Source organism: Lissotriton vulgaris, chromosome 4_1 (genome assembly GCF_964263255.1).
Source record: "Lissotriton vulgaris chromosome 4_1, aLisVul1.2, whole genome shotgun sequence".
Taxonomy (NCBI): Eukaryota; Metazoa; Chordata; class Amphibia; order Caudata; family Salamandridae; genus Lissotriton; species Lissotriton vulgaris.
This window is the reverse complement of record NC_141691.1, coordinates 1,428,946,244-1,429,090,422: the sequence shown is the minus strand read 5'-3', so window position 1 is coordinate 1,429,090,422 and position 144,179 is coordinate 1,428,946,244.

Here is a 144,179-nt window from a genome sequence, read left to right as displayed (position 1 = left end):
TTCTGTGAGTAAGAAGATTTTTAAACCTACCACCTTTAGGATGGCATAATGAGCCGGTCGTGGTTGAGTTTTCAAGAGGGAATGTCTTTTGATGTCTCTTGGGTTACTGGTGCATAACTTTGGAGTGGAGAGAAAAGCCACTTTCTTGATAGTGGTGTTAATTAATAGCACATGAGTGGTTCAGTCTTAAGATTTTGACCAATGGACAGCTATGTTATCTCTGCCAGGGACTGTGCCAGTGACCTGAGCTATGAGAGCATTTTATCTAAGAATATGTGTCCGGGAGAAGAAGAGGATCTTTTCCCACTGTCAAATCACCCACTACTGGACAATGTGATAAGTGTATGGTTAAGTATCAGCGCTGCCTACTGGTCACCTGAAGGATGTGTTGCATGAAGCACCAGACATTAAGGATAGCAATGGGCCTTTACAGTTGAGTGCTGGCCCTTTTTTGCAACTGTGGTCTATTCACAGAATGCTATCAAGGTTCCCATTCCAAGATGTAGCATAGTCTTTTCCGTTGATTTTAGTCCCTCTTTCAATCGTGTGTAAGGAGGCATTTTCAAGACATGGGTGTGTCACAATGGATTTTGTTACTTATATTTTGTTGTGCTCTTCTCCTCCTTGCTATTATTTTTGGCCCTTACTTTTGCTTCTAACAGTTGCAAAGTTTACTGTATCTACTTTACTTCTGAATACTTTGCTTGGCTCCCTCCTCTTCCTAGATGTCAGGAGAAGTTTCATGCTTTTGCAAGTGATGGACGCTCACAATATATTAGTTCCCTTATTTTCTTCATTTTCTTTACCTCCTTCCTGCTACATTTTTATGTGATTCTCTTTCTGTCATTGTATTATCTACTGGATCTATTGTTGGGTGCTTTGCTTGGCTCTTACATTTAATATTATATCAGTGATAGATAGGTGCCTTCATTATAACTTCAGTATTAAGATTCAGTTTCACTCAAATGCTACCAGATTTTTGAGGCGGTTTGTTACCCATGGTGTTTTTCTACTATCTGAGTTCTGCTTAAGGAGATACTTTACATCAGTTTTGTGTTTTATTCAGTGCGGGGTAGCTCTGTGGCTACACAGAAGAGTTGCCTTTTCTTAAGGCAATCAAGGAGACCTTCTGCATCAGTCATTGACATTGTACTGGGTTTCAGTTTTAGACATTTGTGATACTACTTTCTTTAGGTGGCCAGAATAACTGTTAAGTATGGATTCAGAGAAGAAGGTTTCAATGCAGCATTATGTTCTCCTTTTTAACAGTGACCACTGGAGTAAGGGCAGTGATATCAACCGAGGATGTCACCAATGAGAATGCTCAAGCTTTCTGTTTTGCCTCAGCATGAGGTAGATTGTTATCTAGAAATCCAACAAAATTACAGATAAATGTTTGATTTCATTGCTACTTATTATTCAAAGTTGAGAGATGATTCTCTCCTTTCCAATCCTCATTCAAGAATGGGAATGTGCTTTAGAAAAGGTCAGCATCTGCAGGCATCTACTTTTGTTTCTACAAGATGTAGATCCTGTTATCCTAAAAGAAAATAGGGATGAATAAAGATGATACAAATTTAAATTTACGGTCATAGATTCTATTGGATTTTCAAATGGTAAAGAGGAGTTTCAGGGGCATCACAGACATGGTATGTAAACCTCTGAAAGACTTCAGAATCTGGATTTTCTTGTTCAGAAGAGAAGACTGTGGTACTGCCTGATGAAGAAAGAGGGAAAGATATCAGAAGGGAATTGTTGCATGCATTCTAGCCTGTCAGAGAAAATGTATGTTTTTCCATGCCGGATACTGTTGTAAATCATCAAACACTACCAATTTCCCCACTCATTGTGGCAGTACTTCGAAATAATAAAAAAATACAGATAGAATTAATATGCAGAATGTATTTCCTGGATTGTATCCACTGGGTAAGATGGAGGTTAAATTGCTGTAGACTCCTTGACGGAAAGGCTTGTAGAGTGCACTTCTATGCATGAAGTTGCAATTCTAAAGGGCCCTTCAGATTAGATTGTAGACTCTTTTTTTAACAAAAGTTGACTTTGGATGCCGCCAGCCAATTAGAGCTGACATTTCTGATACTTTAAACAGCACAATCTTTCATCTCCAACATTACGTTTCTTTTTGAAGCTGGGGAATAAGGTGTTGAGGGATCTCTTCTACAGGAAATGGAAAGACAAATTGAGTTTTCATCAAATGTTTCCTTTGATTGAGTTAAAGAATCAACATTAGCAGAAGGAGTTAATGTGGCTACACCATGCAATCTAGATTTGAAGGCCTGACATATTTATGCTTCTCAAAAATAAAAGTCTATTAACCCATGAGGGAAAGGCTAAATTGTATCCCAAAAAACAGAAGCAGATGACTCCAGGAAAGCAAAATATTCTTGATTATACCTAATGTGTCCATAGCTAGCTGGTAGAAAAAAAGATTCAACATGTCCTGGCTGCATCGGAGGAGTCTATTTCAGATTCTTGGCTTTTCAAATCGAGTTTGCTGCTCCTGGACTCAGGTGCCAGAGCAGACTTCTTGGGCTCAATCTCTAGAGAAGACAAAGGTATTCACTTTGGCTAGTCCAGATCTTCAAGAGCAGTGATAATGATACCAGCAACAGAGAAAGGTATATACTTCATCAATTCCAAAGTTTCAGGGGGCTTCAGGCTGGTCTTAAACTTAACGCTCTAAATAAATAGATGAAGTCAATGACATGCAAGGTAGAGACCGTTCAAAAATCATCCCTATAAACTTGTGTTACGTTGGGACCTGTGACCTCTCTTCTTCTCTTCAAGAACCATAAGGAATGAGCCCACCCTGGAACCTGTCAGGGCCTCTGAGGAAGAGGCAGGGTAAAACAGGTGCTGATGCTGAGCTGTGGCATGGGTAAAAATAGCATTGGGGGTGCACCATAGTAATATCCACAAATTAGGGAATGTGTGGCTGCAGAATTTGAAAACGGCTTGTATTCCTCACAGAGGAGAGATTATCGTGCCCTGAAGTGAAAGATTATCTGCAAGTAATCCTACATGTAGAACCAAATGCAGGTGAGGATGTGGAGCTTGACGCCCTAGAGAATGTTGTGGTGAAATAACAAAATGAATGCTAAGAGGTGGACACTAGCTGCAGGTGAAACAAGGAATTAATAGTCTGACACAGAGAGAGGACTAGGCAGATATGATACTATTTGACAGTAGTTCCTTACCGGCTAATCCCCATTAGGAATGCCTATACACGTGAATGACAGCAAGGAGATAAACAAGATAAATCAGCTTGTAGTTGATGTCTTACACTTGAAGTTACCTCCTATTAATGAACTTCTGTAAGCCATGGAATTCCTACTGGGTCGTATCCCTGAAAGTCTAAAGAAGTAGTCAAAGTGGAAGAGAGATTAACTTGTGGAGCAAAGTCTGACTGTGGCAGAAGGGGCACCTGTAAGAATCCTGGACCTTGTTAGCCAGAAGAGTTGACCTAAAGAACCTTAAAAATGCCCACCAATGCACATAATGGCAATGAAAAGTTTGATGTGGGGCAGTTTGAACCCAATGGATTGTCCCTTGAGTGCTGCAGACATCTAAGAAAGAGAAGCTGGTCCAGCTTAACAGACTTCTTCAACACGTGCAGCAAGCATTTAACCAGTTACTGACCTCTCAGAGGAGGTAGTAACTGATTCGTAAAGGAGAATAGGTCCAATTTGGAAATCGCACTGGCAGCCTAATAGGAAGTAGGCAATGATCCTAGGCACCCTTGCCTTCTCTGTCTGTTATCCCGAATTGGAAAGATTTATTTTTTCAAATACAGCTCCGATTCATTAGTGGGCTTCTTTAAAAAAAAAGATTCACCTTTGGGAATGCAAACACATGGATTGTGGTGTGCTGTCCTTTGCAGGCCGCCATCACTGTGTTTGTAGCCAATGGCAGGGGGTTGCAAAGTGTGACCTGCTTAATTAATATTCATTAGGGAGATAGTGCAACCACCCCTTCAAAATAGTGATTTTGTGCACAGTTCACTAGTACCTAATTCATTTAGCAAAATCAGAGTTAATTCTCAAAAAGTGAATGCACAATTTACAACCACTTTTGAAATGGACTCTTAGGGCCATATTCACCGATGTGTTGTGTCAACCTTGTGCCATTTAAGGGGGTGCATTGGTGATACAACACTAAAGTATAATTTTTCAAGCCCACTTTGCGTGGATCTGCATGGCTTCATAAATCTTGAGTAGTGCAACGCAGGGCAAATCGCTAAGCTCCTTTACTCTGCCCCAGTGAAGCATTCCATAGGTGGAGCGTGGGGGTTTCCTCGCATCCACCCATGCATTTCCAGATTTACCAACATTGGTAAACCTTGGAATGCATCCAAATGCTGCACCTTCCCAAAGGAGGCATAAGGAGGAGAAATATATTTATTCCTCCTCATTATTTTCACTTTCTATGTGTGCTGCATTCTGCAGCACACATAGTAAGAGGAAATTGCCTTTGAGGATTGTTTTTTTGCAGGAAGGTGCCCCTTCCTGAACAAAAACAATCTTGCCTACAACACAGGCACCCGTGCACCACAGCATAAGGGTGCCTGCATTGGTGCTAGGCAGCCAAAAAGGCACCAGTGCAAGGAAGGGACAGGAATGAGCCATTAAATGTTAAATACAATGCATTCTTGCCTTTAACGCAGTACAGTAAGGTGGACTGCTGCGCTGTGTGAACGATTGATAAATGTGCCTCCTGGTACATAGGGCCCTAAACAATCCTCCCCAGAAACATAAGTCCTAATTTATATTTTGGTGGACGAAGTTGATGTAGCAAGGATTCGCACGTAAAGCGACTTGCTTGTATCATGAGCCTCAAATAACCCTAACTACTTAATCAACATGTTCGTCTTACTAAATCCTTTATTTTTCCCTTTTACATGGGGTATCCGAGAGAGGCTTGCTTATGTGTTTTCTAATCCTAATACGCTTGCGTCTAAAATGGCTGCTGCTACGAGGGAATTTCTACTGCGCGTGCGTCTGTCATACCCATGTGACATAACATATTTGCAGCTTTGGAGGGAACCCTTTCGCATCTGCGCACTAGTGCTAAAATGGCTGTTCTGTGTTCTCACATGCAAGAGGCTTGCATTGCTGCTTTCGCTAAGCTGTTCGTTTTGCTTAATCCTAATGCTATAGTTTATATAAAAGTAATGGGTATTGTATAATGATTCATGGTACACAGTGTAATAATTTATTATTGTGTTCTAAATTGTTTCCTTTTACTTTTCATGTATCGTATTCTTTGAGCCTGGGAGGTGCTTACTACTCCATTTTGGAAGTCCTTTCTGTGCATGTCACCCTGCAGAGGGAAGATGAACTCTGCGGCATTGAAACTCAGCCAGATGGCAGCAACAGCCAAGATGCGCCTGGGAAGACAACCTGTAACCCAGCTAGAAGAAGCTGAACTGTACTGAAAATTGTTATATTGTATTCAATGTTATATTCACCATTGTTAACCAAAAGGCATATGTCATGAGAACCTGAAATTTAATGGGCGTGGACGGAATTTGAATAAGGAGACTGAGAAAGTCTCAAATTTAGGTGGTGTGATGACCTGTCCTCCTCCTGTGTCCAATAAAAATTGGGGATCCTTACACTTGCAACATTGGGGGTTAGTATAATGACCTGAAAAACAGTATAATTAGCGTAGGTTTAGCTAGAGAAATTGTCCGGCTTGTCTGATTAGCTGACCTGTCACTGACCCAACGCACTCAATAGGTGACTGAAAGCAGAGAGCTGCAGAGCACTCTGTTGGGAGGTTCGAGAACCCAATCAGGGTTTTGGGAAGGGAAAGTGCTGGCGAAGCACTTTGCTGATAAAAGTTATAACCCAATCGGGGTTTTGGCAGATTCCTTGCAGAGAGGGAGCAGCGCAGGCGTTGCAACCGAAACTGCGGGTGCTGGTCTTAACCTATGGTGTTCCGGTCCTGATCCAAATTCTGGGGTTATCCTGTCCTGATTGTCCATGAGCTGCACCTGCTTGCCTACTGGCACTGAAGTCTTTGGGGTTTCTCCTGTCCTTTTCAACTGACCCGTGGCCAGGGTTGATCTTCACACGGTTCTAGGTAAATATAAATCTGTGTGGGTAATTGTTTTTCTAAATTGTGTCCTTTTCTTTACCCTCCCTGAAATTTGCAAAGCTTTGATTACATATGTTGCTTTTCTTTCCCGTCCCTTGGTAAATGAGATTCTTCATGTATTACTGACTATTAGCGTGTTCCAATTTTTACCCACCTTTAGCCAATGCTAAAATTATTTCTATATTAGTATATGTACCTTTTCTCACCCTCCCTTTAAGGAGATAAGCTGAATTTAATAGTATATTCCAAATCTTACCTTCCCTATAGTTTATTGTGCTAAATATGAATACTCTAATTGCATAATTATGTTGTCTTTTCAAACTGCCAATGAATTGCGAAAGTTCTTGGGTTTAGTATGTTCCCTTTCTTTACCCTCCTTTAATCAAGTTGCGTAAGTCTGTTATCTAAATTTAGTATGTTCCTTGTTTGCACCTTCCCTTTATTTCAAATCTTCTAAATGGTTGGCATAATCTATCTTATTCATAGCTATACGCTGTTTCTGATTTTGGTTATTGATAGTCTAATTGCGTTTAACTTGTGGCTCATGACTTATGATGATGATGATTAGATAAAGAGTTTGAACCTACCCTGAATCTGTGGTTATTACATTATTACAAATGTTATGATATTTTGAGCAATTTAATCAAAAAGAGGCTAGCTGAGGTGAGGGGGAAGGGGGTTGTTTAAACAGTATTCTGATTTAAAGGTATACGTGACTCAGTTTTGTTTTGTCAGACGGTTGTGGCACCTGATAGGTGTGCTCATGAAGCCCTCACCCACCAACCTGGTTGGTGGCATGCTTCATCATCGGGCCCACCCAGTGACACCTAACGTGTCCCGGGTGTGCTACGACGCCTGGAGACAGCGGAGCAGATATATCACTGTGTGTGCGGTGAAGAATGTTTTGAATGTGAGTTTAAAATGGCTTGGCGGGGGTCCCAGTACCCGAAGGTAGGACAGACTTTAATACCTGGGCCTCCGTCAGCGGTTAAAAATAAGGCAGGTGGACGTTAGAGGCGAGTTACGACCTCCCACGTCCTTGGTACGTCAACATGTTTCAGCCAGTGCCTTACGGATATACTGGCTTTCTTCAGGACGATTAAAAAGTGTGTGTGATTAAAACTAGTGGACGTGTGATACAGACTATGTGTCTACACGCCCTAAAGTGTATCTATGTGTGAGAGGGGGGATTCCCTTCTCAAGACCACCTGTACAGATAACAAGTAGGACAAAGACAAAACATACAGGGAAAGAAAGAGTCACTTGGAAGATATGCATGAGAACTCATGACAGCCGACTTTATAGCGAGGAAGTGCGGGCTATACGCGGCTAAGGTGTAATGGTATTGGTGGTACCATTATTGTGAGAATCGCACTAGAACATTGTAGGTGGGGTGGTTAAAACAGCGGTATTCACAGTAGTGGTGAAAAGGTGAGAAGGTGAGAGAGCGTAAGTGGTGTTCTTACGCTAGTTTTAAGGATTTGTTCTTTAAGGTTATTGAAGAGGCAAAGTAGTTGATCCTATATGGGAGAAAAAAGGGGGTATGTCCACTGAGATTTAGGAGACCTGTAGGGAGAAAAATGACAACGCTTACCTATGGTAGGGGTGGTTGTTCGATCATACTCACAGGATTACTGACCAGAGCTTGCTGTGGACCTGTAGTGCCTTCTTCGCAGAACCGGTGAGTAGTGTCCGGTTCTTCTGGGTTTCATACTGTGGTTGGTTGATTGAAGGCGTGTACCTGTATAGTGATAGAGATGGTAGATAGACTCGGACTGCCGAGCCATGATGCTACTCAGGTGAGTCAAGAGAGCTATGCGCATGCTCAGAGTATGCTCGCCGGGCTCGGCAGTAGCAACGCATGCCCAGGTAGTGATGGAGTTATGCATGCGCGTAACGACAGGCATGCGTGGGTCTGTCAGGCTAGGTTACTGAATAGGTACACTAAACGGTCACTTATTGTGTAATAAACTTATTATTACACAATAAGTGACCGTTTAGTGTACTGTGGAGTGGTGTGGCTCACTGGTTAGAGGCGGCAGACCCGGAATCAGAGAACGGCCTGGGACCAGGGTTCAATTCCCGACGCGGCAGGGTCGTGGACCAGGGTCAGCGGACTCGATAATTCTCGCCTCGGTGCCTACTCTAACCAGGGATCACACTAGGCAACTCTGAGCATTAGCTTGCCTCATCTCTACAACGGCCCCCCACATTCACCGGGGATGCCTGGTTTCACCTTGGAGATACCCAGTAGGGACCATCTCACGGGGATAGCCAGGACGGGTTCCCCAGCGGTCTACAGCGCCACGAAGCCTCAGGGCAGTAGTGCGCTTTACAAGACACATACACAGACCCACGTATGCCTGTCGTTACGCGCATGCATAACTCCATCACTACCTGCGCATGCGTTGCTACTGCCGAGCCCGGCGAGCATACTCTGAGCATGCGCATAGCTCTCTTGACTCACCTGAGTAGCATCATGGCTCGGCAGTCCGAGTCTATCTACCATCTCTATCACTATACAGGTACACGCCTTCAATCAACCAACCACAGTATAAAACCCAGAAGAACCGGACACTACTCACCGGTTCTGCGAAGAAGGCACTACAGGTCCACAGCAAGCTCTGGTCAGTAATCCTGTGAGTATGATCGAACAACCACCCCTACCATAGGTAAGCGTTGTCATTTTTCTCCCTACAGGTCTCCTAAATCTCAGTGGACATACCCCCTTTTTTCTCCCATATAGGATCAACTACTTTGCCTCTTCAATAACCTTGAAGAACAAATCCTTAAAACTAGCGTAAGAACACCACTTACGCTCTCTCACCTTCTCACCTTTTCACCACTACTGTGAATACCGCTGTTTTAACCACCCCACCTACAATGTTCTAGTGCGATTCTCACAATAATGGTACCACCAATACAATTACACCTTAGCCGCGTATAGCCCGCACTTCCTCGCTATAAAGTCGGCTGTCATGAGTTCTCATGCATATCTTCCAAGTGACTCTTTCTTTCCCTGTATGTTTTGTCTTTGTCCTACTTTTTATCTGTACAGGTGGTCTTGAGAAGGGAACCCCCCCTCTCACACATAGATACACTTTAGGGCGTGTAGACACATAGTCTGTATCACACGTCCACTAGTGTTAATCACACACACTTTCTAATCGCCCTGAAGAAAGCCAGCATATCCTTAAGGCACTGGCTGAAACATGCTGACGTACCAAGGACGTGGGAGGTCGTAACTCGCCTCTAACGTCCACCTGCCTTATTTTTAACCGCTGACGGAGGCCCAGGTATTAAAGTCTGTCCTACCTTCGGGTACTGGGACCCCGGCCAAGCCGTTTTAAACTCACATTCAAAACATTCTTCACCGCACACACAGTGATATACCTGCTCCGCTGTCTCCAGGCGTCGTAGCACACCCGGGACACGTTAGGTGTCACTGGGTGGGCCCGATGATGAAGCATGCCACCAACCAGGTTGGTGGGTGAGGGCTTCATGAGCACACCTACCAGGTGCCACAACCGTCTGACAAAACAAAACTGAGTCACGTATACCTTTAAAGCAGAATACTGTTTAAACAACCCCCTCACCTCAGCTAGCCTCTTTTTGATTAAATTATATATAATACGGGGATACGGGCTAGCTATCTGGTCCTCTCTCTCCCTCTTGATACACAACATGATATTTTGAGCGCCTTTTCTCTTAACTCAACTCCCTGATTCATCGTGTTCGAGTATCTAGTGACAAAAATTAGTAGGTTACTGGTATAGGAATTAGAGGTAAAATCACCATATACTGGTAGTAGAGCGTGAGTTACCAAAAATAAATGTCAAGGCATACGATTTGGAATTATGGGCCCGCTATTAACCGCTGAAGGAGGCCCAGGTTTTAAAGTCTGTCCTACCTTTGGGTACTGGGACCCCCGCCAAGCCGTTTTAAACTCACATTCAAAACATTCTTCACCGCACACACAGTGATATACCTGCTCCGCTGTCTCCAGGCGTCGTAGCACACCCGGGACACGTTAGGTGTCACTGGGTGGGCCCGATGATGAAGCATGCCACCAACCAGGTTGGTGGGTGAGGGCTTCATGAGCACACCTACCAGGTGCCACAACCGTCTGACAAAACAAAACTGAGTCACGTATACCTTTAAACCAGAATACTGTTTAAACAACCCCCTTCCCACTCACCTCAGCTAGCCTCTTTTTGATTAAATTATATATAATACGGGGATACGGGCTAGCTATCTGGTCCTCTCTCTCCCTCTTGATACACGACATGATATTTTGAGCGCCTTTTCCCTTAACTCAACTCCCTGATTCATCGTGTTTAAGTATCTAGTGACAAAAATTAGTAGGTTACTGGTATAGGAATTAGAGGTAAAATCACCATATACTGGTAGTAGAGCGTGAGTTACCAAAAATAAATGTTAAGGCATACGATTTGGAATTATGGGCCTAGATGAGTATTGGTACAAATTCTAGTTGGGTGACCTACGTGCTCTATCAAAGTAAGTATCATCGCCCTTCTTTACTCCAACCTTGCCGAGCGTACTCTGCCTGCCACAGTTAGAGATGTCTGAGGGCCAAACGAACATATCTTGCATATACAGAAGCCAAATACATTGAAGAGTTGATGGAAGGCTCCATCAAGCTGATTGAGCCATATGTCAAACATGAAATATGTTTTTTACGTTCAAAAAGAAACTCCCAAATATTTTAAATATACCCCTCTTGCCATGGGGTTATTTGCAATTTTTACTGCCCCTTTACTGCTGGGTTTTTCCTGGAGGTGACGGACAGTGAAAATTGGTCATGTGTTTGATCATTATAAATAGGGTTGGCAAACATATTGTGTGAGTAAGCAGGAGAAACAGAATAGTCTCCTCTGTCTACATACTGAAGTTCTGCTTGTATCTAACAGAGCAGGGTGGAACTTCGCTTTGTGACAGAGTACCCTCTCCACAAAAGCCAGAAAGAGGCCTATAGAATTTGGTTATACATTAGAAATCAAAATCCAGATATAATGTTCCTCCAGGAATTGCAACCAACACAAAGAGACCATTTCCACATGAGACAAAGAAAATAACCTCTACAAATATAGACCTCAGCAACTTTGAAAACAGCAGGCATAGCTAACATGTGTAAACAAGTGGTGGCTGGAGAAAGTATTATACTAAAGTAAAACCCAAAGGGTAAATAACTGAGAATACAAGCATTTGCCACCAACATTTTGGTCCGGTTAAAATGTTTGAACCTAATGCAGGACAAAATGACATTTTGAGAAGGATTTTGAAGGAGCTAATGGGCTCTAGGGAAGAAGAGGTGATAGAAGTTGATGATCTGTTTTTTTTGTTTCAAAGATTTTTATTGACAACACAATAGCAAATTAAAGCATTCACAATATTTAACCTTTATATACGGCATATTTAAACAAGCGAAAGGAAAAAGAAGAAAAAAGAAAAAAAAAGGCAAAGAACTAAAAGGCAACACAGCTGTAAAGAGTTAACACTATTGCATTGTATATTTTTGAAGACATTTTTTTAAGCCCTCCCCCAACCCTTAATAACCCTTCCCACCCCTCCTCGGAGAGTTGGTCATTCTCTTACCACTCCCCACATTAGTTTTTATAAGTTTCACCAAAAATAATTTAATTACTCATTCATTCTTCGCCAGCCATTTAGTCATGGGTGCCCAGATTTCTAGTCCAAGAACGGGTTCCCCTCCTTGAATAATTAGCTTTCTCTAAATTATAATTAGAGGTTAGCCGAGTCAGCCATTGCTGAAAACCAGGTGGTTTTGGTTCGAGCCAAGCAGAGGTCAGGCAGAGGCGATATACTGCCATGCCGATAAACACTAACCTTTCCCCCGGAGTTCCCTGCAGGTAAATGTCTACCCCAAGACCAATAAGTGTAGGAGAGAGGGAGCAAGTAATTTCCAATTCTACATTATAGAATCTGCAAATTAAATTTTTTAGGCTATCCAAGACTTTGCGTGTAGCAAAATTATGGCTAAGGTCAGCCTGATATAGATCACAGCACGGGCAGGTGGTTCCTTTCCCCGTACCCCACTTGGCAATCTTTTTTGGGGTATAATATAAATTTTATAATATTGTGCTTCTGTCTTACAGGGACTAAAGTGTTCTGGGCTAAATTAGTTGAGTGAAAAAATTGTTCTTCAGTAACACCAATTCCTATTTTCCATTTTGTTGCTCGATCATCCAAATCGTTTACCATCAAAGAATTAAACAAATTATTTACAAAATCAATGAATAAATCTCTATTTTTCCTGAATTTATCCATAATGTCTATGTTTAAAAACCCATTCGGTCCCCCCACTTTTTTCGACAAAAAGTCTCTGATTTGTAAAAAGTTTATGAAATCTCTATTCTCCAACCCAAATTGCTCTCATAAATTTTCAAACGTTACCAGCCCATTTAAGGAAAAGAGATTGCCAAGTTTACTCATGCCCTCCTCATTCCATCTTTCTGTGATTGGACCCTTAAAAATCTCTGGCAGCATAGGGTTGTTACATAGTGGTATATAATAATTCAGGCGCCCAAGCCCGATCAGCTTCAACATACACTTCATGACCTTGTACCTGCTTTGTAATATCTTAAAGCGCACTTTCTTGTAGTGATTGTCGCTCATATGCTGTCATACCTAGCCCCATGCCTCTGTTCCCATTATAAGCTCAATTGGTGATGGTATTTCCTCGGTCCTACCTGCGCTTGGTTTTTCTTGAATCAGAGTTAAATTATACAATTGGTAGTGGCCCAGTAATATAATTTGATGTTTGGCAGGGCCAACCCTCCCCTTTCTTTTGATAGCGAAAGATATTTAAAGGCTCTTCCAGGTCTGGCATATCCCTAGATAAATCTTGAAAATAGATCTTCAATTTTTTTCAGACACTTACCATCAAATTCTAGCAGAATCGCCCGCAGTTGGTACAAGAATATTGGGAAGAACAACATTTTGACACAGTTGCATCTCCCAACTATGGATAAGTGTAGATTATGTAGTCTAGCAATTTCTAATCTACTTTTGACAATTAATGGTTCAGTATTATTTTCCACTGTACAATCGGTGTTTGCGGCAATTTCTATGCCCAAGTAAGTTCCTTTTTCTACCACTCGTGCATCATTAAACTTGGCATGTGTGTTACAGATAATTTGAGTTTTATTTCAATTTAGAGAATACCCAGATAGTCTCCCTAATCTTAACGCCTCTATTTCAATTTCTTCAATTGCTATTGCTGGTTCAGCAGTTACAATAGCGACATCATCAGCGTATGCCAAGGCTTTTGTTTCCCAGCCGTTTGTAATAATTGGCTTAATGATAGGGTTATGCTCTATCTTTCGCAGAAAAGAATCGATATATATTGCAAATAGTAATGGCAAACTCGGGCAGCCCTGTCTAGTACCTCTCGTTATATCAAAGCTGTTGGTTAAGCCTCCGTTTCCAATTATCTTATAAGTGGGATAATCATATAGCATTTTGAATGCTTGCAGAAAACCGTCTCCTATCCCGACCCTTGACAGGGATTCCCAGAGAAAAACCCAGGAGACTCTGTCAAAGGCCTTCTCCGCATCCAATAAAATCAATGATATTGGTTCTTTTGTGACATTTTTTGCATCAAGAATAGAAATGGCTCAATGGATTTTAAAATTTTTCATCTAGATGAGTAAGCTACGCATTGCCAAAATCAACATCTGCAGTCTGAATGACTGGAAGAAAAGATTGAACACAACAGCTGCCTTAAGGCTAATGAATGTGGATATATTCTGCATGCAGGAACCGCACATTGAAGCTGCACAAAGACACCTACTAGAGACACTTGGGTATGTTTTGGTGGGGCCACAATGCAAAATTCAAGCACACGAGGGGTTGCAATATTGGCCTTAAATAACACGCTGTGATTTAGTCGCACTTCAGTAGACCAGCTAGGGAGATGGGTTTTCACTCAGTTGCAAAGACATGCAGGAGACCCACTTACAATCTGCTCCATATATGGCAGCAACCTTGATGATCCAACTGCAATTCAGCACGTTAATAATTACCTAGCCAACTGGCCACTACCAATAATAGTTTGTGGGGACTTAAATATAAATCTACCAGCAGAGTGGAATCTGAAACAGGACACTGGGGGGATATATAAGGGCTGTAAACCAAACGTGTATAAGGCACTGAGGACACTTTGTCAGGAGCATGCACTTACGGATGTGTGGAGCTGGCAAAGCCCTAAGAATCCTAGATACACTTTTTTGTCCCATCCTCATAGCAAGCATGTCAGAATAGATTATATTTTAGCCTCCTACACTATACTTAGAGATTGTAGAATAGAAAAGAAACCTTGAATATTAGCTGGCCTTAACCCACTCATTTTGGAGATCAAGATGGACAGGATCTGTGGTGGTACTATTCCAACATGGAGCTTTGAAAGGGCTCCTCTTTTTAACGAGGAATATTGTGAGATTATGAAGGGGTGGATACCTCAATTCATTAAAGAGAAGATAGACAGCACCAGCATTAATAATAATAATAAAGGGGATCTTATCATGCGCAAACTTAGCCCAGTGGGCATCAAGGCGCCTAATTCCAAATCCAGCTCATAACAAAGAACTCTGCAGCTCAGCCTGTGTAGGCTCTAGAGAAGCACCACGTTTTTAGGGCCTTTTTAAACAGCGCCAGAGAGGGTAGCGTCTTCATCTCCATCGGCAAGATGTTCCAGAGCTGTGGGGCAACGACGGAGAAGGCCCTCGCTCCCCATCTGGTGAACTTAAAGCGAGGGACGATGAGTTGGAATTGTCCCGAAGAGCGCAAACACCTTGTAGGGTGATAGCGGGTAAGCAGGGAGCTGATAGCGCCTTTAGGTCCATCCTCGAGAGCTCTGTAAGTCAGACACAGAATTTTAAAGTGAATTCTGTGCTGGATAGGCAGCCAGTGAAGGTCTCTCCTCGCAGCAGTAGCGGAGGAAGACCTGGGAAGATCCAGGACAAAACGTGCAGCAGCGTTCTGATTGATTTTGACATTGATATTGTGTGGGATGCACTCAAGCCAGGGATTCGGGGAGAGACCCTAAGTTTTTCTGCTAGAATGAATTAAAAAAAACAAGCAATAATGAAAGATAGCCTAACAAAATTAGCAGCTGCAGAAGAAGAGCTGGTTACTATAGTTCAAAATGAAGGAGAGCATAATGAAGCACTATTGGGGGTCATGGCAGCTAAATCTGCTATAATGTGGATAATAGCTCATGGGGTGGCTGATAAACTAGCTGTTCGTTGCGAGGAGGCCTATGAATGCAGTGAGCAGGTGGGCCATCATCTTGCTGATAGAACCAGACAAAAGGCAACCCGTAATTTAATCACAGAGATTGAAGATCCAGTTAAAGGATTAACTGCGGATTCGGATGAGATCCAAAAAGTTTTGAATACCTATTATCAAAATCTTTACCATGAAGAATCGCAAAGGGATGAGAATGGAATAGCGATATATCTTAATCAGATCCCTAAAGAAATGTTTACACAGGAGGAAAAACTACAGTTGAAGGAGATTCCGCAGTGGCTAAAGATACTGCTATGTATTAACAGTCTTCCAACTGGTAAAGCTATGGGCTCTGATAATATACCCCTTGAATTCTATAAAAAAATGTCAACCCAACTTAAAGAATGTATGACGCAACTGATTATACATGTTTTTAAGGGTGGCAGGCCCCCAGAGTCATGGACACAAGCCAACATTTTAATTTTTCTTAAAGAAAATAAAGCACCAACCGATCCAGGGTCATATCGTCCTATCACACTAATTAACTCAGACACTGAGATTTATTCTAAAGTGTTGGCTATGCACCTTTCCCCGATTATTCACACGTTTATCTCCCCTAGGCAACATGGCTTTATCCCTGGATATGGGACGACCGATCAGAAGTTGATGATCTGAATGCAGTTTGGAATCCAGAGTAGAGCAGGAAGAGCCTCAGATGAATGGTCATAGAGGCGATATCCATGGCCTAAAGAAAAAATTCCAAGAAGAGAGGCAAGGACTTGAAGAATGATTGATGCTGCCTTCAACCTGAGGAAAAGGATTACTTCCATTACTCTTACGTGCATGCATAAAACTCCCATATCGAATATCTCTTTATGTCTCAATGTCTGATCCAATCTCTAGAAATTGTCTGTTCATAGCAAGGGAGGTATTTGCTGGAGATATGTGACGACTAAATAGGGGACTCTACAGGGACCACAACATACAGGGTGGAACTGCCAAATGGACAGAGCACTATTTTCAGATGAAGAGGCAAAAACAAACACTCAGTTCAAGGTCTGTAGCAAAAGATGCTGGTGCATGAGGAAAAGCACACATTTCTTGCTGTGAATTCAGTACTGATATCTTTATTATCAGCAAACACTGGTCATCACGTATTTCACAACTTAAATGTTGCTTCGTCAGGGCCATACAGTTACTTCTACATTGATCCCATCATACAAACAGACAATTAACACAATCAGGTACTGAAAATAAAAGAGTGAAACAAACAATATAAAAAAATAAAAAGCAATACTTTAGTACCAGTAATTTACAAATCAAATTCACTAAGCCAAATTCAAAAAGTTGTAATGACCTTCACACATCTATGCAAGCCCAAGACCCATACTCCCCTATTAAAAGGAAAGAAAACTAGGACTTGATGTGCTCCAAGCCCTGTTCTGGGGTGCGCAGCATATCTGTAGTTTGAGTACAGTGTCCCACAGCTCGGAGACATTGACTGTCGACCACCCTGCCCATAGCGATTCTCCAATAATGAAGTTCATTTTCAGTTACCACATCCAGGCTTCCACTACAAACACTGGTGCTTGCTCCCCTCTGGGCAGTTCCCCTCTAGTTTGGGCAGTTCTTATGACTCTTGTGTAAGTTTGAACTGCCCAGATTTTGCAAAGACACTGGGCCCGATTCACAGAATGAACTTACTACTTTTGGCATTCACAGAATGCACTTACTATATTTGGTATTCACAGAATGAACTTACTCATTTCGGTATTCACAGAAGTTAGGACTACCAACTTTAGGACTCCTAAATGCCTTCTGTGAATACCGAAAGTCTTAAAATTAGGATTTTTCTCAATTTAGTAGTAGTAAAGTTAGGACTACTAACTTTAGGATGCCTAAATGCCTTCTGTGAATACCGAAAGTCTTAAAATTAGGGTTTTTCTCAATTTAGTAGTAGTAAAGTTAGGACTACTAACTTTAGGACTCCTAAATGCCTTCTGTGAATATCGAAAGTCTTAAAATTCGGATTTTTGTCAATTTAGTAGTAGTAAAGTTAGGACTCCTAACTTTACTACTACTAAATTGAGAAAAATCGTAATTTTAAGACTTTCGGTATTCACAGAAGGCATTTAGGCGTCCTAAAGTTAGTAGTCCTAACTTTACTACTACTAAATTGAGAAAAATCCTAATTTTAAGACTTTCGGTATTCACAGAAGGCATTTAGGAGTCCTAAAGTTAGTAGTCCTAACTTCTGTGAATACCGAAATGAGTAAGTTCATTCTGTGAATACCAAAAGTAGTAAGTGCATTCTGTGAATGCCAAAAGTAGTAAGTTCATTCTGTGAATCGGGCCCACTGTGTTGGGCTTGTTGTTGCCTTATTAGTAATGAGCCCATTCTGAATAACTTTAAGGCATAGCACTTTGGTGCAATTTGATCTACTTGCATTTTTTTTATTAATTGAGCACCTGCTCTTTAATATCACTCTTTAAACCCCTAGGTAAGAACTCCTGCACTACTCTTCGTATCTACATCTGCTTAGTTCATATGCTTATTCTCTCACTTAACATTACCCAATCTTTTGTCTAGTCAATGCCTTTTAGTGAGTTTTTTTTTATATTGAGGCACTCGTTTACTTCAACTAATTTGATTTGGGCTAAACAGGGACCCGCTTCCTGACTATTCTTCACAGTTAACCAGTATGTATATAATACTTCCTCCATTTCAATTAGAAACCCATGATGCTTGCTTAGCATTAATTCTGCTCCTTTCTTATTGTTAGTTCTCCAGGTCATCCCCAGTCCTGATGAGACTCGTTCATTCTCCTATAGGGTCAAAATGCCGTTGACATCTCTACAAATAGACCATTGCTTGAAATAACACTACGGGAGTTTTCCTTAATGGTACTTTATTTTCTTGAAGCTCTCTGTTAAATACCATTGTACCTAGATCACACATACTCTGCCACAATTTAACTTCTGGTTATGGTTTTTTCACTTGAGGTATTGCGTGCTTGGAGCCTACTTTCACAACCCTGCTCATCTAATTGCATTTGTCTGTTCAACATAAATTCAATTCAGATGAATTGATAGTATTCTATTCATGCTGTACATTTTGTTTCTTCACAGATTTAAAGCTGATAGTTTTTTTACTGTCTTATTGTATGTGAACTCTTGTTTAAGCATTGTGTCAATACCCATGTTCGCATGGACATTTGTATCGCTCTTGTCTCGGAAATATATTTAAAGGACAGTCATGTAGTTCAATATACATGTATCAAGATAAAGAAATAAAAAACAACCCTGAGCAAGCTGACCATGTCCTGTGTAAAAAGTTAAAAGATAAGGGGGCAGATGTATCAAGATACCATTTTGCACTTCTCAAATAGCGATTGTTAAGGAATCGCTATTTGAGAAGTGCAAAATGGTATGTATGTAGAATTTCGCTATTTATTAGCGATTCCTTAAAATTCCTTAATTGAGATTAGCAAATTGCTAATCACAATTAAGGAATAATTTCCCATTCATTTCTATGGGCCAGGAGGCCCATAGGAATGAATGTGAAATTATACTCAATTTGCGATTAGCAATTAGCTAATCGCAAATTGAGAATAATTTCAAGGGTGCAAGGGTGTCTTAAGGACACCCTGCTGCACCCCTGAATTTGACATGTGTACGCATATGGCGCACATACATGCCCTAAGGGCATGTATGAGCGTCATATGGCACCTTTAGAATTTAAAAAAAGTGTTTTTTGAAAAGAATTTGCCAATTACCACCAACTACAAGTTGATGGTAATTTGTGAATTCTTAGTCAAAAATCGCAACACTGAAGTGCTTCATACATTTCAAATCACAAATCGCATTTTGCTATTTCTTAAAAGCCTCGCAATATTAAGGAATCGCTAAATTTGTGATTCCTTAATATTGCGAGGCTTTTTGCTTGATACATTTCAAATCCCGTTTTTTTTGTCGCAAACGCTGCTATTTTCCGAATCGCAGCGTTTGCGACAAAAAAAACGGATGATACATCTGCCCCAAGATCTTTATTATTTAACTTAATCTGCCTGATCTAATATCTTGTAAGGAATAATGACCAGCGTAATGATAGACAACCCGCTATACCTCTGACTAATGTACTAGTAAGGAAAACGGGAAATCAATCTCCTTAAAATGTGTTTTAGGAGCCCAGTGCTTCTAAAAATAACAGTGTTTACCCTGGGAAGGAATGTATAGCACAAAAAGAAAATGTGTTTCGAAGGAAATATTCACCATGCTTATTAACACAATTGATGATTACAATACCCGGTTCACAGTATAATGTGAGGAATTGCAATGTTTCATCTTGTTTTTATCATATCAATGAGTGAATATTCACAGGTTTCATCTTAAATCTGCATCTGTAAGAGACTCATTTGTAATTTTAACGCTGGTATTGAACAAGTTGTCAGCTAAGATCAAGGCCCTAATGTCACTTGCTAAGCAAACCAACACTCCAGCAGCGTGGAGACATCTGCCAATCCTAAGAGGAAAACTTTAAGAACCAAGAAAAATAAAGCAGAAACTATAGTGTTCAAGATGGGTTAGGTTGTCTATGAAGAGGGAGAGAAAGTAGGCAACTTGTTTTGCTGGCAGCTTTTCGAACAGAAAGGAAAGAGGCATATTTGACTAGTTCACTCTTCACCGGGAGAAGCGTTGTCGAGCGGGAGGACACTCCATCCGCTATTTGGCAGCCAAATTGTGGAACTCCGTGCCGTTTCATATACGTTGACTGGAGGGTCTGTTGGATTTCAGGAAGGCTATCAAAACATACCTCTTTCCTCTAAAATAGTTTATTTTGGCCGTTGTTATGTTAGAGCTTCCCGCTGCAGTAATCAGTTCTGTTTTTCTGTTGTTGGAAGCGCCGGTATGCCCCATTGCTGGGGCAGCTGTGCGCTATATAAGCTCCTATAACATAACATAACATAACATAACATAACATAACATAACATAACTACACAAGACTCCCACTATGGGTGGGCAACCTTGGAGCAAGAACACACATCCCTGTTTAAAAATATCTACCAGACCCTCTTTGCTAAAGTCAAGGGCCCTGACTCACAAATCAATCAAACAATCAACACGTGTGTGAGTTTACACTTGCTACAGTAACTTTACTACTGTTTTGGTATTCACAATCTTCAAGGATAAGTTTACTACTAGTAATTTTATAAGTGTAATTCTACTAGTAATTAAACTATTAGTAAAATTATACTTGCAGGTTGTGAATACAAAAAAGTTGTATTTTACGACAGCAACTGTAAACTTGTACAAAACTGTAAGTTTACCTTTGTAAATTATGCCCCAGGAGTTGGGTAGTAAAGTCCACTAGTTCATCCACTCATGCATGATTCCTGTCCTATCACGAGATTATGTGGATGCAACCGTATGCCTCTTGATCTTGTGAAGCTTTTGGTAGTGTTCAAATAAATGAGACTTCAAAAACAACTGTGCCTAGTTCATCTCCGGACTGGTTTCTAGAAGTAATTCTTTACACATCTTGGTGCAGAGATGGCCAGCAACTTTAATTTTAATATTTTTGCTGAAGAAGAATCGGTGGCTCGATCTATGCAAGAAATAGATGGAACCATCATATCCAAACTGGGAAAGGACCCTGAAGCATTCAGGGCTTCTGAGCACAGATGTAAACATCTTTTCAAAGATTGTAGCTACTGTGTGAAATTAAGTTGTTGGTTGACTGTGGTGTTAGCCCTTGACAAGTCACAGCCAAAATCCCTGGCAGGATGAACTACAAAAGTCACTAAATTAATCTTTGCTTAACCTTAGGTAGCTAGGCACAAAAAGCAGTCAGGCTTAACTTAGAGGCAATGTGTAAAGTATGTATGCATCATCCAAACATTAAGTAAGTGAAAAGGCTACATAAGCAAAATCGCACACCAATTTAGAAAAATAAAGTAAATTTTAGTATATTATTTGACACCAAAGCAAGAAAAATCCAATCGGTAGAACCAGAGTTATGAATATTTAATATTTTTTGTAAAAACTAGCACATAAAAGATGAAAGGGCCAACCACGGACATCTTCTTGTGTGAGACTGGGTCAAAGTCAAAAAATATGGCTGACCATGACGGAGAATGGGTCGGATACAAGAAGTGGATTGGGCCCGGTTCGCGATTACCTTCGGACTTGCAAGAAATTCTGGTGAAAAAATTCTGAGAAGTTAAAGTTCAGCAAGGCAAGGCTGCAGCTGCTGGGAAAAGTCGGGGGGGGGGGGAATGTCACTCTTTTGGAAGTCGAAAATATCTAGCAGGACTTCCATCAGGATGAGGCAGTAGCCCACGAGAGTACAAGGAGGCCGCATGCCCCTTTGTCGAAGGACCAATGAACAGGATATCCTGCTGGGGAGAAGAATGTAGCAGGATACACCTTGGGTTGATAGACAACCAGGTCGGTCCCTGTCTTCTCTCAGTTCTCAGAACAGTTTATAGCCAAACATTTTCCAAGTCCCAAGTTTGGGATAGTAGCTATCTGGACATGATTAGCACCACCACCATATATGTCCAGGATTTGAAGGGCACTACTTGGGGGTTAGGGCTCACTCAGGCTGGGTCCAGGTGTGCGTTCAAGATGGTGGGAGCCTGTTATGTCCCTGTGGCTCTGAACAAGAGGCCAGCAAACTCGCCCTTGGAGTTCAAGAAGGTAGTCCTGTGTTCAAGTGGAGAAGTAGGGCTCAAGTGCAAGGCAGGCCTCTGAGGTTCCAAGGTAGGCTCCAGGCCTCAAAGCAGTTCTCCCAGGTGCAGCAAAACAGCCTTTCAGAATACACAGCAGGTCACAGCAGCAGAAGCAGCAGGCAGGCAGCAGAATGTCTCTGAGAATCCTTACGCAGGTCCCGAAAGTTGATTTGATTTGAAGTTTTTTAAAGCGCTCGAATGCCCCAGGGCATCTTGCCACTGCTGCCCAGCAAATGCCAGATTGCTACAGATGATAGAAGTATTGGTTACTTAGTTGATAAAATTTCAGGCTTTCAGGGATTTCCTAAAGAACTATAAATTGGGGCTGTTCTTTATGTCTACAGGGAGTGTGTTCCAAATTTTGTCTGTTCCTAAAATAAAACTCCTTCTACCCCTGTGCACCCTGTTGACTCTGGGGATCAGTAGGAGTTTACTGGAGGAGTACTGTACATTTTTAGCAGATAAGTACCAGGTCAAACGGCCTTCAAGTACTGTGGGCCATAGCCATACAGTGCCTTGTAGGCTATTCACAGGGATTTAAATTTAATCTTTTTATCGACTGAAAGCCAGTGCAATTTTTTTCAGGCCTTGGCAAACCGACTCATATATTGGGATAACCAGTAGCAAGTGCGCTGATGCATTTTGAAGCCGCTGTACCTTTTGCAGATATGTTTTGGGGGATGTTTACATAAAGAGCATTTTCATAATCCAATTTGGACAAGGCTATTGCTGTCACAAGTGCCTTTTGTTGGTCTAGCGGTATAAAGAGGTGGATCTTCCTAATCATCTTTAGGATAAAGAAGACTGTAGAAGCAAGTGTGCTAATCTGATCTTTGAAGATCAGTCTATCATCAAGTTTAAAACCTACATTTTTCACCCTTTTCATGGGTGATGGGAGGTTGCCCAAAGCGAGGTGACCAGAAGGAGGTGCCAGTAAAATGAAGAGTCCTCTGAGGTCCCTATTTCTATACCTTTTGCCTTCTTTGATGTCGAAGAAGTTTCCAGAGGTTTCTCTATGAAGTGCTTGAAATTTTCTGACTCTCCTCCCTGGCTCTAGGCTGGCTTCAGAAACAATGTAGTGGTTACAAGGCATTTATTTGAAAGCAGAGCCTATCCAGTTGCAAGTGGGGATGTGCCCAGCTCCACTTCATCCTGCATACAGCTGGTTCATGCAGGCACACCTAATTCCGCTATTGTATGACTGTTTGGGAGGAATTCAGAGAGTCCAACTGCCAATTATACCCGGTCATGTGACCTGGCACAGGCTGCAGGCACCTAATAGCAAAGGCAGGAAAATGCCAACTTGCTAAAAGCGGAATTCTCAAAATTGTCATTTAACATCGGAATTTATCATTAAAGAAAATGTTTAATTACTACTTCACTGACACTAAAAATAAAATGCTTAACTGTCACCCAGTCATATTTTAACACTCATTTACTATAATAGGGCAACTAAATGTTATCCTATAAGATTGATAGGTGTCACAGTGGTAATAAAAGAGAATTTAGGATTTTTTCTCTACCATCAGAATGTTTTACTGATATTACTTGTATAACTTAAAAGTACATGTCCAAACTTTTATTTACAATGCACCAATCAATCCAATCCAATCAACCATTTGTATAGCGCGCTACTCACCCATGAGGGTCTCAAGGCGCTGGGGGTGGGGGGGTGACAGCTACTGTTTGAACAGCCAGGTCTTAAGGTGTTTCCTGAAGGTCAGCAGGTCCTGTGTCTGACATAGGTGGATGGGGAGGGTATTCCACATCTTTGCGGTGAGGTAGGAGAAGGATCTGCTGCCGGTGGTGGTTCTGTGTACGCATGGGACAGTGGCGAGGGTGAGGTCGGCGGAGCGAAGCTGGCAGTTTGGGGTGTAAAAGGTGAGCCGATTGTTGAGGTATGCTGGTCCGGTCTTGTGGAATGCTTTGTAAGCGTGGGTGATGAGCTGGAAGGTGATCCTCTTGTTGAAAGGAAGCCGGTGCAGGTCCTTCAGATGGGCAGTGATGTGGGAGTGTCAGGGGATGCCAAGGACGAGACGTGCGGAGGCGTTCTGTATACGTTGCAGTCTTTTCTGGTGTTTGGCCATGATTCCAGCATAAAGGGTATTGCCGTAGTCCAGTCTACTGCTGACGAGGGCGTGGGTGACGGTCTTTCTGGTATCAGTGGGGATCCACCTTTAGATCATGCGAAGCATGCAGAGGGTGTTGAAGCAGAAGGAGGAAAAGGCGTGGACTTGTTGGGTCATTGAGAGTGAAGAGTCCAGGATGAATCCCAGGTTTTGTGCGTGGTTGGTGGGCATCCGTGCGGTTCCCAGCACGGCCGGTCACCAGGAGTCATCCCAGGCATAGAGGGAGAAGCCGAGGATGAGGATTACCGTCTTGTCTGAGTTCAGTTTCAGGTGACTGTTCGCCATCACAGTCGGCGACAGCCTTCAGTCCTCCATGGAGGTTCATTTTGGTGGTGGCGGGGTCCTTGGTGAGTGAGAGGATCAGCTGGGTGTCGTCGGCATAGGAGACGATGTTGAGGTTGTGCGAACGGGCGATGTTGGCGAGTGGAGCCATGTAGACGTTGAAAAGGGTAGGGCCTGGGGATGATCCATGGGGCACGCTACAGATGAGCTTGGTTGTTTCAGAGTGGAATGGGGGAGGTGGACCCTCTGAGTTTTGTCGAATAGGAAAGAGGTGGTCCAGTCCAGGGCTTTGTTGCGTATGCCTGCGTCATGAAGGCGTGTATGTAGGATGTGGTGGCAGACGGTGTCGAAATGGGCTGAGAGGTCCAGGAGGATGAGGGCCGCAGTTTCGCCGTTGTCCAGCATGGTCCTGATAACATCAGTGGCATTGATGAGGGCAGTTTCAATGCTATGCTTGCTGCAGTATCCTTATTGGGACTGGTCCAGAATGTTGTTTTCTTCAAGGAAGTGGGACAGTTGCTTGTTGACAATCTTTTCAATGACTTTCGCAGGGATCGGGAGCAGTGAGATGGGCCGGAAGTTCTTGAGGTCCTTTGGGTCTGCTGTGGGTTTCTTGAGTGCTTCCAGATTTTCAGGAATGTGGCGGTCTCGAAGGAGTCGTTGATGATCTTCTGGATTTGGGGGCGAAGGTACGGTTGGCTTTGTTGAAGATGTGGTAAGGGCAATCGTCAGATGGTGTTGCCCGAGTGGATGGTGTTCATGGTCTTGATGGTATCGTCATCGTTGAGGTGGGTCCAGGAGACAAGGAGGTTGGTGAGGCTGGGGGCTGGTGAAACATTGGTGTTAGTGACAGTTGGTGGGGTCTGGGTGTTGAAGCTGTCGTGGATGTTTGCGATCTTGCTGTGAAAGAAGGAGGCTAGTTGAGTCACAGAGGTCTTACGACGGTGGGAAGTCGTTGGCGCTGGATCTGGGGTTGTAGAGTTCCTTCACAACGCTAAAGAGCTCTTTGCTGTTGTGTGCGTTATTGTTGATGCGTTCCTGGAAGGAGGTCCTGTTGGAGGCTTTGATGAGTTGGTGGTGCTTGCGGCTGGAGTCCTTGAGGGCAGCATAGTTGTCCAGTGTCTGCTAATAGTGCCACTTCTTCTCGAGTTCTCAGCACTTCCGTTTGGACTTCTGGAGGTCGGTGTTGAACCAGCTGGTCTTTCTGTCTGTACATCGGTTTGAGGGTTTTTTGATCAGGGCAAGGGTATTGGCGCAGTCATGGATCCATTGCCTGAGGTTGCGGGCGGCTGTGTCGGTGTTGGCGGTGTCGGTGGGTGGGTTGCAGGTGAGGGCAGCAATGAGCTGGTCTTCGGTGATCTTGTTCCAGCTGTGATGGGGGATCCGTTGAGGGTGGTGCTGCTTGGTGGGTTTCTCAAAGGTGAAGTGGAAACAGTGCTGGTCAGTCTAGTGGAGTTCGGCTTTGCGGCTGAAGGTGATGTGTTAGCTGGCGGAGAGGATGGGGTCTAGCCTGTGTCTTGTGGTGTGGGTGGGGAGCGTGATGAGCTGTCTGAGTCCGAGGTTGGCAAGGTTGGCAAGCAGGGCGATGGATTTGCTGTTGTCAGTTTTCTAGAGGTGGAAATTCAGGTCTCTGAGGAGGAGGTAGTCTGTGGACGCAAGGGCGTGTATGCTGATGATGTCAGAGATAGCGTCGATGAAGAGTGGCCGGGGCCCCGGGGTCTGTAGATGAGTGTTCCTCTGAGGGTGGTGTTAGGGTTGATGTGGATCTGGAACTGGAGATGTTCGGCGCAGCTGGAGGTGTCTGCTCAGCTGGTCGAGATTCTGAGGGTATTCCTGTAGACAATGGCAATTCCTCCTCCAGGTCTGTTGTTGCGGTCCCTCCTGGTGATCTTGTAGCTATCTGGGATGGCAATGTCTTGTAATGAGGAGGAGTTTAGCCAGGTCTCTGTTAGGAAGGTGACCTCTGGGGAGGCTGAGTCGAGTAGGTCCCAGAGTTCGATGGCTTGCTTGTGGACGGAGCGGGTGTTAAGTAGAAGTCATCTGAGGTGGTTGTGTCCAGTCCTGATTGGTGGGGCGGGGCTTGCTGGTGTTCTGCAGCTGGAGAAGCTGCAGTGTTGGCAGGAGAAGGGTCCTTGGGTGAATATCGGGCTGGCCTGAAAGCAGTTTGATGTTCGTTTGGTGTTGAGTCCATGGAGGAAGGTAGCGTGGTAGTGTCGTCAGTTGTCATGCACCCTGCCTTATGGGCTACCTAGAGCCTACCTTACGGGTGACTTACATGCAATCATAGTGGAGATTAAAGCTTGACAAGAGGACTATATTGCAGAGTCGAAGTGGCAGTTTAAAACTGCATTCAGGTACTGATGGCAAGCTTGGGACATGTTTTAAGGGGATATTTAAGTGGGTGGCACACTAAGTGCTGCTATCCCACAAGTAGCATTTAATTTACAGGCACTGGGTATATGGTTAACCACTCCACAAGAGACTTATAAGTAAATTAAATATGTCAAACAGGTGTAATCTAATCTTACCATACTTAAAGGAGAGTCCTAAGTCCAACAAAAATGTATTTCTGCAAAAAGGGAGGGGAAAAGGCATCAGTGGTGCTGAAACAATTATCAGAGTTGGGTGTTGTCTTCAATGTTTCATAATAAAAGTCATAGTGATTGTGAAAAATCCAAGCATCACACTAAGAGCAAGTGTAGCAAATAAGCTATTCCCATTCAGCATGGGATTGGAAAGTTTGTGGTGTTTATCCAGTGGTGTCAACATCAACAATTTTGAGGGTAACCTCGTATACAAAGGCATAGGCTATAGGGTTTAGCCAAATAAACACAAACATGTTTCCCCTGGATTTGTTGTTAAAACCCAATATTTCACTATCTGTATGCTTAATTATCAACCCAAGAACAACAAATATAACTTGGATGACAAACAAAAACAATGAGTTCTAATCTTATGGATATTTAATAAAAATACACATAAAATCCAATTAACATTTGTTGATATAATATATTGTCTACTGGAACAGATACATCATCAAAAAGCTTTGGTCCAACAATGACATTAAAGCCATCCATATACAAACAAAGTACTGAAAAAGGTTAATGTGTCGACACAGTCTTTCGGTGGCTTCTTGACCTTAATCCCACCTTCTTCAGGACCAATGACTGAATTAAAACCAAAATCTTGTATAATAAAGGTACCATGCTTTTATTGTCCTTTGCCCATAATAGTAACCATAGTCTGTTACTTTCCTAATGAGATACAAAATAAGGGTGGGCGAAGTTGGCGGAGTACCACTACGTGGTATTCCGCGGAGTTTTAAAAAAACTCAGTGAAACTCCGCTCTGTAACTCTGCTTCATCTCATCCCAATTAATAAAACAGAAAACTCACATACCTTTGGTAAAAAAACAAGTAACTCTATCTTTACATGCTAAAATGCATATAGTCAACTCACAAAAGTGAAAATGAAAATATAGCAAGCAGTGAAAGAGGTGATGATTTTGGGGTCCTGCTTAACCTAGGGAGAGAACCAAGCAGATGTTTTGAACACAAAGAGCACAAAATGCTGAACGATTCAGTGGTGATCCCATCTTCCTAGGACCACCCCAAACACAGTTATAGGCAAAAATACAGCCCCAATCAAAGGCCCTGCAAAGCATGAAGGGACAAGATTCTAGAGTGCAGTGAATATTAAAGTTTCCGATATCAAAACATTACTCAAGGCAGGGGCTCTCGTGGCTCAGTTGAGAGCTAATAGTATAATATTCACTGCACTCTAGAATCGCGCCCCCATAATGCTTTTCTGCGCCTTCGGTTGGCATTGTGTTTTTGCCCATAACTTTGTTCGGGGTGGTCCTAGGAGGCAAGTAACACCAACAAATCATTCCGATATGGTATGCTCTTTGTGTTTAAGGCATCTGCTTGATCCACCCCCTAGGTTAGGGGGGTCCACAAAACCATCACCTCTCTCATTGCCTGATATTTCTCTAAGTTAATTTTTGTGAATTGACTGTATGCTTTTTTAGCATATCAAGGTAAAGTTACTTTTTGGAGTTTTTGCATGAATTCTGTGTTTTCAATGTAATGCGTAGTTAGCAAATCTCCACAACCTCCACTAGCAGAGCCGAGTTCATTGCCCAAGGTTAATAAGAAACTAGAATCTAAAAACGTGTTATTTTAAAGTATGCAGCCTAAATTTGACATGGGTAAACTAACTGTAGCAAGTGGATTGTTCCTTTCCTGCCCAGGGCAAGATCACCGCTGTCTTAATGCAGGTCCCAGCAGTCAATTAATTGCTCCTTAAAGGGGCATTTTCAATTTCCTGTCTGTTAGTCATGGTTCATACTGCTGATAGTGTCTGATGGTTTATGAACTGACAAAGGTCTTGGAGGCTGCCAAGATGGTGCTCTGTGTTTCTCACGGAGATCAGCATCCAACAGGAAAATAAGCTATTGCGCCCTAAAAAATAGTTCTGATGGCCTGTGTTCCTGTTGGACCCTAATGACAGTGGCAAGTAGGCAGTGAGCAAGATTGGGCTAAGTGAGTATTCTTGTGTTGTGGAACTCCACAGATGTGGTTACCAGCACATGAGGTGAAGGGGGCAGGGTGCCCACCTGAGTGTTGCCTATCAGGAAGGAGCAAATCCAAAAAGTGCAGGTCCTTGGATATCAAATTCATGCAGTCGTTAGATAAGGATGAGGTGAAAGACGGTGTTGAAGGCTTTAGAAAGGGTCAGTAGGATGAGGCTCCTGGGGTTATCTCTGTCCATGTTCCCTTGAACGCCTTCAGTAGCGGACTCGATTTTCTTCACGCATTGGCCCCGTGCGGCAGATTAACTCCCTCCCCACCCATTAACGAAGTCCCGAAGCCGTTCACTCTGGTATACTGCGTTCAGTAAAAAGAATGTGAATTTTGTCACATCCTTCAACAGCGTACCGCTGGGCGAACGCCCTGAACTACTGACACCTTCCAACTCCGTTCAGAGCCATTGTCCTGCTTTACGGTCCTTCACCCCTGCAACCCATTGTGCACGCGGTGCAGTGAATATTGTACCCAGTCCCTGTCCTGAGGAGAACCCTGAATTATGGTGGTTCGAAACGCGTTGACCCCCAGCCTGTGACAAGAAGGAAGTGTGCAACTTGGGATCAATTTAACCCACTGACGTGGGCCCTTGTGTACAACCAGACAGAACACTTAGTCACAGGTTTTGTGGACAGGCAGGCAGTTGTTTTTCCATTCCATCCTTAATTCCGCCTGTCCTCTGGTATTTTAGTTTAAGGACTGGTTTTGTTTTGCCTTTTTCACGTTACATGTTCTTTATTTACAATTGATTTGGATTCTATGTATTTGATTCTAATTTGCATTTTGGTGTCTTGTGAATGTTTGAAGATTCAGTTTTCATGTCTGTATATTTTGTATTCATGGTGCACACAATTGTTCGTTTTTGCCTTTGACTTGACTGTTCTCGACGGTGTGTTTTCCTTTTGATGTCATGTTTTTATGAACTTTGAAAATCTGATTTTGAACTAAAAATAAATGTTTTGCTAAATTAATGGCTTGGCCACGCAGCACTCATTGGCTGTGTGTGTTATAATTGTATTTCAAAGCAGTCTGGCTAGCCACTTTTTTCTGTTTCGCAAATATTGATGTCCTCCTCCCAGGCAGCTCACCCCTTGCTTTGCCAGTTGAAAGCAGTGGGATGCAAAAGGATTTCATTCCATTTAACCAAAACTATTTGAAGGTCATGTAGGCTTTCTGCTCTGAAATCAGGTGCTTGGCAGTCATTGTATGGTTGTTGAAAATGGTTCACATTATCCAATAGAGTGGGGCTTTAATACTGATTTCAACCCTTTGATCTCAATGGGCATGTATCCGAATCTTTAGTGATCCTTGGTGTAGTTTGAAAGTTGGGCAATCTGTGCAGCCCTGTTGACAGGTGTCCAACTCCTCCATATAATTTTCCTATAGACCTATGACTCTCGCAAAACCATCCTTTTGAGCCTCTGAAGTCATTGTATGTTGGGTTTTTAAACAGAATATTAGCTCGTAGGACTGGAGAACTGGAGAACTGAGGGGCATATTTACAAGCCCCTAAAGCCACCCGAGTGTCACTTTTTTGACGCTTTACTGGCGCTCTATGAAAGCCTGTATTTACAAGGCTGGGCTAGGCCACTTTGCATCTCTTAATACAGCCTTGTAAATATGGCCACGTGCAACATAGTTTTCTGTGCAAAGGAGTGTGCAATGGGTGTTGCTGTGGGCTTTCCGAGCAACATCCATGGCTTTGTGACACTGCTCCAGATTTATAAGGATCTGTAAATCTGAGGTAGGGCCAAAAACTAACATCTTTCAAAAGGAGGCTTTAATGTGGGGTAACGAGGAAATACTTTTATTTCTCCTCATGCTTTGCTCTTTCTATGTGTGCTGCATTCTACAGCGTACGTAGAAGAAGCATAACACCATTAATTAATGTTTTTGTGCAGGAAGGTACCCCTTCCTGCACAAACACATTTATGCTTGCAACGCAGGCACCCTTCAATCAATCAATCAATCAGAGTACTTATAAAGCGCGCTACTTACCTGTGAGGGTCCCAAGGCGCTGAGGGGAGGGGAGTGCTGCTACTGCTCGAAGAGCCAAGTTTTGAGGAGTCTGCTGAAGGCAAGTAGGTCTTGGGTCTGCCCTATGTGGGTAGGGAGGGTGTTCCAGGTCTTAGCGGCGAGGTAGGAGAAGGATCTGCCGCCGGAGGTCATTCGTTGGATGCGGGGAACAGCAGTGAGTGCGAGGCTGGCGGAGCGGAGCTGGCGGGTGGGGGTGTGGAAGCTGAGTCTGCTGTTCAGGTAGGCTGGTACGGCGTTGTGGAGTACTTTGTGTGCGTGAGTGAGGAGCTTGAAGGTGATCCTCTTGTCGACAGGGAGCCAGTGTAGGTCTCTCAGGTGGGGGGTGATGTGGCTACGGCGGGGAACGTTGACGATCAGTCGGGCGGAGGCGTTTTGGATGCATTGTAGTCGTCGTAGGTGTTTGGCAGGGATTCCTGCGTAGAGTGCATTGCCATAGTCCAGTCTGCTGCTGACGAGGGCCTGTGTCACCGTTCTTCTTGTTTCGGTTGGGATCCACTTGTAGATCCTGCGGAGCATGTGGAGGGTGTTGTAGCAGGAGGGGGAGACGGCGTTGACCTGCTTAGACATGGAGAGGGAGGAGTTGAGGATGAATCCTAGATTGCATGCATGGTCGGTGGGTGTTGGTGCTGTTCCGGGTGTGGCCGCCACCAGGAGTCGTCCCACGCTGAGGGGGTGGGTCCGAGGATGAGGACCTCCGTCTTGTCCGAGTTCAGCTTCAGACGGCTGCTCCTCATCCAATCGGCGACAGCCTTCATTCCCTTGTGGAGGTAGGTTTTGGCGGTGTGTGGGTCCTTGGTGAGGGAGAGGATGAGCTGGGTGTCGTCAGCGTAGGAGATGATGTTGAGGTTGTGATGGCGGGCCACTTGTGCGAGGGGGCCATGTAGATGTTGCACAGCGTTGGGCTGAGGGATGAGCCTAGGGGGATGCCGCAGATGATGTCTGTGGCTTTGGATCGGAAGGGTGGGAGGCGGACGCTCTGGGTTCTGCCAGAGAGGAAGGACGTGGTCCAGTCAAGAGCCTTCACTTGGATTCCGGCTTCTAGGAGGCGTGTCTTTAGAGAGCGATGGCAGACCGCGTCGAAGGCGGCTGACAGGTCCAGGAGGATGAGAGCTGATGTTTCGCCATTGTCTAGTTGGTGCCTGATGTCATCTGTGGCGGCAATGAGGGCTGTCTCGGTGCTGTGGTTTCGTCTGAATCCAGACTGGGATGGATCCAATATGTTGTTGTCTTCGAGGTGGCGGGCCAGTTGAATGTTGGCAATTTTCTCGATGACCTTTGCCTTGCACCCTTGCACCCTGGTGCAAGGGTGCCTGCATTGGTGCTTGGCAGCATTTTTCGTGGCGGCACAGGGGTCAGCGTGGGTATGTACCCTATTCTTGTTAATTCAGGGCATCCCTGTGTTTTGAAAATGATGGAGCTCGGCGCAACAAAATTGCTTGCAGCACCTCGCTGCACCACTTTCATGTACATATGCCTCTTAATGCCTTGCTAAGCAGGGATTCTTTCTTGTTTATAATGAAGGATACTTTTATTCTCTGGCCTGAAAATCCTTTCCAAATAACCTTCAGCTTTGCATTGGACTCAAGAACGTGTTTTGCCTGTCCTTTTTCCGTTACCTTCTTCTCTGTAAGAAAAGCTGTGGCATTAGTTGAATGGAAGAGGGCTCCTTTGATTGATCTTACTGACTAGTTTGCCCATTTAGACAAACTGACCATCTAGCTATGTACTTTGGGGCAGAAGCGCAGGGTCAAAAGGTACCTTCTATCACAATCTGTAGATGGATGTTATCTACTTTACCTTTAACCTAGTCTGTATTCGAATTTCCACTCCTTGCATGGATTAAGGGAAGATCCACAAAAGGTCTGGAGGACTCATGGGCAGAGCTACTGGATGTTCCACTGGCATTCACCTGCAGGGATGCACTCTGGGCTACTCCTGATCCCTTCATTCTCCTTTACAGACTTCAAGGTTTTGACAATGATGGAAATACCCTTGATGTGGTGAGTGTGCTTTAAATTAAATTCTGTCTTAACTACTTAATGACTCATCAGACTTCTTGATGGCAGTGTGTTTTTATGACAATCTGATGTAATTATTTGTGGATTGTGTACCCACACAAGTAATGTCCAAGACAAAGTTGAGGCAAGTAGAGGTAATGTCCTGGTTACATACGTTCACCTTCATTGATGTATTCCTACTTGTTTTGTGCCAGTCATTGTGAAACGTTCCTCTCTCCATGGGCTGGTCAGGCATCTGTCTTGATTTACTCTTTTAGAGGGACGATGGGAATGGCTAAGGCCTCATGAAGCCCATTTGGTGAAGGGTGGAATTCATCTCACAAGTTTTGACTTAGTGGAGGATGAGCAGGGCTAAAAGCAATAACGGTCACCAGTAAGCAATTTAGGACACTGTTTTTGAATGGAACAACCAGAAAGCAGTGCCTACCTTGAAGAACTCTCAAAATTAACACTTTTTTCTACAGAGATTGTAAAGACTAGTGGGCAAATACATGAAAGTAAAATGCCTTATAGGTATGAGTTTCAATGACGTTTTAATTTCATGTAGGAAAGCCAGCAAGTAAAGCAATGGATGCAAAAAAAATGATTCTCCAAAAGATGTATTGAAGTTATGGTTAGTGGTCCATGAATTACACTGAAGCAAAATAAAAAAAATAGAAAATAAATTAAGGGGTAGCAGTTAAAGGTTAACGCAAAGATAATAGAGTGGCACGAAGAAGTGCAATAAAGCATGTATAATTAATGTTCTGATAATTAATCTTAGAAGAGCTGCCCTTCAACATCATGCTCGCTGGTCACATAATGTAACAATTCAGAGAGCTTGGTCACCTGGTTAACACCCGCAGGACTCAGGCAATGGCGATCTTTCTGCTCACGCATGTATCCATCTTTGACGCTTGAGCAGGCCCAAAGCGTCCATACTCGTGTGTTAAGGCTGTCTTAGAGGAAAGACACAAGGGAATGTGTTAAACCCATTAATAAATCAAAATGTGAATGCTGAATATTCGACCAGGAAATAGTACGTGAATTCCAATTTATATCCGAAAGAGAATTAAAGGACTGTATAATTGCTGGCAAAAACATTTCACATCCTCCTATTTGATATTAAACTCATGGTATTTGGTTAAATTAAACTCAAATGACCCTGGGGTATATTATCAAGAACGGCGTTAAAAATGATCGCCGGTTTAGCGGCAGTAAACTGCCGCTAAACGGGACTGGGTTATAATCTGACCTACATCATGAATATTATTTACCCCTTAGGGAAGAAATAAAAATGACTCATTCTATCTCACTTTCCTTTCCTTGAATGTCATATTAGTTTGTGAATGTGAATCAATTTTTGAATGTTTATTGTGATGAGGGCCTTTTTTCTTCTCAGTGGATTTTTATCAATTAATATAGATTTAAACCTAAAACAGAATAGCCTAGTCTCAATATCAGAGACCCTATATTGTGGGATATTATATGAACAAATGAGGTATCAGTAAAGGCAAGGGTTAAAGAAGGTAATGATACCATAACAAAAATAAATAAAGGAGGGTCTTTACCACTTCAAATGATGTAAAGTCCCATGAAGTAGTGGCTCTACTGTAACGACATATGGTGAAGTTGGTTTAGATATAGGCACATATGACCAAAGAACATATGTTGGTCTTTTTGCAAAAAGCTTGAAAGTCGAGCAAAGGGTGGGCAGAAAATTTAAGTGAGCTTGGGGAATGGCAGAATTTAGTCACTCCTTGTTACTCATGTCACTTGGAGTTCTTCCTTATTCCATCAATCGCCACGTGGCGGACATTTGCTTAAATTCAAACAATGCAATGACAGCAAGAACAACATCGGGCTCTAGCAAGCCAGCTGGCGAATGTGCTTTGGTGTCCCCTAGAATGCTTTTCTGGACACATTTGCAGTTTGTTGCAGGGCATGCACCAGTATTTTATTACCTATTTTGCTTTTTTTTTCCATTTTTAAATTTGATTGTGAGTGACCTGAAGTTTAAGAAGTGGTCTGTTTTGCAATAACGTTTTTAGTTTTTTGTAAGGGGAAAGGTTTGCACATGTTTTGGAGGGCTGTGGGCCTGGTTCTTAAAACTTTTAAAGTACTTTTTCTCCATTTCTTTGTGTGTTGTTTTGGAATTATGAACATTATTTTGCTCTTTTTACTGTGGGGACAAGTATGTCCATGGGCCATGGCCTACACACTATTAATACGAGTTATTGGATATATATTAAACAACTGTTTATATTGATTTATATGGATTATGTTTTTGTGCAGCCATGGATTAAATGCAAAATGTGCTTTTTTGTATTTACATTTTTTCTGCAAAGTGTTACATTATTTTGGTGAGGTAATTTTTGATGCCTTCAGATGTTTGGGGTTGGTGAACTTTTTAAGTTCACAGATAATTTCATTTTTGGCATTTCTGAATTAATGGTAGTGTTTTCTTCTTTGTTTGCCATGCCTCCTTTCTTTTCTAGAAAACTGGCCATTTTTTTGTGTGAAGCAAACACAAGGAGAGGATGGCCTGAGCACTGAAACTTTTCAGACACTCACCCCCAGTCACAGATCTGAGTTGAATCCATTATCGTTCTTTAGCTCACTTTGCCACCCCAGTTTAGACCCAGCCATATGCAAATTAGCCTTGACCCTGAGCCTCATAGGAACAGTCCATCCCAAATTGCCAAGCTAGGTTTTCCCTGGACCGGAAACAAGCATCCTGGGACCAGCTTCGGGGTAACACCCCTCATCAACCAGGCTAGCTTGAATCCATTGGCAAAGTGAGCAAGGGACTCATGTCTGGGCACACCTGCCAATATTGGGCAAACAAAGCAAATACATCAGATGATGGACGGAGCGCTTAAACCTTTCAGACACTCACCCCCATTCACGGATCTAGGGTGAATATATCACTGTTCTTTAGCTAGCTTTGCCACCCCAGGTCAACCCCAGCCATTTGCACATCACTCTTGAGCCTTTATTTGTGTGGCCAGTGTGCAAGTGTGTTTGCCATAGGCCACCATTTTTTCTTTGTTCTCCAAACCATGTGGCAGGGTGACCATTTTGTTTCGTTTAGTTGGCATGTTTTTTTTGCCATAGGTTGTCCATACCAATTGCATTTGGCGGCCATGTGGCTGGGGGCCATTTTGTTTTTAAGGATTATTCCACTATCCCATGAACCCTGTGCCTGCCTTAGGCCAAATGCGCACACCAGCAATAATTTTCTACACAATTATAAATTTTTCTCCCCAGCCCCACCACCTGCCATGGGTCATAGGCGCACAAGGATTATTCCATTTTCTCCTTGCACCCCCTGCCTGCTATAGGATATTGGCGCACACCAGCAATAGTTTTTTCAAGGATTATTTAATTTTCCCCTTGCACCCGCCGCCTGCCATAGGTAATAAGCATAAAGCAATTATAATTTTTTAAGGATTATTCTATTTCCCCCACCTGCTACAGGTGTCATAGGCCTTAGAGGCACATAAAGCACATTTTTCAATCTTTATGTTATTCAAATATTATGTTATGGTTTAGAATTGATACACTATTGTTAATTAAGAGATGCCATCACACACAGTACAGATAGAAAGTAGTCCACCTCTGCTTCCCTTCGTGCAGCTAAGTTGCAGGTGCCAGAGCTAAAAAAGAGCTTGAAGATTGCCCCAAAGAAGGGTGGTCCTACCAGGAAAGTGGCCACTGAGGAAGAAGAGAGGAAGAAGGATATTGCCACCACTGTCGTGCCAGCCTCCACCTTTTTCAGAAATCGTGGTATACATGCTGCACCTTCCTATGGGCAGCAAGAAGCTGGAAGCAGCACTCCCATATCATCAACAGAAACCACAAACTAAGGCTAAGCCCAAACCCATGTCTCTCAGCAATGCAGCCACTGGAGTCATGGCAACGAGCAGTGAGTCTGAACTTGATTTGTCTCAGCCATAAACTAGCACCCAATCATTGTAGGAAAGTGGACAACAAGAGCCGAAGCCAACAAAAGATCTTCCTGAAGTAGGAGCAGGGAAGGAGATTGAGCCGCCTGCAGAGCAAGATGTTGCTTTTCAATCATTGGCTTCAAAATTTCCAGCAAGAAAAAGAAAAGGTACTCCATCATCTTCTCGAAGCCCCCCGCCTGATGTTCTAGACACGGATTAGACCCCGGGTGAGTCTGAAACCCGCTTGGAGAGACATGGACAAAGGAAAGTTCCTGAAAGTCTTGAAATTCTGGAAAGTGACAGTGATAAGGATGAACCAGTGACTGCCAGTGTGGAGGGTGGCTAAAAGGACACCAAGCTGACCCCTCCCATTCAACCTGCTCAAAGGGATGTGGTTCCACCACCGCCCGCTTCCATATTTGTACGACATCCATTGAGACCTAGATTCTCCACTACCACAGTCAAAGTACGTCCTAAATAGAGGCAAATGGCAAAGCCACCTACCTCCAGTTCTTCAGACATTGGCAGTGGTACACTAAAAATGTTCTCCTCCCTAGCTTGGGACTTCCTTATGATTAGCAAGTAGGGGGATCACATTGCAAAATGCTCCATTTGCCATGTGAGGGTTTATCGAGGTAAGCCAGGTTCACACTACGGTACTGGAGGACAAGCGTCCCAGCTGAAAAAACATCACAAAATCCGGTGGGAGGAGCACCTTAAAAAGATAGCTGATGTTGGTGATGAGAGAGGGGAGGCAACTTTTTGCACAGTGATAGAAAAAGAAGATGGTCATGAAGAAGAAGAGGATGATGGAATTAAACAAAGCAGCCTTGTCCTCTTTAGTGTGTCAGTATCACAGTGTGTATTATCACAGTGCTACAGTATTATTACAGATCCTCCTCAGGAATGTTATGCTATACAAATCCTTCATTAGAATCTCAGAGAAGCGAGAATGTGATGCAGTATACCCCATAGGTAAATCTTTCGATGTGACTTGTGACTCTGAAATGTTGACACAAAAAAAAATTGGGTGGATTGGATTGGAAAGATACACAGAACACTAGGCTACAATTATTAAACAGATTGTTGTGCCAGGGATGCTCAAAGGAATGATAGGGAGGAAGAGAGACAATGGGAAAGCAAGAATAACAACTGTGCTAAGTGAGCAGTGGAGAGCAGTGGAGAGCAGTGGAGAGCAGTGGAGAGCAGTGGAGAGCCGTCTGTGAGCAAGCCAGGTGTGGAGCGCGGAGCTCCCGGAAAAGCCGGTAAAGCTAGGAAGCCAGGAAGCCTGGAAAGCCAAAAAACTCTGTTTAAACACGGCTGGAGCCGTGAAAGCCCCCGATAGTGGCAAAAGTCAAACTTGCCGTGTTAGAGCTGCATGAGCCCGGGAGCCACGGGTGCTGTTGGGCGGCGACTGAGCAGAAACAAGCGGAAACTGAGCAGCAGGACCTGGATCAGCCGTGAGAGCTGTGAGAGCCCGAGTGCAAGTCCGAAACTACGGGGTTCCCTGAGGACGGAGGGCTGAGCTTGATGGAGCACGACGCCGCTACATCTAGGCACCGCCATAACAAAGTTGACACCGCGGAGGGGGCCAGAGTGCGGGCCCGGAGCCAGGAGCCCTGTGCTTGCCCAGTGCCAACCCAGTCCCCCCCAGAGTCCGCGGAGTGCACAGGACACACTGCGGAAACGTAAAGAAAAGGAGCAGCTGTGAGTGCAGCAGCGAGAGCCCGAGCCTGAGCCCGAGGAGCACTCTGAGTTCGAGAGTGCGGAGATCTTCAGAGCACGGCCGTAGCCTCACTCAGCCGCCGTTGCCACAGTCGCTGCTGTGGAGGGGCCAGGAGCAAGGAGCACAGAGCGCCGACTGCCCCATTCTCTGTGACCAGCGCCAGTTGCGGAAGAGCTGCAGTTTTTCCAAGCGGGCCCCCGGTAAGAAAGAGAGTGCGTGTTGAGATCGCAGCAAAAGTCAAACACTCGGCAGCAGGTGGCATAAAAGTCATGAGTAACCCAAGAGCTTGTCTGCAAAAACTGCGATAAATTTGCAGGATAACTATTATGGCAGCGTAATTAAGGGGCATCGGGTTGTGGGAGACGACGAAAGGTTAGGGGAGTAAGAGCCTCTATACCGCAGGAAACAGCGGTGTCCCCCTTCTTAATACCCGAATAAGCATAAACACTGTATATATTGCAAACGCCCAGCACAGCTCTCTAACCACAGGACGGCCGGGGAGTCACAGGGGTAGTAGGAGCAAAGTGGGAGCGGACCAGAGTGGACTACAATGAACAGCTTTGTGGCCAGAGGGTCGGAGTTAGTACTAAATACCGCGAGATACATTGCCTAAATCCCTAGGAGGCAACAGAAACAGTCCAAACACTGAGAGATATCCAGACATAACCCGTATCTTGGAAAACTAAGTCAGCCCAAATTTATCCCATTAGTAGGCCACCAGATAGAACACCCGAATCAGGACTATGCGGTCCCGAAAAATTCGACAAGCGCCAATACAGAAAATTAAGAAAAGGTCGGCCGTAAGAAATCAAAATAAACAAGGAAATAAAAACAAATCAAAGGAGTTTGTCAGCAAGGAACAAAAGAACTTGATATCAGTTCCGACGCCAGAGACTTTTAAATTCGGGGAGAAAAATTTAAAGCATAAATTTCACTTTCTAAAAGATCAAATGGCAGCAATTTACACTATAACTGAAGAAGCAAAAAGCTTACAAAACCCAATAAAACCAACATATGTAACACCATCAAGTAAAAAGGAAAAAAATTAGGCACACCAGGTTTCTTTTAGAGGAAAACAAGAACTACCAATACAGTCACAATACAAAAAAAGAAATGAATCAGAAGTTAGTCTGGGTACACAGACCAAACAAAAATCAACAATTAAAAACTGGTTGCTAAAAACCACGGCACAGATTCACGCTCCTTCTTGCCAAGTCATGTCCACACCAGACAAGACAAACATCGAAGAAAATGGAAAGAGTTTAATATTAAATGACCAAAGCCAAATTGGACCCCAAATAAAATCCCAAGGAAACATACAAAAGATAGATTGGTTGAGATCTTTCTCTATTTTCGAGGAAGCAGAACTTCTGAAAATGCTTGAAGTTAATACACAAAAGGAAGAGGAACTGGAGCAAAATAGTCAAGTAGAAATGAAAGAAGCTGAGTAACCGGAAAGTAGAGGAAATGGAGAGAAATGGGAAATTACCCTTTCATCGAAAACATTTACATCCAGCCCCATCAGACGATTGAATTGCAAAATCAAGGGAAGAGGCCAATCACAAGAGGCGACAAAAAAAGACTCGCCAATAACAATCTCTTCCATCAGTGGTTTTGACTCTATCACAGGGGCTCAGCTGCAATCAATCAATACACATTCTGCCGCTTGGGGCGAATCTCTATTAAAAAGCTTACACAAGCGATCAACGTCCTTAATTTCCAATCGGACAAACTCGATGTTCAGGTGGATTTGATGAACTTAATTGCAACACATATAGCGGGAATAAACTCAAAATTGGACATAATTTTGGTACATATCTCAAAAGAAATGGATAAAGAAAAACAACTGAAAGCCAAACTAATGGAGCAAAATTGTGTCTGTGGGGAAATAATAGACAAACTGGCATCCCTACCAGACATCTTGTTAGAAATACTATCTGCGACACGTTCAACAAAACCTCCAGGTAAATCCACCGACCAAGAAAATTACGGTGAGGCTCTAAAGTTTGAAAAGCAAAACAGAACAATTTCCCCCGTTGAGAAGGAAAAAGTCTCAAACGGAGCAGAAGTGAGTGATGTAACCGAAAATGACTAATGTGAAAACAAAGCACTGAGATCACCGGGTACAACAGAACCCCAAACCAAAAGGCAGCGCAAACGGGCACGGAAGGCAAGGTAAAATGCCACCAAAACCAAGCAAGAAAAGCAATATTATGCCATATTTGAACAAAAAAAGAAAGAGAGTATGAATGAACAGGGCAAAGAATTGGACACAAAAGATGCCAATAACCAAAAGGTAAACAAAGGAGGAACCGGCGAGCTGCCGAAAAATTCAAGGCATAACGCAAAAAGTCAAATTCACAAGGGAAATCAAAAACTGAAGAGAACGTTGAAATAATCCGAGCACACAAAATAATAAATAAAGTAGATGAGATAGTAAAAACCCAAAAAGGACCTGCCCTCGAACAGCAAAAATTACAGGTAAATGCCCTAACACAAAAACCCCAGTATGATTTACCGGCACAAAATTTCTCAAAATGGCTTATAGGAGGAAATGAGGTAAACCTATTGAAGACAATTGAAAAAGATACGAGCTATAAATCCCAAGTAGAACAAGCCTTGGAAATGAACACACACTTAACCATCCTTGTAGGAAAAAAAGGAAGGATATGTAATGCTCCGCTAGGAATTTCACAAAGTGATATGGAAGTGCCAACCATAAATCACACACTAGCTGAGCATGAATTAAGGTATCAGAATGAAGTGGTGACATTACCAGGGTCCAGTCACCAGAAGTACAGTCAGTGCAGTGACAAAGATCATATAACCCTCGGGATCAAACAAAGGGAAAAAGTGAACTCAACCAGAAACAGATATCCCAAACGGGCTCCATAGAGACAGGCTGTAAACTATTATTTAGGCCTGAATTCCAAACTAATGGAAAAATGGACACGCTGAATCGGGGGAACATACTGAGATTGTTTGGAGAGATCCCTAAACTGAGGGGAATAACATCAAATGACCTCAAATCAGTGGAGTTTGTCCAAACACACAAGGATAAAGAAGAGGAAACAAGTAGCACCACATGGGCATCAAAAGAAATAGTGGAGCTCATATTTTCAACAAGAACAGATTTCGCAGGATGGGGAATAATATTGGAGTAACCAATGCCCATAAAGTATCCATTTCCTTTATTAAACAGTATGGCTCCCCAATCAATAAATACAACGGGGAAAACGTCTTCCATTTTAATGGGAGCAAGAAACAAAACAATCATGCAACATACAATAAAGGAACCCGTGCCTAACAGAGCAAAAATAGGAAAACCGAACCATGGGTCGAAAGAAGATCAGGATTGGTCTTGGATAGCACAAGTCCTAAATTCTCATCGATCCTGATGGAAGCAACTCAGTACAAAACAAGCAAGCGCGAAACATCGAGGTATGCGAGAAACCAGAGAGGAAAATAAAAATGAGCTCTTAGAACGTTCATGGTTTCAAAGAAATGGCACAAGATCAAGAGACAATAGCCTTTCTTTTTTTTTTTTTGTTTAAGAAATTTTTATTAGCATTTTAGAATAAATACAAGACATATGTCATATGAAATGTGAGACAAGATAATATCAAAAAGAAGTGCTAAAACATATGCAATGAGTAATAAAATGAAGAATGAAACGATCCGAGAAAGAAGACAGAAAGGAGAAAAGAGAGAAATAGGAGAAAGAGAAGAGAGGATAGAGGAAAGAACAAAAGGAAAGAAAGGGGCAAGAGAAGGGAAGGGAAGAGAGAAGGGGGAGAAGGGAAAGAGAAGTGGGAAAACTGAGGATCAATCAAGAAGAGATTTGGAGGAAAGATAAGTGGTAAAGGGAAGCCAAAGGAGATCAGATTTGATCTTCAAGGGGACAGAATAGGATGAAGCGATAGCGATCCTATGTTCATCACAAACAAAGTTCCACCAAGTGTGAGTAGACATTTTGGAATTATCTTTCCAACATGACAAGATAACTTTAAATGTAAGCGAAATAAACAGGTCCAACAATTTCGCAGAAGAAGAGATAATATCTATATCAGACGACAACGATCCTAAGAAAATAGTCTGTACAGATAACTGGGTAGAACAATTAAATACTCGCATACATGTCTTCCAAACTTTCTGCCAAAATGACAAAACATGAGAACATTCGAACAGTAAATGTTTAAGTGACCCAGTTTCATTAGAACAGGACCAACACAGCAAAGAGGAAGCAGGGGAGAATTTATGAACAGTTACAGGAGTGGTAAGGACTCTATGATAAATGAACAACAACGATTGAGTAATACGAGCAGCAGGAGAAACTTTAAACAATTTGGACCATACACGATCCCACATCAAAATAGTGAGAGACTTAGTAAGGTCCGTTTCCCATGCAATCTCAACAGTTGATTTAGAACGTTCTGAAGTAGGTGACAATAATAGAGTATAAACGAGAGCAGCCTTAGGTTGTTGGGAGGAAAATAAAGGATAAAGGGTAGAGGTGGGGACTACAGAAGGGAAGACATCAGGGATCGTAAGAGAGGCTAAATACAACTGAATGGCAGACGTGATAATGGTATACTCAGAGAGAAATGATGAAGGCAAATCAAACAAACTTTGTAATTTCAAAAAAGGAATGAGAGAATTATTATCAAAAAACTGATGAACAAACACAACATTCTTCTCTTTCCAGTGCTTAAAATAAAATGATGTACCTTTATAACGAAGATATTTATTATACCATACAGCAGATAATAGAAAACTTTGTAACTGAGAAAGATTAGAGGAGAAGACACTGTGTAATACTGTTTGGGAAAATTTTAAGATAGGGTATTTAGTTAAAAAAGAACAGTTTGACATAAATACAACATGTTGAAAGGAAAGATCCTTCAACAGGGAACGTTCCAGAAGAACCCAGGTAGGTACAGGAGTGTCATCAAAATGATATGCTAAAGAAAAGGATTGTTTGATCAGGAAAGCAGAATGGTACAATTTAAAATTGGGAAATCGAACTCCACCTTCAGATTTAGGACGAGTCAATTTATGTAGTGCTATTCGAGGATGCTTATCATTCCACAAAAATTTAGTACAAATAGAGTTTATACGGGAAAAATAGGACATAGGAATTTTGAAGGGAAGCATAGACACCGTATATAGAACATGAGGAGTAATCATCATTTTAATTGTGTCTAGTCTACCCCACCAGGAGAGAAATAATGGGGACCAGAGTTGAAGAAGGGAGGAGATTTTCTTTATAAGAGAATCAAATGTAAATTTAAGGGTATCCTTCAAGGAGGGAGCGAACCAAATGCCAAGGTATTTAATTTTAGAGGGACACCAAGCAAAATCAGTATGATTAAACATGTATTGGTAGCAAAGGGAATTAAGTGGGAGAACTTCAGTTTTGGATAGATTCAATTTATATCCCGAAACAGAGGAATATAAACGGACCTCACCCAGGAAAGGTGGAAGGGAGGTCTCAGGATTAGACATGTATACCAGTACATCATCTGCATAGGCGGATAATTTAGTTTCTGTAGAAGCCAATTTAAAACCAGTGATGTTAGGATTAGAGCGAATTCTCTCTAAGAAGGGCTCAAGACAAAGAATAAATAACAGGGGAGAAAGGGGACATCCCTGACGAGTACCTCTGGATAAGGAGAATGATTTGAAGAATTGGTTATTGACAAAAATACTGGCACGAGGAGAGGAATAAAGGAGTTTAACCATGGAAATAAAAAAAGGACCGAAACCAAACCAATGTAGGGTGCGCATGAGATATTGCCAATTGATGCGGTCAAAAGCCTTTTCAGCATCTAAGGACAGAGCTGCTAAAGGAACCTTAAGATGCTTGCTGTGTGCAATGACATTAGAGAATAAACGAGCATTGTCCGCAGCAAGCCTCCCCTTCACAAAACCCACCTGATCCGTCTTAATAAGTTGGGGGATAAGGGAATCAAGGCGAGAAGCAAGTATTTTAGCAAAAATTTTGCAATCATAATTTATAAGGGAAATGGGGCGATAATTTTTGCACTGGGTATGATCTTTATCAGGTTTGGGAATGATGATAATTAGTGCATCTAAAAATGAGCCAGAAGCCTTCGCACTACTAATAAAGAAGTTGAAGAGTTGGAGGAGTTTAGGGGCAAAAAAGGCATGAAAGGAAGAATAAAATTCGACAGGAAGGCCATCTGGACCAGGGGCTTTTGAGCGTTTGAGGGAGTGAATGGCTCTAGTTACCTCCTGTATTGAAACTTCCTCTTCCAGGAGCGCAAACTCCTCGGGAAGGGGTGGGGAGGGGGAAGGCTTTCAAAGAAGGAAGAAAGATTTACATCAGAGGGACGGGTGTCATCAGTATATAGGGAGTGATAATAGGAATGGAATACATCAGCGATATCCTCATCAGCTGAAACCAATTTGTTTAGAGAATCATTGAAGATGGGGCCAATATTCTTACGTTCAGATTTAATTTTCAAATAGTTTGCCAACATTTTCCCCGCTTTATTTTGGCCACCATGAAATTTGGATTTTATTTTGAGAAGGGTGTTACAAGCCTCATTGGTAACAATCTTATTGAGGACTGTTTTGGCTAGAATCAAATCATGGAGGGAGGAGGGGGATTTAGAGGAAAAATATAAATGCTCCAGGTGTTTAATCTTATGAAGTTGGGCATCATACTTATCCCTATTCAATTTCTTTTTTTTAGCAACATAGGATATGGTAAACGCTCGGAATGCAGCCTTAAAAGCATCCCAATTATTGGGAATGGAGGTATCAGATGGATCGTTAAAGGTAAAAAATTCAGTGAAAAATTCAGCACTTTCCTTCATAAAAATAGCATCAGATAAAAGAAAGGCATTACATTTCCAGCGACTAAATTTAGAGGATATAAGAGATTAATCAAGTGAGGTAGATACAGGGGCATGGTCAGAGATAAAAATGGAACCTATGGTATATTTTTGAATACAGGGTAGTAGGGATTTACTAATCAAAATGTAATCAATTCTAGAGCGGGTGTGATGTACAGGGGAGAAAAAAAGTATATTCCAACACATCTGGGTTACTTAACTTCCAAGAATCATATAAAGGACGTGCGGCAATGGCAGATTGAAAACTTTTATGGGTTTTGTCAGGCTGAAATTTACTGGAGGATAATCTGTCAGAAAACGGATCCAACCATTGGTTCAAATCACCTGCAACAATAAAATCAGGGCAATCTATAGAAGAAATAAGGGTTTTAATAGCAGTCCAAAACTTAGGGTCAGGACGTACCGACCGTAAATATTTAGCAAAACCATTGTCTTATTATGGATAACAACCTTAGCCATTGCCCAACGTCCTTCGTCATCACGTTGAGAGGATATAATCTCTACATTCAAAGCCTTATGAAATAAAATAGCAACCCCTCCTTTTTTGAGACAAGCTGGAGAAAAAACAACCTGACCCACCCACTGTCTCTTCAATTTGCTAGATTCGACATCAGAACAATGCGTTTCTTGAAGAAAAACAACTTGAGAACCAATTTTGGATAAATGAGACAATACCTTTTGACGCTTGACAGGGTGACCAAGACCTCGCACATTCCACGAGACAAAATTACACACCATTGAGGAGAGGGATGATGGGCGACACGTGAAGAGAACACATGGTAAGGGATGCACTACAAAAAAGGAAATAACAGTGATATAAATAGAAAGAACAAATAAGGAAGGCTCTCCATAAACTCAGAACAGAAATGTAAAATCCGGTCATAAGAACAAAATACATCACAAAGTAAAAGAATCGGAAAAGAGACTGCCAGGGTAACGAAATACATGAAACATTGAAGAAGAGGAAAGGGAAGGAAGAAAGTGGAAAAGAGAAAGAAGAAAGACGTGGAAAGGTAGAAAAGAGAACAAAGGAAAGATAGAAGAAAGTAAACAGATCAAGGCACGTATGCCTGATCAGAGAGAAAGCAAAGAACAAATGCATCAGGGGTGAGGGTACACCAGTAGAGGAGACAACCCCACGAGCAACCGAGAAAAAAGGACAAAAGAAAACTATGAAAAGAAAACTGTAAGAGCGAAAGGTAGGATAATAGAAATGAGCACTGGATATGAAACATAAGGACACATTAATAGAAGTAGCGAAACAGGAAAGAACTTGCTGGAACAATGAGAAAAGAGAGGAAGGAAAGATGATCAAGGCACAGTATCCATTGTCGACGAAGACGCAGCTTGAAGATAGGCCTGGAGTTTTTGAGGATCATCAAAGGAACGGGTGTGGCCATTATGTGTGATCTTGCAGAAACAAGGGTGAAGAATGCCATATTGAATGTTAAGTTGTCGCATCATAGGCCGTAGATTCAAGAACTCTTTACGTCTGGCATAAGTCGTAATCGAGAGGTCCTGGGAAATGAAAATATTATGGCCGGACCACTGAAGGCGACGTTTCAGCCTGGCAGCTTTTAAGACAGACATCAACTCTGTAAATTCTAGAAAAAGCATGATAATGCCACGAGGTTTATTTGAATGAGAGGTCAGACGGCCAAGGCGGTGAGCTCTTTGAATGTTCAGAGGGTGTGTCGTAGGTTGGAGATCCAACAGTTCTCGTAGAAATTTTTGTAAAAAAGACACCATATCAGATCCTTCCAAATTTTCCGGAACACCATAAACACGGAGGTTTTTTCTCCGATTGCGATTACCCAAATCCTCAGTGTGCAGCTTAAGTTTGTGGATTTCTTGCTCCAGGAGAGGGATTTTATTAGAGACATCTTGAATATCACTGACCCTTTGCTCCAAATTTAATACCTTGCCCTCCATAAGGACCCAACGATCTTCAATCTGTTTGAGCCTGTCATTGGTAGCACTCATAAATGGTTGAAGGCCACGAACCTCTTCGAGGATTGAGTCCAGAACAGGATTAGAGGAGGACTTAATAGGCGAGGGCGGGTCATTTTTAGGCCTTTTTGGTTTGGTACCAGTTTGAGACAGCTTAGAGTCATTGCCATAGTAAGAATGTAAGCAGGAGATGTGGCCAACAATAAACAGCAAGAAAGAGACTGCACCGTAGATATTGCCAAGGAGTAGGAGCATATATCCCAAACCAGATAGAGGAAAATCGCAGGACACTGAAAGAATCGTGGACTGAAGTAGGAGGAAATGATATCCAAACCCAGCATTAAAGGTCAAAAAAGAAAAAAAAAACAGATAACCATCCTCATAAATAGCAGTATGGAAAGAGGAAAGAGAGTCAAGTCAAATGCGTCATGAGGAAAATGGCGGCATCATTTCCTGAGAGAGAGCACAGAGTTAATCAAAGCATACACATGAGGCAACCAAAATGGTCATGACCAGCAAAAAAGATGTCATGGTGATGCAAAATATGGGCAGAGCTGAAGAAAAACGCCCAATATGAGGAAGGAAGATGTAGCAGGTATTAAAAACGGCAACACGGGCTCTGTGCACAAAATGGCGGCCGCCCGCGTCGCGCCTGAAGGAAAGTTACAGCATCAATTGTAACTCCGTTCCGACTGCAACATCAGGGTCGCTGTGCCTTCCGCCGTCAATGGAAGTGTTTCAAATGTCCGAAGAAACACAGACACCGCTCTCACGACATCCGTTAGAAAAGTCCATCGCGGAGCTCACGGGAAGAGTGTCTTCTCCGTCCGGTGCGCAAGCCACGCCCCGACAATAGCCTTTCTGAGTAAATTCGAAATAATACTACTCCAGGAAACATGGAACACCCAGACAAATCGTGGGATATGAGGAACACCATGTAATGGCGGAGAAAATTGCAAAGCACTGGCACCCTAGGGGAGGATTATCAACTTTCATAACAAACGATCTTGACTGGAAAACAGAGTCACTTGATCCAGGGGTAAACTGGATGCAAGTCACCAAGCTAGAAAATAAAGAATGTAAAGACGGAGTAGGGTGGAGGTTATTGATCTTAAATATATACATCCATCCTGAGAAGGCCACAAAAATCAAAAAACTGTTAACGCTACTAAATCTGATAAAAACCTTACAAAAAACACACCAATTCCACGGGATGTTCATTACAGGCGACTTTAATAGTAATTTGACAAGAGTCATGGGTAACAAAAGTAATACCCAAAAAATATGGAACGAGCTGGAATCGTTGGGATTAATGATTCTAAATGGAAATTTGAAGGGTGATCAACCCGCAAGAATCACCTTCTTGAGCGGAAAGAAAAATTCCACAATAGATTTCACATTAATCAGTAAAGATCTTACACAGGTGGTCAATCATTTCGCAATCATAACCCGACCAGAAAGCGTCCACTTCCCGCAAGAAACCATACTAAGCATAAACATCGAGGAAAAAACGAGTACAGCGTCACTAGCAACAATCCCGGAAATATACAATCTGAGGAAACTCAAATGGAGAGGTACCATAATTAACGAAATAATGGACACAGTGTTCAAGTATGCAAAAAACACTGAGGTCCTTGAAAATCAATCACTCGAAAATAGGTGAAAGAACTTACACATGCTTGTGTTAGGAAAATTCCCGGTAAAAACAGTAGTAAAATAAGGTCAAAATTCTAACAAAGATTCATGGTACACTGCAAAGTTAAGAGACAAAAAAAGGGAAATCGCTAAAAAATTAAGAATAAAGCCCGCAGGTAACAGGTTGGCAAAAGAGGTAGAAAATAACGAGATACTGAAAATAAGAAAAGAATATAAAGAGGAATGTAGAAAAGCGAAAAGGCTGCACACTGGGAAAATCTGGGAAAATCTGTTACGGACAAGCAAACTACCTAACAGTAGTGAATTCTGGGGCATAATAAATAAATTATCAAAAGGAACAGGAGGGCAGCAAAACATCGGAATAAGTGAAACTACATGGCTATATCATATCGACAGCCTGTATAATACACATATGTATCAACCCCCGCCCGAAGAATTGAATAAAGACACAGTAAAAGGAATAGAGCTGGGATACGCAGTAATCGGACATGGAAAAGACGACCAGTATGAAGATCTGCTCAGTGGCGAATCGGAAGATCTGTCATTGCTGACAACAGTAAAACAAACAACCACTCTGATAAAAAGACTGAAAGCCGAAGGAGCCGCAGGTCCCAATGGGCTCCCTAATGCCTTATTCAAATATGACCCCGACTTTTGGGCAAAGTACCTCACTCCACTCTTTAATCAACTGTTCACGGAAAATAAGATACCCCGGTCCTGGCATAGCAACATCTTCCATCCAATATATAAAAATGGGTGCAGACTGGAACCCGGGAATATAGGCTGATAGCCCTTATTGATGTAGAGGCAAAGCTTTTTGCATCCTGCATACTGATTCATCTACAGGAATGGATAAATAAAAATAAAATAGTACCGAAATTCCAAACGGGATTCAGGGAAGGCATGTGCTGCACAACAAATCTCTCAGTACTGGCGTTGCTAATTGAAAGAGCAGGAAATAAGAAGGCAGGATTATTGGCATGCTACATCGATTTAAAATCCGCCTTCGACCAAGTTCCAAGAGACAGTTTGTGGAAAAAAACTTGATTCATGGGGTCTCCCTCAGAAACTAATTGACATTATAATAGCTCTATACAGCGAAACATGGGCAAAAGTAAAGCTTGGAGACGGGAGAAGGATATCCGCAGAAATAAAAACAAGAAACGGCCTAAAACAAGGCTGTGTGCTCTCTCCAAGCCTATTCAATGTATACCTAGCTGACCTAGAAAGTTATCTGCAGAATGTGATCGGACATCCACCAAAACTGGCCAACGAACCGATCCAGTTCTTACAATATGCCGATGATATTGTGGTCTTAAGTCAAACCCCGATAGGCCTGCAAAGGGTCATAACCAAATTAACTGAGTACTTTGACTCAGTAGGCCTGGAACTGAACATCAAAAAAACAAAGGTTGTGAGATTGGCGGGTCCAAGCAGAGGATCATTCAAATGGTATACAAAGAACAAGCAAATTGAGAAGATAACCTCATACAAATACTTAGGGGTTACACTAAGCAACAATATGTCCCTACTGAATCATAAACGGGATATTATAGCTAAAGCGCAATCACTTACCTTCGCCTATAAAATACTTCAAAAGAATCTTCAATGCCCTTCATATGATCATCTTTTAAAAGTAATGGAAGCCCAAGTACTACCATCCTTGTCCTATGGGCTAGAAATATGGCATGGCAAAGAATCTGATATCCTAAACAAATTACAGATAAAAAGATATAAATCTGTGTTTAATCTTTACAAAGGATCATCCCCAGCGCAAATACGTCTGGAATTTGGCCTGCAAAATCAAATATACCAAAGGAAAGCTGTCTTTGCAAAATGGAGCAGGAAATTCAGATCAGCAGAAACAGGATCACTAAACAATATATGTTGGCTGGAAATTAAGAAACAATATGAACAACAGGAACCAAACTCCTGGGGTGACGATTTACGAACAGCCCTAGAAACCCTCAACATCGAGGAGATTTGGAACAGCCAACTGGAGCAAGCGTCATTTAATAAAATCTGTAAACTGAATGCAAAGGCTTTATCCTTGGTAGAAGATAAAAGGGTTCTGGCCAAACGTCGACATGCATGGACCGTAATAAATTCATATAAAAGACTAAAACTGCAACCTTATCTTGTAGCACACTTCCGGCTATTCTTAAAAACGAAATTTATGGCATTTAGACTGGGCGACCACTGCTCCAAAGATTTGATTCCACCATGGAAAAATAACCAACAATAAACAGCATGCCGATTATGTGGGTACCACACAGTATCCCTATGCTACCTAATGTGTACATGCGAGTCAATAAAAGAAGAGAGAAGAACTTTGCTGAAACCAATTCTAAATGCCCTATAAATTCGCACCTGCAGGCAGGCGGTCACTAGCTGGACGGGTGCTGTCTCGAACATTTTTATATGTTGCGGTGTAAAGTTCATGATGCAAGTAGAGACTCTTCTTTCAAAAGTCGAATAAGTTAAGACTGGGGCCTGGAAAGTAAATGTCTCTTTTTAGAAATATAAATTTTTTAAGAATATGAATTTTAACTATTTTTATACTAGACTGTTATTTGTATATGTATACTTTATGGTTGTGATATACCAAATAAAGTTATACAGTCCTTTGAGACTGGAACTTTCAACTGTGCTAACCACTTGTACATCTTACATATAGCCGAAACTTTTTTTTCTTGACTTTAAACAAGTAAAGTTTGTCTAATGCAGTGGCTGGACTGACAGTGAGGACTCTAATCCACTGGGGAATAGGACTTACAATGCAGATTGAATACCACCTCTACATCCCACCAAGGAGGGTATTGGGCTATCAGGGCAATATCTTTGTGGGGTTCAAATGGCTGTGAACTTGTCACAGGGGTTCTACTAGTAAAACAGAACTGTGCTTCGGGATGACAAGAAGTCCGAAAGTAGGAACCGAGTCTCTCTACAACATCAATATCTGTTGTACTAAATCCTGGCCAGCTCACAGTCCCTCACCTGCACTCCTAACTTTAGCAGAGTGAAGGTGATTTTGGCAACCTAGAACACGACCCTCTAGTCCCCAAGGGAACTGTGGAAAGAAAACATCACTACTTTTCATTTCTCACTCAGCATGCCATTAGTAAACAAAAAAAAAGACAGGAAGAAAGTTTAAATTATATTTATTGAAACTACTGTAGTCTATTGTTAAACAACTGTGTTGCGATCACTAAGCAGATACAACTGGCAAATACAACTAAACAACATAATTAGAATTACTGTCAGGCAGTATAAAATAAACATCCCAACCATGGCAAACTATGTATCTGTCTAGGTCCACCCTTACTGTGTGAGTAAAGGGATATATTAGTGACCTCAGGGAGTGGCAACAGACCCCATACTTGGTTTAAGAAGGCAGGTGGTTCACATTATAGGTGTAAACTCAGTTTACGCATGGCTGCATGTCAGGCTGTGCGGGCGTTCATTCCAGGACTGGTCTCTTTTGGAATTCTCCTCTCTGCCCCCAAAGGGACAAAACACCATTTATATAATAAGAACTGTTGGAAAGCTGCAGCTGTGCTACCATGTTGTGTCTTTTGTGAGCTTTTGCTGAATGAGCAGTCAAAACAGTACACCATATTGTTATGTATGCTATACAACCTTTGATAAAATGTGCAGACATAATCTCAAGAAGAATTACTGAATAACAAACAACATGTCCTAAAATAAAGTTACAAAAACAAATTTGAGCTCATCGCTGGGAAACCTTCTTTTAGGTAGCCATGCACTTTACAAAATATCTACAACAATAATAATAATATATTATGTGTGCCTGTGCAGAGCAGAGGTAGCCTAAAACATCTAATGCACAATACTAAAACACAACCTAAGTGGGCCCAGAAGAGAAATCACTACACACAAGTTGAACAGTTTGCCTTTGCCATACTTCATCTGCATGGGTATACCAAAGGGAAGTAGATGTCACAGGTAATAGGTCTTCAAGAGAAGTAGGGGATGCTACAGTTGAAATTTGATCAGTGACAGACACAAGTGGGAAGACCACAAATTCGTGATTTGTGGGATATTGAGTAAGAGATCATTCACAGTGCTATGGATGGTGCACCCCAATTTAAAGGAGTGGTTCCTCCCAAATAAATTAACTGGGGAAGACATCCTAAAGAGGATGGAATGCTTGCCTGAAATCGGATGCAAAGGGATCATAAATGTTTGGAAAACTAGGTGGGTACAAGAGTATTTATGATTTCTACCACAATAATAGACTTCTTTGTAAAGGGCAGGTCAGGGAAATTGTGGGTCATCAAGGCAGAACGGGTGGCATCTCTGTCTACCAATAATTGTATTACCTTGCCATTGATTGTGCAAGACACATAATGGCCATTCTAAGGGGGAAAGTGTGTTTCTAATTAAGTTACTTCCCCCCCAGGCAAACGTAGTTTGGCACCTTATTCACTGGGTGATGGTGGAACTGTTGATTGTATTGGGCAGGGACTAACAAGACGGTTGCAGGTAACATTTCAAGTTTTGACGACGATTAGGGTATTCATTCAGCCAATATCCATCTTGCCTACAATAATAGCATTTCCCCTCTCCCTTTTGAATCCACCCTTTCCCTTTCTCTGTCCCCTCCTGCCATTTGGAATGCCGATCCCTGCCATTTTTGCTTTGGTTGATTGGGCTAAATTTTTGGAGTCATTATTTTGCTTCGAATTTTGTGTGCTTTTTATTCTAACAATTCAAACAATGGTTTGCAACCCATGATAGTTCATCCAGATCCTTGCTTTAATATCCTATTCATATGTCGCACAACAGTTCTTGTAACTTAGGGAAAGACCTAGGGGCATATTATAAAGGGGGTTTATCTCCGCTTTTTTGGCTTTAAAAGCCAAGAAAGCGGAGATAAAATTATCTCCCCATTACCTAGCTGTCGCTAACACCAGTTAGAGACAGCTAGTAGCAGATAGCGACCATCTTGGGCCCCGCATTGCGTGTCAGTGATATTTATCACTAATGACATGCAAAGTGGGCGTGCCAAGATGTTAGCGACTGGAAACCGTCGCTAACATCGCTATCTCCTATTACTAACTTTTGGAGATATTCTCGCTAAGCGCAAATATCTCCAAAAGCTAACACCTGCCCCTGATCAGTTCTTAGCCATGTTATCCAATGGTAGGTGGATAACATGGCTAAGAGCATTAGCTCGGTAATGCATGAATATCGCTAACTTTTCAGCGATATTCATGCATTGCTGCTGATTTTTATCGCATTTGCGATAAACCTTGGTAATACCAAGGTTTATCTGCGATAAAAATCGCCGCAGGTCGGCGATACATTTTTGTCTCTAACCAAGCAATAGCGATAATTATCGCTGTTGCTTGGTAATATACCCCCTTGTACAAAACGCCCAGCGACAAACTTGGTCGCAGTTCCTTCTTGATTGCTTATGCCAGAATTCCGTCCACTGGGGATTCCCCTTAGTTTGGTTTATAGGTATAATGGTTTACCCAATCTGCCTTGCAGGGACAAATGTCCCTTATTTCCCCAACAAGACTTGAATGACAAGCTCGTATTTCTTCATATTTGAATTATACTTTCTCCCTCTGTGGCCGCACTGCTGCTGTGCCCAACCTCTGGAGAACCTGTGCAGATAGTATCGTTTATAGTAATTGATTTATATCTACCAAATTGGAATTATAACATACATAATTACACCTTATTGTTCAAGTTTTTGTGGCTCATCTCTAATTCTACGAAACATTAAATGAATGTTGCGGATCCATAAGGGTCCAAGGGGCATGGACAATGTGGGGCATATTATCAAGACAGGAGATAAAATTATCGCCGTTTTAGCGGCAGAAAACTGCTGCTAAAACGGAGATAATGGGCTTGATAATATGCTCTATGGAATTCCAATTGAAGCCCATGTCAGATGTCCTTCACATTTAACATGTGCTTCAATTGGAATTCCATAGAGCATATTATCAAGCCCATTATCGCCCTTTTCGCGGCAGTTTTCAACCGCTAAAACTGCGATAATTTTATCTCCTGTCTTGATAATATGCCCCCCAATTTCTTCTTTATTACCTTGTCTGGTTCCTTGTTATATTTGGCACTTTTTTCCTACTAGGTATCCCATTTTTAGGCTAAACATATTGATTATTTAGATATAGGCGACAAATATAGAATGCATGTTTATATTAATCTTTGCAACTGTGATAACCAAATTATCACAGGTTTATATATCTCGAATATATTATGGAATATATTTAAACTATTTATTATGCATTTGTTTCAATTTTCGAAATAATTGTTTTGAGTTGGAACTAAACTTCGTGCAAATTGATAACTAAATTCCTCGTTTGTTATTATATGCAAAATACATGGTTTCACAGAACGAAAATAAGTGAAAGGGCATCAGGCCTGTTTCTGTCATGGACATGCTTTTAAATGCCAGGAAGAATGAAACTTTATAAATACTTCCCAAAGAAAAACATATCCAATGAACCTGTAGCTACTAAACAGGAAGGAGGGCGAGGCCCATGAAGAGAATGAGCATACAGTTTCTAAGATAAGGAATTTTTCATATTTTCCTCAAACTTCAAAGATAATCTTAGATGGAAAACACACTTCAGTACATGGGTCAGCGAATGGTCTGGTCCCAATCAGCGAGCACGCCATCCAGTCAGAACCATCCTACTAATTCCAACCATTCATTCAGTCAGTATAATGGGATTCTTCTGTTTTCCTCTCCCTATATTCTGTGAGGTCACACCCTAGGATGATTGACCTTCATCATGGCAGGCTTCAGAAAAACAAGCGCCCGATGCAACTGAGCAAGAACACATTGTGCCTAAAGTGCTTTTGTGCGCAGCGCTACAGCACTGCACTATGCCATCTGGAATGATTCCCAATCGAGGAGGACAAAGCAGAGCCTGTGATGTCAGTTCATACCACATGCTGAACTGTCCCCTCTGGCTCATTAGTATTGTTAAGAGATCAGATAACGTCGGCTCTTGCTCAGAGCCCAAAGTCTAAGGGCACTGACTTAGCAGAGACCTATCATTCCAACATAGGACAATGCGGCCATGCTTCCTGTCATATTACCACAATCAATGAAAGCAGATAGAAAGCTTAACTGCCAACTATTAGTATCCATTAGAGAGCGTGGGTCCACCTCAGAGCAGTTCAAAGGTGTGTTTTAGTCTTGGATGTTGCCTTCTTGAATTACACTATTTGGCTTTAACGTTTTCAGTGCTCAATGCATAATTTTCTTCCTTTTAATCTTATGCTTAAAACACAACCGTATACATATAAAATTGAAAATGCTGTACTGGATATTGGAGGGAGTGAATGAATAAGCTTCTGGTGGGGAACATTTTAGAAGGGGAAGAGGACGAGTAGACATCGCCTTTGGTTGCCACTGCTTGCCAAGTAGACATACAACAAAAGCTCCACTACTAACTTGCCAGGACGGCTAAATCATGACTGCAGCACCCCTACCGTGTCATGGATTTTACCGTAAATAAACAGACAGGAAGAGATCTCTTCCATAAACACATTGGCAGATGTGTTTCAGTGGGTCAATTGCATGATGCTATTAAACTCAGACCACTGTGGCTCCTGAGGTCATATTGTGACATCGTTCTGAGAGCTATGCAGTTGGGGCTTTTGTGTTTGTTTTTCCCGATTTTGCACTATATATAGCGCACACATTAACTAAGCAAATCTGCAAGTTGATGTATGACTGCAGACAGCTTAGGTCAGAAACATGGTAGGCCTCATTTATGAGGCCCTACCGGCAGTATTGCGCCGCTGGAGCTTTGGGCCTGATGTACAATCATTTGTAGCACTCACAAAGCCCCCGATGATGGTTTGCAACTCTTAAAAAACATGTTTAAATTTACTAAACACATTTATCTATTTGTAGACGTGTTTCCGAATCAGTAAATGGATTCAGAAATGGATTATGAATTGCTATTTGTAAGGGCTGTGTTTTGGGCGTCCTTTCCAAATGTTGCTTTATACCCTGGAGTACGGATGATTTGCTGCCGTAATTCTGGTTGCAACCAACCCATAGATCAGTTATTGGCTCCCAAGTCAGGATGGTAACTGTTTCGCAAAGTGGAAGGAGTCCACTTTGGACCCCTCCCTCTTCGTGATTATTAAAAAATGTTTCGGGAAGGGTTGACAGTGGTCCATGAGACAACAACCAAATCTCAGTAAAAAAAATATTAAAATAAGAGATTTTTTGAAAAAAATGTAGACTTGATTCCTTTAGGGAAAATGGGCAGCATTCAAAAACAAAAACGTTTTCTTTATTTAAACACAATCTGGTGACCCTTACAGGCCACCATTCCTGTGATTGAGGTAATCACAGGGACAGCGACCACCTGCAATTCAGTATTTTTTGAACCCGCTTATTTGTACATTTGCAAAATGATGGTGCACAATTTGTGACCCCTTTTTGAGAATGTAATCTTTGTACTTCATGCCCTTTTTTGCCTGCAGCTCATGTCAGTTAATGCATGTATTTTAGACAGCACTAGTTTAGGTAAATCAAATCCTGAGTAATATTATGCCACAAATGTATACAGAAAGGGTGTGGTGATGAACAGAGTGTCTGAATTGAGCAGACCACTCTTACCCAGTCCAAAGATCAGGGCTTGATCCATCACCGTTATTTATCTCACTGCCCCATCCCAGCTCAGAACCTGGCTATATGCAAATCAGTCTGTCCCTGGCCCAGTGCATCATGGGAACAGGGCAGACTAAACTACCAAGCCAATTCTTCACCAGAAAGGAAACAAGCTACCGGGGACCGGTTTCTGGCATTTCAGCCGTCTTCGGCCCGGCTTGCTTGAATCCTGATGGAGCAGTGAGAAAGGGACTCATGTCTGAGTATACCATGCCACACCTATAGTGGCCAAAATCGATTCAGAAAGGGGGTGGTGATGAACAAAGTGTCTGAATTGAGCAGACCACTCTTACCCAGTCCAAAGATCAGGGCTTGATCCATCACCATTATTTATCTCACTGCCCCATCCCAGCTCAGAACCTGGCTATATGCAAATCAATCTGTCCCTGGCCCAGTGCATCATGGGAACAGGGCAGACTAAACTACCAAGCCAATTCTTCACCAGAAAGGAAACAAGCTACCGGGGACCGGTTTCTGGCATTTCAGCCGTCTTCGGCCCGGCTTGCTTGAATCCTGATGGAGCAGTGAGAAAGGGACTCATGTCTGAGTATACCCTGCCACACCTATAGTGGCCAAAATCGATTCAGAAAGGGGGTGGATCCAGCCCTGATCTCTTGACTTGGTGAGAGCTTTCTGCTTAATTCAGAGACTCTGTCCCTCACCACCCCTTGTTGTAAATATTTTTGTCCACCCTAAGCGTGGAAGGGTATTCTCAGATGTGAGACCCTTGCTCATTGCACCATCAGGATTCAAGCAAACCGGGCCGAAGACGGCTGTAATGCCAGAAACCGGTCCCCGGGAGCTTGTTTCCTTCCCAGTGTAAGAATTGGCTTTTGTAGTTTGGTTTGCCCTGTTCCCATCATGCACTGGGACAGGAACAGACTAATTTGCATACAGCCAGGTTCTGAAACTGGGATGGTGCAGTGAGCTAAATAACGGTGTTGGATCTAGCCCTGATCTCTTGACTGGGTGAGAGCTTTCTGCTTAATTCAGAGACTCTGTCCCTCACCACCCCTTGTTGTAAATATTTTTGTCCACCCTAAGCGTGGAAGGGTATTCTCAGATGTGAGACCCTTGCTTATTGCACCATCAGGATTCAAGCAAACCGGGCCGAAGACGGCTGTAATGCCAGAAACCGGTCCCCGGGAGCTTGTTTCCTTCCCAGTGTAAGAATTGGCTTTTGTAGTTTGGTTTGCCCTGTTCCCATCATGCACTGGGACAGGAACAGACTAATTTGCATACAGCCAGGTTCTGAAACTGGGATGGTGCAGTGAGCTAAAAAACGGTGTTGGATCTAGCCCTGATCTCTTGACTGGGTGAGAGCTTTCTGCTTAATTCAGAGACTCTGTCCCTCACCACCCCTTGTTGTAAATATTTTTGTCCACCCTAAGCGTGGAAGGGTATTCTCAGATGTGAGACCCTTGCTCATTGCACCATCAGGATTCAAGCAAACCGGGCCGAAGACGGCTGTAATGCCAGAAACCGGTCCCCGGGAGCTTGTTTCCTTCCCAGTGTAAGAATTGGCTTTTGTAGTTTAGTTTGCCCTGTTCCCATCATGCACTGGGACAGGAACAGACTAATTTGCATACAGCCAGGTTCTGAAACTGGGATGGTGCAGTGAGCTAAAAAAACGGTGTTGGATCTAGCCCTGATCTCTTGACTGGGTGAGAGCTTTCTGCTTAATTCAGAGACTCTGTCCCTCACCACCCCTTGTTGTAAATATTTTTGTCCACCCTAAGCGTGGAAGGGTATTCTCAGATGTGAGACCCTTGCTCATTGCACCATCAGGATTCAAGCAAACCGGGCTGAAGTCGGCTGTAATGCCAGAAACCGGTCCCCGGGAGCTTGTTTCCTTCCCAGTGTAAGAATTGGCTTTTGTAGTTTGGTTTGCCCTGTTCCCATCATGCACTGGGACAGGAACAGACTAATTTGCATACAGCCAGGTTCTGAAACTGGGATGGTGCAGTGAGCTAAAAAACGGTGTTGGATCTAGCCCTGATCTCTTGACTGGGTGAGAGCTTTCTGCTTAATTCAGAGACTCTGTCCCTCACCACCCCTTGTTGTAAATATTTTTGTCCACCCTAAGCGTGGAAGGGTATTCTCAGATGTGAGACCCTTGCTCATTGCACCATCAGGATTCAAGCAAACCGGGCCGAAGACGGCTGTAATGCCAGAAACCGGTCGCCGGGAGCTTGTTTCCTTCCCAGTGTAAGAATTGGCTTTTGTAGTTTGGTTTGCCCTGTTCCCATCATGCACTGGGACAGGAACAGACTAATTTGCATACAGCCAGGTTCTGAAACTGGGATGGTGCAGTGAGCTAAAAAACGGTGTTGGATCTAGCCCTGATCTCTTGACTGGGTGAGAGCTTTCTGCTTAATTCAGAGACTCTGTCCCTCACCACCCCTTGTTGTAAATATTTTTGTCCACCCTAAGCGTGGAAGGGTATTCTCAGATGTGAGACCCTTGCTCATTGCACCATCAGGATTCAAGCAAACCGGGCTGAAAACGGCTGTAATGCCAGAAACCGGTCCCCGGGAGCTTGTTTCCTTCCCAGTGTAAGAATTGGCTTTTGTAGTTTGGTTTGCCCTGTTCCCATCATGCACTGGGACAGGAACAGACTAATTTGCATACAGCCAGGTTCTGAAACTGGGATGGTGCAGTGAGCTAAAAAACGGTGTTGGATCTAGCCCTGATCTCTTGACTGGGTGAGAGCTTTCTGCTTAATTCAGAGACTCTGTCCCTCACCACCCCTTGTTGTAAATATTTTTGTCCACCCTAAGCGTGGAAGGGTATTCTCAGATGTGAGACCCTTGCTCATTGCACCATCAGGATTCAAGCAAACCGGGCCGAAGACGGCTGTAATGCCAGAAACCGGTCCCCGGGAGCTTGTTTCCTTCCCAGTGTAAGAATTGGCTTTTGTAGTTTGGTTTGTCCTGTTCCCATCATGCACTGGGACAGGAACAGACTAATTTGCATACAGCCAGGTTCTGAAACTGGGATGGTGCAGTGAGCTAAAAAACGGTGTTGGATCTAGCCCTGATCTCTTGACTGGGTGAGAGCTTTCTGCTTAATTCAGAGACTCTGTCCCTCACCACCCCTTGTTGTAAATATTTTTGTCCACCCTAAGCGTGGAAGGGTATTCTCAGATGTGAGACCCTTGCTCATTGCACCATCAGGATTCAAGCAATCCGGGCCGAAGATGGCTGTAATGCCAGAAACCGGTCCCCGGGAGCTTGTTTCCTTCCCAGTGTAAGAATTGGCTTTTGTAGTTTGGTTTGCCCTGTTCCCATCATGCACTGGAACAGGAACAGACTAATTTGCATACAGCCAGGTTCTGAAACTGGGATGGTGCAGTGAGATAAAAAACGGTGTTGGATCTAGCCCTGATCTCATGACTGGGTGAGAGCTTTCTGCTTAATTCAGAGACTCTGTCCCTCACCACCCCTTGTTGTAAATATTTTTGTCCACCCTAAGCGTGGAAGGGTATTCTCAGATGTGAGACCCTTGCTCATTGCACCATCAAGATTCAAGCAAACCGGGCCGAAGACGGCTGTAATGCCAGAAACCGGTCCCCGGGAGCTTGTTTCCTTCCCAGTGTAAGAATTGGCTTTTGTAGTTTGGTTTGCCCTGTTCCCATCATGCACTGGGACAGGAACAGACTAATTTGCATACAGCCAGGTTCTGAAACTGGGATGGTGCAGTGAGCTAAAAAACGGTGTTGGATCTAGCCCTGATCTCTTGACTGGGTGAGAGCTTTCTGCTTAATTCAGAGACTCTGTCCCTCACCACCCCTTGTTGTAAATACAAATGTATATATTAGCACAGTAGGAAACTCATGCAAGAGGTGGGAAGTGGATTATCAAGTCGTGATTTGTATTTTGAGCTTGTGAACATGCAAACTCTTGAATTTGTGAGCATTCGCAAATTGGTCTCCATTACATTTCCATCCTGGAAATCATGAGATATTTTCACATGACAAGCAAGGTCTGGTAGCTTAGTGGACTAATGTGCCCACTGTAGGGGCCAGAGTTTTCCCTCATGGTCACAGGATCAATCCAGGCGATCTGCTCAGCCTTTCATCCTTCTGATGTTGGTAAAATGAGTACCATTGAGTTGGGTAACAATTCAGCATCACAAATCCCTTTTAAATAGCCTACGCAAACTGGGTGGGAGCCTCCAAGAAGTTTAATATGAACTGGAAGTTTTTTAATAGTTTGGAAAATCAGATAGAGGGGTAGTACTACCCTGGAAAAAAAGGAGTCTAGGTTTAGTACTATCATTATTTTTTAAAGGTTTGGGGGAACAAGGAATACCTTTTTCTAGCACTTTAGTCTAGTAGTTTTGCAATTTTGCACTCACACTTTAGCACTGTGGCACTTTATAATCTTTTTTCATTATTCCGCTGTAGATATATATGATAACTTGGTCTTTAGCGTCTTTTCTGTTTCTGTTTCTATTTTTCCATTGGTCATAGGTTGGAAAGATTAATTAATTGTTTTTACTCAATATTTAAACTCCTTGTTGATTCACGCTAATATTTGTTCTTATGTTATTTCAATGTTCTCGATAAAAAAAGCATCCCTTTTGGCTGAATGTGCGCTTACAAATGCACATGTTATGACATTTCCACTAGTGCACTTGGGAAGCCTCAACCGGTGCAACCTTCCTGGCTTACCACAGGAAATGTGTGTATCTCTAGCGAAAAGTCATACTGTAGTATCATGTCTATACCATGCATGCTCTACTTAGTTATAAATATCCTGCCGCTCATCCAGTGTGAGTATAGGGTAATAAAATGTTGATGTGTGCATGGTTTGAGTGAGTGTCAGTTGGAACGTGTGGTCTGAGCAGCATGGATGCTGCTCCCTGTGTGGCCTTCCTTCTTCCCTTCTACTATCTTTGCCTGTAACCTGTGACTCCTATCTATAGAATAAACATTATCCTGTTTTACTTATACTACTGACTACCCTGCATCTTCGTTTACCACACAAACTTTTACACCTCTGTAGAGATGTTCTTTAACAGGTGCAGATATACGATTCTGTTTCGGAAGCAGGACCATTAAATATAGAAACATAAAGGAGTGATTGTGGCCGTAAGGTGGGTATTGACAAACATTAGAACATACTAAGTTAAACTTCATGACCAAAATATCAATTATGAGTATTTGTGTCCCCTCATAATATCATCAAGGTATCTTGTCTGTTTCAGATCCAATGCTTTTGAAGCAGAGGTTGAAATAGTTGTATTCCTGGTCAGACCACAGTCTCAGATTATTATACAGATTGTGGGGTTTATTCGCAAATTGCATTTTCTAGCACGTTAGCAGTACTAAAATAGCACTTTTAATGTACTGAAAAATGCTACTCACAATCGTCCATGTGGAGGTCTCTGCCTTTCTTATCTTTTATGTACAGAGATCTCCCCACCAACTGCATCAATCGATCGCCAGCAGTGACCGAATAGCCACCGTTCATGCATTGTACCTACTATATTTAGGCTGTTTCTCTCAATGCATCAGTCTTCTATCTAAGGTATGGAGACCAGATGAGAAAAAGAAACAAGAGCTCCTCTACGCATGGGGAATTTTCCTATTTTTGATTCCCTGTTTTTTTACAAACAATCCATGGTGTTCAAGCTTTTTGAGCAGTTCAATAAAGCATGGTGCCTGCTCAGGATTACCTCTACTTTCCTTGTCCTCATCCCAGTCATTACTTATGAGGTGAATCCCACCTTGAAACAGAAACTCCAGAATAAATGCTGAAAATGAAAGCCCCATCCACCAAGCAAGGTGACATGAAGATTTAACATTTCCAGCATTCCTCCAGCTGTTTCCTGTCTTACTGGGATGAGGACAAAAAAAGTATGCTGAAGGGACTCCTGCTGGACATTGGCTTTGTAGTTCTCGAGGTGCCCATGTGCCAGGCATTGTTGATTGAAACCAAATCATGTGGAAATTTGTTGGGATTATATTGTGTGATCCCTGCTATAAAAAAAACCTATTCAATTTGACAGCCTAGCACCAACGTAGGCACCATGGAATCACAGTGCCATGGTGCCTCAGTTGTAGTCAGGATTGATTTTGTGCATGAAGGACACCTTCCTGCACAAAAACAATTCAGAGGCATTTTCTTCTTTCTATGTGTGCCGCAGAATGCAGTACACATGAAAAGAGGAAATAATAAGGTGAAATAAATGTTTCTGCCCGTTATGCCTCACCTGGGTAGGTGTAGGGATTTGACGCTTCCCTCTGGTTTACATCACTTTGGAAATCTGAGGCAATGGCAAATTCCATGGATGTTGCATGGGAAAACCCGGAACAACGCTCATGGACTGCCTCTTGGGTGCAGAGTAAGGCGATGCAGCAATTTGTGCTGTGTCGCCTTACTCATGAATTATGAGGCCACTCAAAGCTTGCAAGGCGGCTTCGAGTGACTTCATAAATCGTTGTTAGACCCCTGCGCCATGCATGCACCACTTTACGTGGTGCAAAAGGGATGCAGGGCTCTCACAAGACCTGGAACAACATCCCCCTCCTGCTCCATACAGCCCCTTGCTGGCAGTCTTCAGAAAGAGACTCAAGACCTGGCTCTTCGACGTAGACACATCACCCATATATCCCATGGAGGGACAGTGTTGCACTTTACAAATGCTGGTTGATTGTTTGATTAAATTTAAGGTACACAGTGACAAGAGTAAAACATTTCTTAAAATGCAGAATTAATTTTTGCAACTTAAGGGGGTCATTATTGGAGGCAATTCAAGCTTTTCTTCTACAACAACACGAATGATTTGCATGAAATCACAATTAGTTTCAGAAACTTACCAGATGCCTGAAAGGAACAGTGAATTCTCTATTTTAAATAATTCGACTCCCCTTGAAATGTTAAATATTCAACGACCCATAAAGGCTCTTGAAGCAAGCTTACAATTTTCTTACATTTAATTTTCTCTACTTTTTCTTGCCTTTTGAATGGCTCTGCTGCTTTTCTCTGGTACAATGAAGAAGGAGAAACCACAGGAGTGCATGGGACGGTACCAAATAAATTACTATGTGCTACTCCTTAGCCTCCCTTTTTCTTTTTTTATGTATGGAATAACAGGACTGTTTGTGCCTGTTCACACATGGGAACTATTAGCGACTTAGAAATAGAGTTAATGTCTGCATGCAAAATACCTATCATTCTACTAAAGAGCATCAACAACGTAGAAAAGCTTTTAAAGCACATCGTTGAATTGAGGGCCTGTGTTTTTATATTGTGTGTAAAAATTAAGTGCTTCCATGTACCTTTGCTTTTTGTTGTTGTCGTACTGCTAATGCTCAAGAAGCTTAAAATGTGCATGAGTTTAGAGCTCCAGTGTACCTTTGCATATTCAGTTGAAATTTTTTTTAATGATTTGATTCAGTCTATTATTGATGGCTTTAAAATTAATTGGAACGAACAAGCTGGCAAATTTAACACAGAAAAAGCAACGTTTTTGAAGGGCCATTTATCCTGCATGGTATCCTCCCAATTTTCTTACTTTTGGACCATTCATGAGGACAATTTGTAGCATTTTGAGAGTATATGCACTAAGGGCCGGATGTAGGTCGGTCGGTAACGGCCGAAAATCGGTATTTTCGGCCGTTACCGACCGAGATTCACAAAATGGCATGTAGGGCCACATATTTTACAGATTCGGTAAATTTACCGATCAGTAAATTTACCGAATCTGTAAAATACCGAATCGGTATTTTTACCGATTCGGTAGCAATGAGATGTAGGTGGGACTCTTCTGAGTCCCACAAGCCTTACAGAAATGGTATTTTACCATGAAATCCAACTTCATGGTAAAATACCGATTCCGGTGTGCATGCACATGTGTGCATGCACACCTGTGCCATATGACAGGCAGACCTGCCCTTAGGGCAGGTATGCCTGCCACATGGCCCCCGAATCTTTTTTGGGGGTGCTAGAGGGTGTCAAAGTGACACCCCCTGCACCCTTGTCAAAATCGGTATTTACCGATTCGGTAAAAGGAACATCTGGATGTTCCTACATATCCACCCCTTAGATTTACCGATTTTTAATTACCAAATCGGTAGAATTCGGTAATTAAAAATCGGTAAATCTATTTTACCTACATCTGGGCCTAGGACCCTTGTGGTTCTGGGTGCAAACTCTATACCGGAACTGTGTAACAAGCGGGAAGTGTCATAGTGTGTTCAACAAATAGTATGATGTAATATTCAGTGAGTGAGTGTATGCTTAAGAATAAAGTAAGGGTTGGCCGCAGCTCCTGTGTGGTGTATTTCATCTGCATGCTCCAGGGCTGGGGAAGACACTACATCTTGAGAAGAGGATGGGATATGTACCCAAACAAGAGTGCTCCTCCTAAGAGTTTGCAATGATACAACACATTTCTCATGTGTGCCACATGTCCCCAAAATTGATGCAAAGCAGTCTGTTACTGGCACATGTTGAGTTAAAGTCCTGTTCCAGCAGATCGCAGCAGAATGATTCCAAGGCCCTGGAGAGGAGTATATTCAAACGCTGGCAAAGACGTTGCACCGTTGAACACAGAGCAATATTCAGATGAAGCAAAAACAATCATACAGACAATCAGGTATAATAAAACAGAAACCAATTCACTGTCAAAGACAAGTGAAATTTTTACAACCTCTGTTAGACCTGGCATCATTGGTGTGAGTCTCCTTTCCATTTTTGACGGATTGCCTCCTCTATTTTGATATGTTTTTGCTGGTTATATGCTTTGGGCACTGTGCCACTCCTATGTTAAATTGATGTACTAATTGGTGATTCCATGATTGGGTTATTTGATTTACCTGTCACCCCCTAGTACAGTGCACCATGTGTGCACAGGGCTTGTAAATCAAATGCTGCTGGTGGGCTTGCAGCACTGGTTATGCCACCCACAGAAGCAGCTTGTAAAGTGTGTCTCAGGCCTGCCATTGCAAGGCCTGTGTGCAGTCTAGTACTGCCATGTCAACTTGGCAAGTGTACCCACATGCCAGTCCCTAAACCTTCCCTTGCTTCATATTAGACACCCCTATGGGAGGCCCAAGGGCAGGGTACATTGTAAGTATTAGGTAAGACATGCTCTGGTGTTTGTAGCATGTCCTAATAGTGAACTACAGCCATTTTCGTTTTTCACTATTGAAGACTAGAATGGGCAGTTAGATCATTACATTCTTATAATCCTAACTGAGTCAGGGAACATGGTAGAAATTAGAATTTAGTATGCCTGAACTAAGAATGATAAAATACATATTTTAGTAACGTTGGTTTTTATATTCTGTGTTTGAGAATACCACTTTTAGAAAGTAGGTATTTTCTTGCCTTACTATCCAGACCTGCCTCTGCTAGGTTGTGTATTCCTTGTCTGGGTTTGTGAGTGACAGGGCTGAGAGATTCCAGGAGACAGAATGGGGCGGCATAGTGGTAAATAGAGAGATCTGCATCTAGATGGGAGGGAGGTGTTGCACATGGGACCTGAATGGAGCTGGGCCTTCCCTCTACAATGCTGGCTCCACCTCCCGTGGCTTGTCTGATGTCTCTACCCTGCACTGTGAAAGGAGAGAAGAAATCTTGTCAACAAAGTGCTCCAAAGTCATGCCTTCCCTCCCCTGTGCTGGCTCCACCTCCTGTGCGGCGGTGGATATCTCTGCCCTGCACAGTGAAAGGAAGGAGAGAGTCATGTAAACAAAGTGCTCAGGAACTGGTTTGGACTAGGCAAAGGCCTCTCTGCCTTCAGAGAACAAAGGATTTTGGGGTATAAATATTGGGACCCTGATCCCAAGAAATTAGATCACTTCTGGAACAAGAAACCTTTTGCCAAGGAGAAGAACTAAGGAAGCTGCAGTAGTTTGACTGCCACTCTGCCAGTGTGCTGTTTGCTGGGTTGGCCTGCAGTGGTTGCTTCATTGCCAAGGAAAGGAGAAGGAACTTTTTAAGGACTTTCATCATCTACATAATATTCTCCAAGGGCTTGAACTGTGCTTGCCTCCTGCTGAAGTTTCAGGGACAAAATACTTCATCTCCAGCTCCCCTCTGAATTTCCTTGCTGGGAATTCTAACTCCAGACATTTGCGTGTCGCTGGGAGCTGGAAGCGCGACGCATCGAGAAAAAGCGTGTCGCCGCCGCAGCTAAAATATTAGCATCGCCAGAGAAGCGAGCCTTCGCCGTATCTCCCTGGAAGCGTGTGTTCATCGAAGCTGCCTGCTGTCGCATCACCGGAGAAGCGTGACGCCATCGAGTGAGTCGCCATCGCATCACCGGAGAAGCGTGTCACAGGGCCTGTTGCGGCTCCAAAGTACAGAGTTGTCGCAAAGCTGCCAGGGCGCCTACGCATTATCATCGCAATGTCATCATATCGTCGCTTCAAGGGCGCCATCTTCTCGCATCGCACCTGGATCATCGCATCGCATCAAGGTGCCATCTTGCGCATCCTAACAGGCCTGCAGGCTGAGAATCTTCGCATCACCTCCGCACCGGTAAGGATCACAACGCGTCCCCTACTCTGTGCAAGCAGTGAGACACAACGCATCATCTCCCCCGGATCAAGGAACCAACACATCTCCCCTTTTGCAAGCCTTTTGTTTACTTTGCGTTACGCATCCAGGAACTTTGTTGTGAACTTTGTCGCATTTATCAACAACTTGAACTAAGTAACTTTTATCATCTTTAAAGCAATCTTGAGTGTAGTATTGTGGATTTTTGTAATTTGTGGTCTTGTGTTTAAGTCTCTATAAAGAATACTTATTTTTATAAAAACCTGTATTGTGTCCATCTGTAGTGTTTTCACTGTATTACTGTGTATATTCACAAATGCTTAACACATTGCTTCTGAGATAAGCCTTTCTGCTCCTGCCAAGCTACCAAGGGGGTGAGCAGGGTTATTAAGGAGTGTACTCCCTTTATCCTGACTTAGAAGTAAGGGACCCTATTTGAACAAATGTGTATACCATTGCCAACTAGAGACTCCCAGATCTAACAACCTCCAATCAAAGTTGGAGGAACAGACTCAAGCAACAGGGGTATTGCATGCAGAGGTTACCAGGGTCATTTGGTGCGATGAACGCTGTCTGAACAGCATGTGCTCTCAATGGCAGAAAACGAGAGCAATAAATTGACTGCAGCTACGTTTCTGAAACCACCACCTCTTTTTGATTCTTCTAAGAAGCAGAACATTGGTGCCAGGTGGGCTGCCTAAATTGAAACATTCAATAACTTCATAGATGCACTATAAGAAGATGAAAAGAAGTTCATTAAATGCTTGAAAAACCTTGCAGGTGATGGGGTGAAACAAAGAACTAAAGCAGATTTCACATACTGAAGCAAAATAATACCAAAGATTAAAAGAAGAATTGGAGGCAAAGTTCAACTCTATGTCGAATGTTGCTATGAAAGATACATCTTTGAATGAACAGAAGAACAGTTTCCTGATAAAATGGATGAGTTTGTTGAAAGACTTGCTAGACTCTTTAAACATTCGAAGTTCTGTGACTTCACCGACTAAGAAGCCAATCTTCTCAAAATCCTCAATGGCTCATCAAGCTCATCGTACAAAGGCTTTCAAAATCACTATCAAGTACGGATGAAGAAGATAGGTGTGCGCTGATTTTATCTGCCAACGAGAGGTGTGTGCATGAAGGTTTAAATGCTCGTAAAGAAGACCACAGTTGAAAGGAAATTCACCAAACAAAATGACAAACTTCATTTAGGCACTGTCCCAAAATCATATTGAATGAACACCTAATACCTTTCATCATAGACAGTGGTGCATTGATTAATCTAATGCCTATGGAAAAGTCTAGCAGCCTGTCTCCAGTGCCTCGCCTAACTCCATCAGCCACAAAAGTATACACCTGGGCTATGTCTTAACTGCTGCAAAGCCAAGGGTTGTTCACTGTGACAATGCAACAAAAGGCATTGGCGCAAGCCACAACTCATATTCTACATGGGACTTCGTTGAGTGCCTGTTTTCTCAGTATTGTCACAGCTGCTGACATGCTATTGATGTCCCTCAATAATATCCTCTATGCTCACTCACAGAGCATAAGCCAATTCCCATTGTTAGTTGTTCAATGGCCTCGAAAAACTCAAGAAAATGAACGTACAGCTTCATACGAATAAGGACATTTACCCTGTTGCTCAGCGACACCATAGAGATGTTCTTCATCTGCAAGAAGCTGTAGAGAAAGAACGGGAAGAACTTTTAAAACATGACATAATTGAATGCTCTACAGATCCCACACCATGGGTTTAATCTATAGTAGCAGTGCCAATAAAACACAGTAGCAGGTGAGTGTGTATCTGTGTTGAAATGTGCTAACCAAACAAAGTTAGTGAGAGGAAAAGACACACTGGTTCTCACATAGTTGATATTGATCATTCAGTTGAATGGAGCTAAGGTTTTTTGCCATTTTGGCCTAAATAAATGATACCATCAAGTAAAGCCGGAAGAGAACTGCAGGTACATTGCTACCTATTCAAATCATGTTGATTTATTGAGCAATAAGAGACTGAGTTTTGGAGTACCTTCGGCTGCTGAAATATTTCAGGATGTTATTTGCTGTGGAATTCAACTTCTTACACATGCTTTTAATTACTATGTTGACATACAGGTCTTTAGGAAAACACAACAAGAGCATGACAAAGCTCTCAACCAAGTGTGCCAGTTAATTACTGATGCAGGTCTCACTCTGAATGTTGCAAAGTACACGTTTCCAAAAACCAAACTCACATTTTATGGGCACAAAATCTCAAAAGTTAAAATAACCTAACTTTTAACTTAAAGATTCAGAGGTCACCTTTTCTCCATAGAAACTCTAATTCCTGGATCTTGTGGAATTTAGATGCCAGTGTTGACCTTTTTGGCAGTCCACTGCAGTGCCTCGATCAATACTGATTGCAGGTAGCGGAGCATAAAGTTTCATGGAACTATAGGTAAGGATCCTAGTGTCTATGTGAGTTGTTGCCTGGTGATGGATGCCTTAGAAGTGAAAAAAACATTTTACTATCTCCATGTATCCTCTTTCTCGGGTTCGGCTTCTTGTGTTAAGTTCCCTGCAAAAAGCCAACAAAGCAGAATTTAATGGAAATGTGTTGATTTCTTTAGAGTACCCAGCAATAGGTAAACCAAACAAAAATAGTTTGGTTTCAAACGCCATCACAATCACAGCCTCTGCCTTGTGTCTTCCCTCTCTCATAGTACTCAAACATCCTCAAAGGTTGCCTGTAGAAAGGCCTCACATCTGTGGGGGGCAGATTTCCCAAATGAAACAAATGAGGGATTGCAGCACAATTTCTGGATGGTGTTACAACCACGCTTCCATTCCACCTCAGTCTTCTCTACTCCTCTTTTGTCAGCTGTCTCCAAACCATTACATGATACTGCATGAGCTCCTGGTGAGGTGTGTCTCTTCTACTCCATGTGAGCTCCCCAGGTTCAGTACTCTTGTCTCTCCAGTGTTGGTCTGTGATTATACCTTGGGGGAGTCTGGGGCATTCTGGGACAACCATACTGGGCAAGCGTCATGGGTACAGATGATTCTCATCTAACAGTTTAGCCTGGCTCCAAAGATGCACATAATGAAACTGATGTAGGTAGACACTAAAGAAAGGAAGAAGATGCAGGGAGACATGAAAGAATAGCTGAAGGGATGGATGACCAGTGTACTACAGACAGGAGAAAGGATTTAGTGAAAAACAACCTCAAAGTTAAAAAATGCGGATGTTAGGAGTCCTAAAAGATAAAGAAGGAACTGATCTGAAACGATGTGTTCAACAGTTAATTTTTTAGGAGCTTATAATACCACAATAGGTAATCACAAATGGAGTGAAACCTTGCTTTACCCCGAGAAACACTTTCTGGAAAGAAAAACATGCCCTGGTGGTAATTTGACTCCAAGATGACTCTGTGTCTAAGCTGAAAGCACCGGACAAAAATGTAATTGAAGGGCAAAATCTTTCTCCGATGCTTCACAGTCCACATAAAAGAGAGGTGGTCCAGCTGAGGCAGAAATCTGTAGTGACGAGGGCATGAGAGACTATGTTATTTTCAATAAAGTTGTCAGAAATGAAGGCCAGCAAAGGATTTCTTTTCTGGTTTGTGAAAAATGTTCGAAGACTACAAACAGATGAGGGAGTGGCACTACTGTTGATTATAGGTGAACGGTGTTCCAAGCCTGGAAATGGAATGCAAAAAGAATTTAGCTATTCTGAAATGCTTGATTTGCAGACTTTATAAATATATATGATATACCAACTCGAGAATGAAAGCTACACTTGTAAGTAGACATGGCCATGATGTCCACATGGGTGCTGCAGGGGCAATACGTAATTAACATATTAGGGTGAGCAGGTGAGAGACCACTGTGGGAGACAAACTAAAGTATAGCAGCCAGTCGCACGTTTCTATGACTGTTTTTGTTACTTTCCCACCTAACAGTCATAGCACAAGTTTCAATAAGTATTGTTCCACCTGCCAACAATCATGCGTGAGTATCACCAAAAGGTTGTTGAATATATTCATAAAAGTTTTTCATGTATTTTTTTGCTTTATTTGATTCACTGTTAACTCTAGTTCTGTATGCCCAGTTGTCTCATTTAAGTGTGGTTTACCTTGATGTTCAAAGATTGTAAAAAATTATGCAAAATAATTGTGAGTTATAATCTCACACGTAAGGCTGAGTGTATTACCATGTAAAAGCCTCATCAAACTGAGCTAGTCAAAAAGACAATAACATAGACTATTATTATGAAAATCAGAAGAAAAGGGTTTCAGTGGAGACACTGGAAATCGCACACAAGGATTCCAAATTAAAACACATAGCTAATGTATAGGTACCCTCACTAAAATATTCCTCTACTAAAATTAAATTATATAAGTATTGGGGAATGATGAAAAGATCACAAATAAAACTCATGAACTTGGAGCTTTCCATGATCCATTATGTGTACCCCAGACTCTTTGAGAGAGGAACAAAGGCTGAAATTGGCCCCCAGCTACTTCCAGATCTATGCCTGAGTCTGCCTTACTTACCTTCAAGTCCATACAATGTCTATAAGACACACCAGTGGACCTACAACATACCATGGTCCTTAGGCTTGGAGCCTCTTGCTGTGCTCTCTGACAAAGTTGCAAGCATTCAGATATCCCCTAGCCTCACCCACCCAGCTCTCAAACACATTTGTCCCCCATCAGCTTTCTGAAATTGTCAAAATGCATTTAAAACTCAGCTGCCCTTCCAATGCCTCCATTTTGTCATGAAATATCTCAGACAGCCCTAAATCCACCTTCAAACAACCACAATTAATCATTAGACACCACTATATTTCCCTAAGATACCAGCAGCCTATTTTTTAGTACCACTAACAGGCACTAAAATACCCTGAGTGGGCATTCAGGTAACTTAATTGATCCATACCTACCCCAACCTGTCTCATTGATAGCCTTAAGATACCCCTAGATATTCTTTAGACAATACTTTACACCTCTCTTCAGACACCCCAACAGGGTCATTTACAAAGCTCAGAGATGGTCAGTCTGCCTTCAGATCACCAGACCTTGATTTATTCTCAACTAGACCCTCAAAGTTCTTTGACTGAATTTAGATACCACAGCTTTCCATTAACTACCCTAGTTCCCCCTTAGAGACCCTTCAAGCACATCATTAGAGATACTCAAAGTTCTGTAAGTCACCCACAGTTATCACAGTTATTACTTAGACTTCTCTGTCCTGCCCTTAAAGATTCTTGGGCTGCCACCAAATCAATTCCGCCGGACCTGAGAGCCCATGCATGCCCCAAGAGACACCCAGTCTGTCTTCTGTCATCCTTGTTGGTGTATACACTTTGCAGATGGCCCGACAGACTCACCCAGTAGGCCCTCAAAGACCCTCACTTTATTTCAAACACTCTTAACTGGCCTCCAGACACTCTAAATCATTACAGACCCTCTGCTCACCTTGACTCAGACGTATCTGGTCCTTTGTTGCATGTGGCCAGTCTTCAGACACCACAGATGACCACCAACCCTAGCATACCTTCAGAGAAGTTAATGGACACCCATAGGCCCTCAGCCAGGTGAGGTGCAAACAGCACTCTAATACTGTCATTTCACCCTTATTAGCCCATCATTTTCTTTCAAACACCCTCAGAAAATACTACAACACCCACAAAGGCATAGACCCCTAGAATGGCCTCAAATACCCCCAGCAGGCAGTCAGAGACATTCAGACAGGCCTTACAATCCTTCAAACTGACTGCACCAACACAAACACCATTGCACCATGGAGCAATTTATTATTTATTTTATTTATTTATGCAATTTTTAAAGCGTTGGAATTACCCATGGGTGTCTCGGCGCTGAGGGCTAAAGGCTGCCGCCAATAATTAGGACTCTAGATAGCAATTAGAAAGATAATGATTAATCGTAGCGTTGAGAGAACAGCCATGTCTTTAGCTGTTTTCTGAAAGTGAAAAGAGATGGGCTAGATTTTATATTCAAAGGAAGGGAGTTCCATAGCTTTGCAGCTGCTATGGTGAAACATCTGTCTCCCCATTTAACTCTCCTTGTTCTGGGTATCTGAAGCAGATGAGCCGTGTTGGAGCGAAGCGTTCTGGAGGAAGCCAGAGGCTTAAGGGAACTTGTAAGGAATTTAGGTCCCATATTGTTTATTGCCTTATAGACAATACAGAGGGCTTTAAACTTCGTACGGCTTTTGACTCGAAGCCAGTGCAGTTGGTCCAGGTAGCACGATACAGAGCTATATTTTGGGATGCCCAGAAGAACTCTGGCAGAGGCATTTTGTACCATTTGCAATTTAGAGATGATCTTTTTTTGTGCGTTGAGGAAAAGGGCGTTGCAATAGTCAGTGCGTGAAAACACCAGTGTAGATATAAGTGTTTTTCCAGCAGTCATGGGTAGATATGGGAGCAGTTTTTTTATTTTCCTTAAGATGTTAAATGATGATGATACTACCGCGTTCACGTGATGATGGAAAAGGAGTTTATCATCAAATATTACTCCCAAATTTCTGACTTTGCTGACAGGTTGCGGTGGGGTTCCCATTTCCTCCGGCCACCATAAGGGGACCACAAAGGCTGAATACTTCCAAAAAGCATGACCTCTGTCTTAGTTGAATTAAGTTGTAGGCAGTTGGACGCCATCCAACTGCTGATGGCCCTCATGCCGTCCTTGAAGTTTGCTGCAACCTCAGGTCCATTTCTGTGTATGGATAGTACCAACTGGGTGTCATCGGCGTATGTTGTTAGGTTGATGTTGTAAGCTTTGATTACCCTCGCTAAGTCCGAAACGTAGATATTAAAAAGGGTCGGACTTAGCGAGGAACCCTGAGGGACTCCACAAGGAAGGCTGAAAGTAGGAGACGTGAAAATACCTAGCTTAACTGCCTGTTTGCGGTCGGCCAGGAAAGATGAGATAAGGTCTCCGGCCTTGTGTTTGATACCGATGGCCTCGACACGGCCGATCAAAGTAGAATGATCGACCGTGTCAAAAGCCGCCGATAGATCCAGCAAAATCAGGACAGCCTGTCCGCCATTATCCATCGTGGTCCTTATTTCATCTGCCGCCTTGATCAAGGCAGTTTCTGTCCCATGACCTTGTCGGAAACCGAACTGGGTGTCGTCTAAGAGGTCATTATTTTGAATGTAGTCAGACAGTTGTTTATTCATGACAGATTCAAAGATCTTAGCTGGGAAGGGTAGGGATGCAATAGGACGGTAACTGGATGGTAATGAAGGATCAAGTGACGGTTTTTTGAGAAGTGGCCTGGGTGCCTGCTTTACAGACAGGATTGTTTTTGTGCAGGAATGGATACCTTCCAGCACAAAAACAATCCTCAAAGACATTTTCCTCTGGGTATGTGTACTATAGAGTGCAGCATGCTTAGAAGGAGGAATCAACATGGATAAATAAAGAAATGTTTCCTCGCTAAGCCTGGTTTAGGGAAGCGAAGCACTTTGGCATAATCCCAGGTTTACTTTACTCACCTTAGTAAATCTGGGATTGCTTCCAAATCCATGGTGGAAGCATGAAAACATTTATGCTGCCCAATGGAACGCCTCTCTGATGCAATCAATGCAAAGCAGTGCTGGGCCCTACCTAGTGTTACATTTTGGGGAAACTTCCTTGCAAAGCCACACAAAACTGATTTGTGTCGCTTTGTAAATCATTAAAACATTTTGACTCATGGCTGCACAAAAAGTTGCACAAACATGAGGCAACATGTTAGTAAATCTGAGGCTTATTCTCTTATTTTACTACCTTACAACTAAATCTATTTAGCTGGAGGAGTAGTGGGCCCCTTTGTTCATCGGAGGCCTGTGTAGAAAGCTAATTGATCCTTTACATTTTGAAACCATGGTCAGGCCTTAAGTTTTTTGTTGATCTCGACCATCAGTTTTCAGATTTAAAGAATGAAGAAGAGAGGTCTGACACCACAGTAAGCATAACATAGTAGGAGAGATCACAAAACAAAGAACATGGCACCAGTCAGCCCAGGTCAATGCAGGCATGGAAGTCATAATGATATTTACCCGGCCAGTAGGACATTTTAATTACACTTGCAAGTTTAGCAAAATTAGTCAATTTTTACATTAATAATTTTGCTCATGGGAAACTGGTTCCAGCTGAACATGTTTCATCAAGAACTCTTTTCTGGTATATCCATTCTTTCATGGTATCTCAAATTACTGTTTATTTTAGAGTAAAAATGTCAAGGGAGATACTGCAACTTGCATATTTTTCATGGAACTTCATTAAAAAGTGACACAACTTAACATACCCTTAATTGCTACCCAAAGAGGAGAAAGAAGGCAAATATTAAATCTGTTTTAAAATTGAGAAAAAGTTGTCAATGATATGAGAAGCCCTGATATGAACAAAAGCCCCAAGAGCAGTGGCAATGATTGATCATATTGCATTCAGGGAAAGCACAATTCTGTAGAACTTCACCAGTCATCAGCAGGGAAAATCACTCTGTTGAGTACTAAAACTCCATAGATCTCCAAGAGTTTGTTTTCACTTGCCAGAGATCAGATTCACATCCACCTCCTTGATCATTACTCTACAAACAATAAAACAATTGGTATGCTAATTAATTCGGTTCAAATGGATATGTAATACATATAACATTTGGTCATTCCCATGAAATCGCCATTTTTTATAAAGAAACCAGAAATAGTCTGAGAAGTGGCAAGGAGAATTTATATTCCTATATCCACTTTGACATATATGTTGGCACATGGAACTCTTACACGATTCTTTGCTAAAGCCATACAAATTCAGCACCAGGGTTACAATCATAAGAGCGGTGTAGTCCCTGCAGCTCGGACTTTGGTTTTCTCTGACTGGAACTGTCACTTTAATCAAATTGGGCCCATGTAATTCTTCTGAAACATTCTCATTTGAATGACAGACAATAGATTTTTCTTAAATGCATTGTAAGTATTAAAGTTAAAATACAGAATACGCTATAAGTGAACTAGCAGCATAGCTTAAATATCATAAGTAAAAGAGCTCAGTACAGTTCAGTATGAAATGTGGCATAGATTCGCCTTCAAGCATGGGATTAGGGGTCTCTCTACATGATAGAGATACACACTCTTATATAGGGCGTTGAACAATGGAGTTCAAACATTTGGTGGGAACACAGGATTTGTTAAATGTAAACAATTAGGAAACATTCTAAAGCACACATTTCACCATAGAATACATTAGGTGATTTTCCCACCTCAAATTTGATTTGATTTTAAATTTATAAAGTGCAGCATTCACTCAAAGGCATCAAGGCGCTAAAGACTAGCTGCCAGGGCGAGGACCACCATTACACCATTACATCCACCCCAACAGAGGAATTAGAGAGAGAATAGCCATGTCTTAAGAGCCTTCCTGATTGGCAGGAGAAGAGGGTTGGCCTTTGGCTAAAAGGAAGAGAATTCCAGAGTTTGCTTGCGGCTCCAGAGAAATCTATATCACCCTACTTCTTTATTTTGGTTCTCGGTACCGCAAGCAGCAGTTGGAGAGATGAGCGTACGGGTCTACCAGGGGAGTGCCAGCAAAACATGTTTCTTAAACTTGTAGGATAAGGGAGATAGAGTGCCTTATGTACCATACTGTGTGATTTAAAGCTAATGTGTTTATTGATGGGGAGCTAATGCAGGGTTTCCAATCCCTTGCCTGCAGATTGATTTTTAGGAAGGTTCAGGACAAGTGTCGCCAAAGTATTCTGCCCCACCTGAAGTTTATATTGCGTGTTTTTGTTCGAGTCCAGGTACAGCGAGTTACAGTTGTCCAGTCTGTTTGTGTGCAGGCCGTTGAATGAAGGGAAAGATTTTATTAAGCATCCTTATAATCCAGGAGCAAGTGTAGATGGTACGATTCGTTTGAACATTAAGGTCAATTTCAGCATCCAATAGTACTCCAAGATTCTTGGCCTTCTTGCCCGGTGTAGGACAGGATCCTAAAGGCTGGGGCCAGGACCTGCTGTTCCAGCTTGATGCCACTGATCCGAAACTCATAACTTCATTCTTGTCCCCATTCAGTTTCAAGAAATTACGTGAGATCCATCCTGCCACTTTAGTTATGCAACCGAGAATATTCTCTGATGCTGAACAGGAGCCCTTGAGGATTGACACCGTGATCTGCGTGTCATCTGCATATGACACAACCTGTAGTCCAAAAGAGTGAATCCCAGCCACTAGAGGAGCCACAGAACGTTTGAAAAGAGTGGGGCTCAGTGATGAGCCCTGCGGAACTCCATATGGTAGTACAAAAGATTCGGAGTGGAAGTGCTGTAATTTCACCCTTTGAGATCTTTCCATCAAGAATGAGGACAGGAGGGCTAGTGCTAGGTGGGAGATGCCAAGACTCTGGAGTCTGTCCAGCAGCAGAGTAGGCGAGATGGTTCCAAATGCTGTGGACACATCCATGAGTATAAGCACCACCCCTGTCCTGCATCCACAGTATGCCTGATGGGGTCGGTGGCAGTTAATAGGGCGGTTTCCGTTCCATGGTGTTTCCTGAAGCTGAACTGAGAATCATTGAGCCACAGGTGCTGTTCCACAGTTTCCTTAAACTGGCAATGAAGATGCAACTCCAGAATCTTAGCAGGAACTGGGAGCAGGAAGATAGGCCCGTAGGTCTTACAGTCCCAGGGGTCTACGTTAGAGCCAATACATTATGGTTCCATTATTCTCACAACCCTGTTTATACAATATAACTGATACAATGTTAACAGAACTAGGTCAAGAACAATTTGTCCTTGGCTCAGTGCATTCAGGAAATGTTAATTTTAGAAGCGAATCAACAATATTGTCACATGACATTGGATGACGTTTAAAAAAGATGGAAGACAATGTAAAGATGGTTTGGTATTAGCAGTAGCTCAATTATATTGTATTAGTTTTATTCACTGAAATTAGCACTCACATACTCTGAAGTGTTTTTAGCCATGAGGAACTAATGCAATCTAATCTAACTGCTTCTCCACAATTGTATGACATCCTTCGAATGTCAGAAACATAGTCAATTCAATTCAATTCAATTCAAAAGTGCTTTATTCGAGTATTACTCATAAAAGCAGACAAACAAACACATAATAAAATACAATTAAATTACAAAGTCAAATGTGACTTAAGCACAATACACGTTAAAAAGACAGATTAGAATTACATTTCATCCTATTATATACAATCAAAGGTGCAAAGTTCATATAATAAAAAGTCAAATTTAAAAGCAATCCCATATCACTATTAAAAATCAATATAAAAATTGTTCATCAGATAGACACCTCGCATGGGAACAGAGAATAGATAATCTAGCAGTCTCTGTTCACTAGGCAGAGAGTAGTCACCCTACTAGCAATCTCTGCCTAATTACCCACGCCCACCCCAAGTACTTTGCAGTCGCTATAATAATCCAGTTTAAGGAGGTAGTTTTAACAATGCTTAGAGCTACCATACTGCTTTTAGTACCCAGGTTTCTACACATAGGAGCCAACCAAACACGTCTGGGAGCAGAATATGCATAACAGGCAAATAAAAAGTGACCCAACGTTTCCTTTCCTTCCCCACAAACTGGGCAAATAGCTGGACCTCCTTTTTTCCATTTTGATGTTAAATTACTCAGAGGTAGAGAGCCAGCCCTCATTTGGAAAAACAGTTTCCTGTCCATGGGTTTAGTTATAAGATCCCAATACATTTCAAACATGGGAAACAGTTTAGCTTCAAGGAAAGCAGTCGTCATAGACCCATTATTATTGCTAAGGAAACTCCTGTTTTCAACCTGTTCCCAGAAAAGATTTTTTATGAACAACTTGGATGGGATTGAACAACTTGGATGGGAAACATAGTAAACTGTTCATGTCACAGCATCTTAACCTGTTTTCTGTAATTCCTGTCATAGCATGAACTACAATGGGTGTCCATTGGCTAATTACAGTGCTATAATGTATTAGTGCTTTTGGTCAAACCAGGATTCCGACAGTTGCTGATGTGTTTAATCAAGAAAAGTCAAATATATTGACATTGCATCAAGAATTTCATTGTAGGAATGTCTTTTGCCAGTCACTTCCATTCGTGTAGTGCAATATGTGCCGTAATAAGAAACAAAAATATTCTTCTGAAACATTGATGAACACCCAGTGCGTGGCTCTATCTGTCACTTTGTCTCTGCTTACCACAATGGGGTCGGACTGACAACTTGTATCAACTGTCATGGCATCAACAAGGCCAGAGTTAGTATTCTGTCCCCCTAATCCCTGTCCTGCTTGATCAAATCAAAGAGGTCCATATTCTTAATTTGTGCAGGTCTCATCCCCTTATCCAAAGAGGGGTGCATTGAAGACTGCATTTCAGATGCAATACAGTCTTTACGATAATCATGTGCTCGATTGAGCTTCCCTAATGTCTGTTGAGAACAATTCTGTTCCGGAAGCAGGACTGAAGCTGATCGACAGTTGTATAGCTGGCCATTGTTCTAACTGAACTGCTGCAACTGGTGTGTGGCTTCGGTTTATAGGATTCTGAAAGGAAGGAAGAGGGTGGAGAATGATTGAAAGATTCATAGGTCCTGTCAGGGGGCAGAGCACTACATACACAGATGCCTTAGATAGTGTTCTTGTATGCATCAGCATTAAGAAACTTACATGGCTGGATGGCAGCACCAGGAAAGTAGTTGTCTATGCACACTGAGACCTCATCACAGCCTGGAGCAGAGTAACTGCCACATGCTTAATGGCAACAGGGGTTTCTAAGATGGCATATCTCTGACCTTGAGTAAATTAGCAAAAGACCAATGTTTCTCTGCCAGTTTCTCACCAGCTTTGGTCTGACTCTGAGGTATGTCCAGATTCCATCTGATAGAAAGGCGTTAGACAACTCTAACTATGCCTACATATGAGATTTTCTACAGTTTATACACCTGTTCTTGTTCAAGTTACAATTCCTTCTGATCTCTGACATTAGTTTTCCTAGTTTACATGTTTCTCTATCCTGGTTTTCCTTTGCCCTTCCAGTCTAGCAACAGCTTCCAGAATAAAATGTCATACCCTTCAACCTGCTTAAACCTGCTTAAGTCCTCAAATGTTAATCTAATGATTGTGTTTCACCCCTTTTAAACCTTCTTGGATGCCTCTGTTCCTGTGCTACCACACTCATACTCTATTCTTTATTTGGAAGAGAGTGTGAGCATAGAGGAAAAACTCATGCCAAATCACATCTGCTTGCCTTGACATGTCCTAGAAATGTTTTGATTATTACTTGAAGAGTAGCAGAGTCACAATAACACATTTTAGTTGGTCAGAAGGTCAGTCATACAGCAGGAGGGCATTCATGATTTTGATGATGACTAGCAATTGTCGTTTGAAAAACGTTGATCCATGTGACGGCACATGGTTCAGACTATATGTCTCTTTCATTAATCTTATTCTCAGTTTCCTGCCTTTGGTAGGACTCACTGGTATGAAGGAAATACATTTAATGTAATGTCCCAGTGCAATACACAAGACTTATGCTCTGTCATGATCAGGTTGTGTAATTTGACATATTTCTGATGAGGAAATCCAAGAAAGCTTCATTTGGTTTCTTGAATGTAAAGGGTATGTTTTTTCAAGACCTGTGGTTCAACCAGTCCTTTTTAGGTTTTGATGAAATCTGTGATGTAAAATGATTTCTAAAATCTGTTTTTCTTGAAATCCAAGCAACCAGAACCCCTGCATTCCAGAGGTCATTTCCATGACAGAATATGCTGGTCACTATTCTTTTCAATCTGAAGCCCTCAGATCAGGTCCAAGCTCATAAAATCTGTCCTTACAATATTGGAGATCAGTTTTCACAGTTACAGTGTCCTGCAGGTCTTGTTCACTTGAAAGGGGCAAATATTTCACTGCGAGTCATTCAAAAATTATTCAAAATAGTAGGACGTCCTTCTTGTGGATTTAATATTTCACCTCAAATTACATGAACACTTGAATCAGATATTTAATTTTAACTGCATGCTGGTCCTGTCAAACCCGGGGCGAAGTATTACGCTATGCTCACGTAGTTTGCGATGTTTGTGCTACTGCGCACTACGTGAATTGCACGTAGCACAGTGCAAACACTCGTACTGTTGCGTAGCGGTCATTTTTTGCTTTTAGCGGTCCTCAACGTCAAGTTGGCGACCGCGAGCGAGCAAAATGACATCCCGGCAAGAGTTTTTCCTCCTTCAGGATCAGCAACATCAAGTTGCCGATCACAAGCGTGGAAAATAAACCTCTCACAGGATTCTCAACGTCGGGAGGACAGATTTCTCATTGCGTGTGGTTGCGTATGCTCGCGGCCGCTTGCAATGAGAAACTACCAGTCCGCGTTGAGAAATCTTCCGCTCGAGTAGAAATCTACTCGAGCGCCAAAAAACGACCACTTGCATTGTGCAAGATGCGGTTTGCATTGATTGCACAGTGCGAACAAGCATCCAGCACTGTGCAATCAGTACGAACAGCATTTTGAACAGTGCACTATGCAGTTTGTGTAGCTATGCGTAGCGCTACTACGCAAACTACACCCAGGGTTAGTCCTGTCCTACAAGTGGTCTCTCTTCCTTTTCTACCTTCCTTTGCTTCTTACATATGAGAGTTAAAATCTGCCTTCTTCTGTAAATAAACATCAGGGAATATGCTCATTTCTTATTGGACAATAATCTGTTTTATGTGATCATTAAAATCATCTTCCTAGTAACCCTCAACAAAGACACCTTTTTGCCACCAATTCATGATGTTTTATGCAATTCGTAGTGTTCTAGAGCTAATTTGAAAATGTTGTCTTTACCACTGAAAATGTTTTATATGTACAAAATAGTGATCTTGCATATTGATTATACAGCGAACTCTATTTCATATCATGGCTGTTATTTGGAACTGGAGTTGCTACAGTCATAACACTTCCCAAGGTGGCATCTGGTCTAACCCCAAGATGCAACTCCTGAGCAAAGGGTTGTGGTCAGACTGTAGTGTGGCCATAAAATACTTAACCACAACAACACACCGATCAGATAGGGGACCCAAGGGAATATTTAAAGACCTAAACTCTGGGAACCTGGCACCACATCTAGACAGCTATTTTTCAACCTGTCTTGACACATTTTTAACGTAGAGCGAGTATCACTTGAATAAAATTGTTTATTACTCCCTCATCCAATTTTAAATGCAATTTTATTATTCTTTTGTATTTGAATTTTTTGAATTTGAATTTGAATTTTTAGTTATTTGTAGAGCGCGCATTCACTGAGCAGTTTCTTGGCGCTATAGGATTTCAGGACTGAGGAGGAGAACAGGGACTATGGACTGAAGGCTTGCTGGAATAGGAAGGTTTTTAGAGCTTTGCGAAACTCCAAGTAGAAGGGGGAGGATCTGAGGGGAAGAGGAAGGGAGTTCCAAAAGGTAGGTGCGAGTACTGAAAATTTCTGAGCTCCGGAACGTTTTTTCTTGAACCGGGGAATGACTAGCAAAGATTTGGCCGCGGAACGTAGGTCTCTAGCAGGGCAGTAGTTGGTGATGGCGGAATTGATGAACACAGGGGCAGTGCCTGCCCGAGCTTGGAAGGTAAGGCAGCCAAGTTTGAAAAGGGCTCTTTGTTTGATTGGTAGCCAGTGAAGGGTAATGAGGAGGGGGGAGGAGTGGTGATATTTCGGTAGGCCATACACCAGGTGAGCTGCCTGGTTCTGCACCGTATGAAGACGTTGAAGTGCATAGGTGGGGGCGCCATTGAACATGATGTTCCCGTAGTCGATCTTGGATAAGACCATGGCCATCACAATCAGCTTGAGTGCTGAGGGAGTGAAGAACCAGGACACTTTCCTGATGATACGTAAGGTGAAAAAGCAAGAAGAAACAATAGTGCTAATGTGGGTGTGAAGTGTCAGATGGTGGTTGAGCATGATTCCAAGGGTTTTTACAGAGTGGGAAGGAGTGGGAGGGGGACCAAAGGAAGAGGGCCAAAAGGAAGGTGACCAGGGATTGCTGCCGCCTCCAGTCAGAATCAGCTCTGTTTTATCCGGGTTGAGTTTGAGATGGTTTGCATTCATCCAAGCCCGGATAAACAGCAGGACAGACTGGAAGCGGGAGGCTCCTAAAGAGGGGTCGGAAAAATAAAAAAATGAGTTGAAGGTCGTCAGCATAATTGTAAACTGTGACCTCCATTTGTTGAAGTGCAAAAATGAGTGGAAAAATATAAAGATTAAATAAAAGAGGGGAAAGTGAAGAGCCCTGGGGAACCCCGCATTTCACCCTGCTAGGTGGGGCCGAAAATTCGGCAAGGTGGACCGCCTCCAGGAAGGATCCAATCCAGGTAAGAGCCTGGTCCCCTATGCCCGCCGCCCTGACACGGGATAGGAGGATGGAGTGGTCCACCGTGTCGAAGGCGGCGGACAAATCGAGGAGGACCAGGGCCTGGGGGATGTTGGTGTCGAGTTCCTCCTTGAGCTGGTCCATGACTGAGATCACCACCTTCTCAGTGGAGTGACGGGGGCGGAAGCCCGCCTGGCAGGGTGCGAGATAGTTGCTGTTCTCTATAAAGGAGCTAAGTGCCTGGGTGACGTGGGACTCTGCTACTTTTCCCAGATAAGGGAGGAGGGAAATGGGGCGGTAGTTAGCAGGGAGAGAAGGGTCGGCTCCTGGTTTTTTTAATATGGGGAGAATAGTAGCAGTCTTGAAGGGGGCCAGAACAATGCCGGAGGTAAAACAATTGTTCAGAAGGGCAATGGCAGGGGAGGGGCACGCAGAGAAGAGCTGACAAAGAATACGTGCTGGGCCAATGTCGGCTGTAGAGCCCGACTTAACACGCCTAAGTAGCAAAAGCATGGATTCTCTCGTGAGTGGGGAGATAGTGGTAAAAGACCGGTTATTGTCGGGGGGTTGGGGGGGAGAAAAAGTGTGTGGGGGGGAATGTTGGCTTTGATGAGGGCAATCTTGTCAATAAAGAACTCGTTGAGCGAGTCACATAAAGCCTGGGAGGGGGGGATCTTGGGTGCGGTTCTGTCTGAGGATGCCAGTTCGTGAACGGTGGAGAAAATCTCACGAGATTGGCATTCGGCTGCTAAGATGCGCCCCGAAAAGTACTCGGTCTTGGCTGTTAGAATGGCGGTTTTATATTCTTTGAGCACAGTGGTAAAATGCTGTCTGTGGACCGGACAATATGCTCTTCTCCAAGCTCCTTCGGCCTGCCTTAGCTCCAGTTTTTTGACTTTGAGAGTGGCGCTAAACCATTTGTTGGCATTGTGAGTGCGATTGATGGTGGTATGCTTCAGAGGGGCCAACGGATCACAAGTGTTAGTAAGCCACTGATCTAGTGTGGCGGCCTGGGAGCAAGGGTCCGAGCCCAGAAGATCTGGGCAGGTGGGGCGGTTTTCTTTTGCACTGCACACTGTTGGTCACTGTACGATCCACCACTTACCTGTATAAGGGAGTGATAGACCTTACTATCCTCTATTTCAGTTAAAGGGACCATTTTACCATCTTGGTTACCTTTTCACCTGAGAATAGTACATTTGGGTATATGGTCATAAAAGAATCCCAAATGATGAAGGGCGGTTCCGAGTGGTGACTGATGGGTACCTTAGACCATCTACCAGGGTGTCTTTGGTTACCACCATTCTCAGTTAGTTGGTAGGTTTTTGTGCTTCCTGGTGACTGTTAACTCACTGTACCTACAGACCCTCTGGAACTCTTTTGTTGCTGCATAAAATACTTAATACATAGGACATTCGACTTTTGGCTAGGGTGACAAACTAGGTCTAATTTAATCTGAGAACTATTGCTTAGGTATCCTCCTTGCTGATTCCTTAAAGCATATATTTGGGATTGTGAGAATAGTAGGGCATTTTCAGGAAGACATTGTTGAATATATGGAATTGATTTTGATCTTCCATCCCTGGAAAGTTCCTGTCTTTGCTATCTGAAATTGCATTGATTTCCCAGAGGAAGGCATCCCTTCCTGCACAAAAACAATCCTGGCTGTAACACAGACACCCTTGCACCATAGCAAAAAGGAGCCTGAGTTGGTGTATAACCAGCGCAGGGAGAGAGCAGGAATGCATCATATCCTGGTAAATATGGCGCAATCCTGCACTCTCCCTGATATGCAGCACAGTAAGTTGTCTTGCTGAATAACTTTATGTGATTTATTTGTGAAACTGCTCCTTAATTTTTATGTGGACAGTTGTTATTCAAGAACTCAAGTAATACATGGTCACGGAAGTTCCATTGTCTTATGTCAAGGCAATGCTTTTGATTTTTTATACAAATGTATTCTTTAGTGTTATTTTGTGGTGTTTGATTTATTAAACTTTTTAAACCAAGTAAAGGACAATGCATCATTCTTGATTCATGTGAAACCATCTTTCAAAGGCCTAGTTGGAGAAATGTTTTAACAGGACCATATTTGGCACAAGTGCTTCTCATAATAGCCAAACTCCTGATCATGAATTAATTTGTTAATGGCATCTGTGTTTAATATGTTAAAAAGTGAATAATGCCCTGGTCATGCTTCATATTCACAATAAGGTTCCTCAAGTTTTACTGAAATTCATATCTCAATAGCTGCTTTTTGCAGAACCTGATCATCATCAAGTTCGAAACAGAGTCAGGGAAAGAGGCATGCAAAGTAAATGAATGGGTTGCCCATGTCTGAGGAATACTCTTTGGGGCATAGTCTCAAGGAATTATGCCAGAGTTAATAGCACTTTATTTCAGCAAAAGTGGCAATAAATGCAATACCCCATTCACAAGCAGGTCCTAACAGCCCATATCACCAGTTTACCAGCCGCAAAAAACATTGCCACAGATGACCCCATCATCTATCGCTAATGAGATGCAGAGTAGGTGTTCCCTTGCAAAATGCTGCAACAGCACCACTCCGCAACATTCTCAACGACCAGCCAGATCAGCGATAACATTACAAAACATGCAATAAGGTGTGTTTGCAGCAGGAAATTGACACTGGCTCTGACCTGCTGTAAAGTCGGACGACAGCCTGCACCAGAAAACGGAGCCCAGCCCAGAGCCACACCTGAAGGGCAACAGATGCCAAGGAGCCACTGATCATGCAGGCCGGACATCTAAGAGGGCCACAACACCCACCCCACCACCACCACCCCCAGGACCCTCCCCGGACTCTCACCACCCCCCCAGAGCCAACACTGATGCAGCACAGACAAAGACAGCGACCTTCAGAAAATGCACCAACCTCACAGACCCAATACCAGAGAATGTCATTGCCCACAACAGGCTCAAAGGGACAACCATCCTCAACATCCTGACCACCATTGCCCACAGGTTGATGGTACCAACACAGCAGACAACCAACATCCCACCTCATACAAAGCTGCTGGCTGTTATGTTCATGTTGGCCTCTGGTACCCTCCAACCAACAACGGCCTGAGTCAGAGGAGTCTCACAGCCCGCCCAATCCAAGTTCCTCACAACGGTTGAGGTTGACATCATCAGCTTGGTACCCACTATCTATACTTCCCCCACACTGTACAGGAGCAGCTGGAGGCCAGGCAAGGCATCTATGCCACGGCTGGCTTCCCGCACGTGTGAGGGGGCAATTGACTGAACACATGTCCTACTTGTGCCCCTGGCAACACTGCACACAATAACAGCAACAGTAAGCACACATATTCCATTAATGTGCAGGGAATATTGGACCGCCGGTAATCTCCAACAACGTCGACGCCAAACACCCAGGCAGTGTGCATGATTCATACATCTTCCGACAGTCCATCATCAACCAGCGCTACCAGGATGGCACCTACGGAAATGCAATGTTCTTTGTCAAGTACCAAATGAACACAGCATACATCTCAAATCCACAATCATGCAACTCACAACACTGGAACTACATATGTTACAAACTCACATACAACATGCCAAACAACATGCCCACTCACCAGACATGAGAGCACAGCTTACTGTGGGAATCTGGGCCAGCCATGCACATAAGCCATCAGCGGCATGGCACCTCAGCTACACAATAGCAGATTGTGGGGAGAGGTGGGAATCAGGTATGTGCTAAGGAGGCAAGTGACCCATGGATGAGAATGTACACAATGCCACATGTGCGTGGATGTGATGTCCAGACTGCAGTCTGCAGACTACACACATATCCATGTCGACATACACCGCTGGTGTTTGGAGTGTAGTGGAAATGTAGCTTGTTACGTCCCCCCATAAGCATGAGCGGAGTGGGCTGGCCCGGCGTAGGTCAGGCCAGCTCAGGGGTGCATATAAAAGACACGTAACTCTTGGTGTGGTTCTCTTCCGGAATGCCCAACGTGTCTTCCAGGGCATCGTCTCTCACCCCGAGATGAGGCCGAAGCGTCACCGTGAGTGGTGTTGCCTGCGATCCTGTTCGCCTGCTGCACCCCGGGCCGCTAGTACCCGAACCAACTTTGCCCGCCCATGCGCACCCAGGCCTCAATGCTCACCTGCTGACATGGACATGTGTCAAAGAGGGCCCACCACGTGCCGGTGCAAGCTCCAAGCCCGAGGGCCACGACCCTGGCAGCCTCCTCAGACCATCACGGCCTCCGCGACACAGGCCCACAGTACTCCTTTCTTGTTGACCTACTCCACGAGCATACACAGTGGACTAGTAGGTCACACATTTGAAACTGAGTCTTGATCACACTATGGCAGAGAACCTTATTTTTGGCAGAATTTAAAGCACTATACTCCCTTTGATGTGGTGCCACCAAGTCTGTGCATAAGGGGGTGGTGATGGACGGAGCATCTGAATCAATCAAAAACTCACACCCAGTCAAAAGATCTGGGTTTAATCCATCACCGTTCTTTAGCCCACTCTGCCACCCCAGTTCAGACATGGCTATATGCAAATCAGTCTGATCCTGTAGCTCATGGGAACAGTCCAGCCCGAACTGCCAAGCCATGTCTTCCCTGGACCGGAAACAAGCTTCCGAGGACTGGTTTCTAGCATTCCAGCCGGCTTCAGCCCGGCTTGCTTGAATCCAGTGGCAAAGTGAGCAAGGGACTCACGTCTGAGCATACCCTGCCACACTTATGGCGGCCAAAAGTGGTACAAAAGGGGGTGGTGATGGATGGAGCATCTGAATCAATCAAAAACTCACACCCAGTCAAAAGATCTGGGTTTAATCCATCACCATTCTTTAGCCCACTCTGCCACCCCAGTTCAGACATGGCTATATGCAAATCAGTCTGACCCTGTGCCTCATGGGAACAGTCCAGCCCGAACTGCCAAGCCATGTCTTCCCTGGACCAAAGCAAGCTTCCGAGGACCGGTTTCTAGCATTCCAGCCGTCTTCAGCCCGGCTTGCTTGAATCCAGTGGCAAAGTGAGCAAGGGACTCACGTCTGAGCATACCCTGCCACACTTAAGGCAGCCAAAAGCGGTACAAAAGGGGGTGGTGATGGACAGAGCATCTGAATCAATCAAAAACTCACACCCAGTCAAAAGATCTGGGTTTAATCCATCACCGTTCTTTAGCCCACTCTGCCACCCCAGTTCAGACATGGCTATATGCAAATCAGTCTGACCCTGTGCAAATCAGTCTGACCTACTCCACGGGCATACACAGTGAACTAGTAGGTCACACATTTGAAACTAAGTCTTGATCACACTATGGCAGAGAAAATTATTTCTGGCAGAATTTAAAGCACTATACTTCCTTCAATGTGGTGCCACCAAGTCTGTGCATAGCATTCCAACCACACGTGTTTGTGGGCACATGCGGAATACTGCCCTCGGGCCACACTGCGCTCGAGATGGTCACACAATCAAAACTGAGTCTTGATTTTTCAATGGCACATTGAGTACATATCTTTGCATGCAAGGAGAGATGTAAGAGGATGACGCGTTTCACTCAGGAGGACAAAAGGATCATCGTTATGGAGGTGATCGAACACTACCGACAACTGCCCTGGTGTTGCTAACTCTGTGCATTGTGAGCCAATGACACATGGCTGTGGGACACTGCTGACCGCTGCCTCCGGCCTACACTGCAGTCGAGTAGGTCACACATTTGGGACTGAGTCCTGATTTAGCAATGGCCGAGTTCATATCATTGTACCGCATCATTGCAGACTGCATCCCCTCTTAGCCCTGGTGCCACTAATTCTGTTCCCCGACATTCATGGACACTCTCTGGTTGAACTTTGGTGGCGTCTGAATGTATGGACTGGGGGTTGTCTTCATCCTCATGTAGTTGATACAGAATTGGTAGTGAAAACGAGGCTGTAGCATTCCACTCCTCCATTTGCTGCTTCCGGATGGCTTCTGCCCTCTGCACAATGCCCCGGAGGATACCTTCCACTGTTCCACGCAACCCTCTGCCACATTCACCTCGGACATCGATGAGGACCGACTCAGTCAGCGTGGCCCTGCCTCAGTGCACCGCAAATCACCATCCTGTGGCGGTGTGCCTGTGCCGGCTGCAGTGCATCTGGGGCCACTAACTCTGTGCAGCTCAAGTCAGGGACCCTGTCTTCTGAGATATTGGATGGCCTCTGAGACAATGGACTTGGGGTCATTAACGCCATGTGTCTGTGGCTCTGCGCTGTCCACTGCCTCCGGACTCAACTGCGGTACACCAGGGTTCACACATCAAATCGAGTCCTGACCGGCCCGGACGTCGCATCACTGCAGGAGGCACACGCCACCACCACCAGGACCACCTCCAAACGCCAGCTGCCAGAGTTGAAACAGTTGTAGTGGCAGACTAACAGAGTTGCTCACACCTGTCGTGGATGCCATCATCTGCCTGATACCCTGCTCAGCACTCCAGCTGCCACTATCTGAGTGGACCGCAACCCATGGACAATTACTTACTGAGTTTTGTGCTGTGAAGAGGTTACGCAGCAATGTCACCTCAAGCAATGTGAGAGACCTGGGACAAGGATGAGGAAGATGATGCAGGTGTAACACACGTCGCTGAAGCTGCATCAATTATATCCCGAAGGGACACAATCCTAAACATTTTCTTCACATGAGCACGCTCAGCTCTAGTGCCCCAACATCAGTGCACTGCAACTCACTGACACTTCTGTGTGCATATTGGGTGACCTCTGTACTTGCTCCAGCTACCTCTATGATGCTTATCAGTTGTCTCTGTTATGCTGGCTGCCCAGCTCCTGCAGGTGGGTTGCCTAAGATGTCCATGAGCTGTTGTAGGGCGTTAGTGTCGAAGGTGTGGCGCTCCTCTCCAGCATCACTAATGGTTTGTCTGCTCTGCTCTGCTGGAGGTGTTGTTTGTCCCTCTGCAATGTGAAGAGGAGTTGCATGTTGACTTTGTTTTGACATGTATGTTGGTGCATTGTTCTAGTTTACATGCTGACTGTATGACAGTGTACATTGTGACTGTTTGGGAGGTGCTTCATATTTGATGCGGGACGGTTTACATTTGGACTACATTTCCATACACGTACATTTAAATCTGACTGTTTCCTGCTATGTTAGATGTGATTGGCCTGGATCTGCACATGAGGGGACCCAGTTGTGTCCTTTGTTCTGCAGTGTCGGTGTTGCACTTTGTACCACATTGTCGTGGGATGTGCTGTTATTGCTGTGTGTGTGTGCTGCAGTGTGCCACGGGGATCAGGGACATGATCCAGGGTCCTGTTGGCAGCGGATTTGTGCTCGGTTTAGATTTTTACATCATGCCAGCGCCTCTTGGCCTCCTCCATTGACCTCCTCAACACTCTGACTGCATTCATGTTAGTCTAATTGTGGGTCAGTTGGTGGTGGTGTTCTGTTCCCTCTGTGACGCTGATCAGGTTTTGCTGCGGACTGCACCCTGTCTTTCTCTACTCCTTGCCCTTCCCCGACTCCCCGAGGTTCCTTGCTGGTGGTCTGTGGGGCTTGTGGGGTTCACGTTGGCCTCTGCACTGGGTTCGGGTGCATCCATGGTACTAAGCACTTCGATTTGCTATTTGTGTGTTCTATTTGTTACTTTTATAGTGCATTTGCCCCGATGATGCGTGGGATTTGCATGCCTGTCCCTAATTTTCGCTGCTTTTTGTATCACGATTGGCCTCATTGCATCGTTTTTTGCGTTCGTGTTTCAAATTTTTCGCATTTTTGCAGCGTTGCGTTGACTTTATCGGGGAAATTTGACTTGTTATCGTGAGCCTATCGCACGTTATCACCGTGTTGTCAATAACCCGTTAGCATGATGTTATTTTCCGGCGATAGCCTGCGATGTGCAATGTTGTGTTAAGCTAAATTTGCGGCAATTTTCACACGTTCTTGACAATATCCCCCTTTGTAAATTGTCTGCTTTCTAATTTTTACGCTGGATCTACTTTTTTTACTGACTGAAGTGTTTATAGTAAAAGTCTTGGTTATTTCATTTAGCAATTTTCCATACAGCGTAATGAACAGTGGGTATGTGATTCACCAAACGGACGAGATATACATTGATCAGTGAACCCTAATTCTTTAATACACTGTGACACAAGAGTAAATCAGCTTTGTCTTAAGACAATATGGAAGATTCCTTTCAGAGAAAAAACAAATGGTGGTCAACAAATCCCCAAAAAAACAGCGTTGGGGAATGAGAAACAAATATCTCTCAGAGGAGCGGTTGTCATTCATTACCTGAGCTCCCCATTTGCCTCTTTGAGGTTTATTCTTTCATCGCCATCTTTATTTGCTTTCGAAGGGTGGGAGAAGATCCTCCTGATGATATTGATGTGTCTTCCAGGCAGAAAAGGTCAACGCATATGCCACAAGTAGTAACACCTTTAAAAACTTCATATTCTGATATAATTCTACCCGAGTTGAAGCAGAAAATGGTGCCATTTCTTCTCCTGACTCTGCTCCTTTCACCTGAAAGCTCAGTGTCTTCTGAGACTCTGTAGGCTAGTAGATAGCTACTGCACCATTAGAACATATATCTGTAGAACTGTGAGTACATGAAATCCAGGTAGTATTCACATAAACACAAGAGAAGATGCAAGCTGAAAAGATATTCTACTCAGCTAAAATATCTTGGAGCTCAGGACAAAGAGCATTACTCAGGAAAGATTAATTCAGCTTTCCTGGAACAGCTGTTGATATTCTTCTTCAGACACTACTTCCTTGATTACAAGATTTCTTGAAATTGCCTGATTGGCTCATCAGAAAGAAACATTTTTCAAAATGGCATCGCCTTATTTGTTTAACTGATGTATAATGATATGTTTAGCATCCAAAATAAAAATCTATCACAGTATATAGGCCCCTAGGAAAACCCCCAAAGCTTGACAGTGTAGTCACATCAGCCCTCTTTTGGGGATTCCTAGAGGAAAGAGGGGATAATAGCAGTTTTGCTCTGGAAATCAGAGTTTTTTTAATGGAGAAAAGATAAAAAGCGATGGTCAAAATGTTAAATCTTTCTGATTTTTTCTCTACATCACCAGATAATGTATTGTTAGATTTGTTTCAAACATTTACTGCCTCACGTGAATATGGGAGAGCTACATGATTAGGTCTATCACTGCCTTGTAATCCTCTCCTGATTAGATGTAATATATGGTTGGCCATGTTTCTCACTAAGCACATCTTCTAGTTAAAAGGTGTTGTATATTTTAATCTGTCCTTCTGGTAGTCACCTCTGCTGAGTAAAGAAGTTATGTATGTCTGGAGGTATCCAGTCAAAAAGTGACTAGGACACATAGGGGTCGAGTACAATGTCGTTAGGAAAGCATTCTGGCCAAATTGGTTGCAAAATGCTTTCCAAACAACTAGGATCTGAGGAGTCCGACCAAGCGATTTTGATGCATCCGAATGCATCGGATACAATTAGGTCGGACTCCCATTGACTTCAATGAGAGCCTGTGTTCCGAACTAGAACATAGGCTCCCATTGACAAAAGGGGTGGTTGGGGAAAACCTTGCCCTGTAACGGGCACCCCATGGTGCCTGCCACACTGTGCCTGGTTGTAAAGAGGGGGCCCATGGGTACCCCAATGGGCCCGATTGGGATGTACCCAGGTGAAGGGGGGCCTCCTACGAGCCCCAAAGTCAGAATCCAAAAGCGGAATCATTTGGGAACAACCGATTCGGAAAGGCTGTCCAAATCTGAGATCCTAATCGATTGGCTGCAAACGCGCTCTGTAGACTGCTACGATACAGCTCTGACCGACTCGGTTGCTCCCAAAGCCTTTCGGAAAGAGTTGGACAGTTCGTACGCTTCCCAGCCATCGTAATTGCTCATTGGAAAAAGAGTCCGAGTCGTTCCGAAAGGCGGCTTCTGAATCAGATTCAGACTAATATAATGCTGTCCGGAGCCTTTCGGGAAGACATTGTAGTCTACCCCATAGTGTTGGAATGGTGCTAGGACACCAACCAACAGTAATGCTCCTCCTGCAATGGCGCTCCAGGCCGAAGTTCAGTAAAATCCAGAGTGCCCCAATAGTGTCCCAAACAAGTGTGTCTCTATGTAAGGGAGAATGTAGGGGCTTATGTCTTCTTAACAAAAACAGTTTACTCTGCAGCAGGGTGTTCCCACAAACACAGTGTTTAGTGACTGAACACACTTTAAAAGCAGTCACCAAACAGTTATCGAAAAATACTTTTGTTAACTCCATTGACACCTAATCACCCTACTTAAAATATAACAGTATGACTGAGTCTTAATTGTTACTGTTGGATACACTGCCTAGAGTGAATAGGCTCCTAGGGAAAATATATCACAGATGGGACTGTTCATTGTTTATGTCCATTTCATTAAAATATGTGGCATAAGAATAAAATCTGAAATCAGACGCAATTACTTCGGGTCTGATATAGATGTGTATGTTAACAACATATGCCACACATTGCGAAAGTAATGTCTGTACACCTCTTCATTCCCCCTATTTTGAGGGCTTGGTTACAAATCTCACAGAGGGCTATGCTGTAGTTCTCTCATATTGACGATTCAATAAATGCTTTAACAATGGGAAAAACTTGTTGATTTTTGGCATTTTCCCAACAAAAATCAGCATGTCCCAGTATTTACTAGGTTTTGTAGTTTTGGGGTGCACACTTTTGTACACTCAGTAATAACCATGTGAGGTTAACTTGAAACAATTCCAATGTGATACCTGTGCAAAAATATGTTTGAGCAAGGATCACAATTATTTGGCCCACTTGTAATCAGGGAACTAGAGTAAGAAAAGTTGTTTTCCCGATGGCAGAATCACCACAGTCTCCACTTTTGGGAATGCCATGTCAGCTTATCAGTTTAGTAATGCTGGGCTGCTGTTATTTTCAGCTGTGATTTCTCTATGACAGATCACCATTTAAACTGTGATGTTTGGTTATGAAACTGCAGAGGAGTGTCCCCAATAAGCTGGGACAAAACTCCTAGCACATCAAGGGTAAATTTTATCTGCATAATTAAAATGAACTACCATATCTGTAGCATTCCTATTGTTAACAGGAATTCCACTATGCAACCAGCGCATGATGCAGCTGTGAGCAAGTTTTTATCTTAAGGTGGTTCTTATCATACCATCGGAAACAATTGCCTGGGAAGATGCCTGTATGCAATAGCAGGAAACTACCATTTCTGTATTGCTACCTTAACTGCTAAACATTTTGCTTAACTCGGAGAAGTAATATTGTAATCCCATGTGCAAAAACACACTTTTTTGAGAACTGTGACTATCCCACAAACAAATATTGGGGGCCCACAGATAAGTGCTGTCACTATTCCAGTTTGGAAGTGGAAATTCTGCAGAGACATTCTGGTCCTGCCTGACTGAGGGTCTGATTTACAAGCTGCATTAAGTAGCACATAAATTAGTACTCTTTACTTGCTACAAAAATTGCAATTCACAAAACTATAAGTGGAAATCTCCACCCCACCTCTCCTATCTTTTCTAGGAAGAAATCCTCACACATGTAAGTTTACTGCTCATCACTAAAGGAGGGACCAGGGAAGTGGTGGGCAAATGGGAAATACCTACTAATAAATGGGATGGGTTAAAAAAAGAGTAAGGAGGGGTTTAGAAGGGGTTAAGGAGGAGGCTATGGAGGCACAGACACCCACCCAAAAAAAACCACTGTTATTCACGAACTGCACTTCTAAAGATACTACAGCCAAACGGAACCACAAACAGTAGTAAATGCACTCAAGCTCAGCCCCGGAGTAAGTCCATACATGGCCAAGCGCTTGTACTGCAGCAACTTCCCATATAAAATAAGGAAGCCAGGCCCCCAAAATAGTACCTCATAGGAAATATTGTTAAAATACATCCATTTATTCTTACTTTAAATACATTCATTTATTCCTACTTTAAAAAAGCATACATAAATGTAATTTAATTTAAAAATATAAATACATAATATTGTTTATAACTTCAAATAAAAGTATTTTATTTTAATTATCTATTTTTAATTAAAAAAAATAATTTTCTTAAAATGAATAATTCATAGATTTTTATTACATAATAGACATTTTACTTTAGATGGACTTGGTTTCAATAAATGTTTAAAAATAATTTTAGTTTAAATTAATAACTTGAAATGAATTAAATATTTAATTCAAAATTAAGTGAGCTAGCATTTTCTTCCACATTTAAAAAAACATAATATATCAAATACTTTAACTTTACGTTTAACAGAAACATAGTTTAATTCTTTTAATAAACTTTTTTAATTTGCTCTATAATTTACCTTAGAGAGATCTCCACCCCATTTATGGAGAATTCCACCTACATGTGAAAGGTTATTAGTAGTACATTTACATTTGTAAATGTAAAGGGGTGAAGACATACAAGTCTACACTTTGCAGTAAATTTTCACTCGGAAATGCTGAATAACCAAAACTTACTGCAAAGTATGAGAGAAACTTAACACACTTAGTTTGCTCATTTGTCAATTTACCTTTGTGAATACACTTCTAAATGTACAAAAGCCCCACTGATAAGTTCAGGTCCTGTCTGATTAAAGTCAAGAAAGTTCCCTGAGTAGAACTGGTACTGTTCAATCGCTTCACCCTGAAGCCCGAACATTAAAACTTGAATGTAGAAGGAAGCACTGCATGAATTTGGACTTTGCTTCCTCCGTAGCTCCATATCTAACCATGTTTTGCAACTTTCATAAAGGAACACAAACATTACCTGTATCATTTACATTTTGATCATATGTGAGGAACTTCTGCAAGTATAGATTACACTAAGGGCCACATACATCAAGCTATTTTGCAATTATCGCAACCAGTGCAAATTGCAAAAATCTTCCGTTTGCGATTGCAAAATAGCCATAAGCAATACATCAATCAAATTCGCAGAATCACCCTATTAAACACAAAAAATAGAGAATACCCTATTTACTGATTCCTGAAAAGTGAATCCGTATTCGTGAATCGCTAATTGGTGATCGCAAACCTCTGCATAAAAAATTTGCAAATTGCGAATTAGCTGGGAATCGCAAATTGCATTTGCAAAATAACACCAAATGAAATCAGGTGATGACCATTTCAAAAGAAACAAATCAGATGGTAACCATTGGCAAGCTATTTAAGCAGGGCCAGAAGGCCTCAAACTGTTCACAATGGCAGCGCTCTACGTCATGGCGAGGAAGACGAGGCTACGAGCAGCAGCACAGGGAAGAAGGAGGATACAGGAGCGCATTTTTAGAGTGCTCGTTACATTGTTGGAGCAGACATTGGAAGAGATGTATGATAAATATAGATGGAATGCAGACATGATCTATTTTTTCATAACTGAATTAGATCACCAATTGCAGCATCAGACTCGCAGGACACATGCCAACCCCTCTCATGTTCAGGTCTTATGTTCACTGCACCTCCTAGCGTCAGGTAGCTTTGAGGAAGTAATAGCTGCAGCTGGAGGTGTTTTCCCAAAGTTCCCTATTGCGCTTTTTCAACTCATTCCTTGATGCCATGTTGCAAAGGATACACCACCACATAAGGTTTCCAACAACACCACATGAATTGCAGCAAACCAAATATGATTTCTATCAAGTAGCCCATTTCCCTCAGGTAATTGATTGCATTGATGGTAGCCATTTGGCCGCCCTAAGGAAATGAGTACATTTACAGGAACAGGAAATCATACCATTCATTGAACATGCAAGTCATCTGCATTTCCAAACACACCATCACAGACATAGTGGCTAGTTACCCTGGCAGTACATATGATTCCTACATCTTCAGACACAGTGGCATACAAACTAGTCTCCTTGGGGTGAATTTGGCGAAGGATACTTGCTTGGTACACATATGTAATACTGTCTTGCAGACTTTTTAGCCATGTTGACACATAGTAGTGAGTAATCTGTTGCTTTACACTCTGTAGGTAACAGCGCATTTGCTGTGTGCTCCTTCATACTGAAGCCATACCTAAATCCAAGTACCCCAAGTGGGCAACGATATAATGAGGTGCATATTTCCACCCGCAATGTGATTCAGAGGACAATTGGATTACATAAAAGTAGGTTCCGCAGCCTCCACAAAACTGGTGGTGCATTGCAGTACAGGCCAGATACCTGCTGCAAAATTGTGGCCACTTGCAAAGTTGCCATGTTGCACAACATTGCAACTTCTAGAGGCATACCACTGGAACTCTCTGACAGCGAGCCTGAGGAAGACAATCAGCCAGGGCAACCACCACAAGCAGCACGTGGGCCGAGCACAGCAGAAGGGAGACAGAGATGTGCAGTAATCACACAGAATTTTTTTGAGGTGGGTAATGATGAGATGACACTAAGGGTGAGCTGAAAATCCGTTCCGCTCGCGGATTTTCGGTAAATCCGCGATCCGCGAACTCCCGCGAATTTACTGAAAATCCGCGAGCGGCGGATTTGGGGGGCAAAAGTTCAAGCCTGTTGAACTTTTAACTATTTTAGGATGGCGCCGGCAAGCTGCTAGCGCCATCCTAAAATAGTTACTAAATTAGCTTCAACAGGAAGCACTAATAGATAAAATAAAGCAGGTGCTCGAGCACCTGCTGTATTTTATCTATTAGTGCTTCCTGATGATGAAGCTAATTTAGTAACCATTTTAGGATGGCGCTGGCAGCTTGCCGGCGCCATCCTAAAATAGTTACAGGATGATGTGTGTTTCGTCGAGGCTGGGTAGGTGTGCGTTCTCCCCATATCTATCGTCGAAAATTAGCTATGATGCTTGATGGAGGCCTTTGCATAATTGACTTTCACGAGCTCAATCCCTGTGCAGTTCCTGTGACCACGAGCTTCTCTTATCCGTGCCTGTCCTTTTATACACACAAGAGGCATGTGAACTCGCATATAAGCCCCGTCCGTTTGGCCCCTCACCACACACTAGTGGTGTGTGCACCGTCTTCGCGCCCTTTACCCACTTGATGGACAGCTCACTCGAGGGACCCCGGCGCTCTTTGGTGTGATGGCAAAGTTAATCAGCCCCCCCAAAAATGTGTGTTTTGTCGAGGCTGGGTAGGTGTGCGCCCTCCCCATATCTATCGTCGAAAATTAGCTATGATGCTTGATGGAGGCCTTTGCATAAAGGACTTTCACGAGCTCAATCCCTGTGCAGTTCCTGTGACCACGAGCTTCTCTGATCCGTGCCTGTCCTTTTATACACACAAGAGGCATGTGAACTCGCATATAAGCCCGTCCGTTTGGCCCCTCCCCACACACTAGTGGTGTGTGCACCGTCTTCGCGCCCTTTACCCACTTGATGGACAGCTCACTCGAGGGACCCCGGCGCTCTTCGGTGTGATGGCAAAGTTAATCAGCCCCCCAAAAATGTCTTTTGTCAAGGCTTGGTAGGTGTGCGCTCTCCCCATATCTGTCGTTGAAAATTAGCTATGATGCTTGATGGAGGCCTATGCATAATTGACTTTCACAAGCTCAATCCCTGTGCAGTTCCTGTGACCACGAGCTTCTCTGATCCATGCCTGTCCTTTTATACACACAAGAGGCATGTGAACTCGCATATAAGCTTCGCCCGTTTGGCCCTGCCCCTGACACTAGCGATGTGCACCATTTTCCCGCCCGGCCATTACCCACACAATCCGCAAAATCCACGAATCCGCAAATTTGCGGACTTTGCGGATCGCTTATTCGCAAATTTGCGAATTGCGAATTCGCAAAATTCGCCCATGCTTAGATGACACACTACATAGTCAACTATTTTATTAAACAAAATGTGGAAGTGTGAATAGACACATTCCAGGGGTAGACTTGCATTGAGGTAGAAAATTAAGCAACATGCCATTGCCATGGTACTTGAATGTCAGCCCGGACAATTTTCATTGTACTGATTACCTCGCCAGATTTAACTTTGTCCCTCATATTACTCTCTGCGGTAACACACTCCTGTGGGCCTTTCTGTGGGCTCTGCCACATCCCTTGTGGAGCCTTTGGAGGCAGTGGTGCTCCTAGTACTTCGCCTCCTGAATGTGGTTACTGGTGTCAGGAGACTACTTAGGCTGGAGGCCTCCTCACTCTCCCTCCCAGTACATTGTTGCCATCAACTGCAGCAGTCTGCAATTGTTCCACAGTATTGGTGACCTGTATAAGTCCCTGGCCACATCCCCACATCAATGGCTCATCTCCACCTGCATCTCCACAGCACGACAGGACAGCTGAGCTGTGGTAGTGCTCGGGCCATTGATTGCCCTAGTGTACCCATCTAAGCGCGTGATGATGCCTTTTCCGTTGTGATACCTGGTCATCCTGCATCACCCTGTACAACTCGTGGATGGCTTGGCTTACATTGGAAAACCTGTCATTTGTGGCCCTCTGTGCTTCCACCACTGCAGTGGTGACCTTCTTCACACAGTCCCTTATTTCTGCCATGTTTGTGGCCTTGCAACATGTTGGGCCTGTGTTCAGCGCATGTTCCTACATTGTACATTGTAGGCGTTGCACCTCCAACATCTGTCCCTCCAGAACACACCAAACAGCAGACCCATCATCTTCTGCAGCGCCCATATGAGCCCTTGCACTGCGCCTCCTGAAATTGACCTCTGTGATGTGTTTTATCTAGGAACCCGATTCAATATTGTGACCCTATGCCCCTATATGGCTATAATTATTAATATCCCTATAATGGCATAATAATCAGATCCATATTTCTGTAAATCGCCCCCGCACCCCAAGGCATGGCAGAAGCTACTTCCTTAGATTCCTAGAGAGCGCACTGAGTTCTTTCAACACACCAAACCTCCAGCAACCTGGGAAAGCCGCGCTTGCTTTGTTTTGATTTGTAATAGAACTCCTGGGAGCACTGTAAGAACGGCCAGTTCTTAGTGACATCTTTATTGATGTCTTATGTCCAAACCTTACGTCGAACTCGGCACCTTTCAGGTATAAATATACCAACGTTGCCTTAAGCAAATACATGGTGGTGATTCTGGAGCAGAGCAGCTAATCTACTTTCCGAGAGCCCAGCTGAAGCGAGAAGCCCACGGATGCTGCCCCTCCTCTTTGACGCGCTGAGAAAGATGCTGTCTTTTCTCCTGCCGAGAAAATCCAGCTCCGGCGTTTCCAGCCTACCCTTACGAGTGACTGGGATATCGGGTCCTGAGAGGGAGATACCAGACCTCCTACATTCTATTCCCAAGGTACAGTGCTGACTAAACCCTTAGAGAGAATTCTTGAACAGATCCTTGGCAACAAACCTACTTAACTTAAACTGCAACTTACTTACTCCTTCCCGCGTATTAGGCTTAGGTGAGGTACACCGGGGTAGGAGTATTTTAGAAGCACCAGTTGAGCATGTTGGCCTATATATATATATACGTATATATATATATATATATATATATATATATATATATATATATATATATATATATATATATATATATATATATATATATATATATATATATATATATATATATATATATATATATATACATACATACATACATACATACATACATATATATATATATATATATATATATATATATATATATATATATTAGTTTTATCCATTTTAAAGTATCTTATGGCTAAGAAACCATATCAATGCTTTTACAGTATTATTGCATAATACTCCTTTTACTGTACGTATTTTACTTTATAATAAGTATTGCAATTGTGGCAATTCATTTCTCTTGCATGAGAAGGAAGACTGTTCAATAAATAATATCTTTTATTGAAAACGCCCGTCACCTCTATTCTCTGCACTCTGGTGAAAGTAAATCTGCACAACTGACTGAGTGAAATAGCTGTCTATTGTTTCACACGACTCTAGAGATTGACTCTTATTCTGAGGGAGCAAAGTTGTCATGTTTATGCGGTTGTCGGAAGCTGAATCCCTTCTTGTCTGAGCCAGGGAAGCTGATCACTTCCTATTCAGTCAAGAAAGTTTCCAGTGACCTCTGAGCTAGCTGGCGCAAACCTAAATTAAGTCTAACATAGTCAGTAGAGACCGAGAAGACCTCAGTCCTACGTCTAAACTGCTGTTTATGTTATTCCAATGCGCAGGGCCTATAGGGAAAATAGGAACTACACTACAAGGCGCCCAACGTTTGGTAAGGTGATAAAACTAACGCAAGACGTTAGAGTAACTCAGTCGTGCTTTTTCACACAGACCCTTTTTCCCGTAAATACGCCAATAGACGTCTGGAGTGGGTGAAAGGTTAAAATCCGCCGGAACTTAGTAGGAAGAGATTCCTATGTAGAGTTTTTGGTTTAGTCAACGTTGAAGGATACAGTGTTCCAAAATATTGTGCACCTAATCTTTGTCTCCTTGAAAACCTGATCTGCAAGAAAAACCTTTCCAACAGTAAAAATGCCAGACAGTGATGATGATAGGGATGCTGCTATATTAGCAGCCCGACTACTAGAGGATGACACGAGTCTCCTACCGAATGACCAAAATGCAATCCTCATTCCGGTCCACATAAGAAAAACTATAACTTTAAAACTTATAGAAAATGGACTGTCATCACGAGGTGGTGCAGTCATTTTCATGATAGAGGCACACGAATATCGTCAGACAGAGGTATTCTATTCATGGATAAACTTTCCAGCAGCAAACGCTACAACACACGAATTCCACTGTTACAAAATAGAGGAACCACCGGATGAATATACTTCTTTCGAGGATATTGAAATACCACTAAATTACCAAGAGCACCTGCTCTGGTTTAAAGGCGCCCTAAAACATAATGATCACATCACCAGGCTCGGTCCATTAGGTAGACCAGGAGCAACGTGGCCGGTTCTAGCCAGCTACACACCACATCCAGACATTGATAAAATGTCACGCGAAGAACTTTTAGCACAGCTAAAATTACTGATTAAAATTCACAGACAGTTAGTCCAATATGTAATGCGGACTGCAACAGTCCAAGCAGCTGTTAATATTCCACAGCTGACCCCTCATCAGGGGAACACAAATAAAATTACACCACAGAACATACATTCATGTCTGGGAAAAACACCCGCAAACGGGAACAAATTCCATTCTGGCTGGCACAGAAAATAACTCAAATAGAAGCAGTATTCCCGAATACTACCCCTATTGAGAAACACAGAATTCTGACTATCTGCCTTCCAACGGGGGTTGCACCACATGTGACACTTGGGACACAGTCTTTGCTTCCATTTACACAAAAACACATGGTGTTCCGTCCATGGGGGTAATACCAGATGTGCTAAAACAAATTTAGAATGAATACGGTCCAGAACCCGCTTTAACTCTTGGTATGAAATTACCGAAAGACTTCAAGCAGGTCTCGGCTATATTACCAGCCAACATAAAAGGAGAAGCAGCATCTGTGGCGATCTGCCAACAATTGAAAGAAACAGATCAACCTATTTAGCTTGCCAGAATCATAGAGAAATGCTATGAAGAACTAGGTAGAGATAGTTTGGGTGGGAAACCAGTAAAACCCCAACTACTTGAAAATCCTGAAAACTTATTTATTAAAAATAATTTAAACACTCCTAAAAAGAGCTGGGATGGAAATAAACAATCCACTCCCAAAGAAAAAGGTTTCCAGTCCGGAGGAAGGTCTCCTCTGCAGAGAGAAATAACTCCGAATCGAGAACACCAGTCTCCCCAAAGGGAGCCCTCTGAAAAAAGATACAACCTTAGGAATAGGGATAATTTGAAAAAGCCTGATAGATATCAAGATATTGATACACGTCCCTCTCGATCTTTTTCGCAGAAATTGGAAAGAAGAGGACGGTCAGAACACAGGGAAGAGCACGCCAAATCCAAAGACAAGGAACCTGCTCAAAGTAAAAAATTACAATTTCCAAGAAAGAAGGTAGCCAGTATTAAAGTAGTCAAACATGCCGAGGATACTGAGGACACAGCTGAAAAACGGAGAGTGGGGACAGACGATGCTAGACAGCGCAGCAGAAATCAGCATAGCTCGCAAGATCCTGATGAATCATCTGGAGACAGTGGACACAAATGAATACATTCAAGTGGAAACTGCAGATACCAGAGTTAGCGAACCTCATAAAATATACGAAATAACATTGTGTATAGAGGGAAATAAGACTAGGAAAATAAGGGGTCTGTTTTGGGATAACCTCTCCAAAGGCTATGACATCCTGTTAGCTGAGAAAGATTGGCCCCCAGAGTTTGTCAGGGAGTGCCCTCATGGCGAAGAAATGATTATGCCTGCCTTCTCAAATTATATTCCAATTCACACTAAATATATATATGCAAGAAAATGGGCAGTAGCTCAAGCACCTGCATTATATAAGAATCATGTAGGATGGGATGAGGACTCTCCTCCTCACAAAATCCAGTTAAAAAGTCAACCTACTGCACAAAGGCAGTACCCGATTAAGCAAGAAGCTAAAAACCAAGTCAGGGAAATTTTAGATCAACTTGAATACCAAGGGGTGATTGAAACATGCACCTCTCAAATGAACAATCCTTTGTTCCCTGTCTCCAAACCAGACGATTCGTATCGTCTAGTCTTGGACTACAGACACCTTAACTCATGTTGCAAAACATTTGTACAAAATTCGCACAGTGCAGCACTAATGAATAACGTAGTTCGCAAAAAATACAAAACGACATTAGACATTTCTAATGGGTTCTTTTGTCAAAATATTGCACCGGAAAGCAGGTACTTGACCGCTTTCTCAATAATGGGGTCACAGAAAAATTTTTGTAGACTCCCACAGGGATTCAAGAATAGCCCAGGATTATTCCCAGCCAGAGTAACAGAAAGGGACACCTTTGTAATTTTACTGATTGCTGCTGAGGATCGAGGGCTCTCCTGGACCCCTTTCTTGCTTCACAACTTGCGGAACCCGCTTCGCGGGTCCCGCTGCGCACCTGAGTCACTGGGAAGCCTGATTGTGCTGCGTGTGTTGGACCAGGGCTGCGAGCGTGCGGGGCAGGAATTCCAAGACCAGAAACCTCTGTACACCGCGCCTCTCGACACCTGGCCGCTCTCCCTGTCACCACGCCCCGCCTGCAATCCCTCAAAGGCTCGAGTGGAGAAATCAACGTGGGACACCTTTGTAATTTTACTGACTGCTGCTGAGGATCGAGGGCTCTCCTGGACCCCTTTCTTGCTTCACAACTTGCGGAACCCGCTTCGCGGGTCCTGCTGCGCACCTGAGTCACTGGGAAGCCTGATTGTGCTGCGTGTGTTGGACCAGGGCTGCGAGCGTGCGGGGCAGGACTTCCAAGACCAGAAGCCTCTGCACACCGTGCCTCTCGACACCTGGCCGCTCTCCCTGTCACCACGCCCCGCCTGCAATCCCTCAAAGCCTCGAGTGGAGAAATCAACGTGGGACACCTTTGTAATTTTACTGACTGCTGCTGAGGATCGAGGGCTCTCCTGGACCCCTTTCTTGCTTCACAACTTGCGGAACCCACTTCGCGGGTCCCGCTGTGCACCTGAGTCACTGGGAAGCCTGATTGTGCTGCGTGTGTTGGACCAGGGCTGCGAGCGTGCGGGGCAGGACTTCCAAGACCAGAAGCCTCTGCACACCGCGCCTCTCGAAACCTGGCCGCTCTCCCTGTCCACCACGCCCCGCCTGCAATCCCACGGTCTACCTATTTAATGCAAGGCCATCACCCGCTAAGCGGGAGCGTGCAGGAGCGTCCCGGGAGAAGCCCGGGACAAGGGCGGGACCGTCTGTGGCCGTCCGGGGCTGTAGGAGGCCGGGCAGGGCCAGGTTACTGTTACTTGTTTTTATTCATTGTCCACTGTTCAACAGTTTGTCAGTAGTGTACTAGAGTGTAATCTGGGCCAGATAGTATGCTTAGCTCAGTTTAGATATGAGCCATTCCGCACCCCCAGGCGTGGGTGTTTCTGTACTTGGCCCACTCTATACATTTTTTAAGAAATCTACCAAGGAAGTAGATATGGATCTTCTCCTTGCCGAGAGAAGAGCTGAGCGCCGACGCTCAATTGAGCATCTAAAGAAAATTCCGCTGCCCACCCTATCAGACCCAAACTTCACCCAAGAAACGGCTGCCCAAGGGTTGAGCTCCATTGAAGATGATGTCACTGACATTAATCAAATCCCCAGTATATTTAGGTTTCCAATTATTTCCCCACCGTGTGTTAGTGCTACCAGCGGAGGCCATTTAGATTGTCCCCCTATTGATCATTCTAGCCTCATTGATTTAAACAACCCTGATATCCAGATTACGGAATCCGAATCTCGTCCTACGTTGACCAACCAGTCACTGGTCTGCGTAGATCCTGGCGAGAATCTGTTACCAACGAGTGTGTGTGACGCTGGAATCAAGCCTGACAAGGCTAAGAGGGTTGTGCGTTCCCCACCTAGAAAAAAAAGGAGAAAGGGCGGGGTAAAAAGGAAAGGCCAAAGTCGACAATCACCTCCCCCGTCTCTACTCAAACCAAACACTGAGCTACCGGTCCGACCCAATGCTGAGTTACCGTTGGTTGACCTACACGATTTGGTTACCCCTGAGACTGTTATTGAAGGGCTTAATGAGGTGTCCTATGCCATCCTAGAGAAGCTTATCAAATCACATATGTTACCTTTGCTGGAGCGTGTTAGGATAATGGGCGACAAAATGGATCGCCTACTGGCATCCGTTGAGCTAACACATCCCCCTAGCTCTGATAAGGACTCGGGACCATCCATTAAACCACATGGTACAACCCATGTTGCTGGCAATACAAATACTATCTCTAGCCAACAACCTAAAAGTACAACTAATGTAGGCACTACTTCAATTAAAACATCGGCTTTGGCTGTTAAACCTCCCAGAGCAGCTAGCTCTGCCAAAGCGAATCCCGGGGTGGTCGCTAACAAACCACCTACTAAGGGAGTAATGCCTCAGGTAAAGAATGGGGTGGGCAAATCCGCAAACACTAACATTAAATACCACAAACCCCTACTTTGGAGGAACAATGTAGATTTGCCTCCGGATTCTATGAACTATGTTATTGTAATGACGGGTGTGCCACCAGTTTCGGAGGGGGATTGGGAAAATAACGAAAGCCTAAAAAACAAAGTCATTTTCTGGCTGAAAACAAATAGACCCCTTCCTGTTCACCTTAATGGGGATATTGTTTCGGTCAGAAGATGTCAGTGGGTGGGGGTACGCCCCAAGGATATAGAGGGGGATATAGTGGTCATCAACTTTAGGGACCACAGAGTAGTATCCCATCTCTCAGATTGGTATGTGGGAAGTAATGAGGGAGGGATCTCCACGAGGAACCTCAGTTATTTTTATCCTGAGACCCTAATTAACCCAACTGATCAACCTCCTGCCAAAAATACTAAAAGTTCCCTCAAATGGTCCAACTTTACATCTAGTTTTCATGGACCCCAATTCAACCCTGAGGCACGGTACCGCTCCTACACACAATCTAGCTATAATAGTTCCTTACGAACACCGGGTTGGGCTAAGGTTAAGCCTCAGCCTTTTGGTCCCTCAGCCTTATCGGACTTCCCACTCCATAATAAGACTCTGCACCCTTTGGCTCCCCCCACCCCTGTTTTTCCACAGTTTCAACAGCCCCCAAGTTTCTACCCAGCATGTCAATATCCAAATAGGTTCACTCAGCCCAACGAGTATTGGAACATCCCGCTGAGGAACCTCTATGACCCACTATCAGGGCTGTCGTCTAATGACTGACCAGCTTTTTCAACAAGAGATGATGAGTCTAACTCTGATTGTATGGGTGTTGGAGCTGTCCTGGGTAATCCACCATGTACTGTTAAAGGTTTTGAAGACCAACTTCATTATTGTGTGAAAGGGTGTATGGTCTATTCAAGAGAGCCTGATATATTGGCTATGGTACCGACCTCAATGTCTTCCAAGGACGTCACCACTGAGAGCGTTAATCCAGAGCCAATCACCCAGGTTGGGTCAATGTGCATGCCAATGGAAGGTACGAATAAAGTTGCCCCCGAGCTTGAAGAACCCCTTCCCCAGCCCAACGAATCCCACCCTCAAGACATAACTAAATCGTGTGACTGAGTATGTATAAAGGGTACTACTTTGGGATGTTGGAATATAGCGGGAATTGAATCTCGTATTTGCATTCCTGATTGGGTTGATTTTATCTGTCGAGGCGATGTTTGGTCTTTTCAAGAGACCTGGGCAACCTCACCAGTGTTTCTTTCAGGTTTCTTGAACTTTAACAAACCAGCCATTAGAAGTCATAGAGGTCGGGCCATGGGTGGCCTCACAATCTGGGTTCGCCAATTTGAAGGTGTGTCTGTTAAGGAAGTTTTTATTGACTGTCCAGATATATTGATAGTTAGTATCAAAACAAAAAGTGGGATGGATATACTGCTGATCAATGTATATGCTAGAGGAATCATGGGTGGCAGAGTTTCAACCACCCTTCTCTGTTTGGATGACTTCCTAAGTACTACCTCAAAAGCTGGTCATGTGTTTGTTATGGGTGACCTAAACACTTGTATTGAACCTCTAAGTAAAGACGATGGTTTATTAACTGAAGCAGAGGATCTGGTTTGGGGGGTTCCTCAACTTGATATACCCCCGATCAATAAGTGGTCCCAAGCAGCTACATTTATTAAAGGTCTCTGTCTGAACTGGGGGTTACGTGCCCTTAACGGACGAGTAAGCTCGGACAGGATGGGTAAACACACATTTTTTAATGGTAGACATAGCAGTCGTATTGACTACATCCTAGTAGATATTAAAATGTGGCCTGTGGTATCGGACATGGTAGTTAAGCCACGTCCAGAAAGTGACCACGAACCTCTGGTAGCGGAACTGAAGGATTTTAGTTTTGTAGGGCCGGTTGAACGACAGCTAAACCCTGTACAGGAGGCTGTCGTACTTACAAATGACATGAGGAGGGTTCGCTGGCCAAAGGTTTCTGTGGATGTGGATGCACGTAAAAAGATCAGAGCCCTGGTTTCCAACTCACTGATAGAAACTGATAAGTGTGAAAACCAGGAAATGATCAACACAAATATCACAGACATTCATGCTAGCTTGTTTTTGTCCCTTAAATCACTGTTTATTAAGTATGTTGCCAATAAGGGTAGAGGGAAGGTTAGGAAACCCGCTAATTGGTTCAACGACGTTTGCCGACAGACCCATGCGGATCTGTTTAAAGCTTTAAAATTAAAGAACCCAGCCCTAATCAAAGCAAGTAGGAAGGCTTTCAACGATGCTAAACGCTCTGTCAAAGCCGCTTGGGATGACGAGCGTTGGACATCACTAGCTGAGGCCTGTGGCTCTAGGAACCTACAGCAGTTTTGGCACCTTCTCAGATGGGGTTTGTCACAGGATGATCGCCCAAGCCCCGCATCCGTTGAACAACAGAAATGGGTGTCCCACTTTGAGGAACAATTTAGATGCCGCAGCAATACGCAAGATTCCATTAGTTGGCCATTAACGCTAGATTCACTTGAGTTCTCGGCCAGAGAAGTCGAAATAGTCCTGAAAGCTATCCCTAGGGGAAAAGCGCCTGGTCCCGACTGCATACCAGCGGACATATTCCAACAGGACCTTAATCTATGGGTACCATACTTAGTGCGGTTGGTAAATGCACTGGCCATGGGTGCTAGGGTACCTGATTCCTGGGCAGGTGCAGAAATATTGCCTATTTTTAAGAAGGGTGATCGGTCGGTTCCATCCAACTACCGGCCGATCAGTCTTATTGACGCGGTACAGAAGAACATAACCCGTCTTGTTCTTTCCAGGATTCAGGCATGGATAGAGGAGCATGACATCCTTACTCCTCTTCAAGCTGGGTTTAGACCCCACGTGAGTACCCTGGATCAGGCATTCCGTTTCATGCTTTTGCATTGGAAGACGGCCGCCTTGGGCAAAGGCAACCTATACGCGGCCTTCGTGGACTTAAGGTCAGCATTTGACCTTGTCCCGAGGGCCGGGTTATGGAAATGCCTATTAGATATGGGCATGCCCCCACCTTAGTACGACTTATAGTGAACCTACATGCACTTACCTTTGCCTTTGTGCGCTGGGGTAAACCGGGTGAGGTGACGGAGAATTTTCCAGTGGCCAAAGGTGTCAGGCAAGGTTGCGTGCTGGCACCCACCCTGTTTTCTCTATATATAAATAGAGTTACCAAGTATTATGACAATTTTTCCACGGATGCCCCAAGTCTGGCTGGAATGAAAATCCCCTTGCTCATGTTCGCTGACGATACACTCTTGATCTCACGAACCAGACAGAGTTTGCAGAAAGCCCTGTCGAGGTTCGAGAATTTCTGCAGCGAACATGAGCTAGAGGTGAACGTGTCCAAAACCAAATTTATGGTTCTAAGAGGGCATAAACAAATTAATGCCAGGGTTTCCATGGGGGATACCCCCCTGGAGCAGACAAAGCATTTCACCTACTTGGGAGTTACCTTTAGTGAGACTTTGAGCTGGTCCCATCAGGTTGAGCTCATGACCTTGAAGCACCAGCAGCTGGGTGGGGCACTGATTAAGGAACATAAAGGTTCATTTACCAGGCCAATGTCCCCGCTTATTAAGATATATGGCGGTAAGGTTTTACCAGCAGTCCTATATGGAGCAGAACTCTGGGGTGGTAGCAATTTGGACCCGTTAAGACATGCCCAAAATAAATTTTTAAGAATGGCAACAGGTCTGCCTCAGTCATCACCACTAATTCCCCTTCTTTATGATTTAGGGTGCCAACCGGTGGAGGACCAAGCAAGACTTCGCCCTCTAACATTCTGGCGTCGTCTATGGACAACGCCGGAACTTCACCACTATGCAAAAGCCTGTTTGGAGGTTAGAAACAGCTTTGGTGCCACAAACATAGGCTGGTTTAGAGACCTTAAGGCTACCCTAATAGCTCTGGGGTATGGAGACCTGTGGTCCTCCCCCGAGTCAGCCAATTTCCCATCTAAAAAGGATTTCAAACAGTGTTATTGGGAATGGGTGACACATAACAGGTATTCAAAAATGTGCTCGAGTAGCCTTACTGGTCTGTTCATTGTTTACAAGGATACGCCCAAGTTGGAAAGGTATTGGGATATTATAACAAAGCCCATGGACCGCAAATTATTCTTTCAATTCAGATGCGGCTCACTTCCTCTTGGGGATTTTACTAAAAAGTGGGAAGCTGAAAGGACAGGGCACTGTCCCAAGTGCCAAGGTATTGGGGAAAGCTTGAATCACTTTTTGTATGTGTGTCCACTATACTCTGCCCCCAGAGCCAAATGGCTTAGGCCGGTATGTAGAAACCTAGGTACCAGCTCGGCTGGTGAAGCAAGTAGAATGTTAAAGACCAATCTGGCCCCTCTAATTGTTGTGGGGGTTGCTAAATTTTTGGGGTGGGCCTGGCTGCTTAGAATTAGGTTCATTAAAAGCAATTTAACGGGGACCTAAAAGATGTGATTGTTTTACAACTAGGCCCAGTATTCTGCTGAAATATGTTTGTATCTGAGCGTTACTGTAAATTTTGTGAATATGTAACAAGAAGCTGATTAGCTTGTCAATGATTTAATACTTGTATTAATTGCTTTTATATGTATAAACTGTATTTTATGTCTTTTATGAAGAACTAATTGAATAAAGACTTCTTGAACTTGAGTAACAGAGTTACTACAAATGTATGATGATGAGGCATTATCTTATGTCGATGACATCTATCTCACAGACGACGACTTGGATACTCACTTGAAAAGAGTGAACACCATAATACTTGGGTTCGCAGCAGAAGGTTACAAATTCAACTTTAAAAATTCACAAATTGCCCATCTAACGGTCCTGTTTTTAGGATACAAATTATCAAGTGAAGGCAAAAGCCTAGCAGACAACTTCTTAGAGAAGTGCGCTGTACTCCAAGCACTGAAAACGCTGAAGAACTTACAATCGATTCTAGGCTTCCTGAATTTCGGAAGAACTTACATTCTAAATTATGCAGAGAGAGTTAAACCCCTCTACGAATTAATAAAACCGGATTTTAAACCAATCAACTGGACTCAAAAACACACAGAAATTTTGAGATCACTGCAAACAGACATGTTAGCTAAAACAAAATTAGAAACACTTGACAATACACGCAACCTTGTAATCCGAGTCATCCCAGGAAGATGCGGATTCACGTACCTGACCTCTAATGAGGGAGAAACGGTACCAATAGCATACAAATCACATTGGTACACAAAAGCAGAAAAAACATTCAGTCTTACAGAAAATACTGTAAAGGCAGTTCAAACTGCTGTAGCAAGAGAACGAGCCCTAGCCCAAGGCAAAAGTATAACTGTTTTCACAGCAGAATCAGCCTTCGAGGCGCTATTCAGCCCAGTAAATCTAAAAACAGTGGCACTAGATCCAAAATGGATACAGTGGGAAAATTCTCTTGATACAGAAAAAGTGACATACTATTATGTCCCGAACATGAAAAAAATGAATGATTTGAAATTTGAAGAATATCCTCTGCCAATCGAAATTCTGCCTCTCCAACAGTACTCTTGTATAATCTATACAGACAGATTTGTACAGCACTACAATGTAGATGATAAATCCTACAATGCAGCCTGTGCGATTGTTAAAGGTCGCTGGCTGTGCGGTAAATTCAGACTGAAAATAACAAAAACTAAATCAATGAGAAACTGTTCAGCTCAGCGAGCTGAAATCAGATCTTTAAAGATGGCGCTAGAAAATGCAGAATGTGCATTCCCGACACTAATAGTGTGCGATTCGCATTTCTGTATCAAATCTTACAATAATGAGTTGCAGAACTGGGTTCAAAATGATTACAAAGATGACACAGGTGCCACAATCAAGCATAAAATGCTTTGGAAACAGGTAGTTCTTTTACAGAAAGAACTACAAAAGACTCATGTGATACACACTCTGAGTCATCAACGTGATGGCGTTAACGTTGCAGGGAATTCATTGGCTAATACAGCCACAGCGGAAGCAACTAAACCGTCTTCCATAGCCACAAAAAAGCGTTCAGAAAAATACATAGACGGGGAAACCATGCTGGCGGTAAAAACGTCTTCAAAAGGCAACTGTGCAACACTACCCGTGAATTATCCACTCAATTATACATACATCATTGACGCAACCTCCGTTCCTTTTGCTCGAATCCCTGGAGTGGGGGATAGGGTAATTCCAAACACGAACCGGAGAATCTTATTAATAGCAGACGCACACATGGGTGAAGGTCCGAGGCACAAACAGATGATGGAATCTCTGACGGAATTACAATCAGAATACTGGTAGCTGGGGATGAGCCTGCAACATTATAGATTTGCGAACAGCTGTCCAGACTGCAACAGAGACCGCAGTAACGAGCCAACTGGAGTATTGCCATGGCCAATTCTGTAGTTAGCATAAGGCTATCTATACATAAAATCCAGCGTCCTATTAATTTCTAAGACTAAAAACACTTAAAAATGTGGCCCCAGCGCTCGGCTGATGCCAGAACTGTTATAAAAGATTTGCGAGTCTTTATCGGCACATATTCAATTGCCATGCTTCATTCTGACCAGGGTCCTGCTTTTAGCTCTCGAGCTTATAAGGAGGCCATGACCAGCATGGGCATTGGGTTGCGGTTCTCTTGTCCCTTCCATCCTGAGGGAAACGGGGTTGCGGAAAGAAAAAACCGAGACATAAAGCAATCTATAACGGCAAAGGTATTGGGTTCGGGTGATGGGTGGGTCCAGCATTTAACAAGTGTCCAACGTAGTCTAAATAACTTGCCAAGAAATTCTCTAAAAGGTTTCAGCCCGTACGAACTATTGTTCGGAACTAGAATGTATGTTCAGGACTTAGATAGTCAAGCTTCAGTGGTAAAAGATAAGAAAAAATGCTTTGACATCAAAGATCGTTAGGCTTTTTTACAGGACTTAAATGAAACAAGAAAAGCCCTGAGCAACATAAAGTTAAAACAGCAGCCAACAACCACTGAAAACACACCACCTGTCCCAGCAAGACCTGTCTGGGTTCCAAAGATTGGGGATCTGGTCAGAGAGAAAATAGCGGTGAAGAAGGAATTTGGGCCTTCTTACAGAAAAGCAGTATCTGTCTTAGCAATCAACGGAACAAAATCAGTTGTACTACCGCCCCTTGCTGGTAAAAAGGAGAACCGAGTTGTATCCATCGACCTGGTAAAACCACAATCATGTGGCCAATAATAAGTAGTAGGCCCAGTGGACTCCCAAGAAATAGCAGAATACCAACATTTGCTACAATCCAAGAGGTTCAGACTGAGAGACTAATCACATTTGATAAACCTACAGTGAATAAAAAAGGTCTATGCAACAACAATGTCATGGAACGTGTGCCTCTTGAAACCAAAATTGAAACAGTTCGTCAAGAAACACCAGTCTACAATGATGTAGCATTAGAATATGCTAATGAAAGGAAAATTGAAAAAACAATTCCTTTTTTTTTTTTTTATATTTTTATTGATAATTTTTTTCCCCACATTTTATTTCCCCCCCCCCTCCCCCATTACATGGACAAGGCACAATAAGTTTCATAAGGCAGCCACATACTCAAATACATATTCAAAAGAAAAAGGGAAAGTGAAATATTACAATATACATACTACATACAGATCCTATCATAATATATACGGATACAAATAATATATGTTAACATTCCATAATACATACATTCCTCAAAATACCTTATTCAGTTCCAGCCTTCCATTGAATCAAAGGACCCCAGATTTGTATACCCAGCTTTTTACCCTTTCTCCCTTTCCTAGAGTAAATAGCTGTTTCCAATTTTTATATTGACAAAGTTTTTCCTAGCCATTGATGATACGTGGGAGGATTTGGATCTAACCAAGTTGAGGCCACAAGCAGTCTAAAAATCGACATTGCTACAAACAGAAAATATTTACAATTAATTTGTCCGTTGGGGGATATTCCCAACAAAATAGTTGCTGAGTCCAACTCTATTGTTGTGTCTAAGGCATTCCGGAAAAAATTCCCGATATCTTGTTTTATCTTATCTAAGTGTGGACAAGTAGAGAAAATATGTAACAAATTGGCCTCCATACTGCCACATCTAAAACACGAGATGCCCGACACAGCCCCCCATTGAGCAATTTTCCATGGCGTATAATACAGGTGATACAGGCTCTTGTAGTGCTGGGCCTGAAGAGACGCTGAGCATAGTAATTTACATCCCATCTCAAGTGATTCAGAGAAAATATCTCTTTCTCTAGCTATATGTAAATCTGAGGACCATTTAATTATCCATTTTTCAAGATCATCCTTTTTTAACTTTGTCATTTCTAAATAAAATCTTTTTATAGTACAGTCATTACCTTTTTGTATGAGATCCATCATTATACTCCTCCCAAAGCCTAGAGCTCCCCCTTTTTTATTTAATATACAACTCCTTATTTGAAGGTATTTAAAGAAATGATTTGTTTTTAACATATACTTGTTTTTCAAATCTATAAATTGTAAGATGTCATTATCATCCCACATATCACCAATCATTCTTATACCTCAACTCTCCCATTCCTCATATACCATTCCTGAGAACACAGCCCTAGGTAATGAGGGATTATTTTTGAATCTAGTATATACACTATATTTCCCTATTCCAACTTTTTTGGAAAATCCTTTCCATATGCTGTAGGCCACCATAATTATCTTGAAACGTGTTCTTTTAAAGTAAATTCCATCAGTAAATCTTAAAAAAATATTTTCAGCATTTGTACCCAGAGCTAAACCATATATAGCCAGTCTTATCCCATCCATCCATCTCAGCCCCCCCAATTAATCCAACCATTCCTTGTATTGCTGCAGCCCAATAATATACCTTTAGATCCGGCAGTGACCACCCCCCTCTCTCCCTGGGAAGGGACATATACCTCAATGCCCTCCGGGTTTTACCTCTAGCCCAAATAAAACGATTTACCATACTTTCGCAAATTTTAAACCACTTATTTTCAATTAGAAGAGGGATTGCCCTAAAAAGATACAACAGTTTGGGTAAGATCAGCATTTTAATAATATTAACTCGCCCAACTAATGATAAATGTAAGTTCTCATAACGATCCAAATCTTTTCTTGCCTTTTCGATTACTGGGGCAATATTATTATCCACCAAACTATCTAAATTAGACATAATATTAATTCCGAGGTATTTCCCTGCCGGCACTACTCTTCTATCTTCACAAGGTGTAAAAGAGTTTTTAATAATCTGGGTTTTAGACGCGTTCAATGAGTACCCTGAGACTTGTCCAAATCTTAAGGCCTCGGCCTCTACAAATGTAGTTGCTTCCGTGGGGCAAGGTGTTATCACCGCAACGTCGTCAGCATAGGCTAATATCTTGCATGGCCCAAGAGCTGTATTGACTGGGGTGATCTCTGGTGCTGATTCTATCTTCCGTATTAAGGGATCCATATAGATGGCAAATAGCAGGGGAGAGAAAGGACATCCCTGGCGAGTTTCTCTCTTGATTTTAAATTGACCAGTTATACCCCCGTTTATCCTTAATGCTGCACCTGGATCCATATATAGAGTCTGAATTGCTTTCAAATAGCCTCCTCTAATCCCAACTCTAGCTAGGGTCTGCCACAAATACTGCCAGGAGACCCGATCAAATGCTTTTTCCGCATCCAAAAGCATAACTGCCATCGGGTCTCCTGCTACTTCCGCCACATCAAATAAAGTTATAACTTTTCTAATATGGTGAGTTGTCCCTCTACCAGGAATAAACCCATGTTGGTTATAACTAACCAGGTTACTTATAATTCTTGCAAATCTTGCAGCCAGTGCCTTCGAATAAATTTTGGTGTCATTATTCATCAATGTTATTGGGCGGTACGACCCTGGTTCATTCAGAGGCTTTTCTTTTTTTAAAATTAATATTATATCTGCCCCGCTCCAGGATTTGGGAATGGATACCCCACTTTGTGCAGCTTGAAACATTTGAGTTAAATTATTACCTAAACATCCCCAGAAAGTTTTATAAAACTCAATCAGTAGCTGATCAGGTCCAGCAGCCTTCCCCGAGGGTAGAGCAGTCATTGCTTCTTTAATCTCAGTTTCGTCCAACACGGTCTCTAATTCCTCTGCATCTTCAGGGGATATAGTTTTTACCTCAATGTTCTGAAGATATTCATTTATTCTATCGATACTACTGGGATCTTTCTCATCATATATAGATTGGTAAAACTTCCTAAAGACCTCCCGAATTTCTTCTGGATCTGAATGTAGTTGTCCCTTTTCATCCTTTATTTCCTTAATCGTCCCTGCCGCCGCTATCTGTCTGGTTCGTATAGCAAGGACTCGCCCTATTTTCTCACTGAACTCGTAACATCTCTCCCTTCTGATTGTATATTGCTTTGCAGCTCTATTAGCAAGTTCTTCCTCTGCCTCACTTTTCACCTTCAGTAATTCTATTACGAATTGTTCAGTCGGCTCTCCCCTTATTACATAGTTATTAAGTTGTTCTTCTGCCTCCAGTACTTTTCCCTCTTTCTCCTTATATCAAAGTCTTTCTGTTTTCCTCTTGAAGGCGCTATAACTACACGTTTCACCGCGTGCTCCTGCCTTAAAGGCATCCCATACTATGCCAACTGCAGCAGTTACTCTATTATATTCAAAGAATTCAGTAATCCATTTAGACATATGTTTTATATAGTCATCATCTAATAGCAATCCCCTTTCGAATGTCCACTCCCTTCTTATTGTTGTTCCCCCACTCTGCTTTATCGTTAGGATTAGGGGATTGTGGTCACTAAGTATCCGAGGAAGTCTATCAATTTCCACTATACTAATTAAATCATTGGAAACCAGGAAGTAATCCAGCCTAACGCATATCTGATGCGGTGCTGAATAATATGTATAACCGAGTTGTTTCGATCTGATTGACCCCCAGACATCTCGCAATGTATTATTTTCTAAAAGATCAGTAAGGGCCTTGTAGACCTTTTTTTTCCTCCCCTTATACTGTCTTATTGAGCCTGATCCTAGACCCTCCGCTCCGTCAATATTTAAGTCTCCACCTATAATAACTCGAGGGGCCCAGTCTGCCAACTCAGAATCCAAAAATTGCAGAATTTCTGGATCGTCCTGTGTAGAACCATATGCTGCAACTAATGTAGTCCACACCCCCCCTAATAGTACCTCAACCATCGCCCATCTCCCCCAATTATCTCTTAACTTTCTCCTTGTTACTACATTTTTATCCCTCGATAGAATCGCTACCCCTCTCTGTTTAACTCCTTGTTTAGAAGCAACTATTAATTGAAACCCCAGCTGATTAAGATATATCTCATGGGTACTCATTACATGTGTCTCCTGAAGAAACACAAAATCTTCGTTCATTTGCCGTAGCCGTATTCCTATCTTCTGCCTTTTCGTTACATCATTTAGGCCGCATACATTCCATGTCACTAATCTAATAGACATTTTTCATTTTTTTTTTTCCCCAGCCAGTTCTCTTCAGACCCTATCTGCTTGCTTTTATTTAATGTTCTAGAAACGATATACAATACCAGGCCTAGCACACTGCATAAATAGACTTCCCTGTTAATTTCAATATTGTCTTCCACATCTTCAGTGTCACTACCCATATCATACAGTTGATACAAATTACTTTTGTCAAATCCTCTTAAGTGTCTTGTACCTTTGTGCCCTGTCCATTTCCCTGCCCATCCCCAACCCCACCCCAGACTGCCCACCCTCAGAGTCCCACCCCCCTACAGGCAAATAGGTCCAACGGACCTATGTCTGGCCGACTTTTGCCTCCTGGATGTCAAACCCGTAAACCCCCCTAACTTTCCCTTCATCTTACTGTGCTCAAATACCACCCCTATTCGTGCTCAACCTCTACCCCAATTCTTCTTATATTAATACCAATCTTTACTTATTGAAGCAGAAAAAGCTACAACTCAAGAAAACCATCCGATAAAGAGGAGTACAACATCAAATAAATGTTTCATAGACCTTGAGCAAACAGTTTCCTCTATTATTTTAAATAAGTCCTCATATGTAGCTTTCGTCCCCAAAAATTACTTTACACAGTCTCTATTTTCCATATTATATTTATCTTCGTTTCTTTTGGGGAATATCCCTAAGAGCTACTGCATGATCATTATTCTCAACATTCTCCTTGTGCCTTGTTTTCCGTTGGTCTTGCAGAAAGTTAAGATATTCTTGTGCAAGTATCTCAGAGTAGAAAATTTTAAAGTTCCCATTTACTCCAATCTTCAAACGAGCGGGATACAGAAGGTAAGCCTCACAACCTATGTTTTGAAATGGGGTAATGAGCTGCCTCATCCTCCACCTTCTTTCCACAGTGGTGTGGCAAAAGTCAGGACGTGCAAAGAACTCTACGCCGTTGTATTTGCATTTAGCTTGGGGCTTTGCTTTGTTAATTATCTCTTCTCGCAGAAGAAAATTCCCCACGTATAGAAGTATTGCGCGAGGCTTACTCTGCGCTGCTTTCTGGATCAGAGGAAAACGATGCGCCCTTTGTATTCCATGGTCAAGGTCCCATGTAGACAACTCTGGGAGGGCACCCTTTAATAAGTCAACAACATACCCCCAAACATCACTTCCTTCTTTCCCTTCCTGTATTCCAATCAGGCGAACATTGTTGCGTCTTTGTCTGTTCTCAAATTCCTCGAGTTTCCATAACATGTCGGCCGTAGTCTTATCTTGTTCTTTTCTGTCATCCTTCACTTTGACCATATCATCTTCTAATTTCCTGGTTCTAGTCTCTACTTCAGAAACTCTCTCAGCCATCTCCTCATACAACCTGCTGACCTTACGCATGGAGGATTGTATTTTCCTATTCGCCTTTTTAGCCCTGCGCTTAGTTTTTTGGCTCTCAATGCGAGCCTCACTCTGCATTTGTTTTAATGTTGTAAATAAAACTTCAAAATTAGACATACACCATCCGCTCCACGGTCCGCAGAGTCCAGAGTTTCACCATTTACAAACTCATCTGCCGGTATTCCAGAGTTCTCTGCCATCTTATCCAAATTTAGTTTTTTTACTACTGTTTTCATATTGCCTCTGCGTTCCTTTGACAATCTCTGTTGTCTAGATTTCCCTTTTCGTTTGCTTGACTTCTTTTTTTTGCTCTTAGTTTTAATTTTTTCCACAGATCTGATACTGCCCTCAGGATTTGTCTTTGATCTAAAAGAGACGTCTTTTTGCAATGTTTTTTTAACTGAATCCTTATATTCTTTATCAATAGGTTCTATCTCACTACTGATAGGAGTTGAGGAGTTTTCAAAGTCAGTCCCTGATACAGTCTCATTACTTCCCGTGTCAGTATTCACTGTTTCATCATCTGAACTCTCTGTCTCTGACTCCGTGTCTGTCGTTGATCCCAGACTTCCATTCATACTTTCCTCATCATCCGCCTCGTCATTACCAGTGAAAAAAACCTCATCACTGGGAGAGGCAGGAAGTGCATCAGGTAATTTGCGTGTGCTTGCATCCCTCTTATTAATTGAATCCAAGTTAATATCTTTATCAGCCCTTAGCTCTGTTTCAATTAAGTTAGTTGCAGCCTCAGAATTACTTTTTTCTACAACAGTATCCTCCACCAGGCTTTGTTCTGCGCCTGGCCCTTTAACTCCAGATACCACTGGTGCCAAATGAATTGTGGCTTTCTCCTTTAAGAGCTTGGGTCCGCCCACTTCCACAGCAGTAGAAAAGTCTCTGCCTTCTGCTGCCTCTGTAACTTCAGTTAGAGGCTGTACCTCGAGCGTGCAGGTACCATCCCCATCTGCTCCTGCCTGTTCAAACGATTCCCTCTCCACAGCAGGCTGCAACATCCTGCACAGGCTCACCAACGTGGGGACTCTCACTCCCTGTGACAGATTCGACTGCAAAGTTGTTTGGTCAGTCGTTACTGGTGTTGCTGTGGGCAAAAAAGTCTCAACTATGGTCATCTGGCGGAGTGCAGTTTCCTTTCCAAGTACCTCCCCAGCGGTGAGTTTTGCTTCCTCTCTTCTCCTTACAATAGCTGACGCTGGGACAGTCACATTCTTTTTTTTCCCTCCTTCCTCTTTTTCACGTATTTTCTTTAATTTATTTTCCTTTGCCGCTTCTCGCCTTTGCTGCGCTTTAGATCGTGCTTTCCTTCTTAAATTAAGCGCTGGGGCCCCGAGGTTATCCATATCCTCCTCTGCCTCAGAGTCACGGCTCCAATCGTCTCGGTCACGATTCTTCCTCGAGTAAAGTGCAGGTTTTGTAGCCATAGATTTTGAAGCAACTTTCCAATAGCGACTTCCAGGTAGGGGCGAACGGGAAATCAAAGCTGAACAGTGTTTGTGCAGATATTTCTGCAGAACTGCATCTGGCTACTTCATCAATTTCGATATCTTTTCTGAAGATCAAAGCGAGCCTGAAGTAACGCCAGCAACAAAGACTTTTAAAGACAAAGCAACAGAACTCTTCCATCAACTCAAAGAAGCATATCTAAATGCCCCATTGATTGAATATTGGATTGTATCAGGGGTACTCATACTCCTACTCTGCCTAATTTTAGTTTTAATTTTAGGAAAATTTATTACAGTACAGTGGACACAGCAAGTCAGAACATCAACTTAGTTCTGCAGCCACACAAGTCATCTCACATCGAGAAAAGAGAACTATCATCAGTGAATGTCACAGCCATTCCAATTCCCGGCGGGGTTGTTTGGGACAAAACAGATTACGAAATATATGGGCCGGTCGAACTCTTGAAATATCCTCATCAGTTTAAGGTTTCATTAAGTGAATTTGTAAAACCAAGTACATTCTCTGATGATTGGGACTTTGAAAGCATAAATAATATGATGTCAGATTTAGTTATGTCAGCAAAATTTACGGAACATGATTATTTGCAAGGTTCATCGAATTATGAACAGATGTAATGCTATACCCATTATGCAGACCACTATTTACATAAATCTGCTCAACCTAGAAATGTTTTTAAATATAATCAATGGGAACATTTTGCAACTCCACCTAAAAGCAGTTCAAAAACATTCTATGAGAAATTCCAATACTTCTCAGGGTTTAACACAAGTGATGCAGAAACATTTTATTATAAACTGTTAGATAAAACAGGGACAAAAACCATGCTGACAAATACTAAATTGATATATTCAGAAGCATTTTATGAAAAAATGATTACATTTGGTTTTGATTTCTGGAGAAACAACATTGAAACAAAAACCATCTGGGGTACAAAAGAATGGCAGGTACAAGGCCTAGAAGCATTATTTCAAGCCTGCACGATCCCAGAACAAATAAAGTTCTTGAATGACACCATTCAACAAACTAGCTGTTTTGGCCTAGCCAAAATAAAATACTTACACAAAACGTCTATTCCAAAGCCAATACCTGATAACACAACCACAAATATTGAGATAGACGTATCCCAAATTCTACATCAAAATAGAACACATCCTGATTGGAAAAAGTGGTTAATCTGGCCAACAGACACAAATAAATGTCAAGATAGATTCCTGAACAAAATACAGGGGTTAAAAATGACCAAACCAGACCCTAGATACTCCCAGAGACAACATCCAGGGATTGTAACTACATACAGTGTAGGGAAACTATGCCTTGAATGGCTACAAACATCCACACTGGCAGAAATTAAGCAACACTTGTCTTTACTTAAAGATGGTGCTGACTTGCGCGATTTCATAATGGGACCACGCAAACAGCGTCAAAAACGTTTTATAGCGGCCAGTATATACGCTGCTTACAACGAGGCATGGAAAGTGACTCAAATTGAGACAGCAGAGAAAATACGAGAAATTGATCGTATTCATTTGGAAAAATCACTTTCTGTTGTGGACAACGGGTTAATGACTTTGTCCTCCAGAATATATTCACTGGACAGTATTGTATCATCTGCTATAGATATAATAGATCAGGAATTGCTAATGTTACAACATGGTCAGTCCCAATTACGTTCTAATGTACAGCTAGGCTGGACGTTGCAAAACCTGCGTTCAGGCTATATGCCTTGGCGTTTAATAAACACAACGTCATTGTTCTCTATCTTTAACCTTACTGATAAACAAATCAGTTTAGCACAGAAAGGAGCAGACTATACGATTCTGAGCATTGAAAAACTTGAGAGATTACCATTGACAATTTCAGAAAGACCTGTCATTGAATGGATAATACACTGGATTATCACAATTCCGATAACAACTTTCCAAATTAAAAGATGTCAAGAGTATATACCAGCAGGCCAGTATGAAAGGTTGGGTAAAGGATACATTAAGTCAACATGGAAATTACCTTATACACACACATGTTTTAGTGACAAAAACCAGAATGTATTTCCTAGTGGTAATAATTGTAAACAATCACTGAGCGGTATACTTCTGTGCCAAGGTATTAATTTACATGGGGACTGTGAGGGGACTTCAAATAACCTTTCATGTCACCAGTACGGCACAACTGCAACACAAATAGAGCCATTCTTTAGACAACGTTCTAACAGGAGTTACGTTCTAATAACGGACCACAGCTGTTGTGGCATGGTGCCATGTAAAGCATATCTCATAAGCGTTAGTTCCATGGTCACTTGCTGTATGCAAGCATTATATCCAAACGGCCCTGGAGACTCAGAGGCGACGATTTGGCCTCAGTTGAATATCTCTTCTATACGAATTGATACTTCAAGCAGAATGAAGTCTGTGCTTTTACAGACAACAGTGCCCATCACGTCATCAAAAGAAAAGTATGATCTTCAAGTTGCAAGGACAACAGCAGAGATACATACACTTTTATCAACGAATTGCCCCGTGCATTTCGCAGAAATGATAAGCCAAATCCTAAATATGTCAGATGTCAGTGGTATCTCGAATGTATTTAAGACAATTTTTTCGGGACTGTTAACACCATTTGAAGCAGTCCTGGGCATCTTTCCCAATTTTGTCCATTCAGTTTTTGGTGGCCTACCACTACTTTTGGGACTCGTAGCAGGAATCTTATTTTTGACTCTTCTGCTCCGATATGGCAAGCCAAAATGCAGACATGACTCCGCAACAATGGAAGAAACAATCCTGGCAATACGCTACCGGGACCGCATAACTAAAGTCCTTGGATTAGCCCGGCTAAGAGATCTGAATATGACCTGGTTTCTTTCATTCAGACCTATATGGCAGAACTGCATCTTACTTGTGCTTCGATGTATGCTATGCGGAGAAGAATGCGTGTTAGACACCTGTCTTACACTACAATCAGCAGTACCAATGGATATCGATACTTTGCTAAGTCCAGTAACGGCTCATGCATCGTGTTGTCCCCAGCGGTTACCAATCCTGATGACGGCATTCGTTGAGACTTCTGCACTACGATTAGGTGGTGGCAGTGAAGCAAGGAATGAGAGCAACATCACCCAGGTACGACCTTCTGTGAACATTACTGATCCTGAAATCGATGATAGCAATCATTCTCACGACTGCCCGGTTACAGCACTATCATCCTTGGTTGAACTTTCACCTGAAGCTGTAGACTGTTTTTTTGCACATCTAGCTGAAGTCATGTTCTCCCCTGAACCAAAAGAATAACTTTAAGCTAACCGGCACACAGCATTCCCCTGAACTCTGAATTTGGCCTTCAGCTTTGAAAAATAAAAGCTACTGAAAACATTTGGAACTATTTTTCCCTGGAAAAAAATTTTTTTTTTCTTCTTTCAAATTCCGCAATATTTACTTTTTTTGGCACTTGTACTCTGCTTGAAGTAGAACTATTCACAAAGAACAGAGCTTCTATTTTTAGCTAATCTAGAGACAATATGTTACCATAGCCTCTAGCACACTCACACGCAATATCATTTATATGTGATGAAATAGTCTCGACCTTCTTTTCTGTAATCAGAGACGTTTCATGTGTAATTTCGCAAATCGTTCAACTGAATATATATGCACTTTTGAATGATTACACTGCTTAAAAACGTACAGTACCTATAACGTTCCGTGTATTTCGCATACACCATTTCAAATGCAAAATGTATTTTGGGGTGGGTTGGAATACACATGCATCTTTTTGCTTAGTTTTTAGTGATTGATGGACATAAAACCGTGGAGCGGGTGATGTGTTTTATCTAGGAACCCGATTCAATATTGTGACCCTATGCCCCTATACGGCTATAATTAATAATATCCCTATAATGGCATAATAATCAGATCCATATTTCAGTAAATCGCCCCTGCAGCCCAAGGCATAGCAGAAGCTACTTCCTTAGATTCCTAGAGAGCACACCGAGTTCTTTCAACACACCAAACCTCCAGCAACCTGGGAAAGCCCCGCTTGCTTTGTTTTGATTTGTAATAGAACTCCTGCGAGCACTGTAAGAACGGCCAGTTCTTAGTGACATCTTTATTGACGTCTTATGTCCAAACCTTACGTCAAACTCGGCACCTTTCAGGTATAAATATACTGACGTTGCCTTAAGCAAATACACGGTGGTGATTCTTGAGCAGAGCAGATAATCTACTTTCCGAGAGCCCAGCAGAAGCGAGAAGCCCACGGACGCTGCCCCTCCTCTTTGACGCGCTGAGAAAGACGCTGTCTTTTCTCCTGCCGAGAAAATCCAGCTCCGGCGTTTCCAGCCTACCCTTGCGGGTGACCGGGATATCGGGTCCTGAGTGGGAGATACCAGACCTCCTACATTCTATTCCCAAGGTACAGTGCTGACTAAACCCTTAGAGAGAATTCTTGAACAGATGCTTGGCAACAAACCTACTTAACTTAAACTGCGACTTACTTACTCCTTCCCGCGTATTAGGCTTAGGTCAGGTACACCAGGGTAGGCGTATTTTAGAAGCACCAGTTGAGCACGTTAGCCTATGTATATATATATATATATATATGTTTTATCCATTTTAAAGTATCTTATGGCTAAGAAACCATATCAATGCTTTTACAATATTATTGCATAATACTCCTTTTACTGTACATATTTTACTTTATAATAAGTATTGCAATTGTGCCAATTCATTTCTCTTGCATGAGAAGGAAGACTGCTCAATAAATAATATCTTTTATTGAAAACGCCCGTCTCACCATTCTCTGCACCCTGGTGAAAGTAAATCTGCACAACTGACTGAGTGAAATTGCTGTCTATTGTTTCACACGACTCTAGAGATTGACTCTTATTCTGAGGGAGCAAAGTTGTCATGTTTATGCGGTTGTCGGAAGCTGAATCCCTTCTTGTCTGAGCCAGGGAAGCTGATCACTTCCTATTCAGTCAAGAAAGTTTCCAGTGACCTCTGAGCTAGCTGGCGCAAACCTAAATTAAGTCTAACATAGTCAGTAGAGACCTAGAAGACCTCAGTCCTACGTCTAAACTGCTGTTTATGTTATTCCAATGCGCAGGGCCTATAGGGAAAATAGGAACTACACTACATCTGCTCTTGGTGTGGGGGTGTACACAACCTGTGATGTGTGACGGTCAGGTTGGCTCTCATTTTCATTTTCAAAGGCTGGTAGTGGTGGCACTGTGGTCCTGCATCTTGTGGATGCAGGTATTGGTGTTGCTGGTGCCACTTGTGTCTCCTCTTCTGACTGGGCCTGAGTGTCTTGGGTGTCTTAGCCTTCACAACCGACATATTCCTGCGCAGCTGCATCTGTGATGTTAAAGAGTGCAAGTTTAGGATTTCTGTTGGAAATGTATGCCACATTGCGCATGGCATTGTTTAATAAAGTTATTTAGTTACACATGATGTCTAGTTTATTTACTTGCTTGTTGTACTATGAGACACTAATTCTGTTTTGATCCCTCCTTGCCTTTGAAATGTGGACTGGAGTCAAATTTGCTGCACAAAGCCTTATTTACCTAGAGGGGAGATTTTTTTAGGTTTAGCAATAAATGATAATTTGCATGCATCTTACCTTTTGAAGTACATGCCTGTGCCGAGGTGTCTATCTATGTGACGCCAACTACTGCTTCCGGCTGAAGTGTTGACTTCACAATGTCCTCCAGGACAGCACTGGCAGTTTGGGTTGATGATCCCATTCCAGTCTTCTTGGCATATGCAAGCTTTGGGGCAACCCTTTCCTTTGCACGGCTCCACAGGTCATACCAGTGCTTGCGCAGGTCTGCTATGGAGTGCTGTGTGACCCCCAAAGCATTGTTTTTGGATTTGATTCTGTTAGACCTGTCAGCCCTAGGGTGGTCTTTCCCCGTTTTTTTTCGCCCTTGCCTTGTTTTTTTCCAACATCTTTTTCATTGGCGCCTTACCACTACCAATCAGTGCTAAGGTGCAGGTGCTCTCTCCTACCAACATGGCTTTTTTACAGGCCCCTGCTACTATGGAGTGGTGTTCTTAGTAACATACTAGTAGTCAGGAGCTGGCTGGGACAGTAGGATACTGTAGCAATGCCATCCCACCTTTTCTGCCCATAGCTTAGACTGTGGAAGCTCCTGGAACCTTCCAGAATAGGGGAGAGGTTACACTTTGCCGTCTTAGAGAGTGGTCACCTGACCTAGAGGAATTTGGGGAAGGAGGGAAACCTGCTTATCAGTTGGGGCATCACTGGACCTCGGGGAACCTCTGCAGGAGTTTGGACGGTATGGGCCTAGGGGAGGAACTTACACCACTGGAAGTGACTGGACCTAGGCACTGCCTTCTAAGTTGTGTGAGGGACTCAATCAAACCCACTGATCTGGCCCAGCGTGGGGGGTTTAGGAAGGTGGATACCTGACTATGGTTACCCCAGATTTTTTTGCCTAGTGTTTAGCTGGTTTTCGACTTAGTTGGCCTGGGATCCTGCTAATCAGAGCCCCAGGCTATCTGCTCTCTCTTTAACATGGACTCCATGTACCCTAGGTACATCTCCAATCGGATACTGGGTCACCTTATGAGCTCCTGTACAGAGTACTATAGGTCCCCAGGGCATAAGTGCATCCAAGGCCTACCAGGGGCTGCAGCATGTAATATGCCACCCCAGTCTGGCCACCCAAATTGGCACAACTGGCTGATCACTCAGCTGGGGCAAGGTGGTGTAATCACCCCTTGCTTAGATATAGTATACCTATATCTATCCTTATATCTAGACACATATACACCTATAAGTCACTCCTATGGCAGGCCTTAACAATACTGGTGGCAGAGTGCTTGGTTTTATATGAGATTGTGCTCTAGCATGAGCTGAGCCTGTCTGCAGCTTTTGGAACCATGTCCTCATAGCTGTTCTCGGATATTGACATACCCTATACTCTTAAGTGCATTATGAACCTCCTGGTTAAATGCTAACTCTGGTTTGGCTTTATGAAAACATGTCGAGTAAGGTGTCATACGATTTGGAATACTATCCCCTCGCCAGTCCTGGCGACGAGTGGAGAATTCCACCCTTCTAGAGGGATAAGACATGTTGTTCCTACTATTCCCAGTTAAAGTTAACCAGAGCCTCAACATCACAAAGTGGATGCTGCTGCCACAGACACAAGTCTGACCTCCTGCTGCTGGTAGTCCTTCCAGGGAGGGAGGCTTGGACCTTAAGTTTCCTGCCTTGGGAGGTACTAGCACCACCCCAGACAGGATTTTGTGTATTGGGACAGGAAGGGCTGAAAGGATTGAGACACTGCCTGGGGCACACAAGATGTCCCATGCATGGGCCAGTTCAAAACGGTGCTGGGGCACTCCAGCCCGAGCTCTGGCGCGAAACTGGACAAAGGGAAAGAGGTGCAACCCCCCCTTCCCTGGTCCCACACAGAGGAGGGACCTAGCAGGTAATCCAGCCCCTAAGATTGGTATATAGGTAGGAGCTGAGTCTAGAGACTTTAGATTAATCCTGACTGAAACTTTGAAACAAAACTCTGGACCTTCGATGATCTACTTGATGAAGACGACAGAAGCATCTCCCTTGTGGTCAAGGAGTGACCACCCTGCACAAGCAGGCACCATCCAGCGATCAACGGCTTGCTTTGTCACCACCTCCCACCGGAGCCCGAGCACAGAGCCTGACAAGAACCAGATTCCCAGACATCCAACAGTCCCTGCAAAGCTGAGACCCATGGAGGCAAACGAGAGACGTGGGACAGGCCATCTTGAAAAGTCTGTGACCTGCTAACTGTGCAGCCCCCGAGGCCTCCTCAAAGCTGTGCATTAGGGATTGAGAAGCCCCAGCCCAAAGCAGCAACTGCACCAAAAATCAGCCCTACACCCTCCACGAGTTCTGCGTGGGGCCCATTTGCATTTTCCTGCTTGACGTGTCTGCCCGGTCACTTGTCCGTTGGCTAGTGGCCATTTTGGCAATGATCCTTTAAATCTACACCACTGGTCTGGTTGCTCCAGACTGGCCCTTGCTTCCCTCAAAAGATGCAGCCCCTCAGACCTTGCTGGTCTGAGTAAGAAGCCTACATCGTATCCTGCGTGGGTTGCCTTTGCCAAGGCGTGTTGACTCCAATCCTGAAGCCGACACCGCCGACAGTGAGAGCCTTCATGGGACAATCCGTGCCTGACTCCTGGTTGTCATCGACGCCTCCTGGTCGGCTCACTGACATAATATCGACAGACAAAATTTTGACCTACCAAAAAATCGAGGTAAAAATATAGAATGCCAGAATATCGACTGCCTATCTACAAACAGGTAAGTACAAAAATATCCACTCCAAAATATCGATTGTAAAAAATATAGACTCAAAATATCGAATTTTTTAAATGTCTTAAAATTAATTTAAAAGTAATATACTAATAAATATAATACACAAATGTCAAAAAGATCCCCCGGCCAGACCCATAATTTCCTCACGAGGTAGCGTATTAGAGAATGTTTCACGGTATGTTGATCATTTTTTGAGAGACTTTGTAGTGGAGTTACCCTCGTATGTCAGGGACACCAAAGACTTTCTTGAGAAACTTAAAGACATCAAATGGGACACTAACTATCTGTTGATTACGATGGATGTGAATTCCCTCTACACCTCAATTGAACACCAACAAGGGGTTGAGGCGTGTGCAAGATTTCTGAAAAAAAGAAACATTGGATATCTGTTGCACACTACTATGATATTGGATATGATGTTACACTGTTTGACTAACAACTTTTTTCTATTTAATGATGAAATCTTTCTCCAATTGCATGGTACTGCGATGGGGACTTGTTTTTCCCCGAGTTTTGCAAATCTGTTCATGGGGGCATGGGAGAACGATCTATACAATGACATCAACTTGAGTGAAGAACTGGGCAAAACAATAATCTGGCTACGATATATAGACTCAATACAGAACACCCTGGGTCTTCTACAGGAGAGTGAGAGAGGAGTGAGTCAACCAAATGAAGCAACCACTAGGGTACCAGTCTTCCGAGTGGGAGCGAAACGTCCTTCTACCAAGACCCATCAATCACCCAATGTGATGTCTCATCATCTGGGTTTAGGTATCATCCCATCAAGGAAAACCGATCTAGGGATTGATCGGAAAAAACCTTGACTAAGAGGAAGACTATGGGTTAGCTGGTCACCCTACATAGTACTTACTCACATCCAGAGACTCACTTAGGAAGGTGAGAGGATCAGAGAGGTATAGGTAAAGGATGTGAAATGTGCAGCGCAAAATAAAGTGAGAAGGTGGTGTTCTAAAAAATGACTACGGAGTGCTTATAACAATTTTATTCCGCAAGCCCCCTTGCCATTACTAAAAAGCAGAGTGCTGACACTTGTTATTTACAAGACGTCAAACAGTGTGAAAGGTCAACATGTTTCTGCCCTCACTAGGATCAAATTGTATCGGGGCATTCTTCAGGACCAAGCTATAAACAGGTACAGCTGCTGCTACAAAAAGTGAAAATTATAATAGTGTGAAATTTATATACAAATACTCCACCGGTAATGTCCAGATTGAATGGATAAGGATACATTAACCGGAACCTGTAATAGATAAGAAACATCATCTATGTGTCAAACAGTACTCCATAAATTACACTCACTCATACTCACTCTGTGCTTGCGTCAATTGACGCTTACGCATTTCTACTTGTGTGGTGATACTCAAAAAAGGTCTATCACTTACCCAGAACACTTGGGTGTCGCCCTCACCTCTACCTGGTACACTACTCAGGGAAGGGGGCCCCGCTCTAAAACAAGGACAAAAAAAGGAATATAGTCAGTGATGTATCTACATCACGACCAGAACGTCTTATATTTACTACACTCGCCCCTGGCTAGGGCCAATTGAAGGTACAGCGCGTCAGGTATAGTCCACAAGGGGTACCAGTCATAAATCTCAGCCCTCATTAATCACGGGGTGTCATGTGGTGTTCTTACATATTGTCTATTTCACCCCTCTTAGTGTAATCCTCTCTGTCTAACCTGCTGTTTGATTGAATAAAGCAAGTAAATTTGACCCACAGAGCATGTCCGTTTGAGAGTGTCTGGGGCCTGGCGCATGCGCAATCGGGTCCGGGCACACCAGATGTAGTGTTTGTCGCCGCGCGCATGCGCGGGAACAACGTAGTATTGCAGGCACATCCCTGGACGCCCGTGGGAGGAGGACCCCGCGACGCGGCGAGCCGGCTAATCTACCTTAAAAACAGTGCAGATTAGAACGTCGGTACCTCCGGTCATTACTCCTCACGGCCCGGGGTACCGACGGACAGGTGAGTCTCTTCACAAGAGATGCCTAGACTTTTGTGATTCAAGCAGATGAACGCTGGTTCAGGAGTGGGAACTAGATACCCCACTTGAGACCCCACTTGAGACCTAGCCGAGTCTTAGTATCTCTGTTTTTCAACCAGGATTATTTGCTTTATATTTGATAACAACTTAGCCAAGACCTAGCCTTTGCTATATCTCTCTGTGTTGGATTAAAGTTACTTGCTCCATTTTCAAGAGCATACTGCTTTATTTACTTGCTTTATTCAATCAAACAGCAGGTTAGACAGAGAGGATTACACTAAGAGGGGTGAAATAGACAATATGTAAGAACACCACATGACACCCCGTGATTAATGAGGGCTGAGATTTATGACTGGTACCCCTTGTGGACTATACCTGACGCGCTGTACCTTCAATTGGCCCTAGCCAGGGGCGAGTGTAGTAAATATAAGACGTTCTGGTCGTGATGTAGATACATCACTGACTATATTCCTTTTTTTGTCCTTGTTTTAGAGCGGGGCCCCCTTCCCTGAGTAGTGTACCAGGTAGAGGTGAGGGCGACACCCAAGTGTTCTGGGTAAGTGATAGACCTGTTTTGAGTATCACCACACAAGTAGAAATGCGTAAGCGTCAATTGACGCAAGCACAGAGTGAGTATGAGTGAGTGTAATTTATGGAGTACTGTTTGACACATAGATGATGTTTCTTATCTATTACAGGTTCCGGTTAATGTATCCTTATCCATTCAATCTGGACATTACCGGTGGAGTATTTGTATATAAATTTCACACTATTATAATTTTCACTTTTTGTAGCAGCAGCTGTACCTGTTTATAGCTTGGTCCTGAAGAATGCCCCGATACAATTTGATCCTAGTGAGGGCAGAAACATGTTGACCTTTCACACTGTTTGACGTCTTGTAAATAACAAGTGTCAGCACTCTGCTTTTTAGTAATGGCAAGGGGGCTTGCGGAATAAAATTGTTATAAGCACTCCTTAGTCATTTTTTAGAACACCACCTTCTCACTTTATTTTGCGCTGCACATTTCACATCCTTTACCTATACCTCTCTGATCCTCTCACCTTCCTAAGTGAGTCTCTGGATGTGAGTAAGTACTATGTAGGGTGACCAGCTAACCCATAGTCTTCCTCTTAGTCAAGGTTTTTTCCGATCAATCCCTAGATCGGTTTTCCTTGATGGGATGATACCTAAACCCAGATGATGAGACATCACATTGGGTGATTGATGGGTCTTGGTAGAAGGACGTTTCGCTCCCACTCGGAAGACTGGTACCCTAGTGGTTGCTTCATTTGGTTGACTCACTCCTCTCTCACTCTCCTGTAGAAGACCCAGGGTGTTCTGTATTGAGTATACTTATAATAGGGGATATTCACCCTGCTGGTCTATAAAATTATCCCTTAGACCCTCCATTAAGATATTTGTCGTGATTGAGGAGTACGATATATAGACGACATTTTTGTCGTCTGGAATGGCACGAAAGTAGAGGCCCTAACCTTTGTTGAAAAGCTGAACAAAAATACTCGGAACATTACTCTTTCATGTAACATAAACAATGTAGAAATTGATTACCTAGATATCAAGGTTCAGATTAGGGACAACTGTATACAAACATCCCTCTACAGGAAAACTACGGCAGGTAATAGCTTGTTGCACGGATTGAGCAGTCACCCTGACAATCTGAAATGGAATATTCCCTATGGCGAGCTCCTGAGAGCCAAAAGAAATTGTAGCCTAGACACGGATTATCAGAAAGAAGAACTAATCATGCCCAAACGATTCAGTGAAAGAGGTTATCCCAATTGGGTGATACAAAGAGCAAGAGATAAGGTTAAACTTGTCAAACGAGATAGCCTACTTACCAAGATAACTACTCCCCCCACTGACAGTGAAGAGAAAGGCAGTGAAACTCGGATCATTATGAACTACAATGGTAATGCGGATAATATTCGCAAGATCATTGTAAAAAATTGGAATATTGTGAAAGCAGATCCGAAAATAGGTGCTAGTTTACCAGCTAGACCTAGTATTACGTACAGACGAGGTCAGACATTAAGAGATCTTCTAGTATGCGATGAAGTAAGTAACTCGAAGAACAAGAGGGGCGTAGATCTCAATGGATTCTATCCATGTGGCCATTGCAAGGCATGTAATCACAGCCAAATGAAGAAGGAATACTGGTGTCCCAGCTCTTGCAAAACTATACAAATTAAGCAATTTCTGACATGTACGACCACATATGTGGTCTATGTTCTCGTCTGCCCATGCAATGTTCTTTACGTGGGTAGCACGAAACATATGGCCAAAAAAAGAATATTGGAACACCTACGGGCCATCACGAAAAATGACAAGCAATACCCGGTGGCCCGTCATTTTGAAGCCTGTCATTTCTCTGATGCCACCAAATTATCCTATTTCATTGTGGAACAGGTGAATCTGGGTCCCAGAGGTGGCAATGGAGAATTACGTCTAAGACAGAGGGAGTCTAAATACATCATTAATCTATGTACTAAGTCCCCTAAAGGCCATAATATGGACGAGGAGATGAGTAGACATTTATATGAATAATATACTGTGCCATTTATGTAGGTGATCAAGTTTACAGTCATTGCAATTTATGTCTCTCTCTCTCTCTTTTTTACCACACAGGATGAAGGTGAGGGCCCCCATCACAGGCCTGTGATTTTAGGTGCCCCTCCCTTGCTCCATGACTCTTCTTCTTCTTCTTTTCCATCCATGTATGTAAATTTATCCTTTTTGCTATTAAGTTTTTCACGACAATTTTTATATATATTTTTTCACAACACGTGTGAAGTTTATGGATATTTTTATACAGGTGATATGTGGTTTTCACTCAATTCACGAAAGGGATTCCAACTTGCTTTCATAAATATGGACTTTGGACATCTCTGAATGGATTGTATATTGCCCTCAAATATGTATAATATCTATTAGCTTACGGTTCTGGACTTCAACAGCTCAGATGGTGGTTTTACTTTTTGCTTAGTGGTTCCTACAGTACACTAACCAGTGTATTACAATTATCATTTTGTGTGTATGTATTTTTCGCACTTATGAAGTAGATATATAACCTGTACAGTCGGAGTCAGTAACTGTATTATGAGGGCAGGGTCTATATATTGTTTTGTAATTTACTTAGATATAGACCTTACTGATGTTATGAAGTTGTTCTGGTTTCAGCGCACTAACCAGCGCATCACTACATTACCTACATTCTCTGTTGAGTCCTCATGAGCTAATTTGCATATACCAATATTCATTTGTTTATCAACACTGAGTATACCTGTCATGAATGAAATCTGATCTCTAGCGCACTAACCAGCGCATTACCACTTTGCAGTTTTTGGTGAGACCACACGAGCGAATATTCTATTTAATTTACATATATCGGCAATTCTCCGCCGTCATTGGTTTCACATACGCTGAAATTACCTGTCAGCCAGAGCGCACTAGCGAGCGAAGTACTCTGTTTATAATGTTATGAGACGAATGCATACTTTATCTTAGACAATGTTTGACACACAGATGTCACTGAATTTATTGGTTATCATCAATTGACTTTGTTTTATATACCTATAATTTGAAAAACTGTGTATATTTGAACTTTTGACCATTCAAAGATGGCGGACAACGTCAGTCCATTGTTGATGTCCATGACACAGAAGTGTTAATGTCCATAAAGCAGTATTGTAACGGTGCAGACTTTGTGTGAACAAGCGCTTTCTAAGCGCGAAACGCGTCACAAGGTTTTATGAATTAATAAACCCTTTTTGCTCTGGAACACTGTCCTGACTCCTGTGACTGTTTTACCGAGTGCTCATCGGTACACCGTTTCTTCTGGAACATATATATATATATATATATATATATATATATATATATATATATATATATATATATATATATATATATATCCACAAAATCCTCTCGATTGGTCAAGGATGACGAGCCACACCATCAGGTACTTCAAAGGTTGTTTATTTAGGGCATAAAATATATATATATATTACCAAAACATATACAATTTTTTTTACCGTAGGATAGCGAGAGGGAAAACATTGGATAGCGTAGGGGTAAAAATTACTATTCCCACTCCAGAGAGTGCATCAGTAGGGAAAACGTTGGATAGCGTAGGGGTAAAAATTACAATTCCCACTCCAGTGAGTACAACAGTAGGGAAAGTGTTGGATAGCGTAGGGGTTCAAATTACTATTCCCACTCCAGTGAGTGCAACAGTAGGGAAGCGTTGGATAGCGTAGGGGTTAAAATTACTATTCCCACTTCAGTGAGTGCAAAAGTAGGGAAAGCGTTGGATAGCGTAGGGGTAAAAATTACTATTCCAACTCCAGAGAGTGCATCAGTAGGGAAAGCGTTGGGTAGAGTAGGGGTAAAAATTACTATTCCCACTCCAGTGAGTGTAACAGTAGGGAAAGTGTTGGATAGCGTAGGAGTAAAAATTACTATTCCCACTCCAGTGAGTGCAACAGTAGGGAAAGCGTTGGATAGTGGGAGGGTAAAAATTACTATTCCCACTACAGAGAGCGCAACATTAGGGAAAGCGTTGAATAGCGTAGGGGTAAAAATTACTATTCCCACTCCAGTGAGTGCAATAGTAGGGAAAGCGTTGGATAGCGTAGGGGTAAAAATTACTATTCCAACTCCAGAGAGTGCAACAGTAGGGAAAGCGTTGGATAGTGGGAGGGTAAAAATTACTATTCCCACTCCAGAGAGCGCAACAGTAGGGAAAGCTTTGGATAGCGTAGGAGTAAAAATTACTATTCCCACTCCAGAGAGTGCAACAGTAGGGAAAGCGTTGGATAGTGGGAGGTTAAAAATTACTATTCCCACTCAAGAGAGTGCAACACTAGGGAAAGCGTTGGATAGCGTAGGGGTAAAAATTACTATTCCCACTCCAGAGAGTGCAACAGTAGGGAAAACGTTTGATGGCGTAGGGGTAAAAATTACTATTCCCACTCCAGTGAGTACAACAGTAGGGAAAGCGTTGGATAGCGTAGGGGCAAAAATTACTATTCCAACTCCAGAGAGTGCAACAGTAGGGAAAGCGTTGGATAGTGGGAGGGTAAAAGTAACTATTCCCACTCCAAAGAGCACAACAGTATGGAAAGCGTTGGATAGTGTAGGGGTAAAAATTACTATTCCCACTCCAGAGAGTGCAACAGTAGGGACAGCGTTGGATAGTGGGAGGGTAAAAATTACTATTCCCACTCCAGAGAGTGCAACAGTAGGGAAACCGTTGGATAGCGTAGGGGTAAAAATTAACATTCCCACTCCAGTGAGTGCAACAGTAGGGAAAACGTTGGATAGCGTAGGGGTAAAAATTACTATTCCCACTCCAGTGAGTGCAACAGTAGGGAAAACGTTGGATAGCGTATGGGTAAAAATTACTATTCCCACTCCAGTGAGTGCAACAGTAGGGAAAACATTGGATAGCATAGGGGTAAAAATTACTATTCCCACTCCAGTGAGTGCAACAGTAGGGAAAACGTTGGATAGCGTAGGTGTAAAAATTACTATTCGAACTCCAGAAAGTGCAACAGTAGGGAAAGCGTTGGATAGTGGGATGGTAAAAATTACTATTCCCTTCCCAGAGAGTGCAACTGTAGGGAAAGCGTTGGATAGTGGGATGGTCAAAATTACTATTCCCACTCCGGAGAGTGCAACAGTAGGGAAAGTGTTGGATAGCATAGAAATTAAAATTACTATTCCCACTCCAGTGAGTGCAACAGTATTGAAAGCGTTGGATAGCGTAGGGGTAAAAATTACTATTCCCACTCCAGAGAGTGCAACAGTAGAGAAAACGTTGGATAGCGTAGGAGTAAAAATTACTATTCCCACTCCAGAGAGTGCAACAATAGGGTAAGCGTTGGATAGTGAAGGGATAAAAATCCTATTCCCACTCCAGTGAGTGCAAAAGTAGGGAAAGTAAATACTTCATATATATTTGAAAATGAATTAAATATTAATACCAATTACAAATTAAAAATGTTTTTTAATTATTTATAATTAAATTACTTCACACCCTATTCCCCTATAAACCCACAACCCACTCCAGAAAATAAATGAATAAAATTAACATAATTATCAATTAATAAAAATTAATTACCAATTATATTTGAATTAATTGCCAATTACAAACAAATAAACAATTAATTGTAAATAAATACAAATAAATTATTATATTTATGTAATTATAATTAAAGTACATCCCACCCTATTCCCCTATAAACCCACAACCCGCTCCAGAAAATAAATAAATAAAATTCACATAATTATCAATTAATCAATCAATAACAATTAATTACCAATTATATTTTAATTAATTTCCAATCAATAATAATTAACAATTAATTGTACATAAATACGAATAAATTAAAATATGTAATGAATTATAATTAAATTACTTTCCACCCTATTCCCCTATAAACCCACAACCCGCTCCAGAAAATAAATAAATAAAATTCACATAATTATCAATTAATCAATTAATAAAAATTAATTACCAATTATATTTCAATTAATTTCCAATTCATAATTAATTAACAATTAATTGTACATAAATACCAATAAATTAAAATATTTAATTAATTATAATTAAATTACTTTCCACCCTATTCCCCTATAAACCCACAACCCTCTCCAGAATTATATTACGCAAAAATAAATACCATAAATTGACTTAGTTACTTACCTAAAATTCGATATTTTTGTTGTCTATATTCTATCCATCTATATTTTTGTTGTCTATATTCTGTCCCTCGATATTTGTGTTGTCTATATTCTGTCCCTCGATATTTCATTTGTCTATATTCTGTCCATTCGATATTCTGTCCATTCCATATTTTTGATTCAATATTATTGTCCTTCTATTCGATATTTTTGTAGTCTATATTCTGTCTTATCTATATTCTGTCTACTCGATATTTTAAACTCGATATTTAACTACCTCGATATTTGTATTGTCGATATTATGTCTGTGTACCCTCCTGGTCTAAGTGGCTGCAGAGGCAAGCTTCCCATCAGCACCTGATTGCTTCGCGACATCGCCTGGTTCCTTCCTGGTCTCTGGCTAGTGACCCAGTCCTTTCCCCCTCTGCTTTCAGGTCCTCTACATCTTCGATCCACCTGGACTCTTCTCTCCTGGCCGCCTGCAGCATCTTTTCTCCAAGGCTCCATAGAACTCCACGACGAAACCCGACACACTTTGGGACCTGTGCACCCGCTTCCTGTGGGTTAAGTAATGCGAGTACTGTGGTGCTCCTGTAAAGAGTATCTCTCCTAGTGTCCTAGTTTCAAGTGGTTAGCTTCTAGTCCAGTCGGAAGACTCACAAACCTTTAACTTTCTATTTTTACACTTCATTGACTTCTATGTGTGCACAAGTGTGCCTTTAGACACTGCACACGCATCCCGTGGGCCTCCTGCTCCCTAACCAATGTTAGCCCAGTGTAGCCCCACGATTCCCAAGGCCCTAGGCCTTACCATTGTTCGTGACGTGGTACTTATACTACTTTTTTAGTATATGGTTTAGCGGGCCACCTGGGCCTATCCATATTTGTGCAACTTTTGTATGTTATATTAAGTTACTTGTTATGCGCTTGTGCTTCTGTGCTGATAAAGAGTTTAGGGGATTGTTTTAGAAATAAATACATATATATTTTGAATAATATATCCTGTGTGGTGTCCTTTAATTTGGTATTAAAGGGATTGCATATGGTAAAACAGCTGGTTCCACATGCCCTCTTGAGTTTAGCCTAAGACTGCTTTGTCCATGCTACCTCTAGGATAGCTGGTCTATAAGGTTGACTTTACAACCATCACCATAAGGGTTGTTTGGACTGGTGCAAGGTGCTCACAAGAATAGTGAACATCATATACCAGGCCAACTTCTCACACCACCCTCAGTGAGCTAAGGGAACCATCCTGACTCTGACCCATCAACTCAAACCCCCTTACTACCTACCCCCCGAAAAACTGCCTACGAAGGGCGCAGAAACCATCCAGCGCCGCAAGAACACACCTACTTACCAGAAGGACTGCTGGGGATCAACCAGGTATCAGCATTGCATCATCCAAGCACTCCCTGCTCGACCTGTGCCCCCCCTGTGATGTCCTGCCTCATCTATCTTGCTGAACTGTCTGAACTGCTGTTCCCCAAAGCACTCTCCTAATGTGCCCCTCCAAGAACTGTGGCTCTACAGACAGTTGTTGCCCCCGAAGCGTTGTGTTCACGAAGCGCTATTGCCAGAACTGTTGCAGTGCCCCCACGTGGTGCTAGACTAGGCGTTGTGGCCGAATCGTGCTGTATCCCCCAACTCACCGCTGTGGACCCGGCGTCCAATCCCCGCAGAAGCGCTGGCCTGGAGTGCGCCTGTGGGCCGAGATCACCGCCTCCGCACGGCTTCCGGAGTAAGGAGTTCCCATAGCGGGAGGGCCACTGCGATATCGAGAAAGACAGCGTTAGGCCTTGGAAGCCGGCGAGGGAGTCGTCACGTGGCCGGGGAGCCGGCTACGTCAACAGCCGCGCCCCCTGCCAGACGCTCTCCCATTGGTGCCCCGAACTGCGCCCCCGCAGGCCGCGTTGCAATTGGTGGTCGCGGGCGCGCCCTGACCCGAGCCTTGCCGGATTGGTCCTGGGCCCCAGAAGCCTAAGGAGGCCCGGGAGCGAGACCCGAGAGAGGCAGAAGGGGGCTCCCTGGAGAGGGAGAGCCTGTAACAGCCCGGACGGGGCCACACCACCTCAGGGGGCTCCCCGGAGCGCGTGAGCCCCCCGCCTGCGGGCCCACACTTTGCTGTACGCCGCAAGGGCCTCTGGAGGGCCGAAGACAAAGGTAATACCCCTGGGGGAGGGCGGTGGGCCCGTGACCGCCCTCCCCTTTAGGAGACTGTGGTTGGGCCCCGTTGGCCCCGATTAACCCTGTGGTGAGCCTGGGCAGGGAAGCCAGGGCCTAGTCGGCCACCAAGCCCAAAATAAGGGCCAAAGGAGACTGAGAGCCCCCTGAACTGGGTGACAGCCCGAACTGAGCACCTGGTGTTGTGCAAAACGTCAACCCCTGGTTGGGGGAAGTGTTCACGGCACCCTGCCCTGCAGTGTAGAACTGTATTTCAGCCGTGTTGCACCCCTTCGAGTGTTGGTAAATGTTTTTAAGTAGCTATGTGCTTGAAGAATATGTTTTATTGCAGCTGATCCCAGGAAATGTGGCTATGTAGAATCTGCTTGGGAAATGTTGATGCCTGAGTTTTACTGGAATGGTTTTGCACTTGCCTACACAATGAAATGTTGGTTGATCTTTCAAGGAATGGTTGTGCACATGCCTACACAATGAAATGTTGGTTGATCTTTCAAGGAATGGTTTTACTTCTGATGCGCCAATGAAATGTTACTCAATGAATTGATGCTAAATTGGTTACACTGGATTACCTTTCAACAATGAGTTCAATCTAGATAAAAGCATATTGATTTAAAAGACTAGCTGGTGTGGTGTCATTTATTGTGTGCGTTCCCTGTCTCAGTGCGAGTGTGTGCTGAACTTCTAATTTACACCTAGCTTTCGGGTGCCTTCCCACTCGCAGCAAGCTACCCCCGTGGAATTGGTGACCCCAGTTCTCACAGATTCCAAGCCATAATTTCCTTTTCTCCGACTCAGGGACCTGGAATGAATGCTTGACAAATAGTTTGACATGGCTCTGGACAACTTCCTCAATGAGGACTTATAGTTCTTTGTTCCTGAATTTGAGCTTCCTCCAGTGCCCTTTTCCATTCTTCTCCCTTGTGCCTGAAGACATGCTGTTGTCCTTGCACAGGTTCTTGTCTCCAAAATGCTTCCTTCTGCTCTATTCCTGCAGTCTGCCTCCTCCTCTGTCTCTTTCAGTACGCAGGTGTGAGCATTTTCTTCCTCACTTCCTGGTTGTGATGTCATCATGATGCATCGAATACTCCGATTCGCTATTTGCAATTCGGTATTTTGACAGATTTGCACATTTTTAACAATTTTTTTGATGCTTGGCCTTTTGCGATTACCAAATAGCGATTCTTTAAAAATCGCTATTTGGCAATTGCAAAATGGGACTTTGATGCATGTGCCCCTCCATCTCTTTTGCCCATTTTCTGACCACTGAAATGTTGCTGTGGTTGTGTCTTACCCTAGTGTGTTGCTACTCTCTGGCTTCATTCACTATAATTTGCAACACTTGTTTATTTTGTTCCGACAATGAATATGACTTGTATCTTTCCTAATAATTTGCATTGTTTATTCTCTTGTAATCAATCAACATTTATTTTTCTTCATGGTTCCTTTTGTACATCACTCTAGTTGTACTTGGGCAAGTTCGAACTATAGAAAACGATATAAATAAATAACACAAATAAGTGCTGATACTGTCCTTTATGTGTACAGCAACCCTACAGATAAGTGCTTTTAATGTCCTTTACTAAAACAGACTTTTCGCTAAGTGTTGTTCCTGCCTGCTGAGAAGTGCTGCTGTTGCCTCACTAAATTGGAGCCTCGCTGTTAAGTGTTGGCAGTGCTTGTTTCTTTCATTCCCATCTTCGTAATCGACGGCAGTCATTTACTACCCACATCTCTGAAAACAGAATCCTATTTCGTTCTTTCCACTTATAACCTGGCCTTTTTGCAGAAGCATTTCGTCTCCATAGAATACATTCTATTATTGTCTCTGTACTTTTGAGTTTTCATGAGACTTCCGTTCACTTTATACTGCCACTGAACATTATTTACAGTTGAAATGTCAAGTGTAAAATCAGTTCTTTAAATCAGCCGATAATTAAGCCCTGACAACTTCCATTATACAACGAGCCATTATTGTCCATGCCCTGTAAGATTACATGGACTGTTAAGAATGCAAATTACCATCGAGTTTTCTGTTGTTTTTTCTTTGTACTGTATGCTTATGCATTGTATATGACATTTTATCTAAAATTAGCAACATGTTTTGCAATAAACAGAAAAGCTAAAACACAAGCTTTTTTTTATTTTTAAAGTGTGGTTACTTGCTGCGCCTGCATTGGTCACCTGTGAGTCGCAGCAGCAATTTGTTTTTATAAGCATGCAAAACTAAACACATAATAGCGTACTTTGGCAGTGTGTGGGAGACACACTTTCCAGCAGCAAATTGCCTTAAACACAAAGCTCTTCAGATACTGTTTGTTCTGGACTAGATGCTGAAGCACGTTGACTTTAACCTTTGCTACAGCTCTCACTGGTGCATCACTTCAGATAAATAGGAAGAGTGTGTCGGCCATTTTCGGTAAAAACATTTGCTACCTTCGTGTCTACGTTGCAGGTGAAAGGTTTATTCTCATTGAAATTCAAGGCCTCTGATTTGATTAGAAAAACATTGGTATGTTAATTATTTTGCTCCTTGAAGTGTATTATATTTTTAGCGGTTTGAGTGTATAAATAGTTAAGGGGCATATTATCAAGGGATTTATGTCCGCTTTTTTGGCTTTAAAAGCCAAGAAAGCGGAGATAAAATTATCTCCCTATTACCTAGCTGTCACTAACACCAGTTAGCGACAGCTAGTAGGAGATAGCGACCATCTTGGGCCCCGCTTTGCATGTCCGAAAAATTTATCACTAATGACATGCAAAGTGGGCGTGCCAAGATGTTAGCAACTGGAAACAGTCGCTAACATCGCTATCTCCTAT